Source organism: Simochromis diagramma, unplaced genomic scaffold (assembly GCF_900408965.1).
Source record: "Simochromis diagramma unplaced genomic scaffold, fSimDia1.1 OVJJ01000205.1, whole genome shotgun sequence".
Classification (NCBI taxonomy): Eukaryota; Metazoa; Chordata; class Actinopteri; order Cichliformes; family Cichlidae; genus Simochromis; species Simochromis diagramma.
This window is the reverse complement of record NW_024386782.1, coordinates 15,207,903-15,352,081: the sequence shown is the minus strand read 5'-3', so window position 1 is coordinate 15,352,081 and position 144,179 is coordinate 15,207,903. Positions and strand designations below refer to the sequence as shown.

Here is a 144,179-nt window from a genome sequence, read left to right as displayed (position 1 = left end):
AGAATTGTAAAGATACAACTATATTCAACTAATTCTATATATTACCCCTTTGTAAACCATGTTCACCGAAGTCTATTTACGAACATACGTAAAGATATTACACATAAAAAATACACAGAAACATTGGAAATCAGTTTTTGGCAGGCCATCAGTTTTTGGCAGGCAATCACTTTTTGGCACACCACACGCGCCGTTGTTCGCGGCTATCCCTCTTCACCAATCAATTCACAGGCAACTCAGTATTGCCCAATAGCAAGGTTGGTTGTTAGTTGTAGGCGGAGACTAGGAATTACAAACTGTTTTGGATACCTTCTCCTTCATTGCAACTGCATTGGGTAACATGTAAAGATTTGTCACAGTAGAAACGATAAATGCGTATGATATGCTTTTATAGCGTAAGAACAATAAAAAGTAAATTTTTAGTTGAAAGGTTAATGCTGCCTGTGGGTCGTTTGGTGGCTTTTTGCTGTGAAAACAGTGATAAGGTTGAGGAGTTAGCCACCTGTTGATCCATCGAGCAACACTGTTTACATTTAGCGAGCGTAGTTGTTCTGGTGTAGCCTCGGATACTTAAAACATAGCCACATGCTGATGAAGTTAAAGGTCTTCTGGAGCTTTTCAACCGTTCACACAAGCGGTAAATGTTGCTTCAGCGCCGGAAAGCTAAATATGCACCCGGTAATAGTCTGATGTTTGACATCAAAGAGCTAATCGGTTTGAGGGAGCTCAGGCTACACAGAAGCTGAGGTGAGTAATCACAGAGACCCAACCTGTAGCTGGTGTTTTTTGTAACAGAAACCTGCAAATATGTAGTATGATTCTGTTTTCGAGCCGTCCACCCCCTTTCTCTTGGTTTCCTCTCGCTGGTCTGCAGTCAGTCAGATGGCCGTGGTGATGAACAGGTTCAGTCCTGGCTGCCTGATGTTATAATATCTTGTGGGACGGCTGAGAGACGGATTGTTGCTGGTAGGTCCAACCTCCTCCAAGTCAAAGGTAAAGGGCAATGGAGTTATTTCTGAGTGAAACACTAAGAAAAAAAGTGTTTGAATATCATTTACACATTATCTGCCACACTATGTTACATGCTGTATAAAGGTATGCACGTCCATGAATTCGGTAATTGTTCCCTAAAATGAGAGAAACTATTTTGGTGGGCTAGTTTTGTTTGCATAAAGGGTGACTACCCAGGTGTGGGCTGGTTAGTGGTCTATATTTTCTGTACACGTAAAACTGAGTAAGTTGTTCAAAAAATGAGCAGATCTAGTGTTACATAGCAGCTCTAGGGTAAAAAAAAATAAACGTTTCTCATCCACTCCTGTGTTATGCCTTTGTTTGTCATCATAATTCAACACTTGTTCTGTAGAGATGGAGTCCATTTCTGCTTCGAGGAAGAAGGTTGGCTGTGTGCGGCAGGAAAATGCCTGTCTGACTCTGCAGGATGAGCAGCTCATCAGTGACCTGGATGCAATGCAGTATGATATGGCTACCTCCAAATCTCAGGTATGATATTACACATGTGATTTTTAATTTTATTATTATTTTTAAGTGGAGCTTGTTAAATCTTTAAAGACTGTGGGTTAGTCTGCTGCAGATCCCTCTACAACCGTGCCAAACACCTCCATTTGACCAAGCCACAGTGTTAAATTAGTGTTAGATTTCAGTGTTTTTTTTCCTTGAAATGTCAAATATGATATGAAAAGTCTCCCGTAATAACTAGCAGAAAGTGTATACATGGGTTATCTGTGTTCTTTTGCAGGTCTACCTCAGGGGCCCCAGGGCTGGGGTTCACAACAATGTGGTGGTCATGAGTGAACAGATTCGTCAGCTTGAAGCGGAGCTGGAGGCTCAGGCCAAAGAACTTAAGTATGTCATTGACTGAAATATCCACAAGGTTTTTATTCTTAACAGAACATAAAAAAACATAGCTTAAGCATTTAAAGTGATTTTTATGAAAAATATTAGCTCATTTTGAATTTGATGGCAGCAGCACATCTGAAAAAATTTGGAATGCGTGCAACAAATGGGTGGAAAAGTAAGTGGTACTGAAAAGAAACAGCTGGAGGAACATTTTACAATCAGTTTAGTTGGGAGCAGGTGTGTAACATGATTGGGCATAAAAAGAGAGGCTGAGGTTCACCAGTCTGAAAAAAAACAAAACAAAAACATAATCTACAAATTGTGGAGGAATTTCAGAATAATGTTCCAATTCAATTCAATTCAATTCAATTCAATTTTATTTATATAGCGCCAAATCACAACAAAAGTCGCCTCAAGGCGCTTCATAGATACAGAGAAAAACCCAACAATCATATGACCCCCTATGAGCAAGCACTTTGGCGACAGTGGGAAGGAAAAACTCCCTTTTAACAGGAAGAAACCTCCGGCAGAACCAGGCTCAGGGAGGGGCGGCCATCTGCTGCGACCGGTTGGGGTGAGAGAAGGAAGACAGGATAAAGACATGCTGTGGAAGAGAGACAGAGGTTAATAACAGATATGATTCAATGCAGAGAGGTCTATTAATACATAGTGAGTGAGAAAGGTGACTGGAAAGGAAAAACTCAATGCATCATGGGAATCCCCCGGCAGCCTACGTCTATTGCAGCATAACTAAGGGAGGATTCAGGGTCACCTGGTCCAGCCCTAACTATATGCTTTAGCAAAAAGGAAAGTTTGAAGCCTAATCTTAAAAGTAGAGATAGTGTCTGTCTCCCGAATCCAAACTGGAAGCTGGTTCCACAGAAGAGGGGCCTGAAAACTGAAGGCTCTGCCTCCCATTCTACTTTTAAATACTCTAGGAACAACAAGTAGTTCTGCAGTGCGAGAGCGAAGTGCTCTAATAGGGTGATATGGTACTACAAGGTCATTAAGATAAGATGGGGCCTGATTATTTAAGACCTTGTATGTGAGGAGCAGGATTTTGAATTCAATTCTGGATTTAACAGGAAGCCAATGAAGGGAAGCCAAAACAGGAGAAATATGTTCTCTCTTTCTAGTCCCTGTCAGGACTCTTGCTGCAGCATTTTGGATTAGTTGAAGGCTTTTCAGCGAGTTTTTTGGACATCCTGATAATAATGAATTACAGTAGTCCAGCCTGGAAGTAATAAATGCATGAACTAGTTTTTCAGCGTCACTCTGAGACAGGATATTTCTAATTTTAGAGATGTTGCGCAAATGGAAGAAAGGAGTCTTACATATTTGTTTAATATGTGCGTTGAAGGACATGTCCTGGTCAAAAATGACTCCAAGGTTCCTCACAGCGTTACTGGAGGCCAAGGTAATGCCATCCAGAGTAAGAATCTGGTTAGATACCATAATTCTAAGATTTTCAGGGCCGAGTACAATAACCTCAGTTTTATCTGAATTAAGAAGCAGAAAGTTAGCGGCCATCCAGGTCTTTATGTCTTTAAGACATTCCTGCAGTTTAACTAATTGGTGTGTGTTATCTGGCTTCATGGACAGATAGAGCTGGGTGTCATCTGCATAGCAGTGAAAATGTATGCTATGTCTTCTAATGATGCTGCCTAAGGGAAGCATGTATAGTGTAAACAGAATTGGTCCTAGCACTGAACCCTGTGGAACTCCATAATTAACCTCAGTGTGTGAAGAGGACTCTCCATTTACATGCACAAACTGGAGTCTATTAGATAGATATGATACAAACCACTGCAGTGCAGTACCTGTAATACCTACAGCATGTTCTAATCGCTCTAATAGGATATTATGGTCGACAGTATCGAACGCTGCACTAAGGTCTAGCAGGACAAGCACAGAGATGAGTCCACTGTCAGAGGCCATAAGAAGATCATTTGTAACCTTCACTAAAGCTGTTTCTGTGCTGTGCTGAGCTCTGAAACCTGACTGAAACTCTTCAAATAAACCATTCCTCTGCAGATGATCTGTTAGCTGTTTGACAACTACTCTTTCAAGGATTTTTGATATGAAAGGAAGGTTGGAGATTGGCCTATAATTAGCTAAGACTGCCTTAATGTAAAGTTGTGCGACTGCGAATATTTCATCAAATGGACTAACAAAAAGTGGAAAACTGTTTGTGGTCAGGTAAAGCCATCAAAAGGCATCTTTGAATGCATGGAGGTGGATCAGAGGCTGTGAAATTAACAGCTTGCACATCTGCAAAGGCACCGTCAGTGCTGAAAGGTGTATATACAGGTTGTAGAGCAACATATGCTCCCATCTCGAAGTGAAGGCCTTGCATATTTCAGGAGACATTTGGAGCATCATGAAATGAAAACTAGAACAAATTGGAACAGGCAAAGATGAGAACAAACAGGACAACATTCCTCTCCCAAAAGTCCAGCTGGTCTCCTTAGTTTCCAGATGTTTCCAGACTGTTGTTAAAGAAGGGGGTTGCTACACAGTGGTACACATGACCATGTCCCAAGTTTTTTTTTTTTTTTAGACATACTGCTGCCATCAAATTCAAAATGAGTTAATATTTTTCTCAAATATGTAGATTTTCTCAGTTTAAAGATTTACTTTGTTTTTTATTGTTAATAAAATAGAATATGGGTTTATAAGTATGCAAATCATTGCATTCTGTTTCTATTTACTTTTTAGTAAGTCAAGCTGGAACCTTTCAGTTTCTTTAAAAAGGTCCCCAAAAGATCAAGTTCACTCTGGGTGGAAATGTGGCTCTTTATTCGAGCTTTTCTAGATTTACTTATTACGTTTGCCTTTTGTTTCTTGAAACTGTGCCTTTAATTTTGGCATTAATAGCATAACCTGTATTGTCTGTGTTTCCCAGGGCAGCAGAGCTGAGGGCAGAGCGTTGTCAGGAAGCTGCAGCTCACAGCGACATTGTGGTAGCGACTCTTACTGAAGAGCTGAGCACACTCAGGGAGGAGCTGGAAAACAAGACGGCGTTAGGAAAACGGTGGGCTTATATCCAGGCTCAGCTCTGCTCATGATTTCAATCAGTACAGTTTAAAATATGAGTGAAAATAAAAGAAAACAATCTGGTACAGTGTGTTTTGTCTGTATGACTGTCTGTATTGGGCATCACATTTTCTTATGTTTAGTTGAATTATTTACTGTATTTTACTAACGCATGTGCAACACCATGGCTTGCAGGGCAGAGCAACAGAGGAATCAAGCACTTGAAAATGCAGAGAAGCTCAAAGAAGCCTTCAAAGATTATAAGGCTACAATTTCCATTAAGCTTAAAAGGGTGTGTTTATTGAAATATTGATTGATTTAAACTAAAAAACACAGTTTTACTTGCATGTTAACATCAGAAATATATGTTTTGGTTTGTGGCTTTCAGGTGATGGCGAGTGAAAACAAACTAAAAGGAAGTCTCATAGAGTGTGACCGAGAGAAAGAGGAGCTGGAGATGAAGTGCACTGAGCTGGAGAGACAGAAGGCAGAACACAGACAGACAATTAGGTACTTTTAATTTAACTGCATTGTTATGTAGTTCTTTGATTGCTTGCAGGATTTCTAATAATCATAAAAGGGATGATTTTGTCTTTTATAAGGAAATTTCTGTGTGCTTGCATAGCATGTTTAATCTGCATAGTTTCTCCTCGTCTATCTCGCAGTCAGCTGACGGAGGAGGTGAAACAGTTTAAGGCTGCGGCTGCTAGCCTCCAAGCCCAAATCGAAGAGGCTGGACATAAAGCTTCGCACCTGGAGTGGCAGCTTATGGAGCGAGGTGCAGAGTGCAGGGATGTGGCCTCTTTGCGGAGGGAACTGGAAGACCTGCGGGCTGTGACCCACAGCCAGGAGCAGAAGGTCGCCCAGAGCCAGAAAGAGGCTCAGCAGAGCCAGACAGAGCTGGCCGGCTTGGAGGCCATACTGGCCCTGCTGCATCTGCGGGAGGTGGGGAGACGTCTGTGTGTCGTTTGTGTTCTTACCCAGTTTTTGAATCAAGGTTGTGCTACGTGATTATTTTATTTGCTTCCTCAAAACAAGTCACCCTTTATGGCTGATCGTGCAAAACAAAGACATGGTTACTGTTGTCACACTTTTTTTTTTCTCTTAAAGGGTACTTTGGGTCAAATCTGTGCCAGTCCTTGCATGTTGCCCCCAGTGGACTATACGGGAGCTGCACACCTGATGAAGCTAAAGCCAGGTAGGCTCAATCAGATTAATCAGTTCATACTTGCAACATACTCTTCATCTTCTTTTTTTCAAACTGAAAGGGAAATTATTTGTTGATTACTAACAGTTTATTTCTTTGCACTTTGTGTATGTAGTTTAAAATGCAAGAGTTTAAAACCAGCCTCTGAAATTATTTAATCTAAAAAATAAAAAGAGTAAAGCTTGTGGGTGTAGTGAAGGAGGACATGCAGAGAGGAGAGGATGCTAGGGTTTAGGATGAGATGGAGCCAGTTCACTGTGGTGAACCCTTAAAGGGAGTGACTAAAAACAAAGTATAATGAATAAATTATGAACTAGTTAATGATTTGATGTTTTAAAAGGAATGTAAAGCTAAAAATAAATTCCAATATCTATCAATAAAAATGCCTAAAAAGAACAGAAAACAGAAAAATGCATCGACTGCAGTCCTCTCTGTTAATCCCGGCAGGTGAGGGCTACCAGCAGCTCACGCGAGTGCTGCAGTCAAAGGAAGCTGAGCGGCTGAAACAGAGCAACCTGATCGAGCGGCTTCAGGATCGTCTGAGCAGGGCCCAGGAGGAAATCTCCTCCCTGCAGAGCTCCATGGCCCAGAGAGCCTCCCACTACCAGATCCTCCACACAGAGCTGCTGGACAAACTCAAACAAGCCACAGACACAGAGAAAGAGGTAACACACTTTTTCTTATGTTTCCACACACACCAGTGCTAACAGCAGTGTAGCACATACAGTATTATTTCTACTTACTGATTTTTTTTTATTGGAACAACTCAAGCCAAATGTACCCTTTGCATGCAAAGGGTACAGTATAGTATTTTATAGTATAGTATTTTAGGTAATAAATCACTAGATTGTAAAGTGTACAGCGAGTTTTATAGCTCAGTAAGCTTTTGTTCCAAGTTTCAAAAGTCATGACTGTTACTTACAGATTAACTGTCTCTGTTGAACTCAGTTAAAAAAGAAAAAGGCACGAGTTGCCGCACTGGAAAAGCAGTTACAGGAGAAGACTTCAGCCTACAGTCTGGCTGCGCTGAAAAACACTGAGCTGGAGACTCAATTACAGGTACGCGGTTATGATTCAAATGTAGCTTTTCTACTTTTAGAAAGTCAACGGCAAGTCACACTTTGGTTCTTTTTTCATTTTGATTAAAGGAGAAGACCAGCAGCGTCCAGCATTACCAGTCACTGCTGACCAAAAAGCAACGAGAGTATCAGCAGTCTCTGGAAAAGTGTCAGCAGTCTCATTCTCACCAATTCACAGAGCAACAACAAAGAATACAAATGGTGATCTACAGCTTTGTCTTTTACCTCTGTATTATGAATTTAATCATACTGCGTAATATTAAATGTGCTGCAACCAAAGGGTAAAGAAGAGGAAAGATGGAGATAATCTGCACTGTAATATTCCTTGTAGTAAGATTATTTTCTGTCTCCTGCAGCTGCAGTTGTCTCTGGAAGAGGTTCAGCCTCGGGTGGCAGAGATGGAGCAGGAGTTGACTTCCCTCCAGAGGGAGCGAGACGAGGCTCAGAGAACAGCTCTGTTGCTGCAGAACTCTCTAGATCAGCTCACACAGGTCAGAACACTTGTAGCATAAGACCACAAATGCATCCTCTGTTTCAGAAGAAGACATGTAGACAGTAGAAGTCGGAGAACCATTTAATAGACATGCATCACAGTACATATGCTGTTTATGAATGAAAAACCTGAAATTATATTGTTTTCAGGAGAAGCAGGTGGAAGTCAGACAGAACGAGGAGTTTCTCCAGAGTTTCAAAGAGCAGGCAGCTCGCTCTGCAGCCAAGGTGTGTACAAATAACACTGATAACAGATTTGGTTTACGGGACATGAACTTCTAGAACAAGCCAGGAATCAAACCACATCAACAACTGCAGTTACCAATATGTTTCTACACCAGGTGTGTGAGCTGCAGTCGTCTCTGTCAGCATGCAGAAAAGAGATGAACTCATACCTGCAGCAGATAGAAGAGATGAAGAAGAACTACGAGACCGAGCTGGAGAGGAACAAGGAGAAGGTACAGTGTTGGTAACAATGCAGGAAAACTCATGAAAATTCATCCAAAACCCACTTCTGAGGCACATGTTCTCCACTCCTTCCCTACTTTTTAGGTGTCCTCTCTGCAGGAGAAGCTTCACAGCACCACTCTGGTTTGTCAGAGCTCCAGTGAGGAGAACCTGCAGCTGCAGCTTTCTCTCCAGCAGCAGCAGACCATGCTCACAGAGAGCAGCGCTCGAGTTTCTGAGCTGGAGGAGAGCCAAAGCCAGCTGCACAGGCAGGTGAGCTAAGACGGAGCAAAAACCTTCTCACTTAGAAGGTAAACTTGGGGAAAAATGCATTTTGCATACATGTTTTATTGTAATTTATGCTTTGTATTTATAAGTGGTACGTTTAGAGTTATTGTCATATTTTTAGTTGAATGTATGGAAAATGCTAAAGATTACACAGCTTCAGAACACACAGAAAAGTGACTGTACCTGAATATTCAGACCTTTTCTTAGACACGTTTCATTGATAACTTTTATTTTTAAGTATCTTTTCTGATGCGTCTCCTGATTTATACGGCTTGTAAAACTGTAACAGTTTGCTGTTTATTTTTATTGATAGGGAATAACAGTAATTCAAACCAAAGTGTATGTTGTTGTTGGTGCTCTCTGCCTGCAGGTGTCGGGTCTGGAGCAGCAGCTGGAACGAGCCCGAGTGTCTCTGCAGGAAGAATTAAGCAAGAGACAGGAAGATAATCAGGTGAAGGAGAAGAAGCTGCGGGAGATAAACCAGCAGAATGAACGGCTCTCCGAGTCTGTGAGGTGAGCACAGCTAAAATAAGAGAAACTATAGCTCTAGTTTTAGTTATAAGAACCATGTTTGCTTTTTAAAATGCAAAGCTTGGTATTATGGGCGTAACAGTCATTCGCTTTTGTAGCTGTTTAATGTAGTTTGGAGGTTTGTTAAAGTTTCATTACAGTTCTCACTTTAAAAGGAGCAAGAAAATAAAAGCACTTTAAGAGTTTAAATCAAAAGAAATATTTGCTGAGCCAGTTTAGTTTCTAAAAATTCTGGAGGGTCTCCTACTCCCAAGACATGGACATCTTTCCAGCTGTGCTGAATTAAATCTTATAAAACTGCAAGTGTGCCTAATTTCTTGCAAGATAATGGTTTGTTTTTTTTATTTGTGGGGTTTTTTTTTGTCTGCAGACATCTCACATTAGAGGTGAAAAAGTGCAGGGAGGAGCTAGTGTCCAAGGAGTCAGAGCTGGAGCGTCTGAGGAAGGATGTCGGTGTTAAGACTTCTCAGATCAGCTGTATGGAGGAGAGCCTGCAGCACATAAAGAGCCAACTCATCAGCAAGAATGACATTGGTAAGACGTGTTTGTTTTTCTCCATGGTTTTTGTGGAAGTCTTTTATCTTGTTTAAATAGTAGGAGCATTAACACAAACACAACTTAACAAACCTCTCACCCTCCTAGTTATGGATCTGGAGAAGGCGCTTAATCGTAGTGAGGCAGATCGGCGCAACTGTTCTCAGAAAGTCGAAATCTTAGAGGGGCAGCTGCAGATGGTGCAGAACGAGTTGGCTGACACTCTGAAGCAACTGCAGGAACTCAAGGATGTTTTACAGAAAACCCAAAAGGTTTCAGATGAGCGGCAAGCCTCGGTGGAAAAACTGACTGTCCAGCTGAGGTGAGAGCATGGCGTCATGTGCTCAGATGAGATCTTTTTTGTGTATTTATCCAGAGAAAATAATTTGCTGTTTAACATTTAATAATGTCTTTTTATGCTGTAAGTATTTGTGTGTATGACTTTACAGGGAGACCCAAAGGGAGCTGGAGGAGAGAACTCACGAGGTTTTAGACATGGACAACACCCTGAGGGAAAGACAGGGGGAGCTCCAACAGAGAGCAAAGCTGGTACATCCCAGACGTACACAAGCATAGCTGATGTACAGTTCATTTAATCCGTACCATAGTTTGCTGCCATAACTCATCATTTTCCTCTTTCTCGACATCCTGTTGTGTTCAGCTTGGCCAACTGGACGTGGCCATCAAAGAGCACAAGCAGGAGCTGGAGAGGAAGGTGGAGTCTCTGCAGCAGAGCCTGGAAGCCAGAGAGAGGGAGCTGAGGGACGCACAGAGGGAGCTCACTGACAGAAACATGAAGGTCAGAGCTCAGAGCAAGTGTGTCACTGGGTTTGCCTTGAGGGATATTTTTCAGTTGGACCGGCATTAGAAGAATGGGAAAATAGAATGAATGAAGTGACAATGTTTTGTGTGCTTCTTCTCACTAAGAAAACAAAAAACAGAACGATGTTTACGTCCCTTTTTGCATCGTTCAGTCTTTTTGTGCTACATATTTCATCAACTTGTTTGCAGCTAGATTAAACTGTAGGATATTTGGATATGGAGCAGCTTTAATATGAGATGTTAATCAAACACAGTCAGTTCCACGAATGTTTGCGTACCTTATGTTTGCATTTATTTTGTGTTGTTACTTCATAAATCTAATTTCCATGCTGTAGTCTGGGTAAACAGAAGCAGCTGCTCTGAAGAGATGTACAGATCTAGTTTAGAGTCAGTTATAGAGTTAGAAAATGAACTCATGATTGGTATGGTTTAGATAACACACTGTGCTGATGTACAGTTTACATACACTAGTCATGGTAATTTGGGGATTTTAATGATTTTTTTGAACTGCTCTGGTTCCAGGATGTAGTGATCATACAGCATACATCTTTAATGACTTCAAAGAACAAAAATCGGGTGCACAGGTTTCAGTTTATTTTTCATTTTCTCTAATCCACACAAGGTCAAAAGTATGTACACAGGCTCAAATAAATACATAGACTCACTAAAACATTTAATAAGTGGTTCCTGTCTTTGAACTTAACAAAGCCTTAACTTCTCATTAGTGATCATGATTGACCTCTGCTAGTTTCTCTTGTCCAGCATAAAATGGATTTGTGTGACAGGACTCATTGGATTGTAAATCAGAGAAGATCTAAGAAGGAGTATTGTAGATTTGCACAAGTTAAGAAGGTCTACACAACTGCTAATTCAGTTCAAACAATTGGAGGTAAATATAAGTTATTCAAACTTGTCAAGGTCTGGAAGAAGACCGAAACCATCACTCTCAGATGAGAGGAATTTGGTTTGGATGTTCAGGAACAACCCAGGAACCACCAAGGCTGATGCCTACTATGACCTGGAAACTGCTGGAACTTCAGCATCGCACCTTCAAGCCCGACTGAAATTTGCAGCTGCCCACATAGACGAGTCAAATACCTTCTAGTCAGAAGAAACAGAGATTGAGACCACAATGATAAGAAGTATGTTTGGAGGAGTAAACTTGGAGCTAAGAACACTGTACCATCTCTCAAGCATGGTGGTGGTAGCATCATGCTGTGGAGCTGTTTTCCACCTGTGGTACTGGTTCATTGCTCAAAGTGAATGAAATAATGAAGAAGGAGGACTACCTCTAAGTTCTTCAACTTAACCTCAAATCAGCAGCTAGACAGATGAAACTTGGACAAAACAGGATGTCTCAACAGGACAATTACACCAAACTGAGATCAAAACTGGTTTTGAAATGGATAAAGTGGGCTAGCATTGAGCTTGCCTTCCCCATCCCCCAAACTAAAACCTGTTAGAAAAAGTTGTGGACAATATTTAAAGGCTGGATCAGTGCCAAGAAACCAACCTCAATTTCAATGAACTCTACCAAATTTGCCCAAAAGCGTTGTTAAATATTCACCCAGTATTATGCCAGAAGCTTGCTGGTTACTGCCAAGAGTGTCTGGTCAAAGTGCAACATGGGGGCATTTAACCACATAATAATGGGGATGAAAGTATATATTTGAGTCTGTATTTATACTTTTGACCTAATTTGGATCAAAGAAAATCCACAAAAAATTCAAACTTGTGTGCACACTTTTTATTTTTAAAGTTATTAAAGAATGTCTGCTGTACAGCTGTTAAGCAATGTGGTTGAAAAATTTGGGTGCACTTAAGTTTTGTGCTGGTGCGCCTAAGAAAAAAAGGCGCACCAGTGCAACCGTGGCAAAAAGTTAGTCTAGAGCCCTGTACAGTCATTCGACATTCATGCCAATGATGAGTGGATGTAAACTTTTGACCACAACTTTGTCTTTTTGCATATGTGTGTGTTTGTGTTGTCAGGAGTCTCAGGAGCTGTTTGCATGTCAGCAGAAACTTCAGAAAGTTCTCAAAGAGCTTGAAGAAACTCAGGGTCACTGTGAGGGTCTGAGCAGAGAGCTGGATGCCTCCAAGCTGCAGACCAAAGAGACGGTATCGTCAAAACACTGTTTGTTTCTTGATCATATTAGATCCATTAGCTTTGCCTGCATGTCCCTGTGTAAGGTAATGCTGGGTGGGGGTGTTCAAGCTGTCACTTAGTGAGACCTGAGAGCAGCTCGCTGGTCTGCCACTGAGCAATCTTGATGCTCATGCTCAGTGTGTTCACTGCTATCAGCAGGAAGCATCAGTGACATTCATTAAGCAATTAATGACATTACAGGATTTCTCCTGGTGCAGAATCGGCCTTTAGGGAGTGAAACATGATTGGTTTGCATTAAACAACAGGGGTCTTAAGGCCTCCTGCCTTAACTTCTGTTAAAATCAATATACCATACTTAACAGAGGTCTACTTGTTTTCCTCTTCTTTCTTGCTATTTATAAAGTATGCTGGAGCTCATGAGTGACTGAATTAAAGGCCACTGATTTTCCTTTGGTGGCAGAACAAATTATATTTATGCAGGAAAAACCCTCTTCTTCATGTTGTACATCTGTTTCTATCATTAATTTGGCTGTGGGGTGTGTGCAGGAGGCCCAGCTGTGTGCCGTAGAGGAGGAGCTGACTCTGAAGGAGGCGCGCTGGCTGCAGTCGGAGGCCAGGCTTCAGGGCATGGTCACCGGCTTAGAGCAGGAGCTGGAGCTGGAGAGGGAGCAGCATAGCAAAGAGGTACTGTTGTCTCAAGACTGGTGACAGACTGCTCTGTTAACAGTAAACTAACAGTTAACTTCAACGTTGTGTGCCGTGTAGAGTTTGCCTTAGATCTGCTGATTTTAATTGAACTCTGGACTCAGGGTCCACAACACTTGATGGTGCACCTGATGTGTTTGCACCAAAGATAAAAAACTAATAACTTAAATAATAAATCTTGAATTCCATGAAATGTACTTAATTTAATTTATGTGACACGAAGCCCAATCTATTATTTTGGCCTCTAAAATAATCTGTGTGACATTTGGATTTTATCTACCTCTTCAGTTTTCCAGAGAGTCGAGAAGTAAATTTCAGACACTTATTGTGGATTTATCCTAATAGAGCCCAAACTTCTTGGTCAGCACTATTTCTGTCAGCTTCCTGTCCGTGAGTCAGTATGTGTTTAAGCCTTTGTGGTTTTTCATGTTCTGTAGTCCTAAATATTGTTCCTGTTTCAGTCTGATTTGTTTTCCTCTTTTTTATTTATATTTGACTTTTACACGTCAGTGACGCCATATGATTTCCTTATTTTATAGTATCTTTTCTCATGTTACTTCATCTCTGTTACGCACAGCTGAGAACATGTTGGTTTTGCTTCTTTGTCTTTTTGCAACGTTTAGTGTGAGTTTATTAGAACACATCAAAACCACATCATGAAGCAGTCAAACAATAATGCTCATATTTATATTTCATATATCAGGTTCCATTTAACTAATTTATTTTAAACTTTCTGTCATTGGAAAAAAAAAAAAAAAGCAGCACTTTTCTCACGCGTCTGTTTTCCCTCTGTTCCCAGCTGGAGTCTCTTCAGGAGACTCGAGGCCAGCTCCTCAAAGTCTCGGAGCAGATCTCCTCCACAATGCGCTCCTCCCAGGAACAACTCACTGTTAAACTTCAGCAGAGCCAGACCCAGCTCGAAGAAGCCAGGGTCCGCTTTGATCAGACCAAAGCCCAGCTGGACCAAACTAAGACGGAGCTTGAGCACGCCTGGAAGCGAGCTACTCACCTCCAATCACAGTTAGACCAGAGCCAGACACAGCTCCTTCAGAGCCAGACTCAGCTGGAACAGAGCAGGACTCTTTACGAGCAAACTAGAGCCCAGAACAGTCGTCTGCAGGCACAGCTGGAGCATCTCACTGCTGTGCTAAATCAAACCAGAGTCGAGGCTGCCCAGCTCCAGAGTCAGCTCCATGCCTCCGAGAAGTCCGTGGAGACCTCCAGTGATTCCCTCCTCATCAAGGTAGAGCTTTCTTTAGTCAGCATAATGAAAGTTGCATGTTGTAAGTTCTTTATGATAGTTTTTTTTTTTTTTTAAGCTAATGTTCCCCTGTTCTGGCAGGAGTCTGAGGTGGCTCGTCTCCAGGCCAGGATCTCCAGTTTGGGACGAGCTGCAGACCGACAACATCTGTACAATCACAGCACGTCTCTCTCTTCTCTGCACAAAGTCACAGACTCTCCCCAGCTCTGCCTCTCTGCTCCTTCCCCTGCATCCTCCCCCAAAAAGCTTCAGACGACTATCAGCTCTCCTCCTCATGCCCATTCCACACACCTAAGCTCCCCAACACATGCGCAGACGTGTTTATCACCCTCTGCTCGCTCAAACCTTAAACCCACCTCGGCTCTTCATCTCTCGGAGAGCCGACAAACATGTGACTGGCTGCAGAGCAGCAGTATTGACTCCTCCTTGGACCTCCCTGAGAGCGTAAAAGCCACACTGAGAGAGGCTTTGAGTAAGCAACCATGGGAGTCTTTGTCACACTCAATTTCCTCTTTACCAGACACAGTGGACCACAGCTGGCAGGGCCTCAGTGCCTCAGATGCCACAGTAATCTCTGATAACTCCTTCAACCCGCTTACTTACATGGTGGACAGAGAAAGTGACAGAAATCCAGACGTGGAAGGCATCGTGATGGAGAGGGATGAAGGCAAGCTGCTCAGTGATTCGAGGAGGGAGTCTGTGAGCACTCTGGTGGGTCAGGAGGAACAGGCTGATATGAGTTCACTGACAGGCGTGCTGAAGTTTGTCAATCAGACACTGGCCATGCAGGAAGATCCTTCTTTATGGAGATCCATAAACCTACCACATACATGACACCGCCTCAGGTTAAAACACTCATTTAGCGGTGAGTTAGTTGGTCATTTACACTCACCAACATGCACAGTTCCTGCAAAATTTCACTTCTTTTTTTGCATCATTTGCTCGGTTTTGCTCGATGGGTTCAAGGGGTGGTGCGGGCAGCAAAAACAAACGGCCTCCCAGCTGTCGTCACATTTAAATTTAAATGTCACTGAGCCCTGATTGGTTCACATCACACTTTTTACCAAGCGATCAAAGACCACTGAAAAGCCGTGATGAAATGAAACCTGTGTCCCTGAATTATCTGCTCTGTTACAGGAAATTAAATTTTATTCAGGACAACATCACTATTACTAACAGGTCATCAAAGGTCATGAAACATAGACACTGAAGGAGGCTTTATAGAGAGAAGGTGCTAATGATGGATGTTAATTTTTGTTTTTAGAGGGACGTCAGAGAGGAGGAGAGTCGTTTTGCATTTCTGTTGTTTAAATAGGTTTCTGCATTCATCAACATTATTATTAAGATGACCACTACTATAGCAGACTGTGATGTTTTATTCCAAATTGTAGCATTCTTGTTTCATGTACTTTTCTATTATAACCAATATTTATGTGTTCTTAAATAAGCTAATTTAATTAAAGAGTTTTATATAAAACACTTTGTGATTCTCAGTTATTCTTCTGAGAGCTGGTTTTGTTTGCTTATTCCCATGTAGTTGGTGACTGTGGGGTCATGTTACCAGAGCAACTGCTTGTTTTGTGTCCAGAAGAGAACAATTTCTGGCTCAGACTGATTTGAGCGGGGGTGGGGCTCAAGCTGGTTAAACTGCCTTTTGCACTTCTGTGGTTACGTAACACAAACTGGAGCAACGATCAGCCTTCATTGAGTTTTGGGATCAGCTTTTACCAATTTACAATCAAAATCGCTGAATTCAGGTATATAAAATTCAGCTCCCTATGCATGCTGACTCCTACAAACATTTGTGGGACACTCTCAGGAGCTCAGTTAATTACAGCGTGGTACCATGATAGGATGCCACCTGTGCAACAAGTGCAGTCATGAAATTTCCCCATACTAGATATTCCACAGTCAGCTGTTAATGATATTATAACAAAGTGAAAGTCACTGGGAATGACAGCTACCCAGCCTCAAATTGGTAGTCCAAGTGAAATCACAGAACAGGGCCAGCAAATGCTGAGGCACAGAGGTCACCATCTTTCACTAGTTAATCGCTACAGACCTCGAAAGCACAAGAACAGAGTGTCGTGAGCTTCGTGGAATGAGTTTCGATGGTCGAGAAGCTTCATCTACGCCTTACATCGCTGAGCACAATGCAAAGTGTTGCAGAGGTGTAAAGCACGCTGCCACTGGACTCCAGAGCAGTGGAGACGTGCTCTGTGAAGTGATGAATTAACTCATCCCTGTCAGGCTGCATTGTGCCAAGTGTAAAGTTTGGTGGAGGGGGGATTATAGTGTAGGGATGTTTTTTAGGAGTTGGGGTCAGGCCCTCAGTTCCAGTTGAAGGAACTGGTTCAGCATACCAAGACATTTTGGACATTTTCATGTTCCCAACGCTTCCCAGGGGAGTTCAAACTATTATAGTTGCAAAGATTGAGCTGACGTCATATTAAACCCTATGGATTATGGCATGTCAAATTCATACACATGTGAAAGCAGACAAGTGAATATTTTTGGTAATAAATTGCATATGATATTTTGAACATTTGTTAGCAAATGTGTATAGATGTGAGAAAATAACAGTTTTGTTTGAAAGATCACCACGCTGTATGAAGAACACCTTCTTGGGGCCAACTGCAGATTTTGTGCAATTTTGCATCAACGCAATACAACTCCAAAGAAAATTGTATTTAAAAAACAAAACAAAACTAAATGTAATGATTTACAAATCTTGTTAACCCATATTTTATTCATAACAAAACTATATCAATAGTACTGAGACATGTTAATGTTTCATGAAAAATACTAGCTCATTTTGAATTTGGTTGCAGCACCACATCTTTAAAGCAAGTTGATACAGCTCAACAAAAGACTGGAAAAGTAAGTAGTAGGAGACAACGTTCAGATCAGGCATGCCGTTCCTCCCAACCACGCCCCTCCACGACCAGTGTTTAAGACTGCCAGGTGGAGCACCCTCCAGCACCCCATGCTGTGACTCCAAGAAGGCTGGGCACTCTGAACTGTCGTTTATGTGAATGTGATTTGCATTGAAAACATAAATAAAAGCATAAACTCAAAATGGGTGCCACAGAAAGCATGAAGAATAATAAGTATGATAAGCAACAATAAGCATGAGAAATTCAGAATCTAAATCAGTGGAGCACACACCTAGTGTTCATTAAACATAACACACAGCAACAAACACTCCCAGAAAATAATTGACAAGCCGGTTTCTAAGAATCACTTGTGAATGCAGATTTCCATGAATGCAACCGTCAAACAATGCAACAGTGCAGGCAGAAAATTAAACCGTAATGCAGAAACAGTGTGTGAAAAAAGTAAGCACGCACTTACTGCTTCTACAGGAATTAAGAGGGCAAGTAGCAGCTAGGTGCTGCTAATCCAATGCACTTGATTAACGTTATACAACAACGTTATATTTTAAAGTACAGTTAGAAAAAGACTGAACAAAAATGGCTTGTTTGGAAGATTTGCCAGAAGAAAGTCTCTTTTCTCTAAAAGTAACCTCTCAGTACAGCTCAGGTTTGCAGAGTTGCATCTGAACAAACTACAAGACTTGTGGAACGAGGCCCTCTAGAGAGTAGACCAAACTGGAGACATCCATAATGCACAGCTCCATTTTTGGAGTAAACCGAACACAGCATATCAGCACAAACACCCCATACCAACTGTGATGCACGGTGGTGGAGGGGTGATGATTCAGGCTTTGTTTTGCAGCCACGGGACCTGAGCAACTTACAGTTATTGAGTCGACCATTAGCTCCTCTGTATATCAAAGTATACTAACAGTCTGACAGCTAAAGCTTGACTAAAAGTGTTTCATGCAACAGAAGGTTTGTGGGAGTACCTTAAAAAACCTTTGCATAAATAGATGGCCACAAACCTCAATGAGCTTTAGCAACGCTATAAAGAAGTGCGGAAGTTCCTGAACAATGATGTGAGAGACAAATGAAGTCATACAGAAAACAAGCACTTAGTTGCTTAACTTTGCAGACACTGTTTCCTCATTTCGGCTCAATTTGTATTAAGAAAAATAATTCTGCTATGTCCCAATACATAAAAAACTGAAACTGAATGAAGGTGCACTTTTGTTTTGCACTTATCTAGTAAGTCACTGCACTCTACACAGAATTAGTTCCACATACAGCCTCTCTTAAGATCATGTCCCATATTTTCTTTATATAAATTAATGTTTATTTATAAATTTGAGAGATGCTGGTAGCAGAGCAACCCTAATGGTTTCTTCACTCAATGCGTTTGTGTTGATGGGAAAGCAAATATTTCCAGCATGTCAAACAATCTCTTTGTGTTAAACACGACATTTCTTAGACAGATACCAGGAAAGCAAAATAATAGTCATATATTTCAGCCCAGTCTCGATGAGGTGTGCTCACTTGTTTCAGGTCATAAAAAAGTGTTTGCTATGTGGCAGGAGGACAGTCTGGTTTAATGACCACGGATGATTTCCGCCCTACATATGAGGCGTCGATGGACGCTGTGTATGTTTACTCTTCCTCACCACTGGCCAAGCTGTTTATCAGAGGCTTTCTCTTTGTGAGGGTATTGTGTGAGGTGTGTGTGTGTGTGTGTTTCTACTAGAGACAAAGACTACAACCATCTGATCAAACCAAGCTGCCTGTTCTGCATGTAACAACAGGGCTCAGAGATTCTGAATATAAGCTGGTGGATAATTTGAAGCTCAGCCTTTCTCAGCTGTGTATATTTCAGAAGCTCCAGCCTTTCTGTTCTCTTTTTTTTTGTTGAGCTCTTCTTAAGAACTCTGTTAGTCTAGAGGATGTGGTTCAGACTGGGGTCTGTTGCGTGCTATAAAGTCGAGCACTAGTTCCCTTGTGGAACTTTCTAAAACTGCTAAGTAGAAGTACATGCCAGTTATGTCTTGCTCCCATTACATAGATGAATATGTATGATTAATAAGAAAAGAAATCACACTTTTGTATGGAAATAGCTGGTGAGATTTCAAATGAATGACAACTACTTAAAGCACATTCTTGCTGACCTGATCTCTAATATTAAGGAACACAAGAAGCTGGGAAAATACCAAGGGTTGAGAGAGGAGATCGAGAATATAATGAGCATGAATACAGAACCCAAATTAGTTTGCTGCTGTTGGTACACACCCAGTGCCCACAGCTACAAACACTCCCACAAAATAACTGACAGCCCAATTTCTAAGAATCAGAGCTCGAACTCTGCAAACCAAACTTGTTACTGCAGATTTCCACAAAGGCAATCATCCGATGACAATGCAAACAGATTTCCCACGGGTGTACACAGGCTTACCATTTTCTCTCCTGACTATACTGTGTTCCATCAGTGAAGGCTGCCCTACACTTACAGCAGTAATATTTTCAGTGTTTTACCTGCTGGCTTCATGTATAATGCATTTACATGATATGGTGCTCAGTAAGCATGAGCAGATATGGGGAGACTGCTGATGCCTCCATCTTCAAAGTTATAGAGTAGTTTCTTTTTAGTAATTGAATGTTTTTACATTACTTTTACTAGTGTACTACCAGTACTGTGCATTTCTTGACAAGTGGAAGGCCAAGAAGGAGATGGAGCATTAAAAAAGTCTACCAAAGAACTGACACAGGACCTGAGAAAGGCATCTGGCGCTTCAATTAATCCGTCTACTGTTCACCGAAGCCTCGTCAGAAATAGTCTCAGTGGAAGGGTGGCTATCAAGAAGCCATTCTTAAGGAAGAAAAATGGGGAAAAGGATGAGGTTCGACAAATAACACAAGAACTAGAACTAGACTAAACCTGTGGCATCAGGTTTAGTCCAAATTAGACATTTTTGGTTTAAATCATTGTCAATATGTTTGCATGTAGGAGAGAGCTACATCAGTGTCTGCAGCCATCTGTAAAACATGGCGGGGGCTGTTTAATGGATAGGTGCTGCATTTAAAACTGTGGTGTTGGAGATCTTGTCAAAATTGATGCAATTCTGAACACAGAAATGTGCAGATAACACATATTGGAACAGCATCAGTCATGGATTGACCTCCATAAAGCCCGGACCTCAACATTATTGAAGCAGTGTGGGATCATCTTGACAGAGAACAGAACAAAAGGCAGCCAACATCCAAAGAAGAGCTTCAAGAAGTCTGGAGAACTCTTCCTGAAGACTTCTTAAAGAAATTAAGCTGACTAAGAGAGTTCAGGCTGTGCTGAAGAATAAAGATGGTCTTTCAAGCTTGTTAGAATTGTACAAACTCTGTTTTTCTTTTATAAACTGTGTTTCCATGAATGTTTGCACATGTTTTAATACATTTCTGCATCTATTTTTCTAGGAAAATATAAAAACAACAACTATACTTTTGCACAGTATAGTGCCTGACTGAGTTTGCACAAACAGTCATAAGAGGACCTTTGCAAAGCTCGAGACCTGTATGCCTGGGTTAACCACAGAGATTTGCACGAACACAGGCTGTCTGTTTGGCACACGAGTTTAACCACAGAAGGCAAGACACTGGTTAACAGAATTTATCAGGTAGAACACACTGAACTGTGCACTGCAGACTACAATAAAGTAATAATCCTGTTGTTTAGAAATACGAGATCCTTGTTTGCTCGTTGTCACATCAGGATGTTGGCTCTGTGGGTTGTTCTGCTTTTATCGGGCACTGAAGGTGAAGCAGAGCTGCAGGCTAACAAGATTAATAAGAAAATAAGGTTTGAGTTCCTGTTTCTGTTCTATCTGCTCAGACCACATTTCAGCTGTGTTCTCATGGACCTCACGTGTAGCAGTGCTTTGTCACCAGGTGGGGGATTGTCATGTGACTACATATGGAGGAAAAACAACTATTTGTGGTTGACGCTGCTGAAAGGTTATTGTTATCTCCTTCGACAGCCCTCCACAGTCACCGAGCTGCAATTTACTGGCTTCTCCCTCATTCAGCTAAACCTTTACACAGAAGGAGTGGTACTAGAGAGGTTTCCTAGTTACTTATTTATGACAATTTAGGTTTTCAGACATTTGGCTCTGTGCCTGTAGCAGCTTTGGTTTGGCCGACACACACTGTTGACTATTTAGTTCCTGCTATGTCAGAAGCAACTCAAATGTGTTGGCAGAGGGAAAACTAAGAACCAGTAAGAAGAAGGTGGGGCATTGAAAGTTATAAATAAATACAGTGTGGAAACTGGTTTTGAAAAAGATTAGGCATGATTTTCCAGGTTTTGCACAGTCTCTGAGGCTGTTTACACATGAACCTTCCTGTGTCCAACGAGTGTCAGGATAACAATCTGTCATGGTTCTGGGTTTTTGTAGAGTATTAGGTTTTTTATGATTTCATTACTTTTGGTTCTTTTTTGATTTCATTTTTTTTATTACTTGTTGTGTTTCTAGTTTCCCTCTGTCTTTCACATTTTGTTCAAGAGTTTTTACAAAAATTTTCCATTAGCTGTTAAGAAATTACAGAACTTTATTAACACCTCGCCATTTTTAGAGACTCAAAATGCATTGGACAAAGTAAAAAAGTCTTAAATATGAGGATTGTTTTTAAGTACTTAATGAAAAACCCTTCATAGTCAGTGACCGCCTGAAATCTAGCCATGGACATCACCAAATGCTGTATTTCCTCCTCTTGAGATGTTCTGTTAGGCCTTTACTTCAGCCATCTTTAGCTGCTGCAGGCTCTGCTGGGTTCAAGAACAGCCTGATTCTTTGCACTGACAGACTTGGGTTACTTTGCAGCATGATTTGGGTCCTTATCCATTTGCACTATGATGTGATATCTGATCAGTTTTGCAGCATTTTGTCTAAATCTGAGCAGAAAGTATAGCCCCGTACACTTCACACACCATCCTGCTACTTGTACCAGCAGTCGCATAATCAATAGTCACTGATGATCGTATTTCACCGGTGGCCATACATACATGTACAAAGACTCTGCTGCCACCATGTCTGACAGATAATGTGACAGACTTCAGATTATAAGATGTTTGTCCTTCTTCATACCTTTCTCTTCCCATCATTCCCATCGTTTACCTTGGTTTAGTCTAAATTCAAATTGATTTTAAACTTCGATGTTAGCTGTTGTGAAGGTGTTTTTCTTAGTCCACATTTCAATCACATCTTGATTGTCTGATGTGCCTCTGTTCAGAGACAAAATTGCAAAACAAGCAAGCAAGCAAACAAACAAACAAACAAACAAACAGTGCTTTTGTCAAACAAATTATGGAGCTAACTGTATTTCAACTGTATTTCCAGATTTGTGTCACCTTTTGCATTTTGAAGTTTTTGCATCAGTCTGAAGTAAAGACTCAGTTCTTGGTCTTTTGGTCTGCCTCTGTGTCTTGCATTTGGGTCGAATAAAATCCACCTACTACCATGTTATCTTTTATTTGATTAATAGATACAAACATAAAAGCCCATAAATGATTTTACAGCCGTGTCACTGTATTTCTTGACTGGATGCACAGACTAAACCGATTGGTTCTTACAATCTGCTTACAGTGTTTACACTAAGCCTGGGTTACTTAGCAGCTCCGCGGCTGCAAAGTGATGGCTGCCAAATATTTGCAAGTATTGCTGCACACATGAAAGATGTGCTCAGTCTGATAGTGATCTCATGTGAGTCACCATTGGTTGGGTCTGAAGACTGACACAAATCAGCAACTGCTATTTCCCACTGTTGTTACTAGTTCTTGTGCATCAGTTCTGACTCTGTTAAAGTGCCCATTAAGAGTCTGACAGTGCTGTAAGAATCAATCCATATTGCTTAAGTAGGCTACTCTTTTCATATGTTGACTCAGTAAATGCTAGGGTGTTGTTTCATCCTATCTAATCTCAAAAAATGAATGTGTATCTCTTAAAACAGAACCATTCTTTGGGTTAAATGTTTTTTTTTTTTTGTACATGTAGTCTTTTCAGGCACTAGACTGTAACAGATGAATAAGCCTCCGATGATGAGAGTATAATCCGTTTTGCGGTGGTTGCATTGTCATCGAGGATGTGCATCAGCCACAATGAGCACAATGAGCCACAGGCAGCATTTCAGCTGACACTTCACGCCCTGCTTAATGATAAGACCACCGAGTCTGGCACCAGTGAGGTCCCCCTGCCTGATCAGATAAACATGAGTTTAAAGTGGTGAAGCGGATTTCTTACTTATAAACAAATTAATCTAAAAAAATAAAAAAGGAAACAACTAAACCCACAGGAAAGAAAGTTACAAATTCACTGGCACAGATGTTTCCTCTTTTCACCTCTTCATTCAGCTGCATCAGTTAAATCGAGTTATTGTAGGTTTGCACAGACACTTAGAGAAACGTCAGCTGAGGAACAGCTACACCACGAACTGTGCACACAATTTTAGACAGTTTTGCATACTTGATAAAATATCCAGTTAGCCATGTTTACCACTCCAACCCGCTTCCTTCTGTCTTTGGCTTGTAAAACAAACCGAAGCTTTAATCAGCTGTTACCAGGTTGTTTTCTCATGTAGTTGCTGCAACAATCTGATCAAGCATTAGTCAGCTGCTGTAAGTTTGATACAGAGAGGAAGCACGATCTTTCATCTGTCCACTGAGTTCTCAAGAAGCCTTTGTAATTTCACACGGCATTCTCAACTTGTGAGCCTTGTGTAAAGAAGAACAAAAAGCAAAACGTGATTACACTGAAATATTCTGCATGATATTATGTGAAACTTTCTAATGTATACACATTTGCAAGATGCACTTTTTAAAAACTTTTTATCTGTGTATAACATTCTCGAAGAATCTCAAAGCAAATTCACCCAAAGGTCAGACTGTAAAATGTTCAGAGAAACTGGGACAAACCCAAGACTCTACAGGCCTCAATTAGCATTTAAAATGTTTATGACAGTTCAGTTAGAAAAAAACTGAACAAGTATGGCTTGTTTGGAAGGGTTGGACTGCTCTCTTTAAAAGAATATGCCAGCACTGCTCAGGTTTGCAAAGCTGCATCTGAACAAACCACAAAGCTTTGCACCAACGTCCACTGATGGAGAAGACCATGCACCATGTTTGGAGAAAACCAATCACAGCATATCAGCACAAACACCTCATACCAACTGTCAAGCACGGTGGTGGAGGAGTAATGATTTTGGCTTGTTATCCAGCAACATGACCTGGGCACCCAGCAGTTATTGAGTTGATGACGAACTCTGTATACCAAAGTATTCTAGTCAAATGTGAGGCCATCTGTCTGATGGCTAAAGCTTGCCCCAAATTGTGTCATGAAAGAGTGCAATGATCCCAAGCACAGCAGCAAATCTACAACAGGATGGCAGAAAAAGAAAGGAATCAAAGTGTTGCAATGGTCCAGTCAAAGTCCAGACATCAACCTGATTGAAACACTGTGGCGGGACCTTAAGACCTTTTTGTTAAACAAATAACAACAAATATGCAACACATTGTTGTTCATCTGACATTATATTTAAAGAATTTCAGAAGGTGTGGACCAGGTGAGTTTTTACAGTTTTTTCTGATTGCTTAAGCACATTTTTTGTAACTATTGGCTAATTTTGCAAAACTCTTCACACAAATAAGAAAACCTGTCACCCAATAATCAAAACATTGTAGTTCTCTTGCAAAAGTAAACACAGCTAGATTAACTCTGCACACAATGCGCCAACTCCACACTGATGGTATGAATACAAAACACATCTGGCTTTTGCTTTCTCTGTGCACAAGGTAGGCTATGTCAGTTTGAGCTCATACTTCTGTCATAGATCCATAAGCATAGAGGGATCCAAACTTCAAGTACTGGTGTTTATTCAAACACATCAAAACAAACACAAGTGTTTATTTCCAAGTATAGGATTATTTGCAATCGCCATAATGACTATATGGGTTACTTGGTCTGCAGTGAACATGCTTCCTCTGCCCCCAGCATCTGGTCATCTAGCAATTCTGTAAAGTAACAATTTCAGTATTTTTACATCAATGGTATTGGTGTGTTTTTCATTGGCATATGGCAGTGCTACAAATCTTTGTGCGAAGTGACTGTACTAACCGATTCTCATTTCAAGATGTCCTTATGATGCTTGCTACAGTGTAGCGGCTCGAGTTAGGCTGGACCCGTTGGCCAGCTACCCTCAGGGTCGTTCCACGGTTGATTACATGGTCCACTATTGTAGCTCTGATGTCATCAGCAATTCTATTTCTTACTCTTCCTACCCTTCCTCTCCCCCCTCCTCGTCTTCCTCTTGCTCCTCCTTGTCCTTGTCGTCCTCTTCATCCTACTTCTTCACCTCCACGTCCTCTTCCTCGGCCTCCTCTACTTCTCACTCTTTCTGCTCCCTCCATTGTACTCCGCACACACAGCTTACCTGTATTATAGTGCTTAGGCTGATTGCAAAGTGAACTAATTATCTAAGAAAGTTTTCACATGTGAAAGTGTGCCAGACAGTTGGCAAATTAGTGTTAATGATAGCCATACATGTGTATACTTTTGCTAGGAGTGTGTTGGAAATTTGGTAATTGAGTGTTGTGCAGTGAATTGTGCCTACAGTTTTGCAAAGTGTGTGTTACAAAATTGCAAACTGAGTGCAAAGCAGTTTTTGTGCTTTTAGTTTTGCAAACTCAGTGAGTGGTTTTGCTATAAGTCTGAATAGTTTTAGAGATCGTGCTACAGGAATCACAGTTAGGGTTTAAGCATTCAGAAAAAACTGTAATTGGTGTCATTAGAACTGAAAGGGGTACTTTCTGTTTCGCTGCACCTGTTGTAAAAGAAGAAGTACAGCAGGTAGATGCTGGGTGTGACTTGTGCAAGCATGCCTTCAAACGTGAGTGGTATTTTCATGTGTGCAAATGGTGAGATGCCCCGTGGGTTTTGTGCACCATGGTAACAAAGCCAAAAGTTGTTTTACATAATGTGTTTATCTTGACGCTAATGAGACCGAATGAATGTTCTGGATGCTCTCGTTTAGAGGTATGTGTGGTGTCCTGTATCTGCAAGGGCTGGCTGGTTTATTCAAGCAAGGGGGAAGTTGAAGTGTCACTAACATCTGTATTTCAAATCAACACACAGTTGTCTTTTGAATATAGCCGCTGACGCTGTTTCCCAACTCACAGTATCTGATTTCCTATGATACCTCTGCATTATAGGATTTTAAAGGCAGACACATTTCCCTGCTCTTGTTTTTCCCAGTCACACCGATCTCAAGCCAAACCTAAAGTCACGCATTCTGATGCTACTTCTAAGAAGCCACTGCATGCTGAACTTTGTCCCTCCCTACATGAAAGCTTTATAATCTGCGCTGTGCAGTCCACAGTCGTGTTGGCACAGCACTGTAAAGGCAGACTTTCTTCCTGAATCACCACAGCACAATCCTCTCTTCTCAGAAAGCTTCTCTCCGCCTGAGAAGTATTCATGCTGGACACTCCCCCAGCACCACTCCTCCTCCCCTTCCTCCTCCTCCGTCTCGTCATCTACAGCACATCAAAACCATAGAGTGTCCATAATCGCCTCACTGCCGCATCTACGACCTCCATCGACTCGTCTGCTCATCTCTCTCTCCTGTGTGATTCATCCTTCAAACAAACTGTGAGTTTCCCTCTTTTTTTCCTCTCCCCCCCCCCCCACCCCAGTCTACGTGGGTGCACACGCTGTGGCATTTCTGCACTTTTAATTCTTGCATAATTTCTTTAGATCAAAGGTGAACAGCTCGCGATCTTAGCTGATAATCGCTGACTTTTCGCTCTCATGTAGCCAGGCAGGATTGGGACGTTTAAAGCGAGTGAAATTCCAGATGTGGAAAGTTTCCAGCTGTTGTTGTTTTTCCCCCTCTTCTTTTTCTTCTTCTTCCTGAGTCACAGCAGCCAGCGAAGGGGGCGAAAAGGAAGGAGAGAACGCGTTAGAGTTCGTGATATTCGATATTCTTTCATATTGCTGCTGATCGTTATCGTGTGATTGAAATATGATTGAAACGGAAGCTTTAATTGGAACATAGACAGTGGTTGTTAAGAAGTTATGCAATAGTCAAAAAAGAGGAAGAAACAGTACAGACTTCATTCTTAACACAAATGCACTTTTTAAAAATGTAAATATATCAGAGGTCTGCAGCAGACAAGCACAGCTGGTGGAAGATGCTCTTCCCAGCATATGACCCCCACCCCACCACACAGAGATGCAACATTGTGCTCATTACTGTGTTACATTAGCGTTAATATCAGTGCATCTGTTTTCAATTCATGCACTTTATGGGGTCTGGAGGTTTTGTCCGTGATGCAGCACTTATTGATCAGCCTCTTACAGGAAGTCCACTCAATTTCTTTCCTTCTTCACTGAAAGCTGAGCTGCAGGCCGCTCGTTTAAGACACAGCACTGCAAACATCGCAGTAACAATAAGTGGTGATCATGATGCTGATTCCTTGGATTGTGTTTGTTTGGTATGATTTAAACTCTCAGTAACATTAAATATTTCAGCCTGCGTGATGAGCACTGTGGTTATCAGATGAAGGGGATGTAAATTAAATGTAGGTTTATGGTTTTACAGCAGTGGAAGTGGACGTGGTCAGAGCTGCGTAGTTAGAGAAGTCTTAGTCTGAGAGTACAGCTATAATCCTGCAGCCACACTTGTAATCAGGCTCTTCTGTAATCTGGACAAACTAGCAATCTGTACTGTATAATCTCTCAATTTCTTTGGAGCAAACGTTCAACCTTATCACAATATTCATTTATTTAAGAAGAACCTCCTGTGAGTTCCTGGACTCAGTGCTTCAGCTTTCTCACTGTGTTTTGTAGCAGTCCAGACATGTAGTATAACTTGATGTCATAGAGTCACTCCAGTATCAGCCATAAAAAATATGATAGGAGTTTATGAAGCAAGCAATACAGGTCACACAGCACTGTCAGCCTGGAATGTGGTATTGTTTATTTTAGTGGAGATATGATTTTCTGATTAAATGTGTGCTGATAATGGTACAAAGTTCCTGCATCAGTCATTTCTGAAAAACATAACTTTATCTCAGACTCTGGTGTCACAATATGCTGCATATATTATGACTTTTTAGAAACAACAAAGGGTTTCTCAGATCATTTAGGTTTTTTTTTCAATGAGTTTGTGCAAAATAAATAAATAAAATATGATACTAAGCAGAGAGTCATTGATGTACAGTTCATGGCTAATATGATTATTGAAAGTTGGTTGACAGACGTCGAGCAGCAGTGCGTGATATAGTTAAAGAACCTGTCTTTCTAGTTCAGTGTTTACAGTGAGTGTCCAAATATGGAAGCGGCTTAGAGGAGAGATAGAATGTACATTTATAAACTGCCGTGGTTAGCCCCCCTACCACCACCCCCTTCCTCCATTGGTGTTAAGACACAATCTAGCGTTCGTTGTTCAGGAAGCACATCATAAATTTGGTTGCACAAAATAACTTTTGCATTGTGTTTGTGAGCGCTCTCAGCAGCGTCTGCTGTTTCTGTCATTCTCAGAATGCTTTCTGTGGCTTTCCAGGAGTTCAACTGCAGCCACATTTTGCATGGCAAAAACATTAAAATGATTTTCTGTGTCTCTGCCTGGCTTCCTTTAACTTCAAGACTATTTACTTCCTCTTTTTCTTTTTTTCTTTTTTAATCTTTATTGTGTCTCAGAGCATCATGGTTAGCCATAAGGAGTTTGAAACTGCAGGGAAGAAGCCAGGGCTGCAGGTGTGGCGTATCGAGAACATGGACCTCAAGCCGGTTCCCAAAGCCCTGTACGGCTCCTTTTACACCGGAGATGCCTACCTGCTGCTCTTCACCACCTCAGCCCCATCATACAACATTCACATGTGGTTGGGTAAGACATGGATGCTGCAAACTGCAGTATTGCACTTTACTGAGGCTTCTGCTTAGTTTTGTTTGATTGCACCAAAGCAAATCTGTTTTCATTCCAGTTTCATGATAAAGTATGATGTTTGGCATTTTCCTCGGCTACAAACTTAAGTGATATATTCAGAGTTTTAAAAAGTCACTTCCTCTAGAGCTGCTGCGTTTCCCTGCAATTTTTAGTACTTAAACTCACAAACAGACAGGTGTAGCTTTGGGTTTAATGAGAGCAGATACCCTTGCTTCATCGTGAGCTTGCACCACAATAGCCTGGTTTTGGAAACTGCTTTAGGTTTTTAGACCTTAGACCTGAAACATCCTCCCTTGTGTGAGGAGCTTAAAGTAACAGGACTTTGTGAAATTCCTCTTGCCTGCACAGTTCCCTTTTTGTGGCTTAGAATTAAATTATGAGTGAACAGAACACTCAGTGATGTGCAACTTTAACCACCCTGAACAATGCAGCGAAGGAAAAGCCTATACTCCACCCCAAACGTTTTCTTTTTTCCTTTTGGTTGCATAACAAAAACAGACACATAAAACAAACTGCTGGATGACTCACATCTGGAATGCCCCTGCAGATCATTAGAGACGGGTACTAGTTTTTTGCAGGTTTGCGCAGTTCCCTGCCAGTCTGCATCCAATGCCATCCAACCATCTGCAACACATTACAGTCTTTATAACACTGGGACACAATTAATCCTTCCGTCTGGGATCAATGTTAGTCAGATAAAACTTGTGGAATAGTTTTATCCATGTTGTGTGCCATCTGACAGTAATAACAGGATACAGAGAGGCTCTGCTGCTCATGTGGTTTATGCGATTATAACCATGACTCCAGTCCTGACTCAGAGGGCACATAAGGTTACTGCTTGCACTAAAGCGCTGCAGATTTCTCTGTAAGAAGCTTGAGTTTTGAGCGTGAATACGAAGCAGTTGCAGGACTGTTTCTAGAACTAGCCGGTTACAAACGTCTGTTTTCTGCAGGGGATGAGTGTTCACAGGATGAGAGTGGAGCGACAGCGATCTTTGCCTCACAGCTGGATGACTTCCTGGGTGGTGGCCCGGTGCAGTACAGGGAGGTGCAGAACTACGAGTCCAACACTTTCCTGGGTTACTTCAAGTCAGGCATCAAGTACCAGGTGAGCTTTATGGAAGTCGGGATCTTCATGCAAACTACAGGCGACTCTGGCAATCTGTGACTGAACAAAGCAATAAAAAAGATTTTTGCCAACCAGTCATAAGATACACATTTTGCTCTAACAACTGACAAATGACGAAAACTGGGGTGAGGTGGGTTGCCAAGGGGGGTCACTGACTGGTCACCGCCAGCCACCGCCAGAAAAATTGAGCAACCACTCGTCAGCTCGGTGGGGAATACACATTTTCCCCCCAAGACCGGTGGTTTTAAGGGGCTGTGACTGGAGCCTTATTTGGCTTCCCCTGGATTATTTATTATTATGTCGCACGTGCAAAATGGCAGACAAGTTAACGTCACACCAGGTTTCATTTTGACATGTCTCTGAAGAAACTTTGATAAGAAAGACAAGCATTATTTTGACCTGAAAATCATGCAAAGCTACACTAGCAGAGTCCAAAAAGTGAAGCTGGTAATGAGCAAGTAAATGACAGGTTCCAGTCAGCTATTAAAAGGCTATTGATAGGAGAAGAGGAACCGCTGATTTAAATTAGTAACTAAATAAGGGACATTTCTGTAATGATTTCTTTTTTTTTTCTGTTCCCAGTCCGCTATTAAATAACAGAACCATAAAAATATATAAATCCTGTAAACAGTGAGAGGTGTGATGACTAATGTTTTAAACATCGAACAGTGATCTGCTGCAGAACTCTGTTTGACTGAAACATGTCTGCAGTGTTAATGATTACCAGCGTCCTGTGAACTTTGCTGTTGAGATGAGCTGATGATTCTGAAGTTCAAAGAAATCATAGCATTCCCCCTTTTTTCTATATCTCTCTGATGGTGTGTCTGATGGACTGATTGATTATAACCTAGGCAACCAGCCTCTGCAAATAAGGATACTGAGAAACACAAGCTAAACCACTTTTAACAGCCATCTGTTTCTCATAACCCCAACCCCCCTTTGTGGCTTTAGTTAAATGTAATTAGCCCAAATGCTTGCTTACTACTTTTGTTGGAGAGTTCTGCTCTGCATATGTTGCAGAGTCCAAGCACACTGGCTGTGTTTGGGACACAGCGAAGCCGAAACAGAACCAAACCTCACATTCTCGACAGAGCTTTGGTAACTTCACTTTCAGTAAACTATTCTGACAATAAACAGAGCATGCGTTGTTGCCACGGAAAAAATTGCTACCATTTGACCAATAACAGGATGAATGTGGTTTTCATTTGGTGGTCAAAGTAGCCACGCCCCCCGAGAGTCTAACAACACTCTAGTCATCTGACCTCAGCAGCAGAGGATGAGTCACTGACTCTTCTGGGTGTTTTTTTCTTTCAAAGTCTAATTTAAGCAAGTTTCCTTTGTTGTTGTTTTCACCCATATTTCAGTAAAAACCACTTTAGTCAAATTCCATTGGCGGTAAAGCTCTGGATACACAACAAACACAGCAGAGGAGGCATCAGTGGTGGCAGGCATTACACCGAGTAAGGTCAGAAAGAGCATACAAATGAGAAACTGGGGTGAGGAAGGTTGCAAAGTAGCTTGCAGAAGGATCATGTTGAGGAAAATCACATTATGAGATTTTTAAAAGTCTACAAAACACAAACATTTAATTCAACTTCTATTTCAGTTCATTTTTTGTGTGGTTATAAACTGACAAGGATCATCATGTTGTTCTTCTCCAGCAGAGGGTATTTCTGTTCATTTGCATGTTTTCTAAATACTTGCTTTGTTTATTGGCTCTACCAAGGACGGCACATTACGTGATAATCCCACCCGCCAGGTACAACGGCGTGTTGCACACAACAATCTTCATTTTATCCTCAGTCATCATGTTAGTTTCTTTTCCGCCCATTGTCTTTGTTAACTCTGAGTGATGGCATGTGGTTATGCCATTAACTGACAGCATGTCTTAAGGAACCAGTTGTTCCTTAAGATTTTACAGTCCTGTGTTAAACTCATTTCACCGTCAGCTGACTCCACGCGTCCTCCCCTTGAACATTTGTGACTTACCTGGTCATTCTGCAGGTAGTAGTGTGTAGTAGTTGTAACTAAAACTGCAGCTCAGGTGTAAAGATAGCTCATCTTCTCTTAAATCAGCTCATCCCCCGCATTGCTTAGATTTGAAAGAATATTCACAGGATAAAACTTAATGCGAATCATCATTGGATTTCACAGAAAGGAGGTGTGGCCTCAGGTTTCAAACATGTAGTGACCAACGGCGTGGATGTAAAACGCCTGCTGCACGTTAAGGGTCGCAGGGTCATCAGAGCAACCGAGGTGAATATGTCCTGGGACAGCTTCAACAAAGGAGACTGCTTCATCATTGACCTGGGAAAGGTGAGCTGTTTTTTTTATTTGTGTGTGTGTTTGCTACTGTATGTACAGAGTGCAGTTTAACCTCTACAGTTTCCGTGAAATAGTTAAGGCTTTCACATCTTTAAACCTCCTTTCCCGGGTTCTCCCCTCCTGCAGGACATCTATCAGTGGTGCGGCAGTGAGTGTAACCGTTTTGAGCGGCTGAAGGCCTCCGAGGTCACCATCGACATCAGAGATAATGAGAGGAACGGCAGAGCCAAAGTGCATATGGTGGAGGAGGGGGACGAGCCAGCTCCCATCATAGAGGTCAGACACGCACATTCCTCACTTGTCTCCCTCTTCTAGCAAATGTCACCACACTTTAACCTCGGAGGTGATCACTTGAGAGCAGGAGCTTTAAGTGCAATTAATGCATTCGACAGAGTTAGTCAGTGTGGGAACGACGGGGCACAATGCTGCCCTTTGTAAGTGCTGCTCATACGCCAGCTCTGTGCCAGGGCAGCTTAGTAAACACTTCCTTTACAACAAGATGCCTAATGAGATAGAGAGAGTTAGGGGAGGGCTGGTTTAACGAGCATACTTTCAATTTATAGAGATTTTTTTTTTTTATCTGAATAAAGCTGTGTTTATATTTGCACTAAAAAGCATTTAATCAGTGCTAATGATGATAAACCGTTAGTGATTAATGCCCTTGATTGTTGTTTAGGTTCTAGGACCAAAAACCTCCATCGCCCCCAGTACTCCGGATGACGACAAGGTGGAGACTTCCAACAGGAAGAAGGCTGCCCTCTACATGGTGAGAAACACAAGTGACAGTCAAATAAATGTGAACACCCTGGCTTTGATACAAGGGTGGAAAGATTTCATAGCAAAAAAGAAATCAGTACCTGATGGGGCCTCTTTCCTTTTCTTTTAGATCTCAGATGCATCTGGCTCTATGAAGGTGTCGTCTGTGGCTGCATCCAGTCCCTTCAAACAGGCCATGCTGTCTCCAGAGGAGTGCTACATCCTGGACAACGGGGTGGACAAGACCATCTTTGTGTGGAAAGGTGCAGCAAAACATTTTTGTGATAACACTTCTAACATTGTGCTTTTTTCTTCTTCTTTTTGCACAAATTCTAACAAAGAAATGATTGGAAAGCGTGTGTTTACACCTTTTTGGTCTCTCTGATTAAGGCTACACATGTGAAAGAGGTATATTTAAATGCTGCTGGTTTTATTTTTGGCACTGCTGAACAATAACAGGAAATCTACAGCAGTAATTTTGTGTTTTATGACTGCACTGCAATTAGCCTCTTTATGTAAATATCCGCAGATATTTCTCACTCTGAATAACATAAAGGTGAATTACACCTCCTTTGTTTTATCTGATTCCAACAGGCCCTAAGGCCACTGTGTCGGAGCGTAAAGCAGCCATGGCTGCAGGTCAGAAGTTCATCACTGATAAGGGATACAACAAAAATACAACGGTAAAGCCAACATGTACTTAGTAACTTAGACAAAAAAAAACAACAATTGTAAATCCCCACAGTGCAGCTAACTGTAAAGCCAAATCTCTGTTTGACTTGCAGATCCAAGTACTTCCTGCAGGTGGCGAAACGTCTCTCTTTAAGCAGTTCTTTTCCGACTGGAGGGATAAGGATGAGACCACAGGTCCCAGTAAGGCCTACACTATTGGCCGCATAGCCAAAGTGGAGCAGGTTCCCTTTGATGCCTCCACCCTACACACAAACAAAGCCATGGCAGCGCAGCACGGCATGGTGGACGATGGCAAGGGCAAAGTCCAGGTAGGAGGGTGTTAAAAAGTGAAACAATAGCACAGGTAAACACAGCTGTAAGGTTTTGGGTTTTTTTAAAGATTGGGTCTGGTGTTCTAGATCTGGCGTGTCGAGAATGGTGCAAATGTGCCCGTGGATCCCTCCTCTTATGGTCACTTCTATGGGGGCGACTGTTACCTCATCCTCTACAGCTACAAACAGGGATCACGGGAGCAGCACATCATATACACTTGGTGGGTAAAACAGCAAAACATGCATAAAGCGTATAATCTCTCTAAATTAGTATGAAGTAAAAGCTGTGGCGGAGTGTGCCACACCCTGTCTAAGATCTCTCTCTCTATCTCACACACTCACACACACAAACGCACGAGTTAATGACGTGTTTCAGACTGTGTTGGTGCTACTGTGTCAGGCAGGGGCTGAAGTGCACACAAGACGAACTGGCCGCTTCGGCGTTCCTCACAGTGAAGCTGGATGACTCAATGGGAGGAGCCCCAGTTCAGGTTAGAACCTGACCCACTACACACCTCAACATCACATGCACTAAACAAGTCTGTGTAATCACAGAAAGACCCTGTAATGTAATGTATGACTTAGAAATGTTAAAGAAACAATCTAAATAATGTGAGCAGTTATTGTATTAGCGTAATTTTTCTCCCTAAATGACTGACATGAACAGATAAAGGTGATATGAGATCCTTCATTGAGTGAGAGTTTATGGCTCTCAAACTAACCTTAATACATATAACGTTTATCTTTCTTTGAATCTACTCATCACACTTCCCACATAACTAGTACGCACCATTTTTAACTTATGGGCTGTGTAACAACGACTAAAACAAATATTTTCTGCCTCTCTTCCGATACTTCAAATTTATTAACTATTACAGAGGATTTAGTGTAGCTGATGAAAACTAATTGCCTCATAAAGATCCCATAAGAAAGAAAAAAACACCCCCCAGGATAACCAGCAGAGGGCAGTGTTTCTATAATTTTTATTTTGATCCGATCCAACCTGCAGCACGTTTTAATAGATAAGGTGCCATAACTACAAGAATTGCATTAAAACGTGGCAAAACCTTGACCCTCAGTTAGTGCTGGTTATACATCAAACTCTCAGCCATACTGGAGACATTAAGACATTTCTGAGATGTTTTCAGCTGATTTTCTCACACAACCATGCCAACACAGCTGATATCATTGAGTATTTTCTTTAAAAATAAACTAAAGTATTTAAAATATTAGATAATAATCACGCTATATTGCTATTTAGTTAAAATTTTTCAATTTTTTTCCCAGTTGTGTTGCATTTATATAAAAATCACTTAGCTGAAACTCAATTTAATTATAGTGAATATCAAGTGAGCATTGATCTATTTCAGTCTTGTTATTCCTGCACATAGTGATACGGAACCTTAGATTACTACTTCACTTTGGTGTTGGTAACCCTAAGAACAAAATCTGTAGCTAAACTGGAATAACTGGATTAGTCATTGCCTTTGCTGGTGAATTTTGTTAATACCCACAGGTGAGAGTGTCACAGGGTCAGGAGCCTCCCCACCTGATGAGCATCTTCAAGGACAAGCCAATGATCATCCACAGTGGAGGAACGTCACGCAAAGGTGGACAGACACAAGCCGCCAGCAGTCGCCTCTTCCACATCCGGCAGAGCTCCTCCAATGCTACCCGTGCGGTGGAGGTAAGCTGGTTTGCAACACACTGTATGTGTGTGTGTGTGTACAAGAGAGTTCTTATTTGCTCCTCTCACTTGTGTGGTTCCTCAGGTCCAAGCTACTGCCTCCAATCTGAACACCAACGATGTTTTTGTGCTGAAAACGCCAAGTGGCTTGTTTGTGTGGCGTGGCGTGGGCGCCAGCGATAAAGAGATGGAAGCAGCCAAGCATGTGGTGGCTTTCCTGGGTGGTAGTCCCAGCAATGTGTCAGAGGGCAAGGAGCCAGGTGAGTCCCCAACATAAAACAAGTGAGAACTTTCCTTGTTTATTGCTCAAAGAAACTAACTCTGCGCCTTTTCTTTTATTTATCTGAAGATAAAAAAAGGAGGTATTTTATGGGAAATATTTAATCTCATTCTAATTTTTTTGATTATTTTGATTCACAATTGAGTGAATTGCTGTTTTTACACATGTCTGGCTGTTTTTAAGTTACTTACAAAATGTAAAAGTGTATATAAGCTAAGCTAAGAAATTACTTATGTAAAGCCATCAAATTCTACCTTTATTTGCCATTCGCACTGATGCCTGATGGCGTCAGTGATAGTGAACACTAACATTTCAGGTCTGATTATGATTACACTTAAAGAGCTGATGCATTTTATTAGTCAGGGGCCCAAAGAGGCTGTGATTCACTTCCTGTCCAAACAAATTAAGCATCAATTAAATGTTACGTGTAGCTAAAGTCGGTTGTGTATTCTTCTCTCACAGCTGGCTTCTGGTCTGCTCTGGGAGGCAAAACGGATTACCAGACGTCAAAGAGTCTGCAGAGCGGGATCAGACCCCCACGTCTCTTTGGCTGCTCCAACAAAACAGGAAGACTCAGTGTAAGTCAGGGAGAAGAATGCAGCTCAAACTTCTTTTTTTAGAGTAAAGATGTCACATCTGGCTAAAGATCAGGCATTGTGACCATGTCCTAATATTGTGTTGGTCTCCCTTTTGCTCCCAAAAAAGCCCTGATTGGTCTAGGCTTGGATGCCAGTAGACCCCTGTGGTATCTGGCACCAAGATGTTAGCAACAGATACTTTAAGTTGTCTAAGTTGGGAAGTGGCACATCCATGAATCAGACTTGTTTGTCCAGCATATCCTACAGGATTAATATCTGGATAATTCGGAGTCAGCATCTCAAACTCGCTGTTGTGCTCCTCAAACCATTCCTAAACCATTCCTGCTTTGTGGCAGGGTGCATTATCCTGCTGAAAGAGGCCACTGCCATCAGGGAGTACCGTTCACATGAAAGGATGCACATGGTCTGCAACAATGCTTAAGAATGTAGTACGTGTCAAAGTAACATCCACATGGATGGCAGGACCCAAGATTTCCCAGTAGAGCATTGCCCAAACGTCACACTGCCTCCACAAGCTCGCCTTCTTCCCATAGTGTATCATGGTGCCAGGTGTTCCTGGTAAGTGATGCACACGCACGTGGCCATCCACATGAGGTAAAAGAAAACATGATTCATCAGACCAGATCACCTTCTCGCATTGCTCTGTGGTCCATTTCTGATGCTCACGAGTCCATTGTTGGTGCTTTAGGCAGTGGACAGTATTCAGCATGGACACCCTGACTAGTCTGTGGTTATGCAGCCCTGTGCACAACAAACTGTGATGCTCCTTGTATTCTGACACCTTTCTATCAGAACCAGCATGAACTTTTTGGGTAATTTGAGCTACAGTAGCTTATCTGTTGGATTAGACCACTAGTGCATCAGTGAGCCTTGGCCACCAGTAACCCTGTCGATGGTTCACCACTGGTCCATCCTTTGATCACTTTTGATAGATACTGACCACTACAGACCAAGAACACCCCACAAGGGCCTCGTTAATCCTAATATAGCCCTCATCAAACTCACTCAGATCCTCACACCTGCCGATTTTTCCAGCTTCTAACTCTTCAGACAAAATGTTCAATTGCTCCCTAATATATGTGAAAAGCGCGTAGACATCAGGAAAACACAAAAAAGAACAAATAACAAACAGCAGACAGAAGTCGAAGAGACAGCCCGCCATGAACACTGGCGCCATCTTGGATGAGTGCCATATATCCCACCCACTAACAGCTGCCACAATGAAGAGATAATCAGTGTTACTCACTTCACCTGTCATTACTCTTAATGTTATGCCTGATCAGCGTATAGTGCTAATTTGGTAAGGACTGTGACATTTGAACGCACCTAAACCCTGCAGGCAGTCAGTCTGAGCTTCCTTTTGTCCCATCTCTCAGGTGGAAGAAGTTCCTGGAGACTTCACTCAATCAGATCTGGCCACTGATGATGTAATGCTCCTTGACACCTGGGATCAGGTGAGATGATCTTTCTGGCATGTGTGAAATGTCACTTTCACAACTTTTGTAGGACATACTTTTAAAATTATGACTTTTTAAATCTCTCCTGTCTCTAGGTCTACATTTGGATTGGCAAAGATGCCAATGACGTGGAAAAGGAAGGAGCTCCCAAAATAGGTTTGTTACATTACAACTGAAAAAAAGTTTAAGAAAAAGATGATTTCCAAAGCACACGCAAACCAAAAACTTTAAGATCAGAGGTAAACACCACCTCTCTTCACATTCTCATCCTCCATCTCTCCACCTGTCCCTTCCCCTCTCTTCCTTCTTGTTGTGCAGCAAAAGAATATGTGGACTCGGATCCCTCCGGTCGCAAAGGAATCCCCATCACCACCATCAAACAGGGAGCAGAGCCTCCAACTTTCACTGGCTGGTTCCAGGCTTGGGATCCCAAGATGTGGGACACAGATCCATTGGACCGAATCCGTGCCCGCTTCTGAACACAGAACTCCAGGCTCTCCGTCTATGTCTGACTCCTTACCTATCCTGCAGTCCCTAATGCTGTTTTTATTCATTTTAATTTCAATCCCCAAGTGCCAAAAACCAATGCTATCGTCGTTATCACCCTTAATAGCTGCCTTGGCAACAGTGCAGTGTACTGGGCTTCATAAACAGGAATGAATCACATCTGCATGCAAACGATGGATTCTGCTAGCAGTTATGTTTAATTGATCAAAATGGTTGATTGATCATGTCCAAAAGCCTTTACATGTTTAGCAAATACCCACTGAGGGCTCTAATAGGAATAAGAAAATACGAAAGCCATTTAGGCAGCTGGACAAATCCTCTGTTTCTGTTTTTTTTTACTGTTCTACTTGTGTGTTCAGAAGGAGCCATTCTCTCATGCTTTCTTTACAGTTTCTATATCAAAACAGCTTACTTCTTTAGTACACATAAATGCATGGTGTTTTATGATTGATAATGGAAACTTGTATACTTGCTATGAGTTGCACGGAGCTTTTTTTGGGGGGGGGGGGCGGGATCTGTGCTCATGAATTTAAGAGTCACACAATGGTAAATGGCCTGTATTTGTATAGTGCTTTTCTAGTCCCTAAGGACCCCAAAGGGCTTTACACAATCAGTCACCCAACCATTCACACAATGGTATGTGTATGTCGCATGTTAAAAATCTATTAAATGGGATTTTCACATAGATGACTTTTAAATAAAGCTCACAGTGTTTCAAACTTGTGGTTATTGAGCATTCTTGAGCCTTGAAAGCCAGTGCACTGCACCACCAGCGTATTTATTATTCTGCCTACAGAAATCGCAAGGTCTAACAGCCACATATCACTAAATGTCTCTGTTGGATGGGGAATAAAGCAAAATGGGATCTTGTTGCAACAGCAGTAGAAGTAGGAAGAAGAAATGAAAACTCTGCTCACAGCTGCACTGTTCTTCAGGATGGCAACACACTTTAATAGAGGAAGTGGCCTTAGCACAATTTTTATTTTTTGCACTGCTGTGTATACTCACATTTGGGTACAGTCAATGTTATCTCCTCCAGGAGAGGAGACAAACCCCGCTCCAGGGGGATCAAAAGCTAGTGTACTCCAAGTGCCAGCCCTTTGAAACTTGGATAAATGGGAGGGCTGTATCAGAAAGTGCATATGGCATAAACTCTGCACCAAATCAAACATACAGATCCAACCACTGTGGTGGATTCTTGGAAAATAAGGGAGCACGTGAAAGGGCCTTCTTTAGTAAAATACAACCTAAAATCTTTGGTTTACTGGAAAACCAATTTAAGATAGGATAAGGTAAAATAAGATAAAATACTGTGATTATGAGCACTGGTTACAAAAACACAAACATTTAAATAATTTCATATTAAAGACTGTGTGCGTGTGCCTAATAAGACCGAGGGCACAGGCCACCAAAGGTCCTGAGTACTTTATAGGATCGTGTGAGACATATTTGATAGAAATGTACCAAGGTCTTTATTAACTATGTGTATAAGTCAGTGATTCTAGCTCCATGACAAAAAATGTGAGAGTCACTGCTTTAACCAAAATGTACAAAGTTATTAAACAAAAATAAACAAAAAACATAATTACTTTCATGAGGTGTGTTAGTCAATGGTGTCAGCAGTTGGTTGAGTGCTTGAATGTTTGGTGTAAAACGTGAATAATTATGGACAGGGCCAACCAAACAAATAGCATTGTTCTGGATGGACCAATAAATAGATGGTAAGATAGACAGCTCTTAAGTGCCCCAGGGGGACTGCACGGGTGCCCAAGCTGCACCAATTTACACCTCCTACCAGGAACACACAAGGCAACATAGAGGACAAAAGGGGAAAACATACAGCAGGCTTAGCGAAAGCAGCAAGGCAGAGTGCTCTCATACTAAGCCGTCAGAATATGAAGTATTTATTCTTTTCCTCACCACTATATTCAACACACCTAACAGTTTATTGGCCCTGGGCATGTATGCTGGGCAGTTTGACTGGCCAGTTGCTGTTTCCACCAGCGGATTCAGCGGTGCAACAAACTAGTTGACACAAACCTTCACTGATAGGGTTTTATTTCTAAAAGTCAGTAATTTCACAATAAAAGTCTTTCAAACCACCTGTTTAACCTATGTACTATTTTCATCGGTTAATTTTGGAGTTGCTACAAAGAGTGAAGAAAAAGGATGAGTTTTCTGTTGTCACTGAGTGGTGCTGAGGTCTGAATCTGAGGGCAGCTCCTGAGTATTGGACAACAAATATTAATACTTGAAATTATTTCTCTCAAAGGATGTAAGCTGTATAGAGCACTGCACGGGTAACTTTGTGAACAATACCTCATTAAGAAATATTCAGACGATATCAGACATTTGTTCAACTTTGGCATAGCACAGTGACTGGACAGCCTTCATTTATTCAGCATTACTCAGTGCTTGTAAGTACAAGCAGGTAACTGCGCTCAGTGCTGGTTCAGTATGAGCTTCTGCAGGGTTTATTTGTCAAGAGCACGTTAACTTATTAAAAACGGCTGCTAGCTAGTACTGCTGGAACGTATTTAGGCTAACACGAGCTTAAATAAGCGGAGCTACGCGCAGTGATGCTGGCGTTAGTCATGTTAGCATATTAACAGGTGATGATCACGCTGGGTCCAGAGGTTGTACACTCGGAGATTAGAGCTCCGTTTCGCTGCAGTGTCCGTCCGTTTACTTTATATATGGGTGTTGTGCATTTTAAGAGAGTAAATAACGAGGCTAAATGTCCTTTCGCTTCCAGATACTGTATTTTACACCAACATGATGTGTATGTAAGAATTTATTAGCGGTTTAAGTCCGGAAGCGTGTGCGTGGGAGTTCAAAACACAGACAGTGCGCATGCGTGCGACGTGAAGAAGCGAACGCTTGGACGTGCCCGTGACGTAACAGTCAACTGAGCCCTTATATAGACCCAGGACTCACAATCTACTACTTAGCGTTAAGTAAATGAGATGTACAGACTGCGATCTTCGCACTCTACAAACTTAGATTTTCAAAGTCTTTCAAATAATTTTATTGAAACAGAAACGTCCACAATGGCTGAATTTCAGACTACAGGCTCTATCCTACGGAGCCCCCCAGGGGACATGGGAGAAAAAAAAATTAGGGAGGAAAAAAAAAAAATTAGGGAGGAAAAAAAAAATTAAGACGGACTTTTGCGAGATCTCGCAAAAGTATTGCGAGATCTCGCAATAAGTATTGCGAGCGCTCGCAAAAGTATTGCGAGATCTCGCAAAAGTATTGCGAGCGCTCGCAAAAGTATTGCGAGCGCTCGCAAAAGTATTGCGAGATCTCGCAAAACTCCAACAATGGCGGCAGCTACTTAGTTGTAATATTACTCTTTCTGGGTCACAAAATACACTTTTAAGATATTTTGAGGCGTGAATGTAGTTGTGTAAACGTCAGATACCTGCTCGGTTTACAAGACATCACATATTTGCAAAAGTGCTCCGACGTTTTTGGAGATCTGACACCCACTAGCTCGAAGCTAACGGGAGGTCGAGACCTACTACAGCCGGGAGGAACACCGCTTTCCCGGCACATCGTGCCTCGACCTCCCGGTCGGCTTCGAGCTGGCGGCCACTAGCTCGAAGCTAACGGGAAGTCGAGACCTACTACAGCCGGGAGGAACACCGCTTTCCCGGCACATCGTGCCTCGACCTCCCGGTCGGCTTCGAGCTGGCGGCCTCCGAAGAATGCGGCTAAAACTTTTGCGAGATCTCGCAATACTTTTGCGAGCGCTCGCAATACTTATTGCGAGATCTCGCAATACTTTTGCGAGCGCTCGCAATACTTTTGCGAGCGCTCGCAAAAGTCCGTCTTAATTTTTTTTTTTCCTCCCTAATTTTTTTTTTTCCTCCCTAATTTTTTTTCTCCCATGTCCCCTGGGGGGCTCCGTACTATCCCCATTATTCCCGAGCATATTTTACCTGCTATAACCAAGTGTTTCGATCAGTTCTCCCAGGTACAATGGGGAATGATTGAACAGGGAATCTGGGACTCTGATCTCCAAGCATTACTGGCTGATATGATAATCGAAATCATTCAGATAGTTTCTACCGGCATCCTGAAATCTGCACTTCCCACACTTCAGGAGTTAATGACAGACGAATTGTCCCAAACAGATATCAGCATACCTGTGGCAAAAATAGCTCCGTCGCTGGGAGACGCTCTTTCAACCAGCATTGGCATCGCTCTTAACATCCCCCATGAAAACTGTCAGTTCAGTAAGAAGCTGACAAAACTGATTGAATCGGAGATCTCAGAAAAGGTCAACTCAGCTGTGACTCTACTCTTAGACAACCCGGATTTACGGTCAGATCCGGCCGTTTATGTCAGTGGAAAATCGACAACCACAAAAAACCTTCGACGCATGGTCTCTCACGCTGCCTCATGTTTGGAAAAATGTGCAGGTAAGCTAAGCAGCCAGTGCATGTCAAAGGGCGGCGCAGCTAGTTCCCTTAGCCCGTCTGATTCAAGAGCAGAGAGTACTGAATCAAAGATCTCTGAGAAGGCAATGGTTGTTGAGGAGGTGAGCAGCGCTCTCACCAAATGGAGCACAGACACAGGAATCACAGAGGACAATAAGGATGAAAATGACATGATGCCTGTAGAGAAAAAAGAAAGTGAAACTGGAGAGATGGCGGAAAGTCTTTCCAGCACCCCAGGTGCTGATGTTGTCAATGCAATACTTGACACTCTGAAGTATTCGAATGCCGAAGATGACACGGAAATAGAGAAGTGCACAGATGCTGAGACAGCTGAAAGTCTCCAGCGTCCCAGCACGTCAGCAGAAATAGCTGCAGCTGACATTGTAAACACAATAATTGATAATCTGCAGTCTTTTGATGGTGAAGATGTCACATCTAGTGAGAAATGTGACTCACGCGAACCTGCTTTTAATGTGCAGTTAATTATCCAAAAGGTGAAAAGCTTTTTCGCGTCATGCATCCCATCCAGAAAAAGCAATGACCAAAAGCTGCACAAAGAGCACTTCTGCGCTTTTGCCAAAAAGCAGTTTTACAAAATGATCAGAGAGATAAAACACCTGGTGAAGAAAAACAAAAGGTTCTTCATCTGTCTCCACGAACCGGTCAAGTCTCTTGATGATCAGAGAGCAGATTGTATGGACAACTACAGTTCTTTTTGTAGCTATGTAAACACACCAGTGATGGATAGCAGGTTTAAAAGTTCTTCCCCAGTTGATTATAACACCATCAAACCCATTCTTGAACAAATGTTTAATAAATTAAACGGGCCAGAACATTTTAACCTTATCTGGAACCCCCTGGAAAAGATAAAGGAAACTGAGATGTTTTCCAGGGAGTTGACAGATAAAGTGTATGACCATCTCCAGTCAACTGAAAGATATGTACTCCCTGTGATGCTATCAGGAAAATGTCTTTCAGACTCTGTGATCTCCAGGTTTGCAGAGCCAACAGATGAGTTACCCTTTTCGCCCGAGGTCCTCTATGTGACTGTAGAAGACTCAGTGCAAAGGTTTTTGCAAAACACTCTTCTGTGGTTGGAGAATGATGCTTTGGATCAAACTGTCCAAAGTGACAAGATTTCTGGTGCCGTGGGAGACATCCAGGATGTGATTTTAAGAGCACTGACTCCAACAGAGCAAAAAGAAAATGACAGACTGTCTGAACCAGAGTCACGTCCAGATTGTCCTCCCAAAAATGAAACAGTCTCCTGCGTGAGTGTACTAGAGCAGGGCCCACCCCCAGAAAACAGCCCTCAGCCTGAACCAATCACTCAAGCTGGTCTTACAGAAGCTCAAAGTCAGCCATCAACCTCTAAAAACTTACAGGAGGAGTCTGAGAAAATTGTCAGAGGCTTCAGTAACTGTCTGTTAGATAAGCTCCTGGAGAAATGTAGTTTCGACACAAACACTCTGAATATAGAAAACTACGAAGCGATCACCAGGCGTCTTACAGATCTGCTTCTAGATAAGGTCAGAATCCCAGGATATCTGAGTGCTCTTAAAAATAACAAACGGCGGATGCTCAAGAAAATGAGTAAGGCCCTTATAAAGGAGCTTGACTCTGCAGATCAGTTTGTACATTCGGCTCTTACACCAGATGATTACACTTTTGATGAACTTTTTCTGGATCTCCTGGACATGACTGTTGAGGTTGTACTCAATCCCCCACTGAAGTCTAAAATTACAAGGTTCTTTCGAGCAGTGGGAAAAGCTTTAACGAAGCCGTTTAGGAGCTGCTTTAAGGGCAGCAGCGATGACTAAAAGACCAGCTTGACCCCCCCCCCCCCCCCCCCACACACACACACACACACTACAATGCTTCTTTAAAGATCTCGAAGCATTTAATAATTTATTCAAAAACAATGTAATTGGCCAACAGAAGTATATTTCATCTTGTCTCCCTATATTGTCTCTCCATCACCCCCAACCGGTCGCAGCAGATGGCCGCCCCCTCTTGAGCCTGGTTCTGCTGGAGATTTCTCCTTATAAAAGGGAGTTTTTTCTCCCCACTGTCGCCTAGTGCTTGCTCAAAGGGGATCTTTTGATTGTTGGGTATTTTCCTGCTAATACTGTAGGGTTTTCACCTTACATTATAAAGCACCTTGAGGAGACTCTTGTTTTGCTGCGATGCTATATAATCTTAGATTTAACTAAATTTTAAAATCATCCATTATAGCATCAAAGTAAAACAAAATGAAATTTAAAAAAAACCTGACATAAAAAAAATAGGTTTACCATCAAATAAAAATCCTAATCTCAAACATATTCTGATTTTTCTTGTGTTTTATTGTGTTGTCAAGTATGAGGATTTTTAGTAGCTCAGACACACTCTACTGTATTAGAGAAAAGAGAAGCTGGTAGAACTGGGTTAATTTACTGTCATTGTCTTTGGCAAACGTATTTAAAAGTTAATTACAAAACTCTCACTGCCTATATTCTACTCAATAAAGTTTATCTTATCTTATTCTGTTTTCATTGCGCCATTCTCTCTATACAGTTTTTGAATTTACATACTATAACGTACACGGCAGTTTGTTTCTGTGCTTCTGCATCCTTTTCTTAGGTTTTCCTTTAAGGTATTTGTAATTAATTAAAAATAAATATATTATTTTTTTGGCTTTAGTGGATTCCCGCTCAGGTAACTCAGCCATTTTGCACTACCCAGTAAACAAAATGGCTGAACAGTATCTTAAATGTTTGAACATGAGCTAGTCATACCATATCACGTAATATTCATGTGCAGTGTAGCAAGCTCACCTTATAGGCGTGTAAAACATGAGGCGAATGAGGTGATTGTTTAAATTACAGCAGTAGATGTCTGCAGCTGAAACGGTTTTCTGATCTGAACCTAGATATGCATTGTACTACAGGAAAACGGTGGTGGATCAGTGTGCAAAAAGCCCCCAAAAGAAACACACAGCTTCTTTAGCTCAAACACTGTCTGATCTCTCTCTTAGATACTGTGCTGTTCCATCTAGTTATTGGTTACTGAGAAATGTTTGGTTATTAATTAATTAAGAGAGTGCAGCTGTTCAGATCAGATGGTGAAGTAGGAAAATGCAGAACATGTTACTATAGCTGAATGCTGTGTAAAATACCAGTAATAAATCTAACTCTCATTTATGGATTTTACTACTGTGGGGCTAAATAAAAAATTACACACATAATGAAATCTGCTACAATTACAAAGTTTAAGTTTAAAACAATTATTATTTATTAAGCATTTTTTTGCTCTTTTTTTTTAAATTCTTTTTGCTAATAATGGACTCAATTTTATTATGAAGTTCAAAGACCTATTAAACTTTGAAACCATGAAATCCAGGACATTTGATGCTCGTAAATGTACGAGACCCTCTTTATGGCTAGTATCCCCAAATATCTAATAATCCTTTCTAAAAGATGGCAACCACATACAGGTAAGTGTTTAACTGCCTAAACGGTGCATATATATGCAGTATTTAATAGTGAGAATATCTGTCTCATTTGTAACTGGCTCTGTGACTGGCCCTCAGATGCCAGACGGACAGATAATCCAGTACGAACATGACAGAACCATTGTTCAGGAGCAACAGGTGAGACAGGTTTAAGATCTAAAACATGCTGAAAGGACCTCTGTGTAGGATGGAGTGGGAGCTGTTTGGAGAAATCCAATAAAGTATTCACAATATTGTTCTCAGTGTGTAATCATCTGTACATCCAAATTTAGAAGCTTTTGTATTTTTGAATTGAAGTGATGGGAACCAGTATCTAACTGGTTACATTGAGCAACTTCACAACTAGTGCAACTGAATCATACACATCATATACATGGAATTCTCTATAAAGTTAAGTCAAACTTTATAGACAAATGAAATATCATTATGTCCAAACATAACTCAAATTTAAAAACAAATATAAAAGAGATTATTTAGTCATTTTGGTTTGTGAGCTTAAACTGTTTTGTGTGTATTGTATATGAGTGTAAACTTGTATATACAGGGAGTGCAGAATTATTAGGCAAGTTGTATTTTTGAGGAATAATTTTATTATTGAACAACAACAACCATGTTCTCAATGAACCCAAAAAACTCATTAATATCAAAGCTGAATGTTTCTGGAAGTAGTTTCTAGTTTGTTTTTAGTTTTAGCTATTTTAGGGGGATATCTGTGTGTGCAGGTGACTATTACTGTGCATAATTATTAGGCAACTTAACAAAAAACAAATATATACCCATTTCAATTATTTATTTTTACCAGTGAAACCAATATAACATCTCCACATTCACAAATATACATTTCTGACATTCAAAAACAAAACAAAAACAAATCAGCGACCAATATAGCCACCTTTCTTTGCAAGGACACTCAAAAGCCTGCCATCCATGATTCTGTCAGTGTTTTGATCTGTTCACCATCAACATTGCGTGCAGCAGCAACCACAGCCTCCCAGACACTGTTCAGAGAGGTGTACTGTTTTCCCTCCTTGTAAATCTCACATTTGATGATGGACCACAGGTTCTCAATGGGGTTCAGATCAGGTGAACAAGGTGGCCATGTCATTAGTTTTTCTTCTTTTATACCCTTTCTTGCCAGCCACGCTGTGGAGTACTTGGACGCGTGTGATGGAGCATTGTCCTGCATGAAAATCATGTTTTTCTTGAAGGATGCAGACTTCTTCCTGTACCACTGCTTGAAGAAGGTGTCTTCCAGAAACTGGCAGTAGGACTGGGAGTTGAGCTTGACTCCATCCTCAACCCGAAAAGGCCCCACAAGCTCATCTTTGATGATACCAGCCCAAACCAGTACTCCACCTCCACCTTGCTGGCGTCTGAGTCGGACTGGAGCTCTCTGCCCTTTACCAATCCAGCCACGGGCCCATCCATCTGGCCCATCAAGACTCACTCTCATTTCATCAGTCCATAAAACCTTAGAAAAATCAGTCTTGAGATATTTCTTGGCCCAGTCTGGACGTTTCAGCTTGTGTGTCTTGTTCAGTGGTGGTCGTCTTTCAGCCTTTCTTACCTTGGCCATGTCTCTGAGTATTGCACACCTTGTGCTTTTGGGCACTCCAGTGATGTTGCAGCTCTGAAATATGGCCAAACTGGTGGCAAGTGGCATCTTGGCAGCTGCACGCTTGACTTTTCTCAGTTCATGGGCAGTTATTTTGTGCCTTGGTTTTTCCACACGCTTCTTGCGACCCTGTTGACTATTTTGAATGAAACGCTTGATTGGTCGATGATCACGCTTCAGAAGCTTTGCAATTTTGAGACTGCTGCATCCCTCTGCAAGATATCTCACTATTTTTGACTTTTCTGAGCCTGTCAAGTCCTTCTTTTGACCCATTTTGCCAAAGGAAAGGACATTGCCTAATAATTATGCACACCTGATATAGGGTGTTGATGTCATTAGACCACACCCCTTCTCATTACAGAGATGCACATCACCTAATATGCTTAATTGGTAGTAGGCTTTCGAGCCTATACAGCTTGGAGTAAGACAACATGCATGAAGAGGATGATGTGGACAAAATACTCATTTGCCTATTAATTCTGCACTCCCTGTATGTTGTATAACAATGCTAACTTATCACATTGGACATATTAAAAACACCTCCTGTAGCTTAATGCTGGCCCCATCCTTGAACTGCATGAAAATCATATGTTTACACATTGATTTAAATTTCTGGATATTTGGACATTGTTCGTCCTTAGCCGCTAATCCACTCCACAATTTAACCCCGCACACAGACACACAAACTTTTCCTAGTAGTTCTCACCACATGCATCTCTCTAGTTGAAAAGCATTATCTGTGCTGTATTGTAATTAAACAAGTCATGAAGTTTTAGTCACTTTGACTGTAAAAATTAGAAATTTGTATGATGAAGGAAAGCGGGGAGGATCATCAAGGACTCCAGTCACCCCAGCCATAAACTGTTCGGACTACTTCCATCAGGAAGGAGGTTCTGCAGCATCCGGTCCCGTACCAGCAGACTGAGAGACAGCTTTTTCCACCAGGCCATCAGACTGCTGAACACTTCATAGACACCTCACCTTCACTACTGGAACTTCAACACTATGCACTCCATACTGTATATAAATGCCACTTGTTTTGCACAATATCCAACTACCAACCTCTGTATATTTCATATATTTATTTTATTTTTACTCTATTTAATTTGTAAAATATGTATACACACACACACACACACACACACATATATACACACATGTAGACATACATATTTAGTATACACATTCAGTAATATGCATACACTCTTATATTGTACATATATTTATTCATATAATTCTCAGATTTAGCCATTCTTATATTTGCTTGTTCTTATGTTATTGTACTTTGCACACCTCTGTTGCTTGTGAAGCTCGCACACAAGAATTTCACTCACATGTACTGTACCAGTGTACCTGCACATGTGATGTGACATTAAAAGTGATTTGATTTGAAGATACTCATGTTTGTGTATTATGCAAACTGTCCTTTTCTGTAATTTCTGAAAAGAGAATTTAGTGTATTTTTTAAATTATTTCCCTATACCTCTATACAATAAGTTAAACGTGAACAAAAGGGATCTTTCAGCAGCTCCCATTCAATTAGTTTCACACTCACACCATTATTGAATTAAGAAGCCAAAATGAAAGCAGTCTGTATGCAGAGAAGCAGCTTGTTTAGCTTGAAGCATTTTCCTCCTTACAACTGCAAGAGGAATTTCTATAGAAAGAAATGCTGGGAAAAATATTTTTTTCCTGCTATTTAATTGTTTAAAGGATAGTTAATTACTTTGTTGTAATATAAATGGACATTGGAGATGTCTTCATCAATAGGAAAAGCAGTAAAACTGAAATACATTTAAGAGGTTAAAATATATAAATGTCTTCCCATTTTCCAAAGCTATACAGTGTGGAATCTTTGGCGGCCCTTACGTTTGACACCTCTGCTCTACTACATGTAATGTGAAGACTTAATTACAAATTATAAGCAATTAAATTGGCTCTTTTTTTGGAGGGGCAGCGAAAGTCTGATCTACTGGCTCTAGGAACCAGGAAGATTTAGTGACATTTTTTATTTTATTTTTAACTGTCGAACATTAGTTGGCTTAAACCTTTGAGTATGTCACGTGCCCAGAAAAATCTGAATTTACAGAACACAGTTAAGTATTGTGCAGCCGCCTATTTATAGCTCTTCCTACCTTGGACTAAGAATAGGTTAGGGGGGACAATGTGATGTGTCGACGGCTCCAAACATGAGATGGGACCTCACAAACCTTCCTTTAAATAGCCCTGTCCCACACAACAGGGACGCTATTACAGGCATTCAATGACACAGTAACCTGCATTACCAGCCTCTAATGCAATGCGGTGGCGCTCCACAGATCTTCCCCCTGATCTTAGCTGGCTGTTGAGGGATAAAGCTGAGCGCTATTCGGTCATGTGATTCCTGTTTTTTCCCTCCTCCTCCTAAGTTGAAAGGCAGGAGCAGAGCGGTGGGGGCCCAGCTTGCCTTCCTACTTGCAGTGGATGCATCGCTTTCTTCTCCTTCCAACATTACTGTTTCTCGCTCGGTGGTGATATTTTCAATCCAACATTTCCTTCGCCATGGCGGGGGCTATTATTGAGAATATGAGCACCAAAAAGTTGGTGATAGTGGGAGTTATTCTGCTTTTGTTCCAGGCGTTTGCCTTCATGGTCGGCGGTTTAATTGGTAAGTTGTTTTTTTTCCGTTTTCCTTGCCTCAATTTTATCTGTACTTTTATTACGTGCTTTTTCAAGCTAACGTCTGTGTTTGTACGCGCGTGCTCGCGGGTATTTAAAGGTTAACGTGTATAAAAGGCTAAAACGGAAAACTTTTAAGTTGAGTTCGTCGCTATTTACCTTGATAGGAGCGGTAATAAACGCTCCCGGTGAAACAAAAGACGAAGGGCGCTAACTTTTAGCCGTATTTTTTTTACCTTTCGAGACGAAATGGCACCTCCGCTCTAAATCTCTGCTTTTGTTTCAAGGTGTTCGCTGCCTGCGTGCCCACAACCAGTTGGCTTCGTTTCTGTGCTTAAAAATAACGCAGAACATCACACTTTTAATGGGCTGTTTCAACACAGAAAAGCTCTGGGATACCTTTTTTTTTGTTTTGTTTTTTTCTTTTCCTTCCCTCGACTACTTTGATCCCAACTCGAATGTTCTCCTCTCCCTCTTCTCCCCCCTCCTCCCCGTATATAATATCTGCTGTGTGGGGGCCCCCAGGCAGCATCTCTACCTTCCTTTCATTCCTTCCTTCCCCCTGCGTTTGTCTCCCCCTTTTTTCCTCCCCAAATCCCCACGGCCTCGCAGGCAGAGCATTAATGTTTCTCCCGTCTTCCACGAGTTTCATTTGCATCGAGGCAGACATGCACAGACCTGCACAGAAACACACATACACGCGCAGCTGTCAACGTTGCATTTTTTTGCCTTCAGGTCTGTATTGGAGTTGCTGTCAAGTTTCTTCAAATCCACCCACTCAAATACGCGCGCACAAGCCCCACCAGCAGTGCAACAGCACGGTCGATAGAAGTTGGGTCCATGTGAAAGATGCCTGTGTTGCTTTTAGAGTCTGGAAACCACCCACCAGCCAGTCCCCCCTCTCCCTCTCTCTACATGGCTGATAAATTAGCCTGTTTGGTTCATTCCTGGCTGAGATGGTTTTAATGAAGCCAGATTCCTTTGTGTTTGCTCGGTGGCCGGGGGCGGCGAGGGTAATTGAGTAGAAAGGGGGTTTTCTCCCCTTGTTTCCCGACAAACCCGGGAACACGGCATGGGGTCAGCGGGCTGAGGGGATGGCCATTATTCTGGACACACTGGGATAGAGACTGGAGGAGCTGGTGTGCCTCTGGACTCACGGGGTCACTTGATAATTGAACTCCGAGGGGATCCAGATAACTGGGTTTAATTCACTCCAGTGGGTCGTCCTTGTTGCTCTGTGTGCATTTTAATGTTTAATTTCAAACAGCCTTTAGCACAGATAAAGATCCTTGAGGTGGAGTTTTATGACTGTGCGAGAGCCTATAGGTGTGTAAACCGTGGCATCCGCCCTTTAGCTTTTGGTTTGGAGTGAGCAGATATGTTTAGGTGTTCAGATAAGTAACAGGATCTTTCTGGACAGGTGCACACAGTTTTCTTCCCTCTGTGGCTACTGCACCTTTGGACACGATAAAAGGTTGAAAAATACATCGGTCTAACAGCGTTACCACTTATGAGTTGGTGCTTTCTAACAGTAGAGATGGAGAAGAGAGCTTTGCATCGTCTTTGAAACACCACTAATCTCTTTTACAACCTGGATGTGAAAACTCAAAGCTCTGAATGCTCATCCTCACGAGTCAGTACTTCCTACAAGTACCCTAGACGGTGATTACAGCTTATGGCACCATACTAGGAATTTTAGTGAGAGCTTAATAACTTCCCAGTAGTTCTTTCAGATTTGCTCAGCATTTTGCATATTTATCTTAAAGTGTGAGATTTTTTTTGCATATCTTTTGATTGAAGCCATTTCAAAGTTTTATCTGCATGATTTGAGTCCACATCCTGCTTGTTATAAGCCAGTATTCAAATCAAAAACATTTTTGAGGCATAAATATGTTTTTATGTCCTTTGTCCTAGTTTTGACTTTCATAACTCCCAGGTACCCATTTGTTCTTTTATTCAGTCTGTCGGTGGGAAGTGTATAAAGAATAATAATAATAAAAAAAGAAGTTAAATCTGCTTGCTTTACTGCTTGCTTCAGTTCAAGTTTAGTGTCTGACTTATGGCTCTGATTTTAAGTTTGCATCACTGCAATGTAGTGCAGACCTCCTGGCTTAGGTTTTCAGAGTTTTTATTGTATGAATGAAATTATTTGAAAAGTTGAGGCCATATTGTACTAATGAAGAAAAACATCGACTTTCAGAACTACTTTCTGTTCTGATGGCATCTTAATATGGTTTTTGAAAGGCATACTGGTAATCTTACTGGGTCAGACTGCATAACATTTACTTATCACAGTAAACAACAGCACAAGGGTGTTTATCCTTGTTTTATGTCTGCTTTTCTGATGCATCTCTGTGAGTTGCTCAGAAAAAAGTGTATGTTGAGTTTTTACTAATTCACGTTACTTTTAATACTTTTTCATATCAACCTAAGTCAGTACACGTGAGACCAAATTGATTAAAAAAACACAACAACAACAACAACAAGGTTGGGGGAGCATGAACAAAACTGGAGCATTTCTGTCCAGAAACTAATATCACTAGATTAAGTGTGTATGTGACCCTATTGTGAGACTGCTGGTCTTAATGGGACTGCTGCTAACAAATCGTTAACAGGAAGTTGTGTAGTTTGATGCATTCAGTTGATTCTAGTATGTGAAATGCGTGCTCCGTGACCAAGCATCAAGATGCATCTGTTAGCGTCACCATATAAAGGGAGAGAGTTAACACTTGTAAACATTTAACGCAAGAGTGGTAACTTCTGTAACTACTTGACTTCACAGATGGGCTGATTAGATTCCAACAGCAAACGACTTTCAGTACTCTTCTGTTGGTTTATACGCTGCAGGTGAATGATTTCCTACAAAGTGGTCATTTACAGCTGTTTGGATGCATTTTTTTTAAATCAATTTACTAAAGAGTGTATAGAATGATTTATTAAAATGCTGCCAAATTATAATCATCAGAAAAGTTTGACCTCACGTGTCACTACTGCTGTGGCAAGTACTGTGTATTTACATTGGCTCTTTGTGCTACTTCTGTGTGTATGTCTGAGCTATGAGGAGTATAAATACAAAAGTGACCTTTGTCTGAGCCGGTAATGTATAAGGGCTTGCAGGTAAATGCTAAACCACTATAAATCTAACAGATTCACTTATTTGCTGATTGTCCCGCATCATTTCCTGAATTAATGTTGGGGTTTTTGGGGGCTTTTTGTTTTGTGTGTCTACACCTTCACTCAGACCTTTCAGGTGTCGTTCACATCAGGCCTCTAGGTTCTACAACAGGGTGCCAGAGTTTCTTTGCTGTCATGATAATGGCCGTTTTTGTTCTCTTACAATAGTTCCTGTGAGTAGAGACTGCAAACAGCAGTCTTGTCGAGCTCATGAATCTCAGTGCGTAAACACTGTAATTGGTGCCTGAGAGCTTTCGGGAATTTTCCCTCCCTCTCACTTCACAGACAGGGCCTTGCTTGTAGGCATTTCCTAAACAGTGTAAAAAAAGTAATTACCAAAGTGTTTGTACTGATTTGGCTGAAAGTCAAACTGGCAACTGTTCCTAAGATCTTAACATTGTCCTTGAACAGTTTAATCTGCAGCACTGAAGACTGATGTATTATATTTGGGCTAAAATAATTTCATGCGATTTGTTAGTTTGAGGGCAAATCTGGCATGGTAGGACCATTTAAAAACAAAAGCAAAAACAAAAAAACAAAACTCCTGCAGTATTTCAGTTTGACACTTAGTCTAACCTCTACCACTTTGTCTTTCCAGCTCCCAGCCCCACCACAGCAGTGCACTACTTGGCCACAAAATGCGTGGATAAACCGAACAAACCGCAGCAAACAAAATGGTTCATGCCTTGGGGCCGAAAGGAGTGTGATAAGATCCGGTCGTTTGATGAAGCCATGGCCAAGAGGATCGAGGCTAACAACATTGTGTTTGCTGTCCACATTCCTCTTCCCAACAAGGAGATGAGCCCGTGGTTCCAGTTCATGCTGGTCATTCTGCAGTTTGACATCGCTTTCAAGATGTACAACCAGATAGGTGAGAACTAAAGGTGTCTTATGGGTTTTAAAGGAAAATAAGGGATGGGGCAACATAGCCCATGTTTTGTCTCAAGGACATGGCTTTTTTTTTTTTTTTTTTTTTTTTTTTTTTTTGCATGCCACAAACTTTGTCAATATTTTGTCTCTGTGGTATTTCTTGCTTTCACAATCTGAAAAGAAACTATTTACAGAGGCTCTGGACAAAGTTAACCTCTGAAATATTCACAACTATTGTAATCTCAAGTCACCAGCGTTGTAAAAGTCAGCTACAGCTAATCTTTTTCAGTACAATTCTTCTTGTTTTCTCCCTCTTTCACCTTCCCTGAACACTCAGAATTCCTCAGAACGTCTACCTTAAATGTATGGCACAGAAAGGCGGCAAACAAAGATGAATGTCTTGCTGTTTCGTCTCAAAAGCCTCGCAGATCTCAGGGTCTTTGTCAGTCACTGTTGAGGCAGGTATTGGTGTTGGTTGCTTTAGGCCAATTACATTTCCTTGTTTTCCATACATCTTGGATATTTCAGTATCCCAATTCAAACTCTCTTTTTTTTTTTTTTTTTTTTTTTTTTTTTAACATAAGCTTAGATTGATAAGGATATTGCCCATGTGTAAGCTGTTTGAGATGTAATTGTAATGGGTTAGGGAGGGAAAAAAGGTTGAAATTTGTCATTGGTTTTGTTTATGCTGCTGATCCAGGCTGCCTTTTGATGTCTTCAGTCTCCCACTGGAAACTTTTTTTTTTTTTTTGCATCTTCTCCTAATTTAAAACAACATTGTTGTGAAGTGTACTAGTTCACAGCTCTATCTGCAGCATTCTAATAATGTGTCGAAGTACTTCAGAGGAGGGGGAGAAGGGAAATAACTAGCACCTCAGAGAAGACAGGGTTTGGTGTCATGGCAGGGTGCTTAGAATCCTCAAAGAAGGGATTAGAGAGGATGATGAGAAAGTCTAATGAGAGTCTGGATCACCAGCAGAGTCTGGGGAAGTCGATTTGAATCTCAATGAAAAATTTTCTTCAAATGGATGGCAATGCATAGCAAAGTATTTGAATGTCAGGTTGAGTACGATGGGAACGTTTGATGTAAAGAGGCTTATCTAGACTGACACATGCTTGTCAGCCTTAATACAATCCATTGTAGGCCAGCACACTCAAAGGTGATGAGAAGTATTTGTAGCAACAAAGAGGGCAAAATACCTCAAAATCTTTGCCTTTCTGGTCTGGCTTGTCTGAACAGTCATGGTACAGTGGCGTCCTACTCATCAGCATCCCTTACTTGCTCACATTCTTGGCCTCGGTTGTGTCAGGGGGCTTTGGGTTGTTTACTGCCTGGCTGTCTGACAGATGAGTCAGTGATTCAGCCTGGACCACAGACAAGGCTTTTTGCCAGATGTCATCGACTCATTTTGATCTTTCTAAGCTATGCCAGGTGCTGTGAGAACAAATGGATGCAGAAGAAGCAGAGTGCCACATTTAGTAGAAATCGGGTAGTGCTGGAAAAAGCAGGAATCTCACCTTGAAACGTAAAATAGTTGACAATTTGAAACCCTTTTCTAGTGTACAACATTATTGCCTGTTCCGTTTTTATCCTGAGGAGGTAAGCTTGAAACTGGAAAAAATAAGAGGCTGGTAACGAACAGCCTGCCTAAATTGGCATAAGCATTGCGTAGTGTGAGGCATTTTTGTGTCTCACATTACGGAAAGCTCTTTAATCTTATAAAAGAGGAACAATCAGGTAGTCAAATCACCGTTTTATGTTGTCTGGCGCAACTTCTAATATTAAGCCATGTCTACATTTTTATTCAATAAAACTTACTGCATAAAACAATTCATTGATTCTGATTTCATAAAATGCCAGTGAGCTCCCAATTGAAACGCTGGAGCCACTTTGTTAATCTGCCGGTAACAAAATACCGTGAGGGTTAAATCCCGAGTAGAGCAAGCTCACAAAGGTGGGTGGATTCTGTTCTGCTGGTGTATGACGAAGTAACACAAGGCCATCTCTTCCTTGACTACCTTATCTGTGTAACAATGTTCATCCCAGAGAAGAGCGTCACCCTTATTAACCACTCCACCCACCTGCCCCACTCCACCCAGCACCAAGCACCCCCTTTCTGGCCCAGGTCCAGCAATAACACAGCTGTTGAGGAGGCTTAGTTTCCGTGGCAATGGCTGCTGGAGTGGACTGGAATGTTTGCATGAAGCGAGCTGACATTTGAGGGCGGCCGGCTCAACCAATGGCAGAGGGGAGGGCATTACAGAGACAGTCGGCTGCCAGTTTTCATCTGGCTCCCTCTTCTTCTCTCTCCCTTCTTTTCCTTTTTTCCCCCCCCCCCCCTGTCTTACAGCAGAGGCCACCGGGTTTCTTTCTCTTCATTCCAGCTTGTTTCATAACGGCACAAGAGGCTCTCTGGAGGGCTGGAGGAGAGAACACTTGGCTTTGTAATGTGATCTAAAGATGCAGCTTTAATAGCTTGGCTTTGGATCTTTTTGTTGGATTCACTGGGCTGGGTTTTTTAAGGTCTTGTTGAAGTTTGGGTGTATTAGGAAGTAACCTTGCTATGGTTACTTTGGAAGGAACCATATCGAACACGTGGATATTGAGAAATAATCTTATTAATACGAGTGTTTCAGAACTATTCCAGATTTGCAGGACCACTGTTTAACACGCCAGTGATCTGCACTTTACATGAATTTATACCAGTTTGAACTGTACCCTTTAATGACTTTTTGATGCAAATGCCGATTGCCAGTGATTAAACTCACTGATTGCTTCTTAAACGTTCTACAGATTTTGACACATACAAGAGAAAAAAAGCTAGGCGTCCACTGCTAAGAGCATTTGGTGGCTATATACTGAAAAAGGCCGTGGCTGTCTGTCACCACGTTTTAATTTTATCTCATTGCGAGGATGATAAGAGGCAGCAGGTTTGTGCAGTGACGAGGCACAACACACGTCAAAATGCAGACGTGTGTGTGTGTGTGTGTGTGTGTGTGTGTGTGTGTGTGTGTGTTGTGTATTATTCAGAGCCTTTTTTGTTCTTTCCATCGGGAAAAATGTTTCTCTCTGTCTTCTTTATTATTGTCAGGATTGTCTTTAGAGTAGGGCTGGGCCATATTATACCGTTCACGGTAATACCGGTATAATGTTAGGCAACGATAGGAAAATGAAATATCGCGATAGAATGGGAGTAAAATGCGCATGCGCAGTGTCTTTGTTTTCATACGCACATGGCCGATTGTTGAGTGAAACAGATGAACCAGAATTGGTTTGTAAAAATGGTGCAACTTCCGTGATATGGAACTGGTTTGGTGTTTGTCCGTCAGATACACAACAAAGCACATTTTTTTTGCAGAACATACAAGCGGCCGTCATTATTGTCGTATTTTTTCGGACTAAGATGCTCTTAAATCTGGGAGTAATCTGGGTCCTAAACTCCATATCTTCAGGTCAAACAACACTGCAGCATCACTGAGAGTTAAAAACTGTCTAAATTCTTTCATCTTTAATAAAACGATCAGCATTGCTGCTTTACCAGGTGTAACTATAAAGTTTAACTTCCAGGCATCCATGAAAACAAAAGTTATTACATTTAACGGAGTTAGAAGTTAGCAGGAAGCTAGCGGAAGTTAGCTTGCTAGTTTCGCTAGTTACCTAAGCAGGATATTTCATGTTCTGACTGAGAGATTTCTGAAAAAATTCAAACGTACAGCTCTGCTATCACTTCCAACATAAATGAAGACAGAAAACTAAACAGCAGTGACGTTTGTAGGGTTACTGAAGTTGGGCTAGCTGGTATATAATGATGTGCTACGTGATCGCTAGCGACACAGCTATGTTAGCATAACATAAACCGTGAAGCTGGAGGACCAACACTAACACTTTTCCACTTATAAAAGTTAACGTGAAGGTTCCTCATGGTTAGAGACAAATGCAATCGCATGGCAGGATGCTGTAAACGGACCAAACTTCAGTCAGAACAACTGACATAATCCATCCACAATACGAGGTTAGTCATTAATATACTGCAACAACATGGGAACAGAGCAGCTGTGATAGAATACAGCATTAATGAATCAATGGTACAGAAGTGGAGGAAGCAATTAGAATGAGTTTAATAAAGTTTGATTTATCTGACTGCTTTGTTTCGCTTAATGTGCCTTATAATCCCGTGCACCTTATGGTACGAAAAATGCGTACTGCACACTGCAGTTTAATGTTGCAAAGCACCCCTTTTTAACTTCAGTGGATATTATACATGGTTATGCTCAGGATATGTCAGCCCATTTCTACTGGAAATGCCTTTTGGTTAAACTTTCAGCAAGGAATTTGCATTTGCACTGTTACATTTTTATAAAGCTTTAATGTACATAAAAACCAGCTTCTTGTTTAAGTGAAAATAAATGGAAGGTTGTCTTTTTGCGCTAGTAATGTTGTGGAGTTGTATTTTGTCTCGCATCAATTATATCGTCAGTTATATCGTTATCGCAAATTTTCAAATATATATCGTGATAAATATTTTTGGCCATATCGCCCTGCTCTACTTTAGAGTATGTATATCAAGTGTTATATTAATGCAAAAGCAACTTCTTGTTGTGGTGATTATTATTATTATTATTATTATTATTATTATTATTGTTCCCCAGAGGATGGATCATTGGTGTACATTGACGTTGGCCTGGCCTACAGAGATGATATGGACAGTGAATGGACAGAGATGGCTCACTCCTTCGAGCAGAGGAAACTCAGCTGCAACTTCACCGCTACCAAGGTAGTTAAGACTGTAGCTCGACTTTTAAACTACAAAAGCTTGCTCATTTTATTGACTTGGCACACAGAGCCAAAGTTGTGTCATGTCTGGGCTTGCCTCTGTCCTGTAGCGTCAATAACTCAGTGCAAACTTAATTTCTCTGCTGTACTTAAAACAAATTAGTAGTATAAGTATAAAGTATTTTAGAGGTTTAAAGTACAGCTCTGTCTGCCCTGCTGTTTTTACAGACATGTCTGAACTAGATGCAACACCCTTAATTTACCCAAGAACTCGGTTCTCCTCTCTGAATCATATTTAGTTGGTTATTGTCTAGCAATAAGGGGTAATGGGGTTTGTTAAAGGTGAGAGCATAACTCTTGAATAAGGAGAGGTATTATACTATTTTTCCACAACTGCTGTTAAATAGAAATATAAAGCAATATGGTACAAAGCTTTTATGGAAAAGATACTGTTTAGGTATTAATTGCAAAACTAGATGGATAAATTGCTGTACTAATAATGTAATCTTTTTATCAGCGTATACAAGAATGATCTGTAAAGTTAAGTTAGTTTATTATATTAGTTTATATTATGAATCGCATGGTTTCTGACTCCAAAGTCTCTTCATATTATGAAAAAGGTCTGTATCATTAGCCTTAGTGAGAATACCCAAATTTATGACCTAGTGAAAAAGCAGACTATTGAACCCTTGGTAAAAAAAAACTGGCCCAAGGTACAGCATCCCAGGTAGAAATGTTTATATTATTTTAATATATTTTATATTGTAAAGGCTTCTGACAAGTTACATGGTTAAATTAGTTGAAAACAATCAATGAAAACACTGCCTAGGCTATCTTTGTGCTTACATTTTTGTGGGAAAGAAGAATGGAAAATGCTCTGTATTTACTTACACTGCTGCCTCAAAGCTACATTCAGCTAATCTTGTGGATATAGTCAGTTCCAGAACTGTTGATGCTTACCTAAAATAAATTCAAGTAGCTTGTCTCTTTAGGTAAATGTGTTTTCAAATGCTTGTTTACTCCAGACTCACGAGAATGAGGGCCGTTACTACGAGTGCGACTTGCTACCTTTCATGGAAGTGGGGAGCGTGGCCCATAAGTACTACCTCCTCAACATTCGCCTGCCTGTCAACGAGAGGAAGAAGATCAATGTGGGAATTGGAGAGATCAGAGACATCCGACTTGTTGTAAGATTTCACAATGACATGTCATTACCCCATTAAACTCACACAAAAACACATGCATCAAATACAGTATGCTGGGCTTTAAAGGGTTAAGGGATGTTCTGTTATAGCCCTTTTCCACTAGTACCTACTCTGCTCTGCTCTGCTCAACACGCCTAAGTTTTTAGGGTTTTCCATTAGATGGTAGTACCTATTATCAGGCCTTTTTTTAAGCACCTGCACAGCAGGGACTGAGGCTATCCAAAAATATACGTCAACAGACTGCATGCCACGGACTGGTTAATCAGCAGCATCACTTGATGAGTCATGAGAGCGTCGCCTACACAAAATCAAAAATGCAATTTTTGAAACCCAACAACAAAGGAAATGACTGCACAAAAAAAACAATACATTGAGCAGCAGGTATACCAACGCCTTGACATCCTTCATTATTGTGCTGTATGTTTTGACCCCCACACATTAAAAAAAACACAAAAAAACTGAAATGGAGTGAGGTTGAATCACATTGAGCCAAGTAGGTATTAGTGGAAAACTGCTATTAGCGTTACCGTGCACTGACACTGATAGCGTTTCTTTTTGCTCATCAGGGAATTCATCAGAACGGTGGCTTCACCAAAGTTTGGTTTGCCATGAAGACCTTCCTCACACCCAGCATCCTCATCATCATGATCTGGTACTGGAGACGCATCACCCTCATGAGCAGACCTCCTGTCCTGCTAGAGAAGTAAGGCCCCCTCATTATCAGCATCATAGTGATGATCTGAAAAAAGTGCAACTTTTCTTTTTACATTTCCAAATAACACTAAATTTTGCTGCTGCCATCCACCTTTCTCTTCACTTCATCCATCTACCCTCAGGTGACCAGTGATGAAGATTCAAATAATTGAATTAACTGTGGCTCAGTGATTACAGATAAATGATATGTTGAGGACCTGCAGTAATTGTTAGATGATAACACAGTAGCTCAGCTTCAGCGCATGTACTAGATGAAAGTACATATTAACTATGGATGAAAAGAACAAGTAGGTCATACTAGCTGTGTACAGTATAGGTCACTGAGATCAGAGGGTGTTATTCATCAAGCGTCTGAGGAGGAATGGTATCTAGGAATGTTGGTATTTCGCACTTTGCTTTTTAACTACTGAAAATTCAATGAGGTGGTGTAAGCAAAACAATGTGGGGAAACATGAGAAATCTTCATGGCTGTTTTTGTATATTCCAAAAACCCCCTCAAATATTTGTATTAAATCTATAACCAAGCCAAGTCGATGAAGGTTCAAGCAACACATGGAGGCAGTTGTGCTGCCCTGTGAACAAGTTGAAGTCATGCTCCGAGCCCAGTGTTTGTCTAACCCCCTGCCGTGGAGAGAAGACAGATCAGTAAGAGGCAGCGTTCTGCGCCACAGGAAAAGCCAGGCGAAGCGTGAAACACGTTACAAAATCTGCAAGCTAGCACTCAGCTGACACATGCTGCACACACGCATTTAGGAACGGGAACACACCCGCTACCGGGACACACACACACACAGTGTATCTCTCCTTCCCTCTGTGTTTTCCAGCTCAAGGCTCTTATTCCCAGATGACCAGCAGGCTCTCAGGAAGTGCGAATTGTACCCTATTTGTGGACAGTGGATGATTTTTTCATGCTTTAAAAGCTTTACTAGAGTCTCCTGCCATGCTAGCCCACATAGGTGTCAGAATGGTAAACCTCAGGCGTTCTCTAAAGTTGTGAGGAGGATGGATGTGAGGGGGAACACAGGATAATATGAAACATCTTTATTTTGTCATTGGAAACATGTGCTGAAAATGTCAACTCCTCAGGAACGCAGCAGACATTTTGAGTTGCTACGGCAGAAAACAAATGATAATGTTGATGGTTGCTCACATCTGTTGCCTGACATACTCAAATGCACTTAAGACATAATTCATATTATTAGTTACACCTGTACTTTTCATGCTGTCCCATGTTAAGTAGGGAAAAAAATGTCTGCCACTTCAGTTTTACAAACTTGACCCTAACCCTTTGACTTTTTTTCACACATGCGGGCGTATGCAGGTCCCAGTTCTCCTGCCTGTGTCGATGGTGCCCTGGACACATTCCATACATACCGGTCTAATGTGGTTTCACTTTGTTCACTTTGCAGAACTGTCTGGCGTCAAATTGCTTAGAATGTGTATCAGATTACTTCTCTTGCCCACAGTGTTATCATAAAGTGTTTGTACCCATCTATCTTCTGTAGCTCTGTTTTGCCCTCTTATCTGTCCATTTACAGTATTTGTTTTATCAGCTGGTCACATGCAGGGACCTGTTGCAAGTTGCTAAGAAGATGAGCCTAATTTTCTCTTTCTCTGTGGTGATTGTTCTCAGTTCAGTGGACTCTAGATTTCATGAAACAGATATTCAAGGTCTAGCAGTAATGAGGCTGTTTAGGTAAAATACATGATTTAGAAATGCATAAGTCAAGCTTCTGTGGGAACATGCTGTGGTTGTAGCTGAATGGGTAAGCTAATCAATGTCCTGAAGTCTAGTAAGCCTGGTTAAGTAAATGCTCAGCCTAAAACAAAAAATGTATGTGTGCAACAGTTTTAGTCCAGATACAGAAGTTTATACTTTTTTTTTTTTTTTTTTTTTAAGTTTTTTTTAAAAGTAACAAATAATACTTGTTGGGATGTAACTTTATAAAAATAAAAACACACTTCAGGATGAGAATGTCTCACTATGATAAAGATGATCCAGATCATTTGGAACAGCCAACCTCAGAAGGCAGTAAATCCCACTGGGAGTCCTACTTCCCCAGTCTTTAATTCAAATTCAATGAAATGTTCAATGAAACTTCATTTATATGCCACCATATTCGATGCGTCAAATGAAAACCAGGCTAGTTCAAACTGTTTTTTTTTCCCCTTCTTTCCTAAAAAATTCAAAACTTTTCAATAAACATGCAAAAAACAGATTGAATTAATCTTCTATTATATCAATTTTAACATGAAGATGTCAAACTGTGTCCATTCAAAAAAAATCAACACAACAGGCTAAAGATGGAAACGACTCCAGCATGACTGCGGTGGAGAGGGGTGGGAGGTGTGGGAGGTGCAGCGGTTGATTGCTGACCCTCCCAGTCAGCAATCAACCGCTCATAGCCCAGAGGTTTGCGAGACAAGAATTTGGGTCAAAATGATGTTTATATAACTTTGATACATTAGAAAGTGTTAAGTACAAAACACTTTTTTTTTTTTTTTTTTTTTTCCCCCCCCCCCCCCCCCCCCCCTCTGACATAGTTTTGAGAGAAATCTATAGACCGCGGAGTTTAGATAATAAACACTGGAAATATCGGAAAGTCCAGTTGTTCTTGATTGCATCATCGCTTAGATCTTAGCTGAATTAACCGGTTTACATCTTTTGGTGGCTTTTCCTACGCTGAGTCACATATTATTACATAAGTCATCAAAGTAGGTAATGTTGAATTTATGGTTGTTGTTTTTTTTGCTTTCCTAGGGTAATCTTGGCTCTAGGAATCTCCATGACATTCATCAACATCCCAGTGGAGTGGTTTTCTGTTGGCTTCAACTGGACATGGATGCTGCTTTTTGGAGACATCAGGCAGGGCATCTTCTACTCTATGCTGCTCTCCTTCTGGATCATTTTCTGCGGGGAGCACCTCATGGTACTGTACAAAGCTCCATTTAACTTTGGTCTTGTGCATGGTTTTTCTGACTCGCTATTGATCTTACTTACAGTTTCTTAATCTCACTTTTATTTAAGTATCCTGAATTATGGTGTTTGAATGAAAGGATGATCGGGCTCGGATAAAAGCAAGGACTGCATGCATGCTCAGGAGAATGCCTCAGCTACTGCACACTGTCTTCTCTTCCTCACTCCAGCCCATATTGATGTAGGAAAATGCAGAGCACCATGCACTTGCATGTGTAATCACAGAGGACTTGTGCAGATTATTGTTTCTTGATCCTACTCTATGCTTTCTCAGTGTAAAGGTGTATTTATTTTGAAGTACATCTTGCATCCCCATATTCATCACTTGCAAGACTTGACTCTTAATTTATATAATTTCCTTATTTCTCAGTTTAATTAAATAATAATATATTTTTTTGAGTGAGTGTTCATCTTAAAGAAGACCCTTAACAGCTAAACAGAGAACTGTTAACTGAAAGCTAGAGAACAAGCAAATATGACAGATGTGAAGAGTTCAATTCAGTGTTTCATTATATGCATATTTGTTTGGGTTTGTTTTCAGTAATGTCAAAAAACCCCACATGGTTCTCATGACTTAAAGCTTTGTTCTTTGAATAAGGACAATAAAACTTGAGTCTTGTCATGGGTTCATGTTAAAAACCTACACGTCACATTATAAAGTTTGGAAAAGTGGTTTTGCCCATTTTATCTTGTTGTCATTTTTGTCCAGGAAACACAGTTCTTTGAAACATTGGTTCTGGGCAGAGAAGAATTGAAGATGTGTGATCTCTGTGTACCAGCCATCAAAATCTTCCCTGAATTTTTCTGTCATCCCACAAAAGAATCACAGGTCATTTTTATCTGACGTCTGTAATCTGGCCTGGATTGAGGCAGTCACGGAGATGATCAGACATCAGCTTTTTTTTTGGTCACCTGAACACAGTGACCATTGTCTTGATGAGCTCCATGTCTGCCTCAGACAGGTTCATCGTCTCTTTGCCCCGCCTCAACTCTCTGGACTGTAGCACAGCAGGCTTTTCTCCTGTTGGCTGGCTGGCTCTGCTCCACTTGTTTTCGTTGGCATGCTAAAGCCTCTGCAGCAATGTCACATCTCTACCTGACACACCTGAGCTTGTACGTGGTGTGGTTCCATGGCCTGTTCTTAAACCTGGTTGCTTGTTCTCAAGGTTTTGCTCTGTACAACCTGTTTATTCTGTTCATTATCTAATTTTGCTGTATGTTAATGTGTAAAAGTTCAAGACAGTTTTGCATGACAGCCGTGATCTGTGCTTGAGCTGATATGATTAACAATGTATGCACAATCACTGTATTTTTCAAATGGGTTTTATCAGATATTAATAGAAGGGAACATCATATTTTAAAAGTCCCCTGTTGGATCAGAGACTGGTACATTTTACATGTGTGATGCAGATGTTCAGTTGCTCTTGTGAGATCAAAAGCTGACATTTATGGCACTTCATACATTCGAGGCTGTGTTTGTGTAGGGCTCATGTATTTCCCACCTTGTCATACAACAGTATTGTTCCTCCCATTGACAGATGACTTTGGTGAGACTACTAGAGAAGTTTTATCCCAGTACCCGCCCACTTTGCATAAACAAAGTGTGTGTGTGTGTGTCTGTTTATTAATTGCACTGTAACACATAGAGACGCCAGCAAATCACTATACAATGCTAAAGTGTTTGATCATGTTGTTACAAATTTGAACGACAGAAAGATTCAGACTGTTTTGTGTACATGAAGATTTTTCACACCAGGCATTTTGAATAATCAAAACAGAAAAAGATGGTCAGGTGACTATTACATAATTGATGACTCCGTCTTAAAAAATTCCATACATTAGACAGGTGTGCTTATTATGTTGCCAAACAACTTCCAAATCCTTGGTGTTGGTCTCTGCAGATATCACAGACTTTATTAATTACACTTGTCCTTTTCGTGCTATTACTCATCCAAGTATCTGCTGCACAAAAGTTTATTAGATCTCTCCCTGTCAACATCTAATAGACACACCTTTTGGCATCATTTATAACCTCTGGTGTGTATTAACTCTGAACTCTTTCAGCTTGGTCAACTTGTGCTGAACATTAAACTTCAGTCCTTTCCCAATGCTTTCTTTCTGGATTCAAGTAGCTTACTCCCTTAACTACTTGAAGACATTCACGTCGTCTCCTTAAAGCTCTTCTTGTGGCGTGATACAGCAGGATCTCTTCATGTAAAGCAGCATGATGAGCCTTTTGGGTCCTTCTGCAGAGAAGTCTCAATATTATGATGGTGCCTGTTGATATTTTCTTCTTCATCTTCGTCTTAATCCTGGGTACAGTGTCTGGACAAAAGTATTGAGGAACACCTCTTAATCTTTGAATTCAGGTGTTTTCAGCTCAGTTGCCACAGTTGTATAAAATTAAGCACCTAGCCAGTCAGTCTGCCTTTACAAACATTTGTCAAAAATGGGTCATTCTAAAGTGCTCACTGAATTTGGGTGTGGTTATGTAATAGGATGCCAGTGTTGTAGCTCAATCCTTTTTTTTTCTTTTTTTTCCCCTCCTTGACATTCAGTGATCAACTGTCAGTGGTATTATTGCACTTTAAGTGTTTAGGAACCATAAAGGTGCTAGAGTGGTTACAGTGTGAGGTTATGGAGTGCTGAGGCACAAGTTGTGTCGCCAAGTCACAAAACTATGCTGGATAACTGCACAGGTCCAAATATCCTCTAGAATTAATCTTTAATCTGAGTAATTTATCACAGTGCTATTTCAGTAGTTACGTCTAAAATTGTTTTACTAACAAATCAAAGAATCTGTACTTCTGTTTGTCCTTCACCTGTCTGTCACAAATCTACCTCACACTCACTGAATGTACTGCTAATGATCAAACACTACACTACAGTGTAGTGTTTGATGTTGTTCGGATGAATATTTGGTATTTTTCCTATTTCTTGGAAATCAATGGATGGAGCCTGTTTCTCCTGTGAACAGGCGTCATCAAATGTGAGATGTCACAGGTCAGAGAATTTTGCAACTACTGAAGCTTGATTTAGGTCTTCGTAGTATCAGAAGTTATCATAGTTTCTAAATTACCCTCCACTGACTGTGAGATCTACATTTGCTGGCTAACATGTCTGTGACAGTGAGCACAGACATTAGTTGATTTTTAAGATCGCAGTCCAGTCAATCAATCAATCAGTCTGTCACAAATAAAAAAACTCTGAAGATGGTGTGTTTATAAAAGGACATCTGTTTAATCTATAGCATGGCCATTCCTCGAGAAGGTAGCATGCAGTAAGTGATGAAATGTGAAAAACATCTGTCTGTTTTGTGCTTCTCTTTCAGGACCAGACAGAGAGGAACCGTTTCTCAATTTACTGGAAGCAGGTCGGACCTGTCGTGTTTGGTTCCTTCTGCCTCTTTATCTTTGACATGTGTGAGAGGTGAGACTAAGTTTCATTAAACACAGTTTTAAATAACCATATTAAAACGGAGTATGTCCATTGCATTATAGAGGTGCGTTTACAGCAAACCACGGACGGTATAAAAGATGGACATAGCCACCGTGACCTCACTCATTGGTTGGCAAAGTCTTGTTTATGAACTGTTGAACTGGGCGTTTTTTGCTGTCTCTGTTTGGAAACCAGACGTACAGGGAATGGATTGATTTGATTACAGCTGAAGACAATGCATGCTCATTGGCTACTGATTTGTTACTCACAAGCTGTTAGCCAATCGATATACCCTAGATCAGCGGTCCCCAACCCTAGTCGTTTGGCTGCGAGAGTTGAGGCCCGGGGGGGAATTTCTGGAATTTCTTTTTTTTTTTTTTTTTTAAATTGTTTTTATGCTTAACTTGGTTTCCCTGGGTCTTTTTCTGTGTGTTATGAATAAATCTTCTTTTTTTTTTTTAGTACCGGTACTTGTTGTTGTTGTTTTTATCCATGACACCTTAAAGACCGGTCCGTGAAAATATTGTCAGACATAAACTGGTCCGTGGCGCAAAAAAGGTTGGGGACCGCTGCCCTAGATAATGCCCCGTTTTAACTCTAATGAGCATATTCTATGCAAGTTTTGTGATTTATTTACATGACACTATTGAGTCCAGATACTCATCAGGAGACTATATACAGGGAGTGCAGAATTATTAGGCAAGTTGTATTTTTGAGGAATAATTTTATTATTGAACAACAACCATGTTCTCAATGAACCCAAAAAACACATTAATATCAAAGCTGAATGTTTCTGGAAGTAGTTTCTAGTTTGTTTTTAGTTTTAGCTATTTTAGGGGGATATCTGTGTGTGCAGGTGACTATTACTGTGCATAATTATTAGGCAACTTAACAAAAAACAATATATACCCATTTCAATTATTTATTTTTACCAGTGAAACCAATATAACATCTCCACATTCACAAATATACATTTCTGACATTCAAAAACAAAACAAAAACAAATCAGCGACCAATATAGTCACCTTTCTTTGCAAGGACACTCAAAAGCCTGCCATCCATGGATTCTGTCAGTGTTTTGATCTGTTCACCATCAACATTGCGTGCAGCAGCAACCACAGCCTCCCAGACACTGTTCAGAGAGGTGTACTGTTTTCCCTCCTTGTAAATCTCACATTTGATGATGGACCACAGGTTCTCAATGGGGTTCAGATCAGGTGAACAAGGAGGCCATGTCATTAGTTCTTCTTCTTTTATACCCTTTCTTGCCAGCCACGCTGTGGAGTACTTGGACGCGTGTGATGGAGCATTGTCCTGCATGAAAATCATGTTTTTCTTGAAGGATGCAGACTTCTTCCTGTACCACTGCTTGAAGAAGGTGTCTTCCAGAAACTGGCAGTAGGACTGGGAGTTGAGCTTGACTCCATCCTCAACCCGAAAAGGCCCCACAAGCTCATCTTTGATGATACCAGCCCAAACCAGTACTCCACCTCCACCTTGCTGGTGTCTGAGTCGGACTGGAGTTCTCTGCCCTTTACCAATCCAGCCACGGGCCCATCCATCTGGCCCATCAAGACTCACTCTCATTTCATCAGTCCATAAAACCTTAGAAAAATCAGTCTTGAGATATTTCTTGGCCCAGTCTGGACGTTTCAGCTTGTGTGTCTTGTTCAGTGGTGGTCGTCTTTCAGCCTTTCTTACCTTGGCCATGTCTCTGAGTATTGCACACCTTGTGCTTTTGGGCACTCCAGTGATGTTGCAGCTCTGAAATATAGCCAAACTGGTGGCAAGTGGCATCTTGGCAGCTGCACGCTTGACTTTTCTCAGTTCATGGGCAGTTATTTTGAGCCTTGGTTTTTCCACACGCTTCTTGCGACCCTGTTGACTATTTTGAATGAAACGCTTGATTGTTCGATGATCACGCTTCAGAAGCTTTGCAATTTTGAGACTGCTGCATCCCTCTGCAAGATATCTCACTATTTTTGACTTTTCTGAGCCTGTCAAGTCCTTCTTTTGACCCATTTTGCCAAAGGAAAGGACGTTGCCTAATAATTATGCACACCTGATATAGGGTGTTGATGTCATTAGACCACACCCCTTCTCATTACAGAGATGCACATCACCTAATATGCTTAATTGGTAGTAGGCTTTCGAGCCTATACAGCTTGGAGTAAGACAACATGCATGAAGAGGATGATGTGGACAAAATACTCATTTGCCTAATAATTCTGCACTCCCTGTAATTTCTTTTTTCAAACCACAATACTCACTCCTTATTTGCAACTGCTATGGCTAATTGTTGAAAATTAGTTAAATGTACTGCATTGTACCAGTATTTTTCTTTTCCATGGGTTGTGTGTTATCATATTACTCCTTTGAAGTGTGTGTGTATGTATGTATGTGTGTGTGTATATATATATATATATATATATATATTAAAAAAAAAAATAATAATAAGATTTCTGTCATACTTGATGTTTATTTTTTTTTTATTTATTTTTTATTTTTCTCCTCCTTAGAGGTGTCCAGCTGAAAAATCCCTTCTACAGCATCTGGGCTTCGGACATAGGAACAGAGCTGGCTGTATCCTTTTTATGACCAGATGTTGAACATTCATTAGGGAGAAATGATGACAGTGGAGACCCTATGGCAGAGTAAATTACCAAAGCATGACTTCTGAGTTTAGCATGAATAAACATTTTTATGGTTGATCTTCTGCTTCATTTGTTGGAACAGATTAATTTCTTCATTGATACTATGCCAGCTTCCAAACTGCACTTGGCTTCTGCACAAACTGGCAACTGTATTCTCTTGACTAATATGATGATATGAAACATTCAGTTATGCCATATGTGCATTGCTGAGGGTTCTTGTGTTTATGTGTGCATATCCATTTTTGTTTGCTTGGCGATCTGATTGATGTAAAATTCATCAGCACACAACTTTTTTTTTTTTTTTTTTTTTGGTCACCTTAGCTGCTTTAAAATATATTATACAATGATCCATAACTGCATGAATAGAGTTGTGGGTTTATGAGTATAACTTTATAAGTTTTTCACCTCAGACATTATTGTGAAAATGTGTTTTGTAAGTTTAAATTTGTGGAACCTTTTCATCTATTTTCACTATTAGTAGTACGACTACTACTACTACTACTACTTACTTCCTTGACAAGTTTCCTTAGATGGCTTTCATAATTGTGGCAGGGATCTGTGCGTGTCTCTACTTTCTCTTCCTCTGTTTCATGGTTTTTCAAGTCTTCCGCAACATTAGTGGCAAGAGGATGTCCCTCCCTGCCATGTCTAAGGCCAGACAGCTTCACTATGAGGTGCGTTTCTGCGGTTTAGTTAGTCTGTCGTGCCAGTGTGTTTAGATCTAGATTCTTTATTATCTTACACACACTAATGCACTCCTAACAGTGTTGTGACGCTTAATGTTTTCTTACTAAGTAATCCCACTGTCATCATTTTAGGGTCTGATTTTTAGGTTCAAATTCCTCATGCTGGTCACTCTGGCCTGTGCTGCACTGACAGTGATCTTCTTCATCATAAGTCAGGTGAGTCTCATTCATAAAGTTACGAAATCTGTTGTGTCTCAGAGTAAGGGCCAGTTACGACATTGAAAGGACAAAATCATTAAAAATGGTCTCTCTTGGTTTTGGTCCAGGTGAATGAAGGTCACTGGCACTGGGGAGAACACACGGTGCAGGTGAACAGCGCCTTCTTCACTGGCATCTACGGTATGTGGAATCTGTACGTGTTCGCCATCATGTTTCTCTATGCACCGTCTCACAAACACTATGGAGATGAGCAGTCAAGTGGTCAGTGCATCACTGGTAAGTACACCTTTCTACTTGCCTTATAATTAACCTGCTTTTATTTATTTATTTTGGTCTCTAAAAATTAAAAAATCATGGCAATAAATTATTGATAAGGCTAGTTTTTATTGCTTGCTCCTAGACGTAACCCCTTTCTCTTCATTGTATTAAAGCTGAATTTTATTAATGCCCCCAGTAGCTCTTACTTCAGTCTAATAGAGAGCAAGTATCTGTCTCCTCTTGTAAAGCTGCCTATTCATCCAAAGTTTGTTTTTTGGAGTGAGTGAGAAAGGCTTGATTCCCAGGGGAAAGAAGGGTCTCTTTGGCCTGAGAGTGAGATTCTAATGGACACCAGGCTTCCTTCCAGGCGGAAAAGAAGGGAACAGTGAAGAGAGGGGGTGGGGCGAAGAGCAAGGAAGTAATGAAAACCATCCATCCATCTCCTGACGTCAGTGGCATGAGAGAGAGAAAAAGAGGGTTTGAAGTTTGGAAGCTTTCCCTGAAGTGCGTCAAGGGGTCTCATGGGAGGAGCAGCTCTCTCCAAGCTTCACTCTCCATGTTTTGATTTACTTTTTCAGCTCTCTAGTTTCACTTCTGCTTTGCGCAAGCTGAGAGTGTTTATGTAAATGAAATTCAGCTAAAGCAGCTTGATATGCAACAGACTCCTGCCTGCAGTAATGTAAAGTTGGAAAAAGCCCAAAAAGGACTAAAGATGTCCTGAAAAATGTGATGATGATGTTTTATGTGCAGGTGATGGCGGAGCGAACAGCGGCGAAGACCTCCATCTGACCACAACTATCACGCATCTCGATGGTCCCACTGTGGTCTACAAGATGACTGGCAAAGAAGCCCAGGAATAGATTTAACACTGTTACGCAGACTCCCATCTACTCTCTGCTCCACCACTGATGTATATGTAATCAAACAGGCTTCCTCTTTATGTCTGAAGTGGCTCTAAAATGGGATCGACAATCCACCTTGCATGCAATTACCATCACCCCGAAATTGCTCTCTGGCATCAAACCACGAGGTTGTTTAAAAGCCAGTTTGTTCCCAAAGTGTCTTTTTGTATTTGTAAAGGCTGAATATCAGCACTCCTATCAGTCCTGTTCATTTCACGGTGGAATTTCTTCTCACATTTCATACTTTATTGTAAACTATGTGGTGTTTGTTAATGTTGCACAATACCTTTCACACAAAGTCTGGTACTGAAAAAGCTGCTTTACAGGGAGACAAAAGCAGTTCTTTGTGGCGTGAGCCGCTGTCGCACTCCTGTGCCATTTGTTTTAAAAACCTGAGCTGACGAAGACCGACTGCAAGATGTTTTAGACACGTGGTTTGATTTTCTGCTTTATTAGGGGGCGTTTTCTCATTGAAGGCGTTCAGAACCTGTCACAAACGTATGTGTCATAGAAAGTAGATCATATGGAGTACTGCTGTCACAATTAGTCATTCAAGTCCTTTTAAAAAAATAAAAATAAAAATAAATGAAAAAAAATATATATATATCTATCTCACTGGGGAAATGTACAGACCATAGCCACATTGGGAAATGCATACTGTATGTTTATTTGGTTACAATGTAGATATCTATTTTTCATAAAGTGCTTATTTTCAACTTCACAAAATATATGCATCCAGCTCTATCAATATTTTTGAAGTTGATTGTAGCCTATTACACTTTTTTTTTTTTTTTTTTTTAAGTTTAGTCTCTTTTATTTGCTTTTTATGCTGATTTAAATAAAAACTTTTACTTAATGTGTGTATTGTTAAGACTTTTTCTTTTAATTCAGACCAACCAAAGAAATAAAAATGTGTTTTTGTAAAGGGTTTTAATGCATAAACTGTTGGACACCTCTGCTGCACACAGAAAGGAAAGAGTGCGCCTCAGCAAGGCTAACAGCAGAATGACAGTGCTGCTTTCACTTTTGTCAAGTTAGCTGGAGACTTTTGGTGTAACAGGAAACAGATTCAGTGTTTATTCTAAACATTAAGAATAAGGGAAAATCTTTACTGTGTTTCATTGAGAATTTTCTTGCATATCTGCATGTTGGTCCCAGAGGGAACGTTGGTACTCTGAATGCAGCTTTCTGTGTTGCTACTACTGAGTATATCTTGATTAGAAATTTGCTTTCTGGGTTATAGTTGATGTAAAACCAAGTATAACTGTTTAAGGGGCAACAGAATATTTAATAAAAAAAAAAAAACTGCTCAAAATGCGGTGAATAGTGTTTTTCAGTAGTTTTGGGGTTTTTTTTCTGTGTAGTTTGTTACCAATGTTTTGTTTTTCTTTTTAATCCTTATTTTTTTACATTAGTCTTTGTTACTGTTGATGTTTAATTTGGTGTTTTTAAATAATATGCTGAGTATTTTTTGGTCTTTTTGTTTTGTTTCGGGGTTTTTTTTTTGTTTTTGTTTTTGTTTTTTTTAGCATGCATGTAGCATGATTAAACACGTTCAGAGTAGGTAATACAATACAGACAGAACTTTTGAGTTGATTCTCTCATATATACTAACCAGCTGCGTTATTGTGGAAAAGCTGCTTATATCTAACCAGCCATTCCCATGTCATCACACCGAATGCATTAGGCAGGTAAACAGAGTCAAGGCAACATTCTGAAATACAAACCGGACAACAGAATAGGGAAGAAAAAGATTTAAGTGACTTTGTGGTTGTTGGGTGTCAGGCTGCTCTAAGTAGTTTGGGAACTGCTGATCTACTAGGATTTTTCCACACAACCATGTCTTGGGGTTTACAGAGAAAGGTTTGAAAATATCCAGAAATCTGGATTAAAATTGTCTGGTTAATGTCAGAGGACAATGGCTAGACTGCTTCAGGCTCATACTAGAAGAATATCTCTAAAGGCACCGCGCACTGAATTCTAAAGCAAACAGCAGTAGACGGCCACCAGATATCATTCCCGTCAGCTAAAGACAGAAAACGAAGGCTGCAATTCACACAGGAAAAGGGAATCCACCAAAGCACTAGCATGTACCTAATAAAGTGGCCCGTGACTTTAGACTTCCAATTCTCAATGAATATTTACACCAGGACCTCACTGACTAAAATATAAACCATTTCCCGTGTGCTTTAATTTTATTATTTTTTTCTAATTAAGAGAGTGTTTATTAGAAATGCATTTCTCGTTATCTGTGGCAACCGATGCAGAAATAACAGCAAATTTACATTTAAAAGGCCAACTTTACACTTACCTTTTTAGATTAAATTCGATGTAATAATGCAGTAGCTTAGACTGCTCGACTTTCATTTTATTGTGAAATTTTACGGAAGTCGCGTCTGAGCGGTGGGTAGCTTGAAGCTGGCGGTCGTCCTGCGTTTCGGTTGGTCCGCCTCTCTCCCGACAAAATTCGGCTGTTCTCGACGCAAAGCGTCCAAGTGGAGGAAAAGGAAAGAAAAGGGGGAAGCTGGCGAAGAAGAAAAAGTAAACCACAATTAAAAGAAATTAGCTCTAAACGTCCGCAGAAAGTGAAAGCTGAGCTTGGAAGTCGACGGCGAGGTCTCCGCTGAGCTTGTTTTCCACAGTCTGTGGTGTAAACACGTTAGTGTAGTTCTGACATTGCGCCGTGAGAGACAGAGCTGAGGGAAAGGTCTCCTCCCAGTCTGTTGACGGAGACAGTTTGGCTTCAGTGGAAGGAGACACGGCTATACCTGACTGCACAGTACACCGGCCAGGTAAGACTGCAAGCATGTTGATAAAATGTCACATTAGTAGCCGATATAACGAGCTTTACGCTGAAGCAACAGTTGGTCTCAATCTGTTCTACTATGAGACATATTTACTGTCAGCTGCCAGCTTTCACAGTCTCCCTCCGCCTGTGCGACACTTAGGTGGCACCACAGACAGTTTAGACACACAAATGTTATTTCTGCAGTTGTGTGTCTACAAAGAAATGTGTGATTCGTTTGGTATTCAACAGGTGAAAAGCTTTTAACTGAAGGTTTGTTCAACACACTGCTGCCTTCTGCCCTGATTATTCCCCGAAGGCCCCACCTACTGTGTTTGCCACATAGTGACTTATTTTGAAAAGCAGATAGATTATTCCAGAAGAGAAAATAAAACCAAGCCACTTCCGTCATGGCAAATCAGATGTATAATGGGTAGGGACATTACTAGTGTAAGCCCACCACGAACCAGTTCTGAGCCTGGGAAGTGGCTGAGATGTTTACATGGGGCATCAACAGTTCAGGCCATTAGGAGGACAGAATACAGACCAGCCATTGATAAGCCCAACTCATTAGTACCCCATTCACTGCCATCAAAGCTTCCTCTCGACATGAGTGGATCACACCGCACACAGTGGAAGCCCAGGAGCATACATTTCCTGTCTTCACGTTCCTGACATGCCATGAAGTTTTATTTTGAAGGAGTGAACTGCCTCAGAAGTCAGAAGAGATGAAGTGACCGAATCTGTGCCACTGCTTTATTCCCATTATAGAAGCTTTTAAGTTTACTGTTTCATTAATGAAGGAACTGACAGCCCTACAGTGCTGGGTCCAGTCATAAGGCTGCTATTATGCTATTACATGGAACAGACTCTTTTTTTTTTTTTTTTTTAAACTTATTTTCAGCTCTTTTTTAAAAAAAATGACAGAACAGCTCCTCAGATGAGATTTGGGATGTTTTCAACGTGTTATCACCTAAAAAAAAAAAAACATTGATTCTTTTTTAGCGGCACCCGCTGCATTTGTAGTTGAGTGAGTAGGTTAGCTGGATAGCTGGCAGGATTTAGTATGACGTGTGATGCATGTAAATTGATTAGTAACAGAGGAAGGGGGCTATGTGATCGAGATGGGAACCATGTCCTGCTTAACGCAGCGGTTGGATGAGAGAGGAACGGGGAGGGGAACTCCTTGTAAGCTGCAAGACTGAATGGAGGATCACTTTTGTTTTGTTTCCTTCCTCCTTCCCCATCTGAGCCAAGTTGTGGGATGTGGCCGCACATGCAGCTGTCACCAATGCTGTAATCCTTTATCTGTGAATGGCGTGCATCTCCTCCTCCGACACAGAATGCTGCTTGACTCGATTGGCAGCGAGTTTTTGACAAGCAGGAGGAAAATGCAGCGGTGACCACCGTCTAAGGCCAGGATCTGTTTCCTCATAGAGCTCTCTGTGATTCCCCGCAGTGGAGAGTTTTGTTGAAGTAGGAGGCGGTATGTGTGTACGTGCCTGTGTGTGCCTGCTTTCGTGTCTTTTCAGTGATCTCACTACTTCCTTAGTGGGCTGAGATTCACATATTTTTCTCAACATGTTACTCACACGCAGAAACCGGCATGACTTACAGGCTACTGAGTAAATTATATGTTTCTAAAAGTATTTGTGCTAAAGTACATGTTATTACATTCACACCCTTTCTCCTCTCAATTCCTGAGTCCTTTAAGTAACGTGACAACAACCTCATGGAAACACTGATATTTCTTTCAGCGCTGGAATAATTAGTCAGAGAAAGTTAATCACTTTAGCAGGCACAGATTCACTGCTCAGAAAAAGTCTTGAGTCACCCCTCATTTCTTTATATTTTGCTTCCTGGGAGCCAGATGTTCTCGTAAAATTTTAAAATGGACTTGAGCAATATTTCTCCAGGCTCTGTGAAAGCCATTCAAAGTTGTTCTTTGGTCATTAACTGCTATTGCACTCATTTCCAGTCCAGTCCCCGTATATGACTATTTTCAGAGGAATCTTATTTGTTTGATAGTACAGTCAACACAAAGTGATCTTTGAATGATTAATGAAAGTACTTTGTTACTAGCAGCCTGTGACAAAAACACATGCTTCCATTTCTTCTTCTCCGACTTTAGTTGAATCCTCGAAAAATGCCATGGATAACACAGTTTGACAGGTATAAAATATTTTTTCCACCAATATAATAATTCCCAAAGAAATATTATTCAAAAACATGGGCTTTATCAACATATTGTGCAGCATGTCCCTTAAAAATGTGAGGAATCTGGACAAGTTGGAGATAAAAAAGAAGTGGCAGATCTGAAAATAAAGAAAAAAACCTATCTTTAGCAGATAAACATTATCTGAAAGTCATGTCCTTAGGAATAGGGGGAAAAAATTCAGGAAAGACCTGATACAGGGCCTGAGATATACATGTGGTCATTCAGCTGATCTATCTACTGTTCCCTGAAGCCAGAAATGGTTTCATTGGAAGGGTAGCTGTTAAGAGGCTATTCTTAATGAAGGTAAACAGAAACAAAAGGCCAACATATGCAAAATTACACAAGAAATGGACTGAAAATCGTTGGCAACAGGTCTTATGGATTGATAAATCTAAATTTTAAATATTTGGTTCAAATAATTTTCAGTGAGTACAGAGGAGGTCAGGAGAGTATCTATAGCTGGGGGGCAGGATTGTCATCATTTGGGGCTGCATTTCAGCCAGTACTGAAAGTAGCCGGTCAGATTTTTGATCAACCACGCTATACCAGCTGTTAAGTGTTTAAATTGAAGATGAGGATGTCCCTGAAGAAGCCTGGAAAGCTAGTCCTCTCAACACCAACTGGTCGCTGCAGATGGCTGCCCCACTGAGCCTGGTTTTGCCAGAGGTTTCTTCCTGTTAAAAAGGAGGTTTTCCTTCACCCTGTTGCCAAGTGCTTGCTCGTAGGGGGTCGTCTGATTGTTGGTGTTTTGTACGGTCTTTTGGTTACAGTATAAAGGAGCTTGAGGAAACAGCTGTTATGATTTGTCACTATATAAATAAAATTGAATTGAATTAAAATGAAAGGAAAGCTGCCTCAGAGAGTTTAGCCTGTGTTAGAGAATATAAGTGGTCATACCAAATACTGACTTTCAAGCTTGTTAGAATTGTAGAAGCTCTGTTTTTGCCTTGTATACTGTATTTTTATAGATGTTTGCAGCTGCTTCAAAAACATCACACAGTTATTTCTAATTTTCCTACCAAAATATAAAGAAATGAGGGGTGGATAAAGACTTTGGATCAGTACTGTATGAGGAATTTGCTGTTTCTGATTCTTCACACTTTTTTAAAGGCTTTTTTTGTTGGCTAAAATGAATATTAAGAGTTATTCAAACCATCATTTCTGAGAAGTAAAAATGCATTTCTCGGCATGTGACATTTTAAAGAAGTAAGCAACCTTCATCAGTGGTATAAATGAGTAATTCACTCCTACTTAAGTCCTAATTTTCTTTCTCTGATCACTGACAAATAGTAATCATCATCTGATTACTGATTATTCACAATCTATAACAAACTTTGAAATCATTAGTCAGCAATTGCCAGATAGTTGCTTTCGTGTCTTCACGGAAGTAGTCATTGTTGAGTGTTGAAAGTGTTGAAAAAAACCAGACATTAGCTGGTCCTGAGATCACCGTCAGACACCGAAAATGTTGCATAGTTTACTCTGCAAAGCCTCAGCATTTTATTAATAAATAACTCAAAACAGTCCTTAGATTAAAGGACTTTATTAAATGTCTTGGTAAAATGGTGTAAAACTGGCAACATTTATACTGAAGAAATCAAATAAACAAGGTGATGAGGTGTTTGATATCAGCTTAAACAGAAAGACTGTGTGCTGTCAATATTGTGAAATGGCAGATTTCATTAATACATTCCTGATGGATCTTCTATAAAATGTACAGATAGTTTTATGTGTACTGTCCACTCTTATTTGGCAGTCTCTTATCTCTGCTCTTACGCTGAAGGTCAAAATCCAGAACTTAAAAAAAAAAGTCTAAACAGTCTCACAGGAGTCTATACAACTCTTTTGATTCACATTCCTGGACTTGAATCTTCTCTCTCTTCCTTTTTTGTGTACATGAAGACTATTCTTTATTGTTATTTTGTTTTTTTATGAGCCTGGTGTCATATCTATTTACTGGGTCCCTATACATGTACATGTAAGCATGACTGGCCAGCATATAGTGAAGACAAAGAGCCTTTGTTTAAGTAATTGAAGCTGTACTTAAAAACATAATGGTTGATGGTTTTTATCACAGTCCAGGTGATTTTCCTTTGGTAAAAGGCCAAGATCTTTGATGGCTGCCAAGATTTGTTATGAGGATGACAAAGGTTATCATAATGTGTATATATATATATTTATATCTATATATAAATAAAACAGTTTCCTGGGTTGTATATGAAGAAATATATTTATTCTATTTTTACAAGACTGAAAAATGTCACTCATGTTAGGGTTTTATGCAGTTTTTCCTCTCTTTTGTTTCACTAAGAACTCCACAACGTTGTCTTTTCAGTGATGATTTTCTTCCACTTCAGCTATACAGTATGCAAAGATACACTCTGGGCCTCAAAGGCTGCTCCAGCTTGATGTTTGCGGTGTGTGTCTGTGTATGCACTGCATTGTGTAAGTTGGTAGTCACAAGGCTGAGCCTACAGTGTTTGGTTTGCTTGAAATTCACCCTACCCAGCAGCAGATGTACTCAGAGGAGTGGTGGTGACACTGCGGATATACAGTCACACCCATGTGTTGGTTTGGCAGCACAGTCACTTGCTTTTATGAAATCCCAGGCATAACTCAGTCCTTTCATATTGGCTAAAAATGGGCCAACTTGGTGAAACACGTGCTTTAAGCGTTTTCTAAGATGCTGTTTTATTAATTAATAATTTTTTTATTTCGTGTGTTTTAAAGGTGATTGTAGATGAAAGTGGTTTATTCACTGCTGCCTTCAGGAAGTGAGGCGCTCTGTGTGCTCATGTACTAATCAGGTTGACATCAGCCTGACATGTACACATTTGCTAAGCAGGAAGTGTTGTCATAGCAACCATCTCAGATAGGTAAGAAAGGTAGCGCGCAGACCTAATTTCCCCCCGTTTCAGTAAATGTGTCAAGGCTTTCTGATTCTGATTCACCGCCGTGTCTCAGCCTTTGCTGACTCTGTCTGCTTGTTGTTTCAAGGATACACTGGTCCCTGAAGCTGGGTTCAAGCTGTAGAGATCCTATTATTGTGTTTGTCAGTTTGAGTGGAGGACACAGGTGACAGACACAAAGGTAAAACTAGTGCCAAACACGGAGCATCTAACATCCATGTGAGAGGAAAAGCCACGGATTTCTTTACCTCTGCAGCTTTCTGCTCAGTGACACAGCTCATATTTTCTTTAAAATAAGCCTTATTTAGCAGTGTAGACAATATTGACTCAAACAAAAAACAGGGTGTGCAATCAGACATGAAGCAGAAATGCTTACTTCGACATCAATAATACTGATAGAAGTATCAGAATTTATGTAGATTTTCAACTGTTCATGGATCTAATAATAGATTGACATCCCTTGCCCAGACTTATTGCCAGTGTTTTATATACAGAAGTTGTTTTAAATATCTTTTAGGTTTTCTTGGTATTTTTTTTTCAAGTGTAAGAAATACACAGAAGCTCAGCAGCAAAACATTGAGTCAGCAGTCATATAAAATTGTAGAAGAAGCAATGATATAACTCACACTACTGCAGATCCTCAGGTTCAAGTCTGTCCTGGGCCATTTGCTGGATGTCATTCTGTACTGCCCTGTCCAAAATAATGATGAAAACTCTTCAAAATAGACTTAAAAAATAAAAAACTCATCTAGATTAAAACAAGAAACTTGAATTAGCATGTGTTTTGTTTTTTATTTTTTGCTTTTTTGTTTTTTGATAAATTGCCTAAATGGTTATTATTGATTTATGCCTCTGGCTTCGGACTCTTTGATTAATTGCCTAACACTTCCATCCTCAGAGACTGAAATCACCAGCTTACTTTATCATTTAAATGCATACTGAGTTGCACAATTTAGATTTTGCTTGACTCAATTTTTGCATTTGTTCCGGTAAAAACAGTGAAAACCACTTTAGGTTGTTTTTTTTACTGACTTTTGTTCTAAAAAAGGAGATTTTAGGCAGTGACTTATGAGAGGCCTTGGTATGCCGTGACTGATGGTACCTGCAAAGCGCTTCGGGCTTGTAATAACATGCCTCTGTAGGCCAAAACTAGATTTTGAACGAATATTTTTGTTGGTGTATGAAAGTCTGCACAAAACCAGCCTATAGTGAGAGTGATTTAACAAGTCAACTCAACAATGCCATCTTGAGTCTGTTTCTTTTCCTTATAGCTTCAGGTTAAAGTTTTGTTTTCTTTAACTGTTGAGCAAGACCTTAAAACTGATGCTGTAAGTGCACACATTGACATATGAGCCCTTTTTGTGTTGAGGTTGGTGAGCAGGCCTCAGTTTGTTGCCAGTACATAGCTGTTCATCCCGATCTCTGGTTGGACAGGAGAGGGAAAGCAGATAAGATAGGTGTGTTTGGAGTGTAAACTATGTCCAAGGTTGAAGTTCCTTGTAACCTCACTTCAATGTGAGGTTAGATTTGTAGCTGTCCCACAAAGTGTAAAGGTTAGTCGATGGGCGCTCAATGCTCCCATCAATGCTCTGCAGTATTTGGGAGGAACCTCTCTACAAAAGAGAGTTGCCAAAACTTCTTATAACCAATAATTGCATAATTATAAGGGTTAAATGCTTCTAGCTTCCTAGATTTGAGGATTGCTTTCTCAGTAGGCCTTTTTCATACAGTGGGAAAAGCACAGGTGACGGCATTAATGGTGGCTTTGTACTACACTGCTACAGTGTCTCAATACTAAAACCAAGACATTGAAACTGAAGCAATTAAATGCATTTGGGCCATTATTAATGAGCAGTTTCCTATGTGACCTTGTAAATAATGTTTTGTGTATTTTAATCTTATTTATTCATTTATTTTTGCTATTTCAAATTTGTATAAATGCAATGGACATTTTGTTTTTACTATTTTTTGATTCTGTGTGCAGATTAAATGCACACATATGTACATTCACCAGACACTTCACTGGGTATACCTTTGCAACTAGTCGTTAACACACATATGTTATTAGTCAATCACGTGGCAGCAATATAATACATTTAGGCATGTAGACACGGTAAACACGGCCTGCTGAAGTTTAACTGAGCATCAGAATGAGAGAAAAAAGGTGACTTAAGTGACTTTGAATGTAGCATGGTTGTTGGTGTCAGACAGGCTGGCCTGAGTATTTCAGAAACTGCTGAGCTGATGGGATTTTCCCACATAACCATCTCTGGGGTTTACAGGGTCCTAAAATATCCAGTGAGCAGCAGTTTCCTGGGTGAAAATGCCTTGTTGATGCCACAGGAGAATGAGCAGACTGCTTTGAGTTGATAGGAAAGCACAACTGACTCTGAGCACAAATCACATGGAACCTTGAAGCTGATGGGCTACAACAGCAGAACACCACACCAGCTACCACTCCTGTCAACTAAGAAACTAAGACTACAATTTAAACAAGCTTAACCAAACTGTACATGTTATCATATGTGATGACTTAATTTCTGCTGCAACATTCAGATAGTAGGGTCACAGTTAGATGTAAGAAACATGAAAGCAGTCCATCCTGCCTCGTATCAATAGTTGGGTTTGGTGGAGGTTTAATGGTGTTGGGGATATTTTCTTGGCACACGTTGGACCCTTTAACCCCTGCCACAGCCTACCTGAGTATTGCTGGCTATGTCCAATACTTTATGCCCACAGTATAGACGTTGTGCCATATCACAAAGTTCAAATTCTCTCAAACTGGTTTCTTGAACACGACAATGAGGTCACTGTAGTCAAATGACCTCCACACTCACCAGATTTCAATCTATTAGAGCACCTTTGGGATGTGGTGGTAATTCACATCATGGATGTGTAGTCGACAAATCTGCACCAACTGTGTGAGGTCATCATCATGTCATCACCGTAACCCATCATGGACCAAACTAAGGAATGTTTCCATACCTTGTTGAATCTGTGCCACAAAGAATTAAGGCAGTTCTGAAATTAGAGTCCAACCCTTCTAACCCTTAGCAAGCTGTACCTAATGAAGTGTCCAGTGAGTGTATCTATAATACAGTCAGTGTTCTGCCTGACAGTCCAGTCGAGTTGTGTTCTTGGACATTAGTGAGTCAAACAATTGCAACAGTTCATGGATCTATTGATTATTCTAGTAGATTTATTCAATCAATAATTATTAGTTTTTAACTCTATCTATAACTCATTTACAATATGAAAATTACTATTAAAAAGTTTACAGTTTGGGTCTCACTTGATTTGCAGACATCACGGTCGAGCTTAGAGTCTTTTTATGGATGCTTAAGGACCCCTAAATGTAATCTTAGCAGCCCTAAAAAGACAACTATAGTAATACTAGTAATAGTAATATATTTTACTATAATCTGACATCATCTTCTAATGTTATATTCTGCCAAACTGTCTATTGGAAACGGTACAGGTTCCAGGAAAAACGTGTAAATGTGCAGTGTTTTTCATGTCCTGATGTTACAGTGCACACACATGGGCACTGGATGCTTCAGCAGCGAGGCTTGTAATTGATAAAAAGATTTGTGCTGCTCATGACGTTAAGAAGATGAAGAGACACAGCTCAGTGGTGCAGATTTAAAAACAGTTTACCTCAAACATTAACAAGCAAAAGTGCAAAGTGTTCTGATAATGCAAGGTCACTGCCGTGTCTTTAAAAGTTTGTTCCTATTTAAATTTTTTCTCTAAAACGTCAACTAATGTAGGATAGATTAGAGAGTTTTAGCTAATTTAGAAACCCCGACTTACTGTAAACAACATAGTATTCATAACATAGTTATAAAAACAAGGTAGTTTCTGTTTTGCCCACATTTATTAATGATGTTTTCACATAACTAATCTGTGTGTTATACTGTTACCAAAGGTGGATTCTCCTCGGTCTACTCTCACAATAACTTGTCTGACAAATACTAATTTAATAAATACTTATTTAACAAATTAAGAAAATACTTTGTTTGCCTCGCTTACCTCAGGCTTTTTCTTCTTTTCTTCTTTAAAAAAAACATGTCTGTATGTTATTGTCAGTGAATAGAAGAGAATGGAGAGAAGACAGATTATTCTTGTAAGGGTAGGGGAACAATGTGTAAATGAGGGAGGACACAGAAGTATTCATTGGCTTGATTCCCAGGATGGCTGTGTGTGTCATAAACAAAAATATACGTATTTAAAAAACAAAACTATCACCATGTGGGTTCCTCTCTGGCTTTATTGTGTGATGCTCTGCTTCCTCCCCAGTGGTAATGTCACAGGAGCGGATGATGTTTGGCAGCATCGTAACAATCAGCAGGCCTCTTTAAGAACAAATAAACAGTGTCTCTCTCACAGAAGAGTTGGCCTTAAAGCGCATTATGTGGGTTTTGCTTGAGAGCCCAGTGTGTTTGTTTTGAATACTTCACATAATTTGAAGCCAGTTCCTTCTGTAATGGCGAGGATAAATAACAGAGAGCACAGGTTCTCTGTGGATTGCTTTTACCACTTTAAAGTAGACCAAAGCAAAAGTAAATGCTGTCACAGTCACTGGAAACAGGCCCGAAACAACTCTTCAGACGTTTTGGATCTTAAAGAGGTCTGTTGTTCAGCTGTCAGTACTTTCTTCCTGCCACAAGGTGGTGCACTCTGACTGCTTTTCTGCCTCCCTTGAGAGGCCCGTCATTTTCATTGGTGCTCCTACTGCTGGTGCCACCCCAGCAAAAGCAAGCATTTGCCAAAATATGTTTTAATTCAAAGCATCATTTTTCCAGCAGCTATGATTTTTACATTTAAATAAATTATTTTATATTAGTCTCTTTACCTTTATGAGTCCAGCTCTGTGTGACAACTAGGCCATTTATCTTGATTGCTTTCTCGCACACACTCCTCATGTCACTGTGTATGCCTGCCTATTGTCCTTTACATTTCTTTCCTCCTTTCTTTTTTTTCCTCATAAGGGTATGTGAGGGAATTTTTCCTGCAAGGTGAGCATGCATTGTCTGTTTTGCATATGTTGCACCTCTGACGTGAATCAGGGATCGTTTATTTGTCTTGTTAGACGGCTCAGATAGCATGGGTGCGTGCGTGTGTGCACTGTGATTATGTATCAGCACTGTTTACTGGAAGGACTCTATAGTAACCAACACAAGCAGAGCGCCATTAACGCAAAGGCCGACAGACGAGCCTTAGTCTCTTTGTAATGTACCGTTTGTTGGTAATACAGTTAAGATCATGGCTCAGTAAAGGATTTCTAATCTTATAACAAAGGTCAGAGGAGCAATACCTTATTTCAGAGTTTATTTTTATATTTTTGACTTGTGATTTCTTCATGCATAGTCTTATATGCAACCCCATGACCATGGATTAATGTCACCGTGATAGGAAGCATAATGACCATTTGGGCTGTTCCACTTGTGATTGGCAAGTACATAAAAAAATGTAGAGTTTCCTGTAGAAACATGTAAACTTCTGTCTGGTTGGACTGGATATAAAATGCTTTGAAGTTCTCCCACTCACAGGAAGGTATACCTTTTTTTTTTTTTTTTTTACTTCACAAACACTCCTCAAATGATTTCCTCTGACATGCACAGGATTTCTTAAGACTGAGGCCCAAATATGGGCATATCCTGTTGTAGGATCGTGTGGGTAGGCCAGCCTGGCAGCAGTAAGAAATGCTGGCTATGACTACCTTTATTGCATTAATGGTGTAATAGCAACTCCTAAATATGTACATATGGGTAGGGTTCAGTGCGCTGTCAGCAGCATGCCATTTTTAACTAACTGAAGGAAAGTTCAAGATGCAGCAGAAGCATGCAGCCTAGCTTAAAGGGTCCAATGACAAATGAATCATTCATAATCCTCACAGTCCAATCAGCATTTTAAATTCAGCTGTCTGGGCGTGTGCGAGTGGGCTGGAGAAACAGTGTCACTTTGATGGATTCTTTCATTGCTTTGGGGGCCTTTCTGAGTCTACGGGGAAGTTTGCTGGCATCCCAAACAAAGGCCAGTGTGTGTCCTTCCTCACAGAGGCCTGGCTGGGACCCCTCCTCGACACCTGTAGCAGAGGGCTCTGCATCCACAAGCGTCCTTGCTGTGTTTGAGAGAAAAACCCGCACCCCTTTATTCACTTTTAAAAACTCTTCGGGCCCCACAGTTTTTGTCAGTTATGCTCAGTTTCTGTTTGGAGCAGAAGCAGGTGTCTGTGAGATGCACAGTCGCTGTCTGTCTTCTTGTCCACATTCTCAGTGTCTTCTCATTCGCTCAGATCAGGTGTCTCATTCACACTCTTGTCAAATTCACTTTCTTTTAAACCAACATCAAGGCTTTGTTTGGCTGTGATTTATAGAGTTACTCGCTCCTTCGCGGTGCAGCAAGGCCTCACATTTGGTCCAGGAATGCTTCTTGTACAGCGACTCCTTGTGCAGCTACCTTTTTGAACTGTTCCCAATAGGCAGTGTTCCCTCTCGCTGCACTTCTTGTTGCAAAAGACCACACCGTTATCTGATCATGTGGAGATTTTATTTTTCTCAGTGGAGAAATCATTTGCAGGATAAGCAATTTAAACATTCATGAGCTGTTACTGCAGTTAGTCTATCTGATTAACACACACACACATACATTTCTGTGTATACCTCTATTTGCAGAAGCACTTCTCGCTTTGTTGATTTCCTGTGTGTTGCTCTACGATGACCTTATGGTAGAGCTGGGCGATATAAGATTTTTTCATATCACGATATGTTTTTTTCATTTCAGGCGATAACGATATCTATCACGATATAAGCCAAATAACTATATTTGTAAGATTTAAATGTGCCGTTGCTCACAAGTAAAATGTGAAATAATCAGCAGCTTGTTTTTATTTAAATATTTATTTCTCATAATAAGTTCAACAGGGTAGATGTACTTAAGGAACATGAGACTTTTTCAGATAAATAAAGGCAAATATTGCAAACTACACAAAAGGCAGCCGCTAAAGCGTTTAAGTTTCAAAATAGAACAAAGGAAACAGACTACTAAATTGTCAATTCCACTTAGAAACAAAATATTAATTCTAAAAATAAATCTTAGTTTGTTTTACAGAAGAACAGACAAAATTGACTAACTTTTGTCAATATCAAATAAACTGAGAACTAAAAGGAAATTCTCAATCTCTCCTTGTTGTATAGCTTAGCTTTTCAAACAGTTTTAACAGTTACTTTAGTCTGACAAAAGCCGAATGACTAATTAGCGCTTCCAGTCAGAGACTGAGGCTACGTCCACATGTACACGGGTATTTTTGAAAACGGAGATTTTCCGTTTTCGTTTTAAAAAATAATCCCGTCCACACATAAAGGGAGAAATGAAGGAAAACACTGCTATGAACAAGCCAAAGCAGCAGGTGGCGCTAGATTCCTAACCGTGCAGAAATGTTGGCCAATCAGAAGTCTAGAAGCCTCGGTGGGAAAAAGTAAACAAAGCTGGGGCATAGAAGCAGAACCGAGTCGTATGTGTGGAGGGACAGTAACTGTTTATATGTAAGCATTTAAACACTGCAGAGAGTAGAATTAACAGTAACAGTATTGTAGAAATTCATTTCACCGAAACAATAACGTGGCGCACAGTGTGACGTCAAAAAATGCGCACACCTTTGACGCTGCGTTTTCTCCGTTTTTCTAGTCCACACGTAAATGCAAAAACGGAGTTTTCAAAAATCTTCGTTTTCAGTGACCAAAAACGCCGTTTACGTGTGGACAAAAGGTGCAAACGCATAGAAAAATCTGCGTTTTCAAAAATACCCGGGTATGTGTGGACGTAGCGCATGCACCAGTTTATTGTATTTCCAGACTTGCTTTCGGCACAATTTACAGTGCGCGCTACTCTGTTTTTAGTCAGACTTGAAATAGCCGAAATACCTTCACACTACGGAACTTCTGTGGCTCTTCCGTTCGACAATCTCTCCGGCATTGGAACCATCATCTGTTTTCTCTTCGGTAACCTTCGGTCACGCTCGGTTGATTTTTCTAGTCGGCACACTCATTTCCTCCATTACCCGGGCGGTACGGTGGCTGGCTGCTTCCCAAACAAATACACATGTGCGGCTTGGTACTTGTGCTGTACGTAACAAGTCACGTGACGTGACGCTGCGGCTGTGATTGGTTTGGCTCTGCGCTACGTAATTTGGATTGGCTGTTCTTTTTTTTTTTCTTTTTTTTTTTTAAGAGGACAAGAGCGGCGAGGTCTATCTCGATAGTTTAATTTTTCTATCGAGAAAAAGTTATATCGCGATACATATCGTTATCGTTCTATCGCCCAGCTCTACCTTATGGCACACTTTTCTGTGTATTGTCTTGACTAATTCTTTTTTTTTTTGTCCACCACTGGAGTCTCTTTAAATGACTATAGTCCATTTTAAAAAATAAACAAAACTACTCGCATGAATGAGCCGGGTGAACTTAGTGGCCTTGTAGTGCTGAGAAGTGGATGGAGCATGAAGAGAGAGGAAGTAAAGGGAGACGAAGGGAGGATGAGGAGGAGGCAAACATAATTTTTGAGGGGATTTGGGGTGGGCTGCAGAGGAAGTGGCCTCACTGTGACCCACAGTGTGAGCCTCTTCCTGCACCCGACATGTCTTTGAAACTGTTAGATGAACAGAGTCACGGTGGTTGGAGGGAGGAGCAGCCATTCATGTGGCCCCTGATTAATAGTAACTCGGGCTCCTTTGTGTGTATGTGTAGTAGGGGGGTGATTGTAAGTCAATCTAACTATAAGTCAACGGGCTGTCTGAGATCCTGTCTGCCTCTTTTTCTGGATTTTAACCGTCATAATTTAAACTTTTGTTCCTGCTGCCTAAATGTCTTGTAATCATGTTGAATCTATATCTGAGTGTCTGAAAAGTAATTAGAGGAACAAGAAAGACATTTCAAAAGCAAAACCACCATTTTTTTTCTGTGGCGTTACTGGAATTTGAGGCTGTTGCACTTGGGGAATTTAAAGTGACAACATGCCTACTGAATGTCATTAGTGTTTCATTATCTTTTGGGTGTTTTTTGTGGGATTTTATGCAGTGATGACATTTTTTCACACTTGCAAGTTTCTGAAACTCAAATGGTTACTTGTTCCTTTTTGTGTGTGCGTGGGTTTGTAGACTCATCACAAGATGCAACATGGTTATTTGTGGTACATTTACGGCAAATGCTGGCTCTAGTGTTTCCTAGTCTAAAATATGCTGTAAAAGTCACTATTGCCATTGTTTTGACAAGTGAGAAAAGACAAGTGAAGGGTGGAGCTTACTGTAAAACTGCACTCCTATTGGCTAGCAACTTGTCAATCCAAAGACGTTAGACATTGAGCCTAACAGAGATAATGGTCGTGTAAAAATAAACTGACCAAGCTGAATAAATGTTTTATTCAGTGTGACATGAAATGAGACCATAAACTCATCACAATATAGTGTATAGGTCAAGTCCGATACTCATAATTTCTATAGGACCAGAAGTGTAATTGCAAACCGCAGCTGTAACCACTTCTTGGCCATTGAAAAGAATACAGGTTTACTGCAATGCTTTATTTTTCAGATGCAGCAGTTGTGTCCTTTATATCACTGCAAGTTTTCTATATATGCTAATATGAGTTTTTGTATGTTTTAACAATAGCATGAAAATCAGAAGAGAAAGCAGAAAGGAACTTTAACTTGCAAGATTCATGTCCAATTTTGGTCTTTGACTTTACATAGCTGTGTGCTGACGTATGTATTATTCCTGATCATAAACATTTGTCCTCCTGACCTTGCGCCTCTTCCCGCTCAACCCTATCAGAGGCCTCCACTGCTGTCATAAAGTGATGATAAAATCATTTACCTGGACTTTGAAACAGTGGCACAGTAAATGCATGTAGAGCTTACTGTAATAAGTACTTATGCCCCCATAGTCCTAATCACTTTGGAATAGGAAATATATTAGTATGCATCAAGTCTAATAAGGTTTTTAACGTCAGTACAATAAGGAGTATGCATTTATCAGAGTGACTGCTGCATTTTCCAATAATAACTCAGGGATCAGCACTTCTCTTGTCTCTGCTGACACTTTCTATGAGCTTGTTTCAGTTTTCTTTTCTGTATGCGTGTGTGTGTGTGTGTGTCGCCTTCTCATGCAACTTAACTTGAGTGGTCATGTGGAGATATCTGTCTGCTATCCACATGCTTGTCATTCCTGTCCCTGCGTGTGCAGTAATGTCCCTTCTTACCAGCAGATAATGGGGATCATTGGGTTCTGAATCATGTACAGTCACTGCTAATAGATAAAACATGAGCCCACATGACTTCTTCATGACACGTAAAGTCATCCCACACTTTTTGTAAGCTGGAGGAAGGCTGATGCTCAGGTGGTGTTGCTCAGGTTTGGTTTTGTTTTTTAAACTGTGCAAAAACTGGTGTCCTGGGTATAGTTTATAAATTTTCATAAGAGCCTGATTCCTCTCACTTCTAAAGTGTTTAAGGTTTCGTCTCCTCTCTGTGATTTCTGTAGCCCTCTGGATTATTTTTCACTTATCTAGGTTTTACGTAAGGGAAGCAGTTCAAAACATCCACAGTCCACAGCCATGTGGCCTCGTGACTTCTGATCTGTAATGACAAAGGTGAGAAGTTTGCACACAAATAAATTTCACCATGTGAGCATGGCTTCTCGGGGATCTGCTGAATTAATGAGGCACTGGCACAACAGTGGCTCATGTCAGTTTTAATGGGAAATACAAGTGTTCTTAAATGTAGATGCAGGTGCTCACTGTTCCCCTGGAGCTGTGTTCCAGTTGCATTTATGGCTCATAACATTTGTTAGAAAAGCAAACAGAGTAATAAAGGCTAAGGCATGCCAATGTATACAGTGATTCAGCAGAAATGATAAAGGTAAAGTACAGTAGAAGCAAAGGGAACACCTATGAATATCCATGCACCAGCCTAGGCGGAGTAGTCGAATATATATATATATATATATATATATATTTATTAGGGGTGCAACGATATTCGTATCGATATTGAACCGTTCGATACAGTGCTTTCGGTTCGGTACGCATATGTATCGAACAATACAACATTTGTAATTTATTTTATCAACTTTCCTTCTGACGATGCTGTCTGTGTTGAGCACTCAGTGAATCTGCGTTCGACTACTCCGCCTAGGCTGCACTGTCGAGCGCAGATCCACTGAGCGCTCAACACAGACAGCATAGTCAGAAGGAAGAGCGCAGGGCAAGCTAGCAAGACAGAAGTTAAGCTCTCCTTGCAACATGGACCTCCCCCACCCTCATTCAGATCTGGCGTTTGGAATTATTTTGGTTTTCATGTGACGTATGACCCTGAAGGTAAGCGCGTCATGGACTAAAGTAAAACAGTATGTTGGATGTGCCATGCAATGCTCAATTACATGGGTGGGAACTAGTGTGTTAGCGCAGTTAGCTCGTTAACGTGTTGGCCGTCTAGCCCCATGCACGGGGCGATCGGCGGTAGCTTGTTAACGGAGATTTGCCGTGTTGTGGCGTTAAGGTCATTTCAACGAGATTAACCTGAAAGCACTAGTGGGAACACAACGAATATGACTGCACATTTACGCCGACATCATCCTAGTGCAAAGACAAAAACAACAAGCATGCTACTAACTTTAGCCGAGTCATTTAGACAGCTGTTAGCACATGATTCTCCTTATGCTGCTGAGAATATAGCCCAGAAGAAGCGTATAGTATAGCTTTTATTTTGGAAAGAGCCATTTCTCTGTAATAAACTCTCTTTTCCAAAGATGAGTGATTCCTCAATCAGATACAGGGCTTGCAATATCGCTAGCCCGACGTCCTGGAGCTAGCGATTTTTTCAGTCGGGCTACCAAAATCTATCTCTTCCCTGCCCGTCGGGCTATTGTAGGAAGGAAAAATATATGTCAATGCTTTTGCATTCTTTCGGAAATGTAGCTGGGTAATTATGTCATTGGCATCGGTGAGCCACTGTCAATATGTGACATATTGAAATCGCGTTTGAATTTGCGCTTGTTTTTTGCTTTCACTTTGCAATCGTGCGAACTGTGTATAGAGAGCGACAGCACTGATCTGTGAGTGATGACAATTTGTGCACCAATTCCTCTGACATCGTCTTATTAATCGTTAGCTTACTATGCAAACATGACAAGTGAAATCTCCCGCAGCAAGCTTAAACATGTGAGAGGTTGATCGCGCAGAGAATCGCTGAGCTTATGTGAGTGAGCGTGTAAAACCAGCAGCATATATATTTTAGTTCTGCTGAGAGAAATAAGACAGGTCAGGGTGAAGAAGTGACAGCCAAAGAAAAGCTTACCACAAAACGGAGAAGTTATGACAAATCAGACTATAAGGCAAAAAGAAAGTGCAGCTTTATGGTTTCATGGACAAAATAATTTCTGTGGCTGCAATATGACGAGCTAAATAACCAGGGCTGCACATAAGTGGTCCGCAGGTGCGCATTCGCTGTCAAAATAAAAAACACGCACAAGGGTTAGGGTTAAATTTAAAAACTGTACCTTTGAGTTAAAATATATATTTATAATTTTAATAAATGACAAATTAAAAAGGCATGAACATTTTTTTTGTATCGAAAAAATATCGAACCGTGACACCAAAGTATCGAACCGAACCGTGAATTTTGTGTATCGTTGCACCCCTAATATATATATATATATATATATATATATATATATATATATATATAAAACTTAAACACCCAGCACGCCCCTGCGGGCGGTTTATCCTTCAAGCTCGGGTCCTCTACCAGAGGCCTGGGAGCTTGAGGGTCCTGCGCAGTATCTTAGCTGTTCCCAGGACTGCGCTCTTCTGGACAGAGATCTCCGATGTTATTCCCGGGATCTGCTGGAGCCACTCGCCTAGCTTGGGAGTCACCACACCTAGTGCTCCGATTACCACGGGGACCACTGTTACATTCACCCTCCACATCCTCTCGAGCTCTTCTCTGAGCCCTTGGTATTTCTCCAGCTTCTCGTGTTCCTTCTTCCTGATATTGCTGTCATTCGGAACCGCTACATCAATCACTACGGCCGTCTTCTTCTGTTTGTCTACCACCACTATGTCCGGTTGGTTAGCCACCACCATTTTGTCCGTCTGTATTTGGAAGTCCCACAGGATCTTAGCTCGGTCATTCTCCACCACCCTTGGGGGCATCTCCCATTTTGACCTCGGGACTTCCAGGTTATACTCGGCACAGATGTTCCTGTACACTATGCCGGCCACCTGGTTATGGCGTTCCATGTATGCCTTGCCTGCTAGCATCTTGCACCCTGCTGTTATGTGCTGGATTGTCTCAGGGGCATCTTTACACAGCCTGCACCTGGGGTCTTGCCTGGTGTGATAGACCCCAGCCTCTATGGATCTTGTACGCAGCGCTTGTTCTTGTGCTGCCATGATTAGTGCCTCTGTGCTGTCTTTCAGTCCAGCTTTGTCCAGCCACTGGTAGGATTTCTGGATATCAGCCACCTCCTCTATCTGCCAGTGGTACATACCGTGCAGGGGCCTGTCCTTCCATGATGGTTCCTTGTCTCCCTCCTCTTTCTTGGGTTTCTGCTGCCTGAGGTATTCACTGAGCACTCGGTCAGTTGGGGCCATCTTCCCAATGTATTCTTGGATGTTCGTTGTCTCATCCTGGACTGTGGTGCTGACACTCACCAGTCCCCGGCCCCCTTCCTTCCGCTTAGCGTACAGCCTCAGGGTGCTGGACTTGGGGTGAAACCCTCCATGCATGGTAAGGAGCTTTCTTGTCTTTATGTCAGTGGCTTCTATCTCCTCCTTTGGCCAGCCTATTACCCCAGCAGGGTACCTGATCACGGGCCCGGATCTTGTTCTTACCGTTCAGCTGACTCCTCAGGACTTGCCTGACCCTCTGCAGGTACTTGGTGGTTGCAGCTTTTCTAGCGGCCTCTTCATGGTTCCCATTCGCCTGCGGGATCCCCAGGTACTTGTAACTGTCCTCTATGTCTGCAATGTTGCCTTCTGGTAGTTCAATCCCCTCAGTTCTGACTACCTTCCCTCTCTTTGTTACCATTCGACTACACTTCTCCAGTCCGAACGACATTCCAATGTCATTGCTGTATAGCCTGGTAGCCTGGTAGTGTGGATCAGTGAATCGATGTCTCGTTCACTCTTGGCATACAGCTTGATGTCATCCATGTACAGGAGGTGGCTGACAACTGCTCCATTCCGTAGTCAGTATCCGTAGCCAGTCTCAGGAAGTAGAGCAGGTCATCAAGGAAGGTTGGTGATTCGATCACTGGCTGCTCCAGTCTGCATGCCAAGGATACTGAGCTCTGAGTTGCTCTCGATGCATTCATTATCGAATGCATCGAGAGCAACTCGTAGGACTGTGTGAATATTAGATAGAAAGCACTTCTACACAGAAAAAAAAAAATGCCTGTACAATGTGGATGAGAGGTAAAGCGCTTTGAGTAGAAAGAAGAACCAAGTCATTTACCATGTATCTTTTCTTTTTCCTCTCTTCTTACTTCTTTTCTTTTTTGTATGTGTCTGTCTTTTTATCTCCCTCTGTCTTTTCCTATCTCTCTGTCTTTGTCCCCTTTTCTTTTGCGCTCGCCCTCCCTTGCTCCCCTCCTCTCTCTCAACCTCTTTCTCTCTTTTCCTCTCTCTTTCTCTCTCTGACCTGAGCATCCTGAAAAACAAACGCACACATTTTCCACCACTGATCCCTTTGTCCTGATCTACATGGCTGTTGGCTGCTGTTGATCAACAACAAAAGATTTAGTACTTGAATATTATATTTTGCTTAACTTTCCTCAGAACAGATTCTGTAGTAATTTGCTTTAAAATAATATACGTGTATACCTGAATGCCATACAGGGGGCATTACAGATATACACTTGTATAAATGGACTTTGCCCCTCCTTACACACCTAATCTTTGTTACACACACACACTCATCCCCATTTATGTCACCAGCTGACTAATCCCATTTCCTCTTTGCTCAAAAAACAATCTCCTTTACAACCTTCATGTTGTATTCTAATAAGCTTTGTGACGTCTATGCCATTATCAATTATTCCATGCATGCATGCTGTTGCTTAACGCTTCCTGCATCAGCTCCAGCTGGGATCAGGCAGAATCTGCGGCACAACTAACTACACACCTTTGCCCTTTTCTTTTTCACCATCGGTGCAGTAGCGACATAAATGTTGTCTGTTGAGCTCAGGGGTGGCGCCTGGAAAGGCCGAATACGTCTGTTTATTGTTCCATATAGGCAAGGCAGTGTTGGGGCAGAAATGGAGCACCATTGTGTAGTATCTCTCTGCCTTCGTCATGAATAGTAGCTTTCAGAGGCAAGGGGGACTGAGGCGAGAGGCAAAGCACTCACAATAGCTTTAAGTTTTATAGCAGTCTCTAGCAGCAGATATTTGGCACAGGACCAAATGCAACATACACACAGCTGCACAGCTTGCTTTCTCCAGCTGAACTCTCTCTCCCCTGCACACATACAAACTCTTATCTCTCCCTCAGTCTCGGTCGCAAGCACACAACTCTCTGCCCCGCCATTCATTCCTTCCCTGCATCCATTTCCAGCAAACTCCACTCGGCTTGCACTAAGCTTTCTTTTGTTCAGTTTTTGGAGAACAATGTTGTTTGTTTTCCAAAGGCAGCGCAGAGAGAGACGCTGCCTGGCAGCCTCTTTGCCTAGGTCGCCCATGTCTCCTGCATGTCACTCTCTGTGCGTCTGCAATGACGTCCGGAGGGCATTATCTGCCACAGGCCTCTGTTTGTTTTGGGCTGCTCCAGGCTCGATAATGACCCATTACTGGGGAACCAGAGGCTCACGGGCAACTACATGGAAGCTGTCGAGTCCTTGCTAATCTGGATGGTGCCCAAATTGGTCATATTCAGCTACAGTTGGGTGTCATTTTTAACTTGAACCAATTGCAACCAGCCAGTAGCAACAAAGAGCTGCTGGCTATTTTTAGAATGCCCTCTAGCTGCTAACAATATCACTGGGGCAACTTTCTGCGTCAGTTTAAGTCCTGCTCTTAGCATTTTGACATCATGCATGTAAAGCCAGGAGTTATGTCTGAAAGGCTGTTGAGCATCAACAAAGTCGTTTACATAGTTGTTTCATTATTTCTGGCCCCTCCTGTGGAAGGAATGCAAGGAGCCATTTGACAGTTACATCAGTGGAAAGACCAAATATCTCTCATTCTTTGCTCTTACGTTCAGCGTATTGCAGATTGCAGACTTTCTTGAGGCCCTCATGTTAGCCACTTGTGATCTTTTTGGATCATCCCTTTAATCATTTTATCTGTTTCAACCCATACTGCACATCACTATCTACTGCACTTTTGATATGAAAGGTTGCTTGAAGTTACAGCTCAAGGCTGTCTCTACTTATTGTCTAATATAGGAAACTTTTATTAGTTCCAGGAACCTTCAGGCATAGTACCCCAAATTTTCGGTGTTTGCATAAAATAGGTAGGTTTTTATTCTTTCTGAGGATAACAGGAACTTTGAGTGACATACATAAGCCCAGATTAAGTGTAGGGTGTTAGGCTGAACACATGAATGCAGCACAGGTATCCTTTATTATGGAAAAAGTGTAAATATCAGTAAAATATTAAAGTAGTTGAACAATACCCAGAAGAAATTACTGTTAGTGAACTCCAGGCTGTATTGGGCTTCATTTTACTTGAACTTGCTAATATGCATCTACTGCAAAAAGAAAGCAGTGCAAAGAGAGAAAATGACTTGGTTGAAAGGGTATCACAAGAAAATAAAAGGATGTTACATTATCAGCTGCTAGCTAGACTATTGCATCTTATTTCCTATTAGCAGTGCAAATGCAAACAGAAAAAAATCCTTGGAAGATTCCCATTGGATACTTGCCTCCAGCTGTTCCCCAAGAACTGTTTGATCTGAATTGAGATGCTACAATGCACTATACTGTTTTATGTTACCCATGTTTGTTGCTGCAGTTAAGGAGGTCACAGATTTTTTTTCTGTATCCTGGGATTCACAAACACAACTCCCACCACACCTGCTTCAGGTACCTATTAAACCTTCACTTGCCTATGCTACACTTAGTCGACATTCAGCCCTAATCTTTAAACCACAGTACACCCACATTTAGGATTGCACAACTGATAATTTGCGATGTCAACAATAGCCACGGGCCACCACATGGCTGACCTTGCCTGCTGAAAATAGCCCATTCAGCAGTTTGGGAGCCAGATTTTGCCACATGACTCAGTGATGTGTGTGTGAGAAAGACAAATAACTCAAAGACAGAATTTGGGCCATTGTTTTAATCGTGATGAAAAATCGTAGTTCACAGAAAAGGAAACAAGAACAAAAGTAATTTTAAAAAAAGATTTTTTTTCACACACTCACATCAAGTAGTGAGTGTGTGAACACAGCTCTCTGGGCTGTGAGCTGTGTCTGGAGTGGAATCTAATTAGGTTGAGATTGCCTTCTTTCGTCATGTGAGTTCTTGGCCCTGCTTAGTTTTTACATACCGGTCCTGCTTGTCCTCTCAATTATCATTGTTATCTGTCATTATGTCAGGCAGTCAGAGACGCTGACACAAATGCTGCTCCTCTTGTGCGCTGTATCAGCCACTCTCTGTACAGCAGCTATGTTCACACAGTCCTGACCTAAATAACATCATGTTTAAGGACACTGATTCTCTTACTTGCCGTTTCATGGATGTACCCAACTTATCTGACTTCATGTGCAGCTTTTCCATGCACCTTTGTAGCTTCTAGTGCTTTTGAATTGACTTTGTAGAAAAACTGGGCTGAGTTGCAATTTCTGCAGCAAAACTTCTCAGCCATTCAGTCTGTGCTTGAAACAAGGAATCATTCATACTTTATTTGGACAAGAATGAGCCTCGAGTAATTGTGCATGAATTCAGGATTTAGAAACCCTGGAGAAATGAGTCCAGTCTAGTCTTCTGTCTAGACACTGTGGGACTGTGTTGCAGTTTGCTCCGGTGTGCTGGATTGTTATTTATGCCTCCTTACTGGCAACAGCTGTGGCTGGAGGCATCATATTTTCAGGTTGTTTTGTTTGTCTTTTTCTTTGAAGGTTTACATCTTTTCGTGGCAGTCACGTGAATGCTGATGTCTCAGGACACCTGAAATGTGAAGTAGTGATGATTATGTGGATTTTCTGCATTGCTAGCATTCAGATGTATGTGTATATATAACACAGTGTCTACTGTCATGGCTGAAACTATTAATCGAAATCAACTTTACTGGCCAAAGATAAATATACTTGATACCCTTTTTTTTTTTCTTTTAAGTTAATTAAAAGCCCTCATTACATTTATTATGCAGACATGGATGGATGGATGGATGTAAGGCGCAGCTTGAATTGCTGGTGGAGACACTGCAAGGTGATTAGACTAGTTGATCCAGTCAGTCTGCAGCAGAAGTTACAGGATTGTGCAGTTAGTTCTGAGAAGCCATAGTATGTGGGTTTGAACTTAACTGTATCATGAAATATACTGTGTTATTTTTAGCACCACATGTCTTATGTGAACAACTTTCCATTAATCTTTGAACGGTCCTGCTGCTTTTCCTGGAAACTATCTGATTGCGCAGGGATAGAAATGACTGTTAGCTGATCTCAATCAAGCAGTCTTGGTAATCATAAGGAACACTGAACTTCCGAGTATTCCCTGTGGACAGAGTGTGCAGCCAGTATGCTGGGTGGGGTCAGTCAGCTTCACTTATCTTAGCAGCCAAACCTGCAGCTCTGGGGGTGGTGCTGCAGCTCTGTGTCTTGTCAATGTATGTGCAAATGCTAAACCTGGAACCCTTATATACATTTATCACTAGTGACTAAGCAGCAGCCACCCTCCCAAATTTAGCAATTTGGGCATATCTTCTATTTTTTTTCAATTATTTTTTTGTTCAGACCTTCTACATCCAAAGTGCTTTAAATGCTTAATTTCTTAACATCGATCAAGTCACCAGCATCACCAGCATTTAGAGTTAAGCTTAGGTTTAGATTAACATCCTTCTCTTTTTATCGATCCATTGCATACTGTGTATAAAAGATGGATATAACCAATGTGATGTCATCAATTGGTTTGAGTTTCTCTTTGATAATTTTAGTATAATGGAAGACGGCTATTATGCTGAACTAAGATTTTTCTAAACTAAGAAAAATGTAAATATTTCACCCATCAAGTCTGAAACAAAGACTTACTGGTCTTTAATCCAATTACCTGCATTTTATTAGTCCAAGAATTACCAATACTCTAAGAAACCCGAGGGCCAAGATGCTTGAAGGGTTCATTACAGTGAATCAAATTAGGCCTCAATCGCACAGACGTAGAAAGTGGTGGTGGTGGCCCCCTAGCAACCTCTGGCTGCTAAGGAAAAAAGTATGTAGTTCCCCGCTGATTGGCTAGCAATCACTGCAGATTGTTGGTTGACCAGTGGATTCCAGATGATCACTGATCAGTCTTTGGTCCTGTGACTGAAGCTTAAGATGAAACAACCCGTAGCTGATACCTTATGGCCTATACATCAACTCCTTGTCATGCAAAGTCTCTATTAATGCAACCCATAATACGTTTATGCTTTTATATAATTTCAACAGGTGAGTTATAGGTAAATTCAGTCTCATGCAGTTGTAATAAAGGAGGGAAAGAAAAGAAACCTTTCTTAATACCAAACTGTAAACATGTTTAATTCTGCTGTAGAATTGGGCATTTTAACATGGGTGTCTTTGAGAGGCAAACTGAATATGGCATTATAGGAAGTGTAGTTTTCAACCATTTGGCATACACAAATGGAGAGCTTATAAAAAATGAATATGTTGGGCATAATTGAATGTATGAAACTCAATGACAAAGGAAGCTTTTTCTTTTTTTAAATAAAATGTTTTACATTTGCATGTGGCTAAAACGTTACCTAACCCTAAGCCTGCGATGCTAAATTATTAATGAACATTTCTGCAAAGCGACTTGCTGACTCAATGAGTTGTTTCAACAAAGCTCATAAATGAGGATGGCAGATGCCCTGGTGCTCGTGTACCAGCTGTTGCGTATGATAAGTCTTATCAAGAATGGCAAAATTGTGTGTTGTCAGGGCCTGCAAAATGTTATAGTAACACAGTAATGCTAATGAGCATTTCTGAAGAAGAAGTTTGTTGTGCAGTTAATTTGCATAAAATGTGTTAAAGGTCCCAAGTCTCTAATGTCTCTTTGGCAGACAAAATCATTGCTGTTTTAACTGCCAAACAGCAGCTGACAGACAAACCAGAGCCTATTAAGTACCTCTTTCTTTTTTCTGGTGGGAAAGTAGTGATGTCAGGCTTGTGGTTCTCACAGTATAAAACAAGTATAAGCTCGCCACGTCTGTGTTGTGCCTCACCCCTTCTTTTTCACAGACTGAGAAACTCTGCAGCCAGAGTCTCCCTTCTAGTTTATAAACACAATCACGCTTTACTCAGCATCAGGACTGATGACTGAGTATTAGTAAGGTTGATAAGCACTGTTACCTTATGAGAACAGGGCAGTGTTTATAGTAAAGCAGGCTGCAGAGTAGTTCTGAGGGACATGTTTTAGGTACAGCAGGAGACGGTTTTTCACTCAGCTGGAAAAGTGCTGAGTTGCAGCACAAAGTATGAGAGATCTACTTTTAGCTTTGCCTGCAGACTAGGAAACTCCTACTGGCAGGGGGAAGGTTGTAGTTGAGAAAGATAGCACGATTAAGTGCGTGTGTGTGTGTTTGTATGGAAAGGGGAACAGCTAGTATAATGACGTGTGGCTGGAGTCCTTTAAACTCTTTTCAAAGCTGCAGACATCTGTCTGTATGTTGCATTTTCACAATTCACTGCTTTATTTGGAAAAGCACTAACACTTACAGTCTGGACAGTAGATTTTCAAGTATTTTTAAAATAATCACCTATCAAATGTGATTTATATTTTTGCAGATAAAAAAAGAGGCTCTTGTGCATAATCATGTATGTGCAGCTTGCACATGCATAATGTCAGCAGATGTAGTTTAATACTGCAGAAAGCACTCGTCGTGCAGCCAATTTGTCAGAAACACGACATCAGAGCGCATGGTCTATGCTTTTCTTTTTTCTTTAGTAAAAATTGTTGCAAGAGTGAAGAAGTAATTGCAGGATCAATCTGATTTAACAAACAAGTAGCTCCCACACGGCAGCAAGACACGGTACAGTTTGTTTCCTTACTTGAGATTAGGTTGCAGCTCTTCATCTGACAGTTCAGTAATGTCCTTCATGTTCTGTACTTGCAGGAAAAAAAATAATTTATGAAATGTGTTTCCCTGTGTCAGAATGAAATGTTGTATTAGCATCAGCAGAGACTAAAAATACAGGAGGTATTGTGAAGGTCGAATCTGCCCATGGTAAAACAACTACATTCAGTAACTGCAACTGCTCAGTGTAAAGTGAATGGATCACTGTGGCTGCAGGAGTGGCGTCAGAAAGCTGAGCTTGCTTTGATAAAAATTTAAAGGATTCTGACTTTAAAAGGACCTCAAAAGCCTTCACTACAAACATCCATTCTCAATCATCAAAGACATAGTTGCCTCCAAGTCTTTTACTATATTCTCACCGCTATGCTATAAACTCCATGCTCAGATGGCCTGGCCTGCATGGGTTTGCTTAGCTCTGTATTTTTATGTCTGAATTTTATTTAGTTTCTTTTTGTGAGCACTCGTTTTTTGCATCAAATTAGCATGCGCGCAGGAGTGAGATAATCCAAGCTTTTTGAGCATTTAGGTTACTGTGACATTTTTTCCTCCAGCTCCTCCACAACCCAAATAATAACACCCATTCTGAAAAGGTCCTACCGATCATTTACCGAAGACAGTACCAGTTGGTGTATCTGCAGAAGAACGCAGTCTGCAATTACCAATCTGTCATTTTTGGGTCAACTAAATGTAGAGCTTTTCATGCGTAAAAGGCTGATCCTTGCTTGCCTCTCATCACCTTATGTCAGTTAAAGTGTGAAGTACAGCTGTCAATACTTAAGCCCTAAAGCAGTGTTACTTTATTACAAAAGCTGCTCCAATCTACAAAGCCTGAGATACTCACTGAAGAGACCACACAGACTGACTCTTCTTTTAGCCTTTAATGTATGTTATTTGTATTCGTCAGCCGATTTTAAGAGGGTTTTTTGGGTTTAAGCTGCAGTGTAGTAATAGTGTGAGACACACAGTTTTTCATCTCTGAGTGTTGCTGTTAATAGCATTGACTCATAATGGTTCCCTGTTCTTGGTACTTTGAACACCGTGCTAATGAATGGCATGTGTGCGGGTAGGTTTGTATGTGTAAGATACAGCAGAGTGGCGGGCCCATGCTGCTCTGTGCAGTAGGTGGTCCTGCCTGCTTGTATGCATGTGTGTTGTGCTGTAAAAGAGGTGGTCTTTTTCTGATCCTTGAAGGTAATTTTTTTTTGCCCAGCTTCTGTATGTACATGGTGGTGGTTAATGCCACACACTCATGCTCACAGTGCTCTCCCATAGAGTTTCAGCCCGGCTGCTGCTGGTGGTAGCTGGCATCACATCACAGGGGCTGCACTGTTTGACTCATTTTACCTACAGAAATCACTTCTGAGTCCCAATGGGAGTCCTGCCTCTTTCTTCTACCACACATGCTGATTAAAATGATCTCCACAAAGTAGTAAACTTTCAATTCTGTCTTAATTTCATCTTAAATAACATTCGTGGAGGTCTCTTTAGTTCCCTTCACATGCCAGTCTTCAGATGTGGAGAGCCAAAGCTTTAAAAAGTGTCTCAGTCTAAATACTTATTACACTTGAGGGTTACTGACAGCAACTAATATTTAAATAATGGGTTGGTGTTAGACCTGCAAGCAAAGATTACTTTGGTAGTCGACTAATCTGCAAGTTTTTCTTTGATTATTTGATTATGCAACGATTATTTCAACAACTCTTATCTCCACTTCCTGTGAGCAGATCTCTTCTTCCAGGCTCCCTCCAGGTACCTTTCCCCACCTTATTCCTTCCACCTGTGAATCACCAGCAAATTAAGATAACGACTCAGGAAATTAATTTTAAAATAATCAGTGTATTAAGTAACACAAATTAAAGTGCTAGTAGTATTCAAACAAAAAAAAAAAAAAAAAACCCCAACTAAAAATAGGAAACTAAAATGGCTTCTGTCCATAAGTTCAAATAAATTTTCACATTAAATCCAAAAGATTTAGTTTCCACTCCAAAATAACAAGTTACCAATGTTAACAGATAAATTCATCATGGATTCACAGTTGCAGTGGACAAGCTCTGCAGTGGGGCTTTCTCTTATTTTTGAGATGATGTTCCCAGCTGCTGATAACAATGCAAAAGTCGCTCTTTGTCATGACTTCAGCCATTTGAGAGGTGCATGAGCCTCATTAAAAGACGAACTCATCTTCACGCCTGTGCTTAGTACTAGTGAAACAGAACAAAACAGAATTATATTGTCTGCCTTGGCAGACAATATAGGCGCATAGTTGCCCGCATAGTTTCCTGCAGTGTATTGCAGTTACATAAACAGATTTACGTGATATGATGTGTCGACAATAAAATTCTGCATCAACAAATTTTTATTGTCGACATCTTTCATTAGGCCAACGAATCTGGGTGCTATCTTTTCTATGAGACAGATATAACATTACAGAAAAATTGTATAATTGTTCTTTTTGTATCCTTTTGTGTAATCTTGAAGCTTGAAAAGAAAAACAACTGGACATCTTTAAGTTTCTTGAAGACATTTCACCTTTCATCTGAGAAGCTTCTTCAGTTCTGAAGAAGCTCTAAGGAACTGTTCTTTTCTTTCCAAGCTCCTTAGATTACCATGAACTGGATGACTACACAGATATCCTTTTGTGTCGTTATACATATTTTTCTGTAAAATACTTTGATGGACAGAGGAGTTCATGGTCATCCTCAAGGTGCCCAGGATCTGTGGCTGCAAAACAAGCACAAATCATTATGCCTCCACCACCGTGCTTGACAGCTGGGAGGAGTTGTTGGTCCTGATGGTTTTCATCAAACACAGCATGCACTATGGCCAAACATTATGGCCAAGGATCAACAGTCTGTACATCGAAAGGGCATCATTTAGAAGGCTTGTGGTGTGTTCAGACATAGACTTTGTATTTGAGATTTAGCTCTTGGGTTGTTTGCAGTTCTTCTGATCTTGGGGTGAATTAGCTAGGACGTCCAATCCTGGAAATATCTTTAAAACACACCTGAATGACTGCATACTTGTGAGCAGAATGATGGAAGTTTTCTTATTTAAGACACAGTGTGCACATAGAAAAGTGAGAAGTTACGATCACTTAACATAGCACAGCATCATTTATACAGAAAAGAGAAAAACTTGGTAAAATTTCAGAATAAATCTCCCTTTAAACCCTTTAAATTAATTTGGCAGCAAAATAAAATGTGGTACCTTTTTTAATCTGCTTTGGTTTTACTTGCACCTCTGATCTGTGATTAAGAGCCCTTTTATTCTCTTTTGCAGAATGTGTAATTGCTGCTGAACCTGAAATAGCAGTCTTTAACTCAAGACATGGATGATTAGCCTCTCTGCAGGAAGAGGTTTTTGAGAGAAAGGACCAGCCCAAGTTTTTTTTTTTTTTTTTTTTTGTACTTCAGACCTGCCGTGTGAAGCTTGTTTGCATTTCTCATTCTATCGCAGTATTTCTTTGTAGTACTTGATCAGCAGTTGTTGGGCCGTGTTTGCATATTGCACTATGCAGTCGGTTTTGCTTGATAGTGCCAAGATACCAGAATATTTTATCTGGAAGCAGGAAAATGATAGCCCATCTGGAGCAGGTGAAGTAAAAGTGCAGTCTGGAACTTTATACCTGTGGAGACTTTTTGTGTCAAGAAGTGAGGAACAAAATCTTTGCTTCTTTCAGTATAATAATAAAAGAAAAAAATCTAAGCCTGGGCATGTCCCTTGCACAAAATTCCTCCACACATTGAAAAGAAGAAAAAAACAAAGACTTGGACTCAAAATGTTTAGATAAAAGGATTTTTTTGTCCTCTTCACCTTTTGGTGGCTCGCCTTTATGAGGAAGATGAGGATGTCTCTACCCTCTCAGATTGTGACGCAAGACTCTTTGATGTCTCACAAGATATCAATAACATTTCAGCACTTTGAGTCATCTCTCAAACTCACTCTTTTGAAGTCTTTACTTGTCATTGGATGGAAATAAAACTCCAATCAGGCACTTCCCAGGAGAACTCTTCCGTCCCTTCACGTTTCTGTTTTTTGTCTGTATTCCTCCCTCGCTCTTTGTTCTTGAAATGAAAAGCAGTGTGATTTGGCTACAGCATCAGACGCTGTCTGGACTGACTACATCCTGCAGACAGGGTCTAACAAAATAAACATTTTCTGCAATATGTTTGCATTGGACTAAAACTGGCTTTAGGACTGTCTGTGGCTGTTGCAAGTTCATGTGTGTCTCGTTTACAGCACCTTCCTGTATCATTTACAGTTACTGTGACCGAGGCCTCGTTACACAATCCTGTGCCCATTCAGAGCGGATGCAGTAATTGGAGCATTTGTGCACCAAAACATATACACAGTAGTAATAGTAATAATAATATACTTGTTTGTATTTTTCTGTTTGCATGTTTCTAAATCAGTAAAGATTGTGCTTTAACGCCAGGGTATCTCTGCAAAGCAGAAAATAGAGCCCTGTAGGTATTTAGCTAAAACTAGAGTGTAAAAACCAAAAATACGCTCTAAGGCAACTTTTAAAAGGCCTGAATGAAAAAGCATTGCCTTTTTGTAACTGCATACAGGTTGATTGATTTATATATTTCACGCACACTGTTTGTTAATTTAAATTAAACGTCACAGTTTGCACAAACTTTCGACACAAACTTCTGAGAAGCTGTACTTTAGGCTTCCTGTTCTCTGCTGAGAAAGGTTTTGGTCAAAGCAAGGTGTGTCACAAGAAGGCATTTGTGTGTTATGCAAAGATGTTACAGGAAATAAGTCTGTTTTTATGGGAAACACAGACACGTGGCAATAAAAGGAAGCAAGAGAGCACAAGAGCGACATCGGAGCTGGATTGTGAATTATGTCCGGGCTTGTTCGCTCTGTGTGTTAATGATTATCAGAAAAACTCTGAACTCTTTGTGGCCTTTGGTGCAAACACACACATCATGCATATTCTGATCTTCATTAACTGTCTTAGGTAGCAGAGTGTGTGCAGCTCACATACTTTTGCTGCAAGTATGCACTGGCAAAACAAAATTTGCATATTTCAAAGGAAATGTGGATGTTTGGCCTGTCTGTGTGCCATAGAGCTGTTGGTATGCAACACATTACATGCACTACATAAGGTCAAATCATTTAATAGCTTGTGATGAACACCTGAGACACGTTCAGTGCCAAGTGACTGGAATCATCATTTCGATAGAAGTGCAGGAACTGAAAACAAAACTAGATTTTATTGGCCTCTTACATCAGTGCATTCTTACCAAAAACATATTTGCATTCTTTATCTGTTTCTTCCTCCTCATCCAGTCGTCTTCCATTCTTCCTTGCAGTGTTGCATCGCCCAGGATGTCTTCAAAGCTTCACCCTTCCAATAACATCGCCCATGCCCGACGGACGGTGAACCAGCTGAGAATAGAGGCGAGCATTGAGAGGATAAAGGTACAGTGCCTCATTCAAGCCACCTCTCCTGTTCTATGTTATGTATCTGTTCCACCAACAACATATGGTCCAGGGGTGCTTGCTCTGGGGGGTGTAATGTTCTCTTTACATATGATTTGTCACTATATAAATAAAATAAAATAGAATTTATGGCTCAAAGTGTAGTGAACTGCTCATGTTCAATGTTACGAGATACCTTAACAAATAAAATACACATTTAAAAACATGTTTATGTTCTGCAGAATAACATGAATGGAGTGTGGGGAAAAATTGTTGTTTTTGGTCAAATGTGAGATGTGTACATGGGATTATCCAGCCAATCACACAACTGCTTCTCTTAAAAGTTGTTGCTTCTACACAAGCAATAGCATTGGATGATAACTCGTGAATTTGAGCCACTTTGTGGAATACAAATTACAATTTGTTTAGTGATTTGTATTCCTTTTTCAGAGTCTTTACTCCATCAAACCTGGCAGAGACAGACACGATGGTCACATGTTTAGATACAGTGGTGCTTAGAGTTTTTAAGGATATCCTTAATTCACATGTTCATCTCAAATAGATGTGATGCCGTACTCTAAAACCAGTCTAAAGATCCAAAGCTTTTGAACATATAATTGTTGAGCAGTACATAAATATGTGTTGTGTTTACAAATGGATTGACTTTGTGTGCTTACGCATTGCAACAAAGACATCCATTAAAAGCTCTCTCCATTCGTATGTGATGGGTTTTTTTATTTATTTATTTTTTATTGTTTCCACAGGTATCCAAGGCCTCTGCAGACCTTATGAACTACTGCACCGAACACGCCAGAAATGACCCTCTCCTTACGGGCATCCCTGCTTCAGACAACCCCTTCAAGGAAAAAAAACCCTGCACTATATTGTAGTGGATGTCACCTAGCCTTTATCTGTTTTTTTTTTTCTTTTGTGTGTTTGTTTGTTTGTTTGTTTGTTTTGGCTTATTAATGTTCCTGTATTTCTTTGTGTTGGGAGAAATTGGAGGAGTGGACTGGGATCGAATCATTACCATGTGTTCAGAAACCATGTGTTGTGTGCCTGTTCCAGCAGCCCTGTATTATTCACTGAAAATATTGACCCATTCTTCAGTTTGAGCTCTAACCACTAACAAAACGTTGCCTCCAAGTACGTAATATCAAAGCAGATATCCTTGTCGAAATGTCCCAACAGCACTTGCAATCCTCAGTGATGGATTTTGGTCTTTCCTGATATGTGCACAACGTCATCTCCGGTGGGCAGCGACTGTTACTCGTCTCCCTGGTTTGCCTTAAATGGGTTCATGCAGCCAAAGTGTCCCTCCTGCCCTTTAAAGTGTGTCATCCAAGGAGAACAGTGAGAGCTTCAGAAAGAAGTGCCACCGGTATTGTACGGTTTGGATTACTAAATTCAGGGGCGGGTTCTGCTCAGATGTTACCGTGATGGATTTTGGATTGGAGCAGTAACACTTAGTGTTAAATTCCAGTAACGCAAAGTATTTTACAACCCATCCCAGCTGCAGCAGCCCCCAGCTGCTTCTGCATAATCTGCATCCAGCTCAGTTCAGTCTGTTCTTCTCTGGTACTACAGCTGTAATCTGATAGTGTAAAATCTCCTTGCAGTATAATTACCTTGTATAGTGTTTCCTTTAGCTGATTTAATGAACCTTCATGTTGATATTCATTCCATATAAACACCTTTGGTCAAAGATAATCAGTGCTCAGATTCAGATTTACATGAAGCAACACTGTGTAATGAAAACCTCGGGACCAAGAAAACCAAGAAAACCAATGACACTGCATATTAGAAATATTTTAATGGTGTCTGAATTTGACTGTTTTAGCCGTCCTTTGTAAAAACTTTCTGCGGTACGTTATTTTTAGGATGCTCAAGACAAAACGTGCTAGCGATCTTTACTCAGTGTCAGCCCCGCCTGCTCGCTCATCACAAGTGTCTTAGTCAAATGAACGTGCACATCATTATCTTTAAGTGTTTTGGCACCAGGTGGGCGTAATGTGTGTGCATTGATTTATTTTTACTTTTTTTTTTTTTTTAAACCACTCTCTTAAAACTGCTCTAGTTTTCCACTTTTGTGTTTGTGGGGATGGAGGGTGTCGGTCTGGCATGTGCTGTATGTTGTGATTTGCTGGGAGAAAAATATCTGCTATGGTGAATTTTACAATAAGAAAAAAAAAAAAGACAGAATAGATAGTATTAATTCAAATCTTCTTCACTCTAAAGCCTTACTTATGTTTGCCTTGTATGATGAAGAACATTCTAACTTGGGAGTACTTTCTTTAAAGATGTTTCTATCAATTTTTATCTGTGGGATGAAAGTGATTTGTAACAATATTGTGCCATCGGGTTTTGTCTACATGTCACGAGCAGAACTTGTTAAAATTGTGTTTCACTTACCAGGTGCTCCGCTTTTCAGCAGTTTTGGTATTGTTGTCTTCTCCAAAGGGTACTTTCAGGTCTTCAAATCAGCAAGATCTAGTGTTACTATCAATGGTATTGTTATTTTTTTTATGATTTTTGTCTAAGCTGTCAGTTCTTCTTACTTGCAATAAACGAGTCCTGTATGCCTCCTAAGGAAAAAATTCAGATGACCACTGCCATGTCCTAATTTCTGTCCATTCACAGTGACTCTGTAACAGCCTTATTGTACCATTTATAGATTAATTTAATTGTCAAAATCTGCATTTTGATAACTGTCTTTATTAATATTCCAACATTTGTATGAAGACTTAACTGAAATTAATAAAGTGAAGCATTCCTACAGTCCAATACTGTACTAATATCTCAATAAAAACGTGCCGTGCTGCATAGCCTTGCTACTATCCATGCTGAGATTTATGCAGAATAGAAACCCGATGCTGGCCTCTCATGTCCATAGTGTTATCTGGGGCTACTTCCTCTCATTAGACATGTATGTATTTCTTACTTGGGAGAGAAGAGACCTCGGGCCTCTCACCAGGGCAGTTTAAAAACCGTGTGCAAAGCTAAATATAGAAAGTGCAACACTCTGATTTCCACCACTCTTGGATAGTAACTATTTTGGGGCACAGCCTGCTTAGCCTGAGAGTCTGTTTTTCTTCTCTGCTGGTGGCCTCTTGGGTCTCTCTGACCTTGTTTCATGGCAGCTGGTGGGTACAGAGCTTTTTACGTTTTCTGCTCCACACAATGGGAAGATCATACAGGAATGGCATATTGTCAGCTATTGTAACAACTACAGAAATACAGGGCTGGATGTGACAGTTCTCACACATACAGCCACGTAGTGATGAAAAAAAAACAAACCCCAAAACAATGTCACCTATTATTGTTCAAAAGCTACACAGGCGAAACTCTCCTCTTGTTTTCTCACGGTGCTCGTCCCTCAGAGATCAAATGTCACTGCAGGAAACATGAGTGTCGTTAGTATTGTACAGACTATTAAAAATAGAGACTTGTAATGGAAACTTTAGAGGGGAGACCTGTTCTCATTTCTAATTCCATGTTTTTATTAACCGACTCTACTAAAGTACCTTTGCAGATTTGCAGCTGAAAATAGTGCTTTTTTTTTTTTTTTTTTTACAAACAAATAAAAAATTTGTGGGCTTTCCTCTGATTGGCTGGCCCTCATAAACAAACAGAAAGTGTCAGAGGCTTATGTACTTACAGCCAGGGTTGTGTACTTGAGATGACCGTTGGACTCTGAAGCCTGACCTTATTACAGTTAGCATCTGCCATTGTAACATTACACATATGACAAATAAAAACAGGCCCATTTCAAGTTGACAAAGCTATGATAAGATCAAAAACTTGTTGGTGGGGTGGCATGTAAAAGCATCCATTAAAAGATGTTTTACAGACATCTGTAGGCATGAATGCCCCTGAAGGCCACTGCAGTAATCCCAGTTTGTCATTGTGCAGCAATGTGAGAGTTGGGACTGGGGGGGGGCAGCGGCTGGCAGGGTAGCTCACTGACCATGTGCCCCACTGTGAAAATCTGTCCTGGCAGTTACAGTGTCAGTGTGTAGGAATGTGCTGATGTGTGGGAGGAAGGGCAGGGTGAGGCTGGATGATGGAGGGTGTGGAGTGCAGTTGCACCTCAGTTCCTCTGGTAGTCCCAGCTGCATGTTTATCTCTCCATTGCCAGCTAATCTGTACTTTTCCTGTTTAAGTTACAATATGTAATGCACAACTCACCCATAAACAGTGCTGCAAATAATAGAGTACTTTCACGCTAGTGCTGCCTGTATGTCAGTCACTTTATTATTTGTGTTATCAACACTCCTACTTTGGAACATTTCAGAAACTTCTAATTGGCTTCATTTATATAACAGCTTCAGTTTCACAATGATAACATTAGAATATAGAAACATGATTAAAGGCCCAGCATGCCCTTATAAACTAATAGGCATTCTCAGTCAGTATGATTCAGCATACTGACACCAAAGCTGTGTAAAACTCTGCAGGAACTTTCATGAGGGCCCCATGTGACAATAAAAATGATGATGCTGAAACTCCTGATGCGATCTATTAGTTTTAGTGATTTAGAGTATGCAATTTCTGGAAATATTACGGTGGGGTTGTTGCTACTATAAAAGCTGCACAACTTTTTCGCTAAAAAAGATGGATTGAGATGGCATTTAAAGTTATATAACAAAACATTGGAAAACTGAAATAGAAGGCTTTTATTTTTGAAAATAAATCAGACTTCAAAGCATCTGTTACATTCCTAGAACTCTCTGTGGCTTTTATTTTGAAAACCACGTTTAAACTGGTCATGCCGATGTAACTGGGACTGTCATGTAAGTTTCCACCACTGCTTATAGCTGAGCTCATGAAACATAAGCGAAACTCCAAACTAGCATGAAATTTGACAGGTGCGACTGGTGAAATGTACCTTATCAATATTTACCATTTCCATAGATGTGGCCTAATTTTTCCGATTCACTTGTTGCTCTGGCTGTCATGCACCCACCAGCTTAAAAGCTCCACGAGCCCACACAGTTAGTGAAACAACTCCTAAATACCTTAGGGTGTAATCATCCATCCCGTCTATATTCTGACACTTCATCTCGAGGAGATAGTCGTCCCCCTGTGACGCAAAATCCTTAGAGCAGGACAGCACTTTACTGGCTGGAGTAAATCAAGTCTTGTGCAACATCCCTGCAATGTTTAAACAGTGCTGATAAATGTGTCACGGGTCAAATTCATACGGTTGTGCAGCTGATATGTATTGTTGTGACAGGTGTGTCCTCTTGTTGATATTAATTTGTTTGCCATTAGGATAGCATCTCAGTATAACGCAGCCTAATCAAAAAGCCTTACATAGCCATAAAGAAGAACCAACACCTCTCTGAGTCTGGGTTAAACAGCACTGATTTTTGGCTAGATGCACCTATTAAAATGATAATTGATCTTGACAGCGCACAGTACGTTCAAATCTCAATTCATTATATTACTGCCTCAGGATATTAGGTTACATCAGCACAAGCCAAATATTCGATGTTCAGAGTGACTCAGCATCTAACTGAACTTTGCTCTGTGTTTAAATAACAGTGAACTTTTCCCTGCAGTAGCACACGACCACCAGGTGACGATCGCGAAAAGGGAAAAACATCCAGCATAAACTTCAAAGGAAGTCAAAAGTGGTATTACAGGGCTTACATCAGCCCTCCGCTGCTCGCATCTTAAAATAACCTTTCTCTTTCCATCACAGAGATGCCACGTTACATCAGTCAGCATCACTTCCTGCAGTCACAAGCCGGGCGACCTTTCACACGGTGCCAGCTAAAACTGTAAAACCACAGGGCCTGTGGGAAATTTTCTAGGGCAGGGGAACATTCTGATCTAGGTAGCACTTAGGAGTGGCTTTAAGTGCACTTTGCATTTCTGAGTGCAGTGGAGGCTTCTGGGTGATGTAGTAAAAACAGAGACCAGCTGAAGCATTACTGAGGCACTGGGTTTTGTTTTCAAGTCCAGTCCTCTGCTATATGCAGCTCAAACTGTGAGATTTAAGTAGAGCACAAAACCCACCAAACTGGCAAAGAATTAGTAAATTCACTCTGACTACAGAGAAGCAAGCCAGTCAAGTTGAGCAGCAGTAAATAATTCACACAGAGGCTGAACTGGATTGTGCAACTCAAGGACAGGCTTCTGCCCTTCTCGTGATTATGACTGTGCACTTTTAGAAGGGGATTGCCCGCCTGACTCCAGCCCTGTGACATCATCGAAACTCAACTCCAGAGAGATCACCTGCATGTGACATAGCTGGGAAGGGAAAGGGTGAGGGGGTGGCGGGAGCGCTCCAGATCATCTTGCACGAGGTTGCGTGCCAAAACCTTGTTTAGAATACGCTCCAAGTTTTTTTCCACTCCTGTTTCCAGTAAGGACTCTCTGCACATTACTGGTCCTGAGGGGAGAAGCCAGCATATTCTGAGTAAACCCTCAAGAGACCTGCAATATTTTATTTAATTTTTTTAAAATGGTGTGGTACGTGATCCCCCCCCCCTCCCTCCCGAGGAAGTCAGCTAGTGAAAATGCAAACTGCCAACAACAAATCAGAGTATTGGTGAAACGGGAACCTGTTTGGATGAATGAGCAAAGTCCTGCTGACTGAGGCAGAAGCTGGAGCAGAGAGCTGCGAGGATTATTGTTCTCTTCAGCTCAGAGATGGCACTGAGGCCAACATGACCCCTGTGATCCACATGTGATCCACTTGCTAAAGGTCCCATTTCAGCTCGGCTTTGCTAAAATTTCCAGAAATGCAAAGGAGAGATCAACAAACGCAGTTCTTGTTCCAAAAACAAAATACTTTTATTGACACCAATACAGATAAGTGTCTCGTATTCCGATATTACAAATATTTCTTATATATATATAAAAAAAAAAAAAGAAAAAAAGAAAAGAAACATAAATACACTTAAATATAATTAGAAATAATTTAAATTGTAACAAAGGAACTATTTCACTTGTGGCAAGAAGCCAGCTGGTATTAGAAACACTAGATACACAGAATGTCTTCACTGGATGTGTAGCCCTTCCCTTTTTTCTCTCTTTTTTAAATATAAATTATCACAACAGCAAAGTGAACATTAACAGTTTTTAATCAAACAAGTGAAACTGCAGTAGGTCCAGTGTTTCAACGAGTGCTTTGTTTCTGCAGAGAGAGGCCGAGGCCTTGGTCCACTCAACGGCTCCACGTTCTGGTTTCCCCACACTTTTCTGACTTCTCCGTCACAGAGTCCTTTACCAAACAAACACATGATAGTATCCGTCTGTACTGTGTCCAGCCAGTGTCACATTTAAAGAAAGAAAAGAAGAAAAAAAACAAAAAACAATGCCATTTCCACCGTGTGATGATACAAGAACCTCGTCGTCTCATCTCGATTGCCAAGGCTGACAGATGCAACTCCAAACAGTCCTGTGAAAATCCAACCCCTGCTTTTTTTCCCCCTCCTCATCCTTTAAAGACATCATCTCATACAGACAGCAAGGTTTTTTTTCCCCTTCTTTTCTTCCAGGAATTTTCTTCCCCCCCAAATCAGCAGTGCTTTGGAATTTGATCTTTGGATGGTAATCTGTGTCCATCAGGGTTCACGCCTCTCTTTGTGTGCAGATAAAATTCGTCTCTGGACACATTTTTGTCGCTGGTTAAAGTTCATCGTTCAGGCAAGTTGATGATGGGTACCCACTGGTCCATGCAGCGGCTCTCTCTGCAGAATCTGCTCAGTTTGCTCAGAGCTGGGTCCTTCCATGATGTAGAATGTGGGCTCTAAAAATACATATAAACAAAAGTATGTAAATGCCTGTTCATTTGTTTACTTCAAAGTACAGATAGTTCCTGTATGTGCTGGTAGATTCAAGGTATTTTCCTCCACCGTGATTCCTCAGAAGTCATGAGGGAGGAGTCATATTCATGTTTACTAAATTCACAAGAACAAGTACTGACATGTTTCCCATGTGAGTAAGAGTTTCAGGCATGTGCACAAAATTCTTATGGTTTTAGCTATAAAACCACATAGATAGAGGAAGAGACACTTACAGTGACAAGGACACAGTGGAGGTCCAAAGGTTCGCCCCCGCTCTGTTTTCCACCTCCCCCACCACCCAATATTTGTGCCAAGCGCCTGGTGTTGTTGACTTTCAGGATGTTGATGTCATTCTCGCAGCAAAAAGCCTGAATGAGAGTAAAGTGGATCTGCAGGGCCACGTCTTTAACGTCCTCTTCATCTGCAGCCAGGACGCACAGAACCACATTATCAGGGTCTCTGTGGGAAAGAGAGAGAGGCGCTGTTAGTCTATGAGATCATGCATGTACATGCTGCATGGGCTGCTTTCACACAGGGGCAACTTGTTGCAAACTTTAGGACAGGTACGTTGCACTTACACATTGAGCGACTTGGCAGCCTCGTAGACGCCGACTGTAATGCCTCCCTGTGGCAGCGCAGAGGTGAGGACTTCCTCCAAAGCTTTGGCCACCGTGTCCATTCTGCAACACACAGTTTCACTTTAACAAACATTGCAACAGCAGTTTTAACACACACACACACACACACATAAACCCAAGGAAAACCCCCACCGTACTCTGTCTGGGTAGCGTTAGCTAACCGGACTCCTAGCTAACCAGCCGGTATTCCCTGACTTAGAGCACAACTGACAGCCGTGCAAAGTTTGTTTAACCACTAAAAATAAAAAACAAGCTAACTCTTGTCAGTTTTGAGGTTTGAGTCCCTTTGACTAGCTTTAATTAGCTCTCCAGTGAGAAGTCTGGTGTTTTTCGGTCACCTAAAAGCACACAGCAGCAGCTACGTTAGCTAAGTGGAGACCGGGGCTCGCGACCGGAGCGGTTAACTGAAAAGACACCGGACTGTAGCACCGACAGCTCGCTGAGAAACACCGTCCACACAGCAGCTACAGGCAACCCCCCCCACAAACCTGGATTTATCTTTATCGTGCACTTATCTAATTAATGCATGCGATTAGCTGCACATAAACCACAGCAAGCTTTAAAATACAAATAATCCAAATTATTTACCTTTCCTGAGAATAATCCGCACTTAGTTCCTCAAATGTCATGTTGTACATAAAATCCAAATCCACCTTTAGCGCAAACAGTACAGTGCTGGTGAGGTATCCTAGTGTCTTCTCGACTTGACACACTTTTTTATCTTTACTCCACTGTGCTGCAACTGAGAGATAAATCTGGCAACTTCACATTATAAGAGTCCGAGAGAAAGCCCGGCTCTCACCATTGGTGGTATGCTAATTCTCCTGCTGTGGGATTGGACACACAGGACAGCAGGCGTGGCTGTCTCCTGTCGGGTTACTACCGCAACTACAGCTGTCTGCTGACCTCCCAACAGTTACACAAAACTACTATTCACTCATATTTCCTCACTAACCTGGCTGCAGCTATGTATGTATGTTTGTACAAAGCTTTAGCCTTAATGTTGCCGGTGTCCCACTACTGAAGCCAAACCTTGTCCAGCACAGGTATGATTTTATGATGATACAATGACGTAAAGCAACGTTAGAGCAGCCCGACACGAAACAACACGCTATGTTTGAAACTTCATCACTGAAAGCGAGTGTTTAATGAAATAAAGTGTGAAAAATCTGCTGCAGAACTCACCCTCACTCCCGGACAGGACACAGCGGACATCAGGACAACTGCATGGCAACGGGACGCCGCTTAGGAAAGCTGCCCTCTGATTGGTCGACAGTAGAGCGTGCGAAAACACACCGAAACCGCGCGCGAGATCTAAAAAGGACTGGCGCGAGAAAGACCAGCAAGTGGAGGCAAGACTCTTGTGACCCACTTACATCACCTGAGCTACTAAAGCAACGGTTCCTTCACAAAACAGCACTGCCCATCCCTTCCTGTTTCATTTAGATGTAAGCTTTGATTCCAAAGTAAGAATTTTCTTTTATCATGGAGAGACAAAAGTAAATAAATAAATAACTAAATAAAATAGAAATAAAATAAAAGAATAAATAAGATTTGGTTGCCTACAATTTTCCCAATATTTGAGATATTACAGCAGTTTAAAAGTAAGTAGGTATATTTATTTTTCTAAAGCAAATTTAAAACTAAAGTGCTTTACAGTAAAACAAAATAGTATAAATGGGTTTATGCCACACACTTTCACAATGTTTACATGAAATAACCTGAAAGCAACCAATCCTCCAATCACAGTTCCAGACATCAGTTTCTCATATAGCTTGACAGACAACTGATGTCATTCCAGAGTTTTGAAATAAGCTATGACCACAGGGTGATCAGAAGTGACTTAGAAGCAGACCTTAATGGTCTTGAGGGAATATATGGCCACAGCATACTACATATACAGTTGCAAGACTTTTTAAAGGCTTTACACACAAATATGGCTCCTAACACAGATCTCTCTTTTTCGTTCCAGTCAGTAATCTGGCTGCAGCATTTTGGACTAATTGTAAATGGGAAAGAGATGATTGTCAGCGTAACCTTACTATGACCACTATTATTTAAAATGTAATTACAGAGAAACTTTGGTTGGTTAAATGTAGTTAAATGTAGTAAGCTAGTAGTAGCTAAGCTCACCTTTACATCACTTTTCCAAACCAACAACAATAGTATTTATTTTATTAAAAATTGTATTCAGATACAAGTTTTGTTGTGAAATTTAAAGCCAAATTTAAGAAACTCTTAAACCAGATTAATATCCTGTTAAATGTTTAAAATCTGGGTTTGTATTATAGTTGAAAATAAAATAATTTAGCTTTTCCATTGGTTTTTCAATATATTTGTAATCTTCAGTGTCACTTATTTTAATGATGTTGATATTTAGGAGCAGCAACGATGCTCCACCTGAGCATCGTTGCTGCTCCAGGTGGAGGAGTTTAGGTATCTCAGGGTCTTGTTCCCAAGTGAGCGGAGAGCCACTCCAAAGGGTGGCTGGCCTCTCCCTTAGAGAGAGGGTGAGAAGTTCAATCATTCAAGAGGGGCTCAGACTAGAACTGCTACTCATCAAAAGGAGCCAGTTGAGGTGGTTCAGGCTTCTAACTTTAGGCGTCTCCCAGGTGAGACGTTCCAGGCATGTACCACCAGGAGGAGTCCCTGCTGCCCCTGTGACCCGGCCGCCGATAAGTGGAAGAAAATGGATGGGTGGATGACATAATTGTTTATATCACATGTACAGTTTTTGGTAACAGTGTAATAATGTAGCTTGATTGTCTATCTTGAGGTCTGTTTTATAGCAAATGTATAAAAATGTTTTAAGAAGAGCAAATACAAGTTGGTGTTTTAAAGAATATAGTTGTTTCCTTGCAGCAGGAGAGATGAGCTCTCCTTCATAGATGGTGCAGTCAGTGAGGATGGTCACCTGCAGGGTGAAGGTTATTGGATCTCCAAACCACATCCACTGCTTCTCAAATTAAGAAAGTTGGGGCAATGTTAAAGACTTTCTGCTGCACCTACATTTAGATCACCCAAATCCATGACAGTCATTCAGGGAGTAATGCCTAAAACATCCTTAAAAATATTACAACGTACCAAGCTTCTGGGTCTGAATGCAAAACAGATACGCCGTTTGAGCCTCCTTGAGACTGCAGTTGTTGCTGAACAATAAATACATTTTATATTGATTATATCAATGATGTAACTTGCAATACAAATTTATGGGAGGCTTCTGTTCACTAGAACAGTATCCAGCATATTGGCTGATATACTTTATTGCATCTGAAAATAAAAGTTGGGCTGATTTTTCATTGCCTCAAAAGAAATGTTTTTAATTATTATTTTGTAATCATACTTACACACTGTGTTTATATTGATTAAGTGTTGCACTAGAAATTGCTCAAGCTCAAGGATGATAAAACGTAATGTGATTAAGTTAACCCATTAAGAAATGTTTATGTCAGTAGATAAACATTAAGTATTGCTCACTCAGAAAAATGATTTTTAGTACTGTGTACTCACAATAAATAAGTTATCCTAACTTACTCTTAAGTACGCTTTACTTAGTTTTTTTCAGGAAATGAGTTTATGTAATTTTTTTTAAAGTTCTGGGAACTAATTAGACTTTACAGTGTAGGCTAAATCTTTCTGTTTAATCAGGCCTTCTGTTGTAATTTTCCTTTGTTATTTATGTTTTTTAATTTTAATTTTTATTCTGTTTGAATATGGTTCTAATACTCGTGTTTTAATTGTCATTGTGAGTTTTATAAAGCGCTGTATAAATACTTCGAATTCTCAAAGTTAGTATATTTGGAAGTCTTCTCTTTTCTGTCCCAGTAAAACCATTAGTCACTGAATAAAGCTAAATATAATATAATGACATAACATGATGTGCTGGCCTGTCACAGGAGCACATTCAGTGAGAGACTGAGGTTATCCAAACGCACCACTGAATGACACAATAGATCATTCCTGTCTGTGGCTAAAGTTAAAGTATCTTGTGGATAGAATTAGCAATATTAGCTACTTAGAGTAGGGTAATTTGGTGTGATTTTGTATTCTGTTGTTGGTTAGTGTAGTTTAAAATCTATTTCCTAAATAAATAAAACTATTTTACCTGAATGCATTTTTATTCCCAGTTTCATGTAAATGTTCCTGACCAGCATCTACTTTTTTGAGCCTTATCTTGGCCTTGCTGTTATCCTGAATACAGACTTTACATTAATAAAAGAAAGCTGCTATTCATATCCCATATCCTGTATGCACTTGTGTTTTGATTGTTCAACATCTCAGTAACTCACCTCTGTGCAAACAGCGGATGATCAGATGGCTTCTTCATACCACAGTTTCCCAGTTTCTCTCCCTCCACTGAGCATTTCCAGGTTTCTCAAGAGCAGGATAAAGAGCTTACACAGTTTTCTGACACTTGGATACAGGATACACACAACACTGGTACAGTCTACCAGTGTGTACATAGCTTACTTACTGATACCTGGACAGTTATATATTCAGGGTAGCTTAAACAACAGTGGTCGCATTGTGATAAGTGGCAAGTTACTCCTGGACAACACATGGAAAATATAAAAAAAAAGTTAAAGGAAACCATTCTGCAGATGGTAGGGGGTGTTATGCTGCCCCTTGGTGGCTGCAGACAAAAATTACTGTGGAAATATCTTCGCTCTGTGACAGCTCGGATAGGTTGCACATTTCTCAACATACCATAGTCCACGATTACTTTATGGTTAAATGTGTTTTGCTTGGAGTATCAAGCTTAAAAATGTATTCTTGTCCTATTGTTTTTATTTAAGGATGCAATTAAATTTTTTTTTTATCACATTAAGAAAATGGTTAAGCTACTTTACTGCTTAACAACGACATCAGGTGTATCCAATGAACAAGACTTAACTAGAAACAAGAGTGGGGGGGTCGATCCAAATATCAATAGAATCAATGCCAGTGCTTGTATTGATATCAGATCGATTCTAGTGGTAGCGTTAGGATCAATTCTTTGTTTCTATCCTCTAAGTACAGTATATATAAATATGTAGAGATATTTTTTCACACATGCATGTTGAAAAATATCTGAACCTTTTGGTGTTGATTGTCATGTCTATTTTATTTATAGCCTATAGCACATTTAAACAACAGAAGCTGACACAAAGTACTACAGAGACAGGAACAGTTTCACAATACATGAAAAGCTGAAAGGTGTGTTTTGTTGAATTAACTCATTATGTAAGAAAGTAAAAATCCCTGTGATTTAGCAGTCATTAAAATATGTTCTCAATGTGTAAATAAATAATGACTCATCTCATCAGTCATGACACACTGCTCGGCCATAAGCTGCCTTTGTAGAATAAAAGCATCGGCAATGCTGGCCCTGTAGTTACTTGGTTTGGTCAAACCAAAATTTGAAATATCGCACAGCTCTACTAGAAACATGTTTTATTTGCAGAAACATACAAAACTAATCGGCTTTCCTGAGTGTAATGGCTCAAAGCCATGAAGGTCAAAAAGTATAAATAATTCATACTGAAGAAATCTATCATTCTTCCATCACTGTCCGCTACACATAAAGACCATCTCCAAGAATGAAGCACGATATCTGCCTCCTAACTTGGATACTGATTTCAACCTTTTTTGGTGCTAGGGTACGTCAGAGGTCAAACCACAGATCAACATCATCACCACAGATCTTTAGAGCACAGCAATTGTAATGTAAACATACTGATAATTGTTAAATATTTTAATGGTTTTGTAGCAGTATGCTTAAAAGCATGAGATAAAATTCATAATAGATGCAATAATATAGCAAATAAGCATTTTCTGTTAGTGTTCCTGTGATATCATCAACCACAAAAGGGACCGATGTCATACACAGGTATACCAGTTTGACTGCTTGTTAATATAACTATCTAATCAGCCAATCATATCGCAACAACTCAATGCATTTAGTCCTGTAGACATGGTCCAGACAACCTGCTGAAGTTCAACCTGAGCATCAGAATGGGGATGAAAGGTTATTTAAATGACTTTGAATGTGACATGGCTGTAGGTGTCAGACAGGCTGCTCTGAGTATCTCAGAAACCCTAGAGATGGTTTATGATCTGCTGGGATTTTCCCAGAGAATAGTGTGAGAAATAGAAACTGTCCAGTAAGCAGCAGTTCTCTTGGTGAAAATACCTTGTTGATGTCAGAGGTGAAATGAGAATGGCAACAGGAACTCAGAAACTTGTTACAGCAAAGGTATGCAGAAGAGTGTCTCTGAACCTCTGTTGAACCTTGGTGGACTATACAGGGAGTGCAGAATTATTAGGCAAGTTGTATTTTTGAGGAATAATTTTATTATTGAACAACAACCATGTTCTCAATGAACCCAAAAAAACTCATTAATATCAAAGCTGAATGTTTTTGGAAGTAGTTTTTAGTTTGTTTTTAGTTTTAGCTATTTTAGGGGATATCTGTGTGTGCAGGTGACTATTACTGTGCATAATTATTAGGCAACTTAACAAAAAACAAATATATACCCATTTCAATTATTTATTTTTACCAGTGAAACCAATATAACATCTCCACATTCACAAATATACATTTCTGACATTCAAAAACAAAACAAAAACAAATCAGCGACCAATATAGCCACCTTTCTTTGCAAGGACACTCAAAAGCCTGCCATCCATGGATTCTGTCAGTGTTTTGATCTGTTCACCATCAACATCGCGTGCAGCAGCAACCACAGCCTCCCAGACACTGTTCAGAGAGGTGTACTGTTTTCCCTCCTTGTAAATCTCACATTTGATGATGGACCACAGGTTCTCAATGGGGTTCAGATCAGGTGAACAAGGAGGCCATGTCATTAGTTTTTCTTCTTTTATACCCTTTCTTGCCAGCCACGCTGTGGAGTACTTGGACGCGTGTGATGGAGCATTGTCCTGCATGAAAATCATGTTTTTCTTGAAGGATGCAGACTTCTTCCTGTACCACTGCTTGAAGAAGGTGTCTTCCAGAAACTGGCAGTAGGACTGGGAGTTGAGCTTGACTCCATCCTCAACCCGAAAAGGCCCCACAAGCTCATCTTTGATGATACCAGCCCAAACCAGTACTCCACCTCCACCTTGCTGGCGTCAGAGTCGGACTGGAGCTCTCTGCCCTTTACCAATCCAGCCACGGGCCCATCCATCTGGCCCATCAAGACTCACTCTCATTTCATCAGTCCATAAAACCTTAGAAAAACCAGTCTTGAGATATTTCTTGGCCCAGTCTTGACGTTTCAGCTTGTGTGTCTTGTTCAGTGGTGGTCGTCTTTCAGCCTTTCTTACCTTGGCCATGTCTCTGAGTATTGCACACCTTGTGCTTTTGGGCACTCCAGTGATGTTGCAGCTCTGAAATATGGCCAAACTGGTGGCAAGTGGCATCTTGGCAGCTGCACGCTTGACTTTTCTCAGTTCATGGGCAGTTATTTTGCGCCTTGGTTTTTCCACACGCTTCTTGCGACCCTGTTGACTATTTTGAATGAAACGCTTGATTGTTCGATGATCACGCTTCAGAAGCTTTGCAATTTTGAGACTGCTGCATCCCTCTGCAAGATATCTCACTATTTTTGACTTTTCTGAGCCTGTCAAGTCCTTCTTTTGACCCATTTTGCCAAAGGAAAGGACGTTGCCTAATAATTATGCACACCTGATATAGGGTGTTGATGTCATTAGACCACACCCCTTCTCATTACAGAGATGCACATCACCTAATATGCTTAATTGGTAGTAGGCTTTCGAGCCTATACAGCTTGGAGTAAGACAACATGCATGAAGAGGATGATGTGGACAAAATACTCATTTGCCTAATAATTCTGCACTCCCTGTAGAAGCGGAAGACAACTCCTGTTAGCTTAAAACAGAAAACTGAGGCTACATTTTGCACAAGGTCACCAAAATCGGACAAGAGAAGACTGAAAAAATAGCACACAATATCATAAAACTCTGATAAAATCGAACTGGTATCTGGAACATGACAATAAGTTCAATGTACTCAAATGACTTTGTCCCCCAAAACAAAACTAATGTCAGTGTCCTGTACAGTGTGTCATGGTGAAAACACGTATAAGTTTTTCTATATATGTATTTCACCAACATAAGCAGTGAAAACTCTAACTCAGCTTGAACTGGGCTTAGTGCAGTTCTCTGATTTGTCCAGTAGAGGGGGATAGATGTCAGATGTTGGATCACCAAGGCAGCGCCTCAAAGTTTCCAGGACTACATCATCCTTATCACAGATGAACACAGTATGTTTTCATATTACTGTACTAGCTGAGTATTTTGATTGAATGGTCCTCCAAACCGGATGTTCTGCTGTGTTAATTATATGCAGACCTTTCAGATAAATGCACAGAAATGTAAAAATGACAGTGGGTCAACTCGCACTATGCTACTTTGAACCCGTGAGTAAAATCTGCTGACTGGAAATTGTTCAGTATCCTTGGAATAAGTTTATATTTTAATTTAGCTCATGTGCTTGGCTCTATCTCATAAACATGATATCATAGTGATTAAACATATACAGCGCTAACAACAAATTTAGATAAATAATGCTGGGAAGAAGACTAAAAAAAAGTACTTTTCAACCACTAGTACGATTTTCTAATATCGGCAATGATACATATTTGATGATGGTATATGAGAATAGGAGATTTATTGTTAAATATAACAGTTAAATATAATGATATGAATCTAACCTAGTTTGATAGGAAAAAACATTTTGGAAATCAGCTGTATTAAATTTCCAACAGTGAAAATACATTATTAATCTGGTATTTTAAATATTATTAAGCACTCACAACCGATAACATCTCATCTCATCTTCAGAGTTGAGATATTCGAGCACGTTTCAGGAGCAAAAAAAAAGAAAAGACAGAAAAGACAGAAAAACATGACAATGTTTTGTTAAGATCCACCCGATAAACATAAAACTAAACTCAACAGGGAGGAAAATGCAAACAAATCCTCCTATGTACCTGACAGTCCACCCTACCATTCATCAGGGGACATTTCCAAGTCGTGCACTTTCTTTTTGCAGATTTAACATGGACCCACCACTGGGAGAAAAATGGGACAAGGTGTGCAAACTGAAAGCCTTAAGACTGCGTGACAACCGTGATAAATGCAGCACCCACTGACACAGCTATGGAAATAGACAAAAGATACCTTTGTCTTGTCACAATAATCCTAATCTGTTTGAAGATGGGCCACATTAGAGGGAACGAGAGAGAAAGGAAGAGAGGAGAAAAAAAAGAAAGAAAGAAACACAGCCTGGAAAGCAGATTTCTGGTCAGCAGTGATAAATGTTACTACATCACGAAACGCAGCTCAGTATGATGTTTCCCTCTAATGGCCTGATTGCTCAATTAATTCTGTGGCTCGCTCTTTGCCGGCCCCCTTTAATGTGGAAACAGCTATATTTTCTCCCAGATTAGTATAGATACACGCTGACAGTCTGCGCTGCTCAAGGTATTTGGGAGGTATAATTCATTCATAATGCCACAATGCACCCCATCTATCATCTCAGGTTTTCCATCCACTAACTTGCCGCTTGCTCCCTCCTCTCATTCCAGGCTGCTGGCTCTTGTGGGGCGGGTGGAGGAGGCGGACGGAGCTAAACTCACACCCTGGTGGTGATGTGTTTGTCTGTGTGCATATATGCGATTTAGCAAAAACGGGGAGGTGTTGGTGTTGGTGGGGTGAGATATGAAAACTCTTAAGATATGAAGTGTGTGTGTGTGCGCGCGCTATCGGGGTGTGTGGGCTTGTGGGGCTTGCAAGGTTGTGAGGTCGGCAGCTTCTCTTCTCCTGATGAATTAGCTGGCATATGCAAGCGATGAATTACCAGGGAACGGGAGTCAATTATCCAAAGAAGAAAGAAAAAAAAAAAAAAAGAAACATGGACCCTGTGCCTGTGGCCCCGGGGTCCCTTTTCCAATTCAGAGTGATTTTCCTAAAATGTAGAAGGGAAGAGAGGAGAAGCAGCCTTGAAGGAGTGAGAGCGGGATGATGAGGGCTGGAAAATAAAGAGAACGAATGAAACTGCTATATGTGTGTGTGTGTGTGTGTGTGTGTGTGTGTGTCCCATTCCACCCTCCTCACCTATTTCCATCCATTCCCTCTCTCCCCGATCAAATCCAAAAGGCAAAGCGCAGTGTGAAAATGCAAAAGGCTATTATCAGGCCTTCAGAGTACACAAATGCCACTTATGATGGATGAGTGTGGGATTTAGAAAGGCCTCCTGTCAAACACCAGCTATTTCCCCTCCATAAGTGACCCTCTCTTTTCCTCACTTGTCTCTTGTATCAGAACCATATCGAGCCCCCGGTTGAAATAAGTGGAAGACATTTGTAATGTACTGAAATAGGTGTACACACACAGTGTCCCCTGCTGTTTTTGCCATTTAATTGCTAACCTGTTTTAGAGGGGAGAGGGTAAGATCGAGTGCTGCTGGGATCTAATATTTTTGAGAACAAGAGGAAAGGTGCGCTGATCACACACTGTGACAAATTGCTGTAAGAATACAGGAAAAATACAGTATTCAACCTTTACAGTTGAATACTGTACAATCATACACTACATATATATAATTTAGTAGTGATGTGCTCAATTAAAAAAAAACACCAAAACATTTGTGTTTAGTTTGTTGCTTTGAGGCGAGAAAAGAAAAGAGGATGATATAAGCTCAAAATGGGCAAGCAAAGCCAAATGTCACTTAGACTTTGATTTTTATGAACGTGCTATGTGGTTCTCAGTGATTGTTGTTAAGTTTTAGATACATCCGTGTGCCACAGTGATCAAAACAGCTAAAGCAAATACTCAAGTCAAGACAGCTTTTAAGGCTGGTTTGAATAAACTTTAATTAAAGATGCACAACTGTAACTGTGAGATGAAACCGAATCACAAAAATGCTGAGAGCTTGAGAGGTCAGCATGAACAATTATGTTTTCAAAGATACAGATTTACAAGAATTTAAAACTAAAATTTAAAGCTTCTATTCATATATATATATATATATATATATATATATTTACAGGAAGAAACCTTTATTGCAGATTACAGTAGCCACAGTGTAAAGGGATGGTTTGCGTGCTGGTAAATCCAGCAGCGAGCACTTAAGCAGTAACCTTAGCAGGAATCACTATGGCTTCTGCTCGTTTGCATTTTACATACAGCACCAGTAAGGAAAGATTAGACACTCAGCTGTGAAATGGAAGTAAGTAAAGTGCAGCACTGAGCAAAGACGAGAAGATTTCACTGAACTGTCGCACTTTAGGTAGCTGAAGACACTCACTATAAAATAATTATATCCGTCGACTGACTGTGTGCAACTATTATCTTTCCTAAAGTTGCTTTCGATAGACCAGTTTAATCACAATAGTTGGACTCACTGTGTAAGGAAACTGAAAATTGAAAAGACAAGAAAAGAAAAGAGGATGATATAAACTCAAAACGGGCAAGCAGAGCCAAATGTCATTAACGGTTTTAAATCCTAAACTTTCTGGCTGCCAAAACAAATTACCATTAACAAAAGATTCTTAAGTTACAAGAACGAGTTAAGATGGAGAGTGTGTGTTAAAGCTGGAGAGAGTTCCCAGTGAAATAGAAAAGAGGGATATAAGAATAAAACAAAAGACAGTTATACGCTAATGTTTAGCACCGAACGACTGGCCTCTGCAAAGACTGTTATGAGGGTAACGCTTGATATGAACCATTAACACCAAGTCCAGAAAAATCTAAACACAGCAACACAACCTTCACAAAAACACAAGAATTCACCAAAAATACAGTGCTTTGCATTTAAATGATATACTCAGGGGACAGTTTATTAGTTTATTACTCTCACAAAGACATTTTAGCTTATATTCAATGCTTTATTATATGTTACAGCTTGTTATTTGCAGAGGTGGGAAGTAACGAAGTACAGATACTTTGTTACTGTACTTAAGTAGAATTTTCAGATATCTGTACTTTACTTTAGTATTTATTTTTCGGAAAACTTTTTACCTTTACTCCGAACATTTTTAAACAAATATCTGCACTTTCTACATTTTCAAAACAGGCTCGTTAGTTTTGCTTAAATGATTTTTTTTTTTTTTGAGTCATTTCATGTCACTTTCAAGCAAAAATAAAAACAATTTGAGCCTGAAGGGAAAAGCCAGTCCTGTTCCTGTATTAATCGCCAGGAGATGTTGTTTAAAAGAGATGAAAGAGACAAAACCGTGAGCCATAGTCAGGGATTAAAGTGGGCTTGTTTTGTTATTTATTTAATTTTTTAGCACAACACCAGAACAACTGCAAGTGCCCATAAGTTGTGGCTGCGTCTAGCTATAGCCCCACCGAAGGCAAAGAGCGAGCATAAAGGGAAACTCAACAAACATAGCAACCACACAGTGTGTTTGCTATGCACATTGTAAATAATATTACATGTAATTAACACAGGAGATTACATTTGGGTGAGGCGGGCAATAACCAAAGAGTTAAATAGAATGTAAAATTTGCATGCGACACAACTGAAAACTAATTTTCTAAGTAAATGTTCCGGTATTTATATAGTACCTTTTTCTCCATTTGAGCACTCAAAGTGTTTTGTACTGCAAGTCAAAATCAATACCTAAGTGCTTTCTAACATTCACACACACACACGCACACACTCACAGTATGTTGGAAACATCAGGGGCAACTCTGAGTGCAGTATCTTTCCCAAGGATACTTCAGCATGTGGACATGCTGTCAGGCATCAATCCACTGACCTTCCTGCCAGCAGATGACCTGCTGTAAGTAACCAAAAGAGGCATACTGAATACTGTCTGACAATTATAATATAAATCATAACTTCACCAGACTTAAATCTCTTTTAGGTTAAAGGGAATCCAAAACTCAAATCCACACAATCCTAGGACTATCACACAAGGAGTTGGTGATGGTGATGTAGGGTTTTTGTTAGAGATGGCAATGTTTTTCATTATCAGCATCATAGTGTGGAGAACTCCTTGGTTTTTATACTTTTGTGGAGGGGGATAAAACTGAAGGACAACAGAAATTTAGGGTTAATTGACGCAATAAAAATGCAGTTTCTTAAAAGGACCTGTAATAAATTTGGTTTCTAGTATTTCCTAACATTGATACAAAAGTCCTGACTCTGAATGTGTATTCTGCCTCTCATGATGCTGTAGACGAATGTCTCTTCCTCTGCACACACTGATTTCAGTACGACTTTCCACACTGCACGGTGGTACATCTCTGCTATTCTCCGCACTCACAGTTTTCCTCTGGGACTATCAGCCCCGTCACTTCCTCTATTACCCCCTCACACACCCTTACATCCTCCTACACACACTCTCACGCACACATCATCTCCCTCCCACCCCGCGGCGACATGCGCTCCACAATGGAGAACAGAGTGGTTTGGGAAATGATGGCCATTTATAACTGCCTCACGCTGTATCAGAACACCTCACAATGTCTTACGTACACGTGCACACACACACACACACACACACACACACACACACTATTGAGAGTTTAGCAATGGGGTTGCAACAGAGATAGGAGACAAAGAGAGTACTGAATAATGTCACACACACACACACACACACACACACACACACACACACACACACACACACACACACACACACACACACACACACACATTTAACTGCACAGATGAGCTCTGTGCAAAACTCTCATGTCACATCCAAACAGCAGATCTCTTGCATGATTTTGGGATACATGTGTAGAAGATGGACATAACTTCCAGTTCTAAAAGTGAAGCTATTATGGAGCTTCTTAACCTTGCATTTTTTCTAATGGCCAGTAGGGGGCAACTCCTTTAATTCCAACAAAAGAAGGCAGTGACACATAGAGACAAACATCCATTTATGATTGCATTTTGACTGTGGGAGGAAGCCATACAACATACAAACTCCACATAGAAAGGCTCCAGACTGGATTTAATCCTTTGAACAGCTTGCTGCAAAGTGACGCCATAGCTTTAGAAGGAAAATAGTCATCTAATCATTTTATGGTCTCTTTCACATTTTTGATTCGCATTATGGGCCAAGAAACCAACTGAGTTTTAACATGAGCACAATAAAAATGTTGCTGTATTTATTTATTTATTTATTTATTTTTCCAGTTTTAAGAATGACATTGTATGGATACAGATAAAGACTCCAAGGCATTTTCATGGAAAATACAGGTACATGGAACCATAATTAATAACATTAGCCATTAAGTCAGTGAGCCAAAGCAGTGAACCATCATCTGGACATCCACGCTGCTTTTTCCAGATTTAAATGTGAGAAAGAGATATTGTTTTAGAAGTTCTGAGCAATAACTAAAAATGATAAAACTGATCCTCATTAGTGGTCAGTGTGAATTGCCTGCTTTCACATTTGTTTCACTCTTCTTTCAGAGACGGACAGAAGAGCCAGTGACTTTGTATTAATTAGGCTGCTTGTGGGAGGCTTTCTTAAAAGCAGGCCATCACTTGGATACTGACGCTGTATTGTGCATACATTTGTATTTCTGTGAATGCGCCTGCGTGTGAGGCTTCGGCCTGTCACCGAGCTGGATGGGCTGTCACTTTCTTAATTGCCTGAGCCTGACCTCGCCCCACTCTGCTCAACTGGCTAATTACTGTGTCTTTCCAGCCAAGAGATCGAAATGAATTCAACTCCATTCAAAGTGAGACTACTGACATTGTCATAATACAGTACAGTAGAGAAGATTTGTCCTTCTAGTGATCTATTCTACTCCCTGAGAGTTTCACCACTGTCTTGCAAACAAACGGTGATAATAAAAGTAATGTCATGGTTATATAATTTTATGTCTAAAAACCCAGCCTAATGGATCTTTTAAGTGACTATGAGACAAAATCACGAAAAGTAAAAGTTCAGGAGGAAAACTCACAGCACAAATCGAGAACTTGTCATAAGTGCTAAGGAATGAGAAGGAAAACAAGAGTGTCAGAAAAAGAGCGGAGTGAATTGAATCCTGATTGAAATCATGCAAATGAAATGCTAATGGAATGCTAATGAGCGAGGGGAGGGAGGGAGGTGTCAGGTAGGAGGTAAAGTTTGGTTAGAGAGCGAGCTGGCGAGACAGCAGGCAAATGGGCAACGCTTGGGTGAGCAGTGAGCGGGCTACCCATGATGCCTCGATAAGAGAAGGACCATTAAGCGACCGAAAGACGGAGAGATGGGGAGAGAAAGAGACTTGGAGAAAAGGCCCCGTGGGCTAATGAATGCTGATTAATTTCCAAATTACATTTCACAACTTTATTGGTTCCCTTTTTTTCCTCTGGTGCACATTCCCCATTAAAGCCACCTCTCTGTCTTTGAAATCATGTGTATTCTTTGCTTATTAATTTGTAGTCTCTTGTCTTTAAAAGCCCCATTAAACTTGTCTTTAAAGCCATCTGAAGCTGAAGTCACGCAGTCGCACTGCAGAGACAGCTATTCAGAAAAGGAAATCTGTTTGTCTTTGCGGTCTTGTGCGCTCAGAAAGCTTGAGGTCCTTCAATGTTTTGTTTTTTTAACTCAAAGACTTTGATGCTAAATGCTGTGCAATGCAATTTGGCAAAGATAGTGACTCTTTTCAAGTATCTACTGATCTGTGTAAAAATATTTTCACTGTGTTAGCTAACTGAACTTTAGTGTTACATTAGACTCTAATAACACTTTTACTAACCACCTTTACAACTGTTCATTTACGTCTACTTGTGTCTACTCAGCCAATCACATTGCAGCATGGTTGAGATGACCTGCTGAAGTTCAAACTGAGCAGAAGGGGGAAGAATGGTGATTTAAGAAACTTTGAATGTGGCATGGGTGTTAGTTACATACAGGCTTGTCTGAGTATTTCAGAAACTGCTGAAACTACTGGGATTTTTCTACACAACCATCTCTAGAGTTCACAGAGAATGGTCTGAAAAAGACAAAATATCCAGTGCGTGGAAATTTCTGCAGGCCTTGTTGATGTCAGCTGTCAGAGGAGAATAGCCAGACTCGTTTGAGGTGATAGAAAGGCAACAGCAACTCATATGATCTTTTGTTACAACTGCAGAAGAACAACTCTGAATTCACAGTACTTTAAACCTTGAAGCAGATGGGCTACAGCAGACCACACTGGGTTCCACTCCTTTCAGCTAAGAACAGAAAACTGAGGCCCCAATTGACACTGACTCACCAATATTGGACAATGGCCGATTGGACAAATGTTGCCTGGTCTAATGGGTCTTAAGTTTAATTGCAAAGATCAGATGGTAGGATCAGAATTTAGAGTAAACGACATGAAAGCATGTAACCACCCTGTGTTCTATCTGTGGTTTAGGCTGCTGTGGGCGGTATTTGCTTGGGAAAATTTGAGCTCCTTAGTAACAACTGAGCATAACTTAAACACAACAGCCGACCAGAGTATTGTTGGTGACCATGCAGCGACCACAGTGTATCCCTCTTCTGGTGGCTGCACAATACAGCTCACAAAGATATGCTGAAGTCACCAAGGCAGTTGTATCTTTGTCCTGGGGAGTAACAAAGATTTCCAAAAAAACGTGAAATACTCGGTCAAAGTAAATGTTATCCCCTGGTGCATTCTTGGGGGAAAGGATTTCACAGCTGTCGAATACTTTGCTTCAAATTTTATTTATAGCCACCATGCAGGTGCAATGATCAGAGAGACTTTATATTATTTGTCTGCAAATATAATGTGTAATTAGCACATTATATGAACGTAGCAACAATTTAAAGGTGAAATCAGAGTCCTGTCGATGTAATTTTGTTTTAGCTTCTAGTCCCGCTTTTTAAAAGTGATTCACTGAATTTAGGTGAATAACGAGAACCAATTTTGTTTTGATGCAGCAATTCATACACATGTGAAAGTAGTGTTTACTTTACATGAAAATGCGATAAAAAAAACATTGTTGCCAGTAAATTCAATGAACAATCAGGACAAATAAATGATCTCAATGCTGACTAAAAAAAATCATGATCAGCATTTTGGTCATAATCATGCAGCCCTAACCTTAAATATTAAATAATTACAAGTGGAAATGAAGATTAGTGAAGCTTTATGGAGTTTTGAGAACATAAGAAAAAGATCTTCACCCAAAGAGTAGTAGGACGTTTCAAAAATCCCCTGAAGTTAGCATCTTTAGCCATGCTAGCATAATATGTTGCCATTAGCAGTTTACTATTCACAAATACACAACAGCCACGTTAGCCACCTGTTATCATTAATATAAAGGCTAATGGACTGTAGTTAGATAAAAGGTAAATAATTATTGCAGGTTTGCTGGTTCATGGATGGAAAAATAAGCCATGGAAAAGCGGATTACAGAACTGGGTTTGTGACTGCGAGAAGTAGCTTGAAACCAGAAACAGCGCAGCCAAATCAAACCGGTTTCAGGCCTGAAGAGTAGAGCGGAGGAGATTTAGACTTCTGCAGGGAGTCTTTGTAGGCCTAGGACGTAACCTAGGTAAGTGGCTCCTTCTAGGAATTTACTGACATTTGTGAGTATTGATGCTATAATTATTATTCCTCATAGACACTGGTTGTTATGCAATCACTAATGAATTCAAAGACTTTGGCAAAAAAAACAAAGCAAAAAACAGCTGGACATGCACAGGAGGAATGAACAGGCAAATGGCAAAAGATACCATGTGGAGTTAGGTTTTGAGGGCAGTACATGCAGGTTACGTGGTAAGGATTCAGATGGGTTTGCAATTATGATGTCACTATGGGATTGTCCCGCTAAAGCATAAATTACCTGCAAGGTGCAGCAGTGTGAGTGATGGACGAGAGGTGAGGCTATAGGCAGATGTGGACAATAGATTAAAATTTCTAAAATATAGAAAACATATTTTACCTTCACAGTCTGTAATGAAATGATCTAAATAATGTGCAAAAATGAGTAAAACCTCAAAACGTAATTTAGTTAAATCCTGTAATTCGAAATTTAGTAGAAAATTAACAACTTAACTTTATCATGAAATAACTCATGAGCCTCGTCTGTACATTCAAGTGTTAACAAATGAGCGTTTCCAATATTTAGTTTATTTGCAATATTATATTTACTAATGTGGTCAACAATCCCTTTCCTATATTGTAGTCCTGCCATGTTACTGGTAGTTTGGCCTTTGCCTTGTTTGTTGTCGCTCCATGCTTTTCTGTTCTGTCTCTTTCCGCTCTCTGTTTCTTCCTATCATAAGCGATTTTTCCCATCTAACTGCTCAAAGATGATCACTGTATTGTTGACTTTTTGTCTATAACACTGTTGGGTTATAGACAACAGAAAGCACCTTGAGATAAATACCTAGACGAGAGCTGGTGCTTTTAACAAAAATTGAGCTAAATTGAACTGCTGTTTATTAAATTGTTTTTATGAGGAAAACTCTAAGACAGATATTCACTATAAATCTGTAACATAAGATTCTAAAGAATCAGCCGTTCTTGACTTGCTGCAACCCAAATTTCATATGTGGGAAAATAAATACTAAACAGGAAATAAGATTAGAAATATTACACCTCCTGAACAGATTTTGGAGTCCTTGGGCAAAAGCAGTGCAAACTTTCGCAGCACAGAAATGAACTCTTAAGAAAAGCTTACAATTGCTTCGCAACAAAAAGTAATCACGATCTAATCTGAAGCTCTCTGTGTAAGTTAATCATTTTAGTTTCAGTTAAGTAACTAAAAAAAGTCTCTGCTGTTCACGAGCACCTTCAAAAAATCTTAAAGTGTTTATTCCACCCCTTCTTCCTTTTTACACTACAGTCTGTCAAGAAGATGTACCCCAGTCACTGCTAATGGTGCCACTCCATCTTTTCTCACACAGCAACAATCACAGCTGCTTCATTTGCTCCTGTCAGTGTCTCCAAGTTAAAGACCTTCTGAGAGACAAAGAGCAAATACCTTTGTTATGCCTGTCGGGTTTTCTGCAGCTTTTACAGAGGGATACACACACACACATGCTCACACTCACACACATGCTCACATATGCAATCATCAGCTGGGAAAGAGGGTGCAGAGTAAAAAAAAAAGAAAAAAAGAAAAAGTGATCATCTGCATCGCCCTTATGTGTTGGAGGTGGAGAAGAGCACCTCAGCGGCAGGCGAGCACAGGGAGGGAAAATGGCAATATTTAAAATAGGAGACACAACTCCATTTCTTTTTGAACAAAATATTAATGATCTTTCATTTGGATCTCATCACAGATGCGGCTGGGAGAAAATTGCATTCTGTGTGGCAGAAGTCTGGGGAAGACATGAGACAGGATAATAGCCAATAGGTGTTTGGAGAGAGGGAGTCAGAATGAATGAGAGAGAAAAGACAGAGAGAAACAGAATTGACAAATTCCCATGATGGGTATGCCATGAGAGGGGGGGGGGAGGAGGGCGGGGGGAGCAGAAAGATTGGAAATTGAAATTTATGACATTGAAAATGACTATGACAGAGACAGAGGCAGGTCCCTCTTTGCTCTCCCCTCTTTGGTAGCAGTCAACCTTGCAATGGGGGCAGATCAAACAAAAATAGGCTGTTAAGGGGGCAGAGGGGGCGGCAGGCGCTAAGCACTGCCGATGGGATGGGGGGGCGCGAACGAAGGAGGGAAAACGGTGGCCAAGGTGGCGGGACAAGGGGAGGGATAGAGGGATGGGATGGAGGTATAGACAGAAGTGAAGGAGGACATTAAAGGAGGAAATGATGATGTTGTCAGTGAGCGATGTAAATCACGGCAGCTACATAGTCAACAGATACAGTCGGCTGGCTGTGCAGGCCAGGGCCTGTCTCAGCTGCTGTGGCACTGACAAATGGAATATTTTCAGAGGACTTAATCAGAGGAAAATGGGCTTTCATCTGCTCGCCTACCCGCTCTGCCGCTCGCACAGAGAAATGATTGCCTGTCGCTCTTCCTCTCCCTGTCTCTTTCTCTCTCACAGTCATTGAATGTGGCCACTGAACCCTGCAGAGGTTACAAAAAGAGAATTTATCAGTTGCGCTTTACAAAAGGATGTAGGAACACTGAGACGAGCGCAGTGCCATTCCCCTCCGTATAATGGACTTTGATTAGAGAACGCTGATAGGTTTTGTTTTGCTTAAATGAAAACCGAGAGAATACATTTCAAAAGACAGAAAAGTCAGATTAAAATGGGAATTACTTAGAATGCTCCAACACGTGCACCACCAAACTTTTCAGCCTTCCTTCAAAGCCACAGATAACTCGCTGAGCATAGTCGAGCTTTCCCGACAACTTTGATAACTGCTCACGAGCACGAGGAACTTTGTGTTTTTCTGCGAGAAAGTAAAAAAGTGTGCCATCAGAGCTGAGAATGTCCTGAAATACTTTAGACATACTCATCATCCACTCAGTAAAACCTATTACTTGTCATGAAGGCCTCATTTCCTACAGTTGGGTTTGATGTAGTGCACGTCTGTAGGCCCACAGGAGCAGCAGATAGGCCTCCGCAGAACAGACGGCCGTGACATGATCTATTTCTCCCGTGATGAATGTACCAATCTGCTGCCCTGTTGCCCTGTCCGCCTAATTTGTTACGATGTGACAGCGTCTTTCCTATGATGATGAACTTGCTGCTCGTGTGTACCAGCAGGTAAGTGGGATGAAAATGTCGGGATACCAGTGAATCGCTTACATTTTCCTGAGTGATGGAATTCAGAAAAGGTTGAGATACCCCCATTATAATTTAAATGTAACTAATGCACTTTAAAAACAAGTTTCACCAAATGAATCTAATATCCAGAGTGATTTCTAAAAGTTTGCTTCTAGCTGTTTCTTCAGTGTCTTTTTGTTGGGTTGAAAGTTATTAGCTTAGCTTAGCATAAACTTGATAGGTTAAAAGTTCAGAAATACAGCTTTTAGCATTTCTGATGAATTTTATCTCGCTTTTAAAATCTAATTGACTATGTATCTAAAATGTCAGTTTACTTAAAGTGTTATTTTTTTAATTTCTTGGTTGGACAGGGTCAGATATTTACTTGAACTTTAAATGGTATTCATATAGTACTCTAATGGAGCGCTCAAAGTGCTACAAGACCCATTGAAACACGCAGTCACACACACATCTATGCAGCACTTTATTCTATGGATAAGCACCTTTGGCGTTCGTGCACAAACTCACACTCTCTGGGGACAACCTGGGGTTCAGTATCCTGCCCAAAAAAACTTTGGGATGCAGACTAAAGGAGCTGAGATTGAACTACTGACCTTCTGATTAACTAAAGACCAACTCAACTGTACCTCCTGAACCACAGCTGCCACAAAATCTATGCTTAAATTGCCCGAATATCTTTTGTCTCCCTGTCCTTGTCTCCCTAACCTTAACACTCAATCATGACAGAAGCTTCAGTTGTCCCATATTTATTTTGGACCGTTTAATGTGCTTTGATCCTTTTAAGCTGATTTTCATTATCACTATAAAATAACAGGAACCACTTTCTCTCCTTTGTTTTTCAGTCTGATGCATAAAACGCTCTAATCTGTGACCACTCATTAGGGCAGAGGGCAGTCAGTGCTGTCCGTGGCGCTGAAGGAAGCCACCAACAGGGTGGCACCCTGTGTCACGCATTTAGTACACAAGGGAAAATGACCTGGTTGTAGCAATCATAATGTAAAAGTGCTTCTGTTGGAGGTGAGTGGCCGAAATGGCATTTTTGATGGTGACGTGTTGCCTGCCAAGTTGTTTTTGGCTGCTATAATGCATTAGTCCACACAACCCCTGGCGTGGTGCTACCAGGCCCTGTGAGAGACGACAGTAATGGCTTGTTGAGCTTCTATAAGGCCGGGCCTCGGGGCCGGTCACAGCCATATCTCACACGGTATCGATCAGCTCAGAGCTAAGTGTGGCCCAGAGCCCTTCATCCCTTCGCCCTTCCTTCTTCATCTCCCACTCCCCCTGTTCCTGATCCTGTAAAGGTATAGCTGTACTCATGTCAGCTGGGTAATTATCATTGATCTGCTGCTGCAGAAGGTGACAAATTCTGCTGTTGGTCTAGCAGCTGATCTGTGCTCTGTCACGGCCTGCTGCCCTGGACCTATGGCTTAATGCTCATCATCCAGAGTTAACACCACTTTGTTTGATTTCACCTCAGACTTCTTTTAGATCAACTTGAAGTGGCACATGGAGATCGGTTCTAATAACAACGATATGTTAGACATAGTGAAATAAAACAACCTGATGTGGGTTATGTGCTTGGAGCTACAGTCTGTCAGGGAATTTCAGAGTGTGACTGAACGACAGCAACGCAATCCCTGGAAGATAGTTCCTTGCATTACCTAGCATCGTCATTCACAAAACTTGAAAGTTTTTCCTGCTCTTCTGAAAGATTTTTTACAGCCTTGTTACCAAGTATGTGGTTCGCACACTTCTTTGGTCTCATTGAGCCCCAGGTAAGCTGCTGCAGAGCACAGAAGAGCACAGATTTGAAACAGGAAAAAAAGAGAAACTGGTGTGTGAGGTCAGTGCCATCCCAAGGCAAATTTTCATCTTCTGACTTATTCTCTGAGATCTGTTCTTTTGTACACAGACACACACACAGACACACACACACACAGACACACACACAGACACACGAACACATGGGGTACACAGGTTAGAAAATGAGGTTTCTTTCCAGTGTCTTCTGGCCAGGATTTGTATCGTTTAGTCTGAATGTGAATTCAGGGCTTTTGCAGTGAGTGCTCCCACTGTGGAGGAAGAGCTGCTGATGACCCAGTTAAGCTTCCCGAAAAATGTCCAAATGAAACACAGACTGACATAAGTACCTGTATATCATGTAGGATTGTTAGATGCACCGTTCACTCCCTTAAAATTAGGCATTTTTTTTAAACCAGTGCACAATTTCCCACACATTTAGGGTTCCAGAAAAAATTACAGTGAAAAAAATCAAACAAGCGCTTTATTGTGATATGGAGAACGTTTGAGCAATGTTGAGGAGACAAAGTGATTTACAACAATCTGTCCTCCATGGAAACTCATCTGAAAGAAATAAGAGACATGAAGACAGAGACAGAAGTTGGATGTTTTAATGTTGTTTTTAATTTAACCCAGTTTGTTAAACTTTTCTCCGTGTAATAAAAGCTAATCACCTTGCACAAACATGTAGCTAATAATTAAAGTTAATTAAAGTAACAACAATGCCATAAAACAACAACCTAAAAGTGAGATATTTGGTAATCTGTTCTATTATTTTCTTTTAGATGAACTCAGGACAATAGATCTTGAAAAAGATTAAAGCTCTTCTTTAATCATTGATGACTTTCCATCCAAAACCCTTACCTTAACTACTGATGATTTTCAATAGCTTGATGTGGGCCAATGTGACACACACACACACACATGCACATAGGCCCCTGTGTCCACTAATCTATAGCAGACAAATGAGGCTGGGCTAACAGACTGGGGCAGAGAGAGAAAAGATTGACTTGGAGAGAGAGGCCTAATTAGCAGAGGCTCATTAGGAGTCTTTAAGAGGCTGTGATTAGGGATGTTTGTTCACACAGCATGCTGCTGCTGCTGGGCTTAATGACTGGGACTGATCACCAGCTAGTTTAGCCTACAGCGTGACGACGGTGTGGTGGAGGGCTGGAGCATGAAAGAAGTGTACAGCAGTGTGGCTGTGTTCCAGAAAGTCATTTATCTGCAGTTAACTGATATTAAACACAGGAAGAAGAGCATCTTTAGGCTCTTTTGACACCTTACACCTGAGACATTAATGCATTGAAAAATCATGAATCCCATCAGTGCTAACCTAGAAGGCTGAGATTAAAAATGTTGTTTATGGTGTCATTGTAAGGTTTAAACAAGTTAATCAGAGCCAAACAGGGGTGCTGTTAGGTAGGTTTGGCTAACTTACAGATCCAGATTAACTGTTTCCCCCTGTTTCCTCCCGGTTACATGAACCGACTGTGTCCTGCCTATGTTACTGCAGAAAAACAAAAGTATCAACCCTCTAAAAAAAAATTCCTGCTTTTCACATAAAGTTAGCAGATGGTTCTGAGCATGACGTTCACCTAAATCCGTAGAAGCATTCATAATAATGTGTCCTCCTCTGATGTTTATGTGGAGTCTGAATCTAGCTGAGAGCATCTTGTTTCTCTGTTAACTAAAAACCGATCAGGCCGCAGGGATGCATAATTTGCCTCTACGTTTCCCGTCCTTTCGAGAAACTTAGAAGCCTGTAAGGGCCTCACAAACCAATTTCAATATTCAGTACACCACCTCCAACAACTTAAAAGTTTACCACTGAGCCCGAGCTCTTGGCTTCATAAACCCCACACCCGTTCCTCTAAATCTGATAAGAGCCACAGCGCTATTGTGATACGATTTTCCCCTTTGGAAGCCCGTCCATGATCCCGCATTTCCCTGAGTCCTCCTCGTTCCACTTCTTGAACTGGAGTGGATTGTCTGGAATAAACTCCAATCCTCCTTAAAAGAAGAGATCTGGGGGGAGGGGCGGTGGCGGGGACAGAAAGCTGAGAGGATCAAGGATGTGACGGCCAAAGCAGTGGCTCTGACAGAGCAGACAGTAGAGTTAGCAACTCTGTCTGCCATCCTTTAATTCTGTTATTTGTCATCTATTGGTCCGTGCAGCCACACCTGAACTTCTGCCCTCCGACCACTGGGTGGCACTGCAATAGTTCCTCTCTATGCACATTTGAAGTAGTGTGCTTGGGCTTGGAACTGATCCATTAGCTTGTTTTCTGAATCCAGGATTTGCAGAGATAGATTAGACAACAAAAGCATATGGAAAAGATAAAGAACACTTAGGTAATGGATTTTGGCGGCATCTCCAGCGCAGCAGAGTAGTCATCCTCTTTCCATCTCTTATCTCTCCTCCTTTCTCTTTGCTCTAAATATGTTTGTTGTTTTTTGTTTTGTTTTTTTCCCCCTGAGAAGATAAAAGGACTTCAGGTTTTTGTGAAGCTGGAGGGATTTACTTGCCAGTGGCAGATAAAAAGTAAAAAAGAGTTGTGCACTAACCAGATGTTCCCCTTTGATCTTTCCCAACTGTAAGTTGGGTTTCATAGGTGTTGAAAACACACACAAAAAAATAAAATAAAATGACAATGTTAAAAATATTTAGAAGATGATACTAAGCCCAACTCTTCTTTGATGGCTGTGATGCTTCTCTTACAAAATACTGACCAGTTAGATTTTTTAAACTTATTTAATTAAATGCTTTGCTTGTCCACAGAACACAGGCTTTCTCCCCAAATGAAGAAAATCAATTAAAAATCCAAAGCAAGGGACAGTGCACAAGAGAGCAAGAGCAAGGGTGAAAAGAAGTTGTAGAAGATGGTATTGATATAATTTACTGTGCTAGTCATTAAAAGTCATTAACTGAGCTGGAGGTGGCAGAGATGAAAATGTTAAGATTTTTTTTGGGAGGAGCCAGCATAGATGAGATTAGAAATGATTACATCAGAGGGACAGCTCAGGTTGAGCATTTGGGAGACAAAGATGGTTTGGACATGTGCAGAAGAGTGATAGTGGGAGATCTTAAAGGAGATCTGTCGACTTCACCACCATCATCAAAACAAATAAGTAAATCTCTTTTAGAAGAATTTGTTCAGGCCTCCAGCAGAGCTCCAGAGAGTTGGAGAACAGATAAAGAAAGGTGCACTGAGGCTATTGTGACAGCACATTGTGGCTTACTAAAATAGTTTATGTTGGTTTTCCTTTTAGGTTTAAACATACATATGTTTTCTGAATCACCATTGTATCTTATATGGAAAATTGAATCAAAAAGAGCAGTTCTGCAGGGTGTTTATTTACAAGGCCCTGCTGCATAGATTAATAATAACAAAACTACTGCTACATTCTCTAACCATTAAAAATTAGACAAAGATAACACAAGTAAACACAAAATGCAGTTTCTAAATGTTTATTATTAAGGAAGGGGGAAAAAAATCCAAAACGTGCATAACCTTCTCTGAAAAAGTGATAATAACTGGTTGGGTCAGCCTTACCAGGCAACAACTGCAATTAAACATTTTCAATAATTTGCAATGAGTGTTTCACATCGCTGTGGGGGAATTTTGACCCACTCATTGTTGCAGAATTGTTGTAATTCAGCCACATTGGAGGGTTTTCGAGCATGAACCACCTTTTTGAGGTCATGCCACAGGATCTCAATCGGATTCAGGTCAGGACTTTGACCAGGTCACTCCAAAGTCTTCATTTTATTAGTTTTTTTTACGCTATTCAAAGGGAGACTTACAGGTATGTTTTGGATCATTGTCCTGCCGTAGAGCTTGAGTTTGCTTCAGGATGTTTTGGTAGACAGAAGTCATGGTTCCATTTATCACAGCAAGTCTTTCAGGTCCTGGACAGCAAAACAGCCCCAGACCATCACACCACCATATTTTACTGTTGGTATGATGCTCCTTTTCTGAAACGCTGTGTTACTTTTACACCAGATGTAATGGGACGCACACCTCCCAGAAAGTTCAGCTTTTGTCTGAACTTTTGGGCCCCTTTTTGGCAAATGTGAGAAGATCCTTTGTGTTCTTTTTGGTCAGCAGTGGTTTTCTCCTTGAACTCTCCCATGGATTCCATCCTTGGCTAGTCTCTTTCTTATTAATCATGAACTATGATCTTAGATGAGACGTGTGAGGCCTGCAGTTCTTTAATGTGACCTTGTGGAGTCGTCGATTAGCTCTTGGAAGAATTTCGGTTGGCCGTTCACTCCTGGGAACTTTCATCACTGTTCCAGTTTTTCTCTGTTTGTGTATAATGGCTCTCACTGTGGTTCACTGGAGGCCCAAAGCCTCAGAAATGAGTCTGTAACACTTCCCAGACTGATAGATTTCAGTGACTTTGTTTTTCAGCACAACACATCATGTCATGGTTTGTTTAAACCATGACGTGACTTTTTCACACCACTGTACTTACTGTATGTATGTGGGCTTAAAGTAAGGCAGATTAAAACCTGCCCAGATACTCTTGGGTGTCTGTAACTCAGCAATTAATCAGATTATGAATTTAAAATTATGCATTAAATCCCTTTGGGGACACCAACTGAGTCCAGAGAGGACGCAGGGTCTTCACAGTCTTGCTTAGACAACTCAGTCCACACCGAAACTCTCACCAGTATTTTCTGGTATTATTTTTTTATGAATGATGAGCCGTATGTGATGAGCTTTCACTTAAACCAGTTTAACAATAGTTTTAATGATGAAGTCACTGTTCAGTTTGCGTCATTAATGAAGACTCGCTGTATCTCGTTACGTTAATGAACCGGCGTTAGCTCCGCTGCTTGTTTAGCGTGATTGAGTTTAGATTTTAAACAACGCTCGGGAACAAAAAAAAGAAAGGTTGTTGCTAATAGATCCAAAAGACTTCATTAGTTTATGAGGGGATCGAGTGCATGAAACACATATGTACGTGCTGGACGTAGACACACACACTCGCACACAACACGGGCCTTTTTAAATAACAAGTCGAAAAAACAGCTTCAGTAACCCCAACTCTTCTGAATTATCACCTCCTTGCTCGTGGCTGTTTATGAATACAAATTGAATTTTCACTGCAACCTTGTAGCAGTCATGGCTCATTTGATTTATTCCTTAATGAATATTTCCCCTTTCAACTCAGGAGATGGGAAAACATTTCCACACTAAATGAGGACCTGGCTATTATTGCAGCCCATTCTTTCCTACATCTAGAAGTACATTACACTTATGGTCGTGCTGCTGCTGCTTTGGATTGAACAAGCTTGTTCCATTTTGTCAGGAGCAACAAAAGAAACTGAGGCAAAAAGAAAAAAAGTGTTACCGTGTCTCTGCAGTGTGTCTGGGTGTGTTGTAGATGGCTTTTATCTCCCTAATAGCTGGACTCTTGTTTGTTATGTACGCAGCTATCTCTTTGTCTTGCACTGAATTAAGAAAATTTAAACATATCTTATAGACAGGTAAGGAGATCTGCTTAATGGATTCAGAGACTAAACCTTCTGTAGTGACTGTCCGGTGTGACAAACGTGCCGCTCTCCACATCACTCAACAGCTGCACGAACGCCATTTACCTGCTAATGTTGTGTTGATAATGTG

The 144,179-nt window shown here is 40.7% G+C and overlaps 5 protein-coding genes and 1 long non-coding RNA gene across 7 annotated transcripts; 4 read left to right on the top strand and 2 right to left on the bottom strand.

Annotated features, from left to right (window-relative positions):
- The first annotated feature begins 268 nt into the window (after positions 1–268).
- On the top strand, positions 269–15,845 carry ccdc18 (coiled-coil domain containing 18). Of its 2 annotated transcripts, none has more exons than XM_040022155.1 (25): positions 269–747; positions 875–993; positions 1,364–1,500; positions 1,757–1,863; positions 4,763–4,891; positions 5,089–5,185; positions 5,282–5,403; positions 5,559–5,838; positions 6,004–6,091; positions 6,548–6,765; positions 7,049–7,159; positions 7,249–7,380; positions 7,536–7,670; positions 7,822–7,899; positions 8,013–8,129; positions 8,224–8,391; positions 8,777–8,919; positions 9,308–9,471; positions 9,580–9,793; positions 9,921–10,020; positions 10,133–10,270; positions 12,283–12,411; positions 12,947–13,084; positions 13,905–14,348; positions 14,448–15,845. In XM_040022155.1, the coding sequence occupies exons 3-25, from the start codon at positions 1,366–1,368 to the stop codon at positions 15,198–15,200; spliced, it is 4,140 nt and encodes a 1,379-aa protein (XP_039878089.1). In that variant the 5' UTR covers positions 269–747; positions 875–993; positions 1,364–1,365; the 3' UTR covers positions 15,201–15,845. The 2 variants fall into 2 exon arrangements, with proteins under 2 accessions (XP_039878089.1, XP_039878088.1); XM_040022154.1 differs by having other exon boundaries at positions 270–747; positions 875–966.
- A 10,946-nt stretch (positions 15,846–26,791) lies between these two features.
- scinlb (scinderin like b) lies at positions 26,792–39,684 on the top strand. Its single transcript, XM_040022152.1, has 17 exons — positions 26,792–26,922; positions 28,975–29,161; positions 30,175–30,329; positions 32,505–32,666; positions 32,802–32,951; positions 33,352–33,441; positions 33,562–33,694; positions 34,026–34,114; positions 34,217–34,432; positions 34,523–34,656; positions 34,836–34,926; positions 35,952–36,122; positions 36,208–36,382; positions 36,865–36,980; positions 38,378–38,455; positions 38,554–38,614; positions 38,777–39,684. The coding sequence occupies exons 2-17, from the start codon at positions 28,981–28,983 to the stop codon at positions 38,935–38,937; spliced, it is 2,163 nt and encodes a 720-aa protein (XP_039878086.1). The 5' UTR covers positions 26,792–26,922; positions 28,975–28,980; the 3' UTR covers positions 38,938–39,684.
- Positions 39,685–50,893: 11,209 nt separating this feature from the next.
- Positions 50,894–73,617, top strand: wls (Wnt ligand secretion mediator). Its single transcript, XM_040022149.1, has 12 exons — positions 50,894–51,165; positions 54,949–55,221; positions 59,871–59,995; positions 61,020–61,181; positions 61,766–61,902; positions 64,675–64,843; positions 68,222–68,319; positions 70,848–70,911; positions 71,513–71,656; positions 71,801–71,884; positions 71,995–72,163; positions 72,896–73,617. The coding sequence occupies exons 1-12, from the start codon at positions 51,060–51,062 to the stop codon at positions 73,003–73,005; spliced, it is 1,641 nt and encodes a 546-aa protein (XP_039878083.1). The 5' UTR covers positions 50,894–51,059; the 3' UTR covers positions 73,006–73,617.
- LOC120727706 lies at positions 66,829–75,471 on the bottom strand. Its single transcript, XR_005694580.1, has 2 exons — positions 75,359–75,471; positions 66,829–67,215 (listed from the first exon to the last, which is right to left on the bottom strand). It is a non-coding gene; the product is annotated as an uncharacterized LOC120727706 (long non-coding RNA).
- Positions 75,472–75,531: 60 nt separating this feature from the next.
- Positions 75,532–110,439, top strand: gng12a (guanine nucleotide binding protein (G protein), gamma 12a). Its single transcript, XM_040022151.1, has 3 exons — positions 75,532–75,839; positions 107,547–107,655; positions 108,420–110,439. Exons 2-3 carry the CDS (start codon positions 107,563–107,565, stop codon positions 108,543–108,545), a joined length of 219 nt encoding a protein of 72 aa, XP_039878085.1. The 5' UTR covers positions 75,532–75,839; positions 107,547–107,562; the 3' UTR covers positions 108,546–110,439.
- Positions 110,440–114,695: 4,256 nt separating this feature from the next.
- On the bottom strand, positions 114,696–116,847 carry gadd45aa (growth arrest and DNA-damage-inducible, alpha, a). The gene is made up of 4 exons (XM_040022150.1): positions 116,681–116,847; positions 116,033–116,134; positions 115,688–115,913; positions 114,696–115,417 (listed from the first exon to the last, which is right to left on the bottom strand). Exons 1-4 carry the CDS (start codon positions 116,728–116,730, stop codon positions 115,304–115,306), a joined length of 492 nt encoding a protein of 163 aa, XP_039878084.1. The 5' UTR covers positions 116,731–116,847; the 3' UTR covers positions 114,696–115,303.
- Positions 116,848–144,179: the final 27,332 nt, after the last annotated feature.

Coding starts and splice junctions, on each gene's coding strand:
- gadd45aa (XM_040022150.1), bottom strand. CDS start 116,730: ATGTACAACATGACATTTGAGGAACTAAGTGCGGATTATTCTCAGGAA. Junction 116,135..116,680: donor GCGGATTATTCTCAGGAAAG/GTAAATAATTTG, acceptor TGTGTGTTGCAG/AATGGACACGGTGGCCAAAG. Junction 115,418..115,687: donor TCCACTGTGTCCTTGTCACT/GTAAGTGTCTCT, acceptor ATGTATTTTTAG/AGCCCACATTCTACATCATG.
- scinlb (XM_040022152.1), top strand. CDS start 28,981: ATGGTTAGCCATAAGGAGTTTGAAACTGCAGGGAAGAAGCCAGGGCTG. Junction 36,123..36,207: donor ATGCTACCCGTGCGGTGGAG/GTAAGCTGGTTT, acceptor GTGGTTCCTCAG/GTCCAAGCTACTGCCTCCAA. Junction 38,456..38,553: donor TCCTTGACACCTGGGATCAG/GTGAGATGATCT, acceptor TCCTGTCTCTAG/GTCTACATTTGGATTGGCAA.
- gng12a (XM_040022151.1), top strand. CDS start 107,563: ATGTCTTCAAAGCTTCACCCTTCCAATAACATCGCCCATGCCCGACGG. Junction 107,656..108,419: donor CGAGCATTGAGAGGATAAAG/GTACAGTGCCTC, acceptor TTGTTTCCACAG/GTATCCAAGGCCTCTGCAGA.
- ccdc18 (XM_040022155.1), top strand. CDS start 1,366: ATGGAGTCCATTTCTGCTTCGAGGAAGAAGGTTGGCTGTGTGCGGCAG. Junction 5,186..5,281: donor TTTCCATTAAGCTTAAAAGG/GTGTGTTTATTG, acceptor TGTGGCTTTCAG/GTGATGGCGAGTGAAAACAA. Junction 5,839..6,003: donor CCCTGCTGCATCTGCGGGAG/GTGGGGAGACGT, acceptor TTTCTCTTAAAG/GGTACTTTGGGTCAAATCTG.
- wls (XM_040022149.1), top strand. CDS start 51,060: ATGGCGGGGGCTATTATTGAGAATATGAGCACCAAAAAGTTGGTGATA. Junction 68,320..70,847: donor ATCTTTGACATGTGTGAGAG/GTGAGACTAAGT, acceptor TCTCCTCCTTAG/AGGTGTCCAGCTGAAAAATC. Junction 71,885..71,994: donor TCTTCTTCATCATAAGTCAG/GTGAGTCTCATT, acceptor GTTTTGGTCCAG/GTGAATGAAGGTCACTGGCA.